The following is a 131,576-nucleotide window of genomic DNA, read 5'->3' as shown; positions in this document are numbered from 1 at the left end:
TCTTTTGCATACATGAGTCATGAACATCTTAAAATGTGTTTTCTATAGGAATATCGCTGGAATGAAGGTTTATGACTGGGCAAGTGCTTTAGGACCCGGTTTATATTAGAAAAGCTTGCAAACCTGCACATCAAATAGCCTAGACTCAACCGCGAAATATGTGTTAAAATTAACACATAAACCCACACATTTTATGAAGATGTTGCACTTAAACTTAACGAATAAATGTCTCATTCCTTCGTTAATCTGATAGTTTTGTAAGCATGCAGTGGTTTCCACCGTTACCATGGAAACCACTTCGCGTTCGTGCGCATGGAAATGTGTTGAAGATAGAGTGCCTCAGGCACATTTTTGTAGGCAAAACCCGGAAGCGAGTTAGCATTTTAGGACTTCCGGTTCCAACGCCGTAAAGTCTATGGGTTTTTGCTAAATCGCCTGAAATAAGGTCTCTAGTTAACAAAGCCTTTAAATACTTTCATGTTTTGATCTATGACATAAAACACACCAGTTATAACCCACTTGTGATTTTTTTTTACTTTTGTGTCTTAAAATCGGCAGTTGCTAACAAATTGCTAAAAGGGACTACTTCCTTTGGCGGGGACTTTAGACGTCATCATTAAAAACGTGACATTTGGACAGCATTTCTCATGAAAAAGTGGATAAGTATTCATAACAGCACAGATCATAATCAGCAAGCATGTTTTTAAATAAAGTTGTTTTCTAAATAAAGTTTGAGGAAACTTGGTGGTGGTGACGTTGATCCGCGGTGTGCTGTAGTCCGTTTATAGCCTACTGTTAGCCTTTTATATCTGACGACTTTATTTAGGCTTCAAAATCTATATGTTGTGTTAACTTGTAAAGATTATCTCGATAGACAAAACGTGTGAGTGTCATAACCCTTTGTTAAACACAAAGCTTAATTTCTGCGATATTCCAAAAGTCTATGGGGAAAATGCATATGCTTTCGATGGAGGGAACCCGTGCACCGCTAACTTCCGGGTTGGCCTACAAAAACGCGTCATCCCTAGCGCTGCGCTCATTGTCTTTTGACTTCCGGTTTGTATTCCCACAGCGATCTTACGTATTTATGAATGAACTGCTCATTTTAAAATCTTCCTGGTCTACTGACATTTGTTAAGACATCTGCTTTAAACATAACAATGCTCATGATAACTTTCATTAACTCTACAACAGGTAAATCCGCTTCACCAGCTAATTATTCTTCAACAGTGATGCCACAGAAATATATGAGCTACCGCAAAAACGGAAGTTCAAAGACAATTTTCTAAAGATGGCGGCGCGCTTGTTTCTCTGGTAAATAAGGTCTATACTGATAATTTATAACTGATGTTATTTAACAATACTACAGACTGCACTTTGTAGATTACACTGACTTTAACGAAAACAGAAGTGCACGAATGCAGAATGTGCCATGTTTGCTGTTCTCGCATTTACGAGTTTTCGCATTTATTATGAGAAAGTTTCTCATTATTATGAGAAACGATGTCATTATTACGAGAAAGTTTCTCATTATTATGAGATGTTAAGTCATTATTATGAGAAAGTTTCTCATTATTATGACTTACAGAATTATATTTTTTACTCAACTGTGGCGGAAACGGGTAAATTTAATAAATAAATTTATAATTTATTGCCTACAACATTATGATTACGTTTTGTATATATTTATCATATATTATTCTTATATTTTAAATGATTCATAAGTGTATTTCCCATGTCTGATGAGTACATTTAAAGATGTATGAAAGATGGGTTCAAGTGTACTACAAGTGGTAACAAAATACATTTTAAATACAGAGATAGTATGTTAAAAGCACATTTTAGTTCAAATTCATGGTGTCTCAAAATAGCACAGTTGAATACACTTAGATGTTCTTAAGATTATATTAAGAAGTACTAAAGAAGAGCTTTTAGTATATTAAGTACAAAATAAGTGCACGAAAATAGAGCACTTTAAGTACATTATGGAAGTATTGTCACAGACACGCCAGGCTCCAGCACCCTCCAATCACAGCGCACTCTATCCCCGGAATACTAATCACCGTCACCTGCACCTCACCAGCACACTCATCACCAGCACTACTTAAGACACACTCACACACAGTCACATTGTCTGGTCTCATTTGCATCAAAAGACTTACCTGAATGCTTACCTCAAGAACTCCTCTTGCTACTTACCTGTACTCCGTGTACCCAAGCTCTACTCCTCGTCTTCGATCTGGTGTGAAGTGTTGTCTGAAGTCATCTACTCCATTCAGCAAGTATCATTCTCCATCGCCACTCTGCAACCACAAAAGGACTGTCATTCTCCATTTCATTCATCAGTCACGAACTTGCATCTGTTTACTCACCTGTTGTCATCCAGATACTCTGCTTGTGTTCAATAAACAACCTGTTAACCTATCTTCTGTCTCCCGACTGGTCCTATTGTAACAAGTATACTGTGTACTAAAATAAAGTGTATAGTACTGCACTTTTTTTCACCTGGGGGATATATATAGCTAGTACATTAGTAATATATATTTGTAAGAAAATCAATGTCATTTAAATTTAGGATTACTACAAAAAGGTCTACTAAGATTGAAAGCACACTTTTAACAAATACACTAATAAAACTCCTCTGTATATTTTTGTGGTAGTATACTTTTCATTGCACTAAAAATCAATTTAAGTAGTAGTGGTATTTAGTATACTTTTCCAAGTGCAGTGAAGTACCACTGAAGTACAAATATACATTGAATTAGAGTATTTATAGTGTATAACTTTGACACTTTTATTTAGCACCAAAATAATTTCCTACAAATGTACTTTATTTTTTTTTATGCACTCAAGAATACTTAAGTGCAAATTTACAGTAGCTCTGCCCACCAATGTCACACCATGTTCAAATTGACACCCATTCTTGTGGCTTCAGTGGTGTAGGGAGTAGTGCGTTAGGTGTGGAGAATAAATTTGTGATGTGATTGACTGGGTTCGAATCTCCCTTTTCCCATCACATATCACATCAGAAAGGCATTTATTTTAAAAAATAAAGAATTTTCTAAAAGTAGAAGTAAATTGCCTAACGAGTGTTTAATAATGATAAAATCATCTACACTACTAAATTTTTCTTTTTTTTTTGTCTGTGGGATACCATGAAAATAAATATCAGTTCAATAACTTACCATTCTACCAGTTTTTACCTTTGATATTATAACAGTGATAAGAATTAAACTTACATTGACTCAGAAGTATGCAGATGTCATTTTGTCACGTGCTGTTGCCATGGTGAATCGTAATACCGGCACTCCATTGATGATGGCTTTTCATAGTCGTGGTGCACACGCTTAACTCAGAGTCAACCTACTCAGAGTCGACTGGACTAACTCGATTCAGCTGCTCTGAAACAGAAAACTTAGAATTTCCCATTTCAGGGTAAGTCAACTCAGAGTTCAAGTTTCTACTCAGAGTTGGTTGAACCTCCTTATTGAAACGGGCCCCAGGTGATCAAAATAAAAGCTCAAGGATTTATCTTTTAAAAAGAAATTAGTACAAAAATGTTGTACTGTTATGTAAAGTTAGTAACTAATACAAATTTTAATTTATTTTAGAGTGCATTTGTAACAATATATGGAAATTACTGTCTCAAATAATTATATAATATTAAAACATTAGTATATTATTATTTTATTAATAATTGTTTGGCATCCTAAAACACAATGTAGACTGAGACTTTATATCACAACTATAAAGATGTTTGTCAATGCTGTTTCTTTGTTCAATTTGCATACTGTATGGCAGGGGCGGAGCCAGACAGTGTAAACATCCGGGGCTTAGCCCAAATCAATATTTGTCCAAGACATTTTAATTTTCTGTTAACAGCTTTACTGACATGAAAAGAGCTTTTGTTGTAGTATTGATGTTGAGAAACTGTACATTATTTGGCACTGTAATTTGTAAAAGTTTGTTGGGTGTACCTCCTCTAGGGTGGTCCGGGGGCATGCCGGCCATTTGGTCGGTGGGATTGAAGCTCTCTGTATAGTGCACTTTCTCTTAGAATACGTGCATCATGAACAGACCCCGGCCATTTCACAACACAGTTAGTTATTATGAGGTCGGCATTGCCCACAAGTTGAATGTTGATACTGTGCCTCCCCTTTCGATTGACATACTCCCACTCCCTTTCACAAGGTGCGTGAATATGCACATGAGTACAATCAATAGCAACAATATTGCTATAGGCATGTTCCTCATTTGAAAAAACTTTTGCTTAGTCTGAGCTGTCTGGTCATCCTAAGGAAAGGAAACAAATTGATTGATCAGACTGCCCAGTGCTACTGACATAGCCTTCACCACATTACTCACGGTTGAATTTCTCACTCCCATATTGTCACCAATTACTTGACCCATGTGGGACTTTATAAGGATAGGGATATAAGGAATGTAAAATGTTTTTGTTCATTACAGTGTTTCTGTTTCTTACAATTAAAACAAACAATGGCTATTTGTAGCCACCAGTATTTTGCCTACCTGTTCTTTGTTAAGCCAGTAGGCTAAACTGTTGGTTCCATTTAAGGCTCTGGTAAACAGGATTTGGTAATCCTGAAATTTGGTATTTGGATCACAGTGATCCAATCCAATGTTCCTTTAAAAAACTGGCATAAAAGTAAGATGGATCAGGTGATCCTGGATAGCAAAACATGGGATTTCCGAATCTGGATAAATTTGATCCAGAGTATATTTTTTGAAAAACTGGGCCCAGATCACCAGCTGATCGAATGCAGAAATGTGCGCACTTCTATTTAAAACACGCGCAGCACAGACTGTATAGATACTTAATCACTGTATTTTGCTGTTTTATAAAGGCACAAAGCCATATCACGGTTTCGATTTCAGTTTGTTGGTAAAATACAACTTAGAGACCATTTAAGGTTTGTATGTTTTAAATTTTCGGTTTTTGATGAAACGGTGGCTGCGGTAGCACAAGGTAATTGGGAAACACTGAATGAATGTTTAGCTGACAAATGTGCTAAAGTTGTCATATATCAGCTGTTCATATCATAACAAAAACCCTTCAACCGGACCGAACGAGAGTCTCGAGGCCTGCCGCTGCTCTGAGTGAGTGACAGGAGGCGTGTCTGTGTTCAGCTGCGGTGTGCGTGAACGCGCTGTTGGAGAGAAGAGAGAGAAAGCAGTGCCGGTGTATGGATGCCTATGATGAATACTGTAGAAAAACAATATTGAACTGTTTAACATATTTTTAATAGAGAGATACGTTTAGAAAAATTATATTTTGAGAGCACTGTTAAGAAACCTCAAACCTGAAAGGGGCTCCAGCCCCCTTAGCCCACCCCTAGCGCCGCCCCTGGCTTATAGTAAGTGATAACTTGTGTATTTGAATCACATCACATCCACGCCATCTGAAATATCTCAACCTCTTACAAGACAACTGGAAACTTTCTAAAATCAACATACTTTAACAGTACTGTATCTGAAACATCTAAAATATCTCTAAAACAGCTGCGCTCTGACTTACAGGGTCTCTCCAGTGTTCACTGAAGTTCATTTCATTTAACAAAACGAGTTCATTTGAACACCCTGAAAAGTCATCAAACATAGTCGTGCATGGGTGATATCTTAGGTTTGATAATATAAAATACCTCTGTAAACCAATATAATATAAATTATTGTTGAATTTATACATTTATAGTAATTACTATAGTAACTACATGTAATGTGTAACAAGGACACTGTAAATTGAAGTGTTACACACACTTTGAACAGCCGCATATAAACCACATGTGGGATTAATAAAAATCAATAATAATGCCAGAGCCTCAAGTCATTTTCACCACCTTTATTTTATTCAAACTTATTAAGTACAGGAGAGATGTGCTGTGAAGTGATGTATCCATGCTCCCTTATTCCCTGTGCTGTTTGCAGTGCCCTTCAGGAAGATCTCTCCCTTCAGACTGGAATCTCACTTTAGATCCAAGAATCCGCTGTGAAGTCCACTTCACAGGGCACTTACAGTCAAATGGAACACACTTGAGGTGCTTTCTGTGTGTTTCCTGTACTGGGTGTGTTCATATTTTCTTGTTTCTTAGGCTCCACTTTTGACTATTCTTGTGTCAGACTGCCCTTGTGTAACTTCTTTCTGTTGTGTTATCTGCACATCATGGATTCTGCTTTATCTTGTGTATAAGTATGACCCTTCTTCCTTAAACTTGAGAATGTTATGGTACTATGGTACTGTTTCAGTGTCTGCTTGATCACACTCCCGAGGCGCCTGTTTCCAACTGATGACTGATAGATTTGAGGCTGCAGATAGTCAACCTGACAATTAATCTAACAGGGTGTTAAAAGCGCACACACCCTTTATGATATTCTGCTGTCTAGATGGTTTGGGTGCCTCCTTCAACACAGGTGGAAAAAAAATATATTTCTATAATGTACTTAAAGTGCTCTATTTTTGTGCACTAATTTTGTACTTAATATACTAAAAATTATTTTTTAGTACTTCTTAAGAGAACATCTAAGTGTACTCTATTTTGAGACACTATGAAATATGAACTAAAATGTGCTTTTAATATACTATCTCTATTTAAAAAATGTATTTAGATACCACTTATAGTACATTTGAACCCATAGTGTCTCAAAATAGCAGTTGAGTATACGCATGTTCTTAAGATTATCTTAATAATAGTTACTAAAGAAGATTTTACATTATAGAAGTGTACTTTTTTCACCTGGGAAAGTAATTCTTCACCTATTTTATCATTTATCATAGAGAAAACAGAACTAAAGAGAACAGCTTCAGTATGCAACATTTATTTATTGATTAAATCGTTACACATTCAGGTCATGATGAATGAGACATGAGTAGCTGACTAAAGGTCTGTCAAGCTGAATTATGGTGCCATTCCTGTGTCACTCCTGCAGATGTGTATTTAACACCGGCCAATTTTCTGGATTAAGATTCTCATCTTTAATGCACTAAAAAAGAGTGAGATTAAATTGAAGATTAAAGTTTGAAAGTGACAGACTCTAAACATTTTTAAACCTATAGTAATTTGTTTGAAAATGCATGCATGTTTAAACTCACTTGATCGCAGCACACAGAGAGCATTCATTGACGTATGTTTTCCCATTGGTTCCACACACAGGCTTACGTGTTTCTGGGCATGTTTTAGGCTGGTTCTTGCAATAAGGCTGGTCACATAAAAAGAAAAAAAACGTCTCGGTTACGTATGTAACCCTCGTTCCCTGAAGGAGGGAATGGAGACGTACGTCAGTAGTGACCGACGAATTGGGATATCGCTTAGAGAGCCCTATCATCTTCGTGTAAACTAAAACAAGCCAATGGAATTGGCGTGCGATATTTGCATAATGCGCACCGCCCCCGTCAGGTGTATATAAATAGGAAGCAGATGCAATCGCACTCTGTTTTTCGCTGAGGAGACAACTGGTGTCCGCGCTACAGCGAGGGTACAGAAACTGTGGCGACGGGACGTACGTCTCCGTTCCCTCCTTCAGGGAATGAGGGTTACATACGTAACAGAGACGTACCTTTTCAGTCGGTCACGTTCGACGTACGTCAGTAGTGACCGACGAATTGGGATCCCAACTAAAGCGCCACAGTTACGAAACCCCTTCCAGTGCCCAGCGCAAGCTCAGCCGCCCATAGCACCGGCTGGCGGGGAAGGGGGCGAGCTTACACCGAGAGAGTCTACTACTGTCTAACCACTACCCACTAAGTAAACTAGACACACTGGGGAAGCGAACCCGTAAGGGACGCTGCGGAGACCACTACCTACCCAATGGGGGAGGAGTTTACGTGGGAATACACACATGGACTGGCCCGGGGGGCAGTACGCATATGGAGTCCCTGGGATGGCTCCACCTGGTAGGGGGAGACTCATCTGACAGGTGACAGCAGAGCTGGCTCTGCTAAGGGAAAGACACGGACTCGGCCCGTAGGGAGTTTTAAACCGTGGAAAATACACATATGGGACCGCTCACGTAGAGGGGTCACGACATATGGGCCCCAGCCAACAGACAGCGTCAGCGACGGATGTAGGCCTGGCATCAGACACTCCGCAATGTCCGAGCTGAAGGGGGAGGCGGAGGAACTCGACAGGGTTCGCCAAGCGGGGAACACGACTGGAGTGAAAGTATGCACGTATCCGGCCAGTGGCGGGAATGGCATTGCAAGCCGACACTTAGAGCGGGTACAACACGTCTACCAACTAGTGGATGCGAGTACACGCGAGGATACCGGCTCTACACGTAGGCTATAAAACCTAGCGAACGTGTTAGGTGTCGCCCAGCCCGCAGCTCTACAGATATCTGTCAGCGAGGCGCCATGAGCCAGCGCCCAGGAAGAGGCCACCCCTCTGGTGGAGTGGGCTCTCAACCCGAGCGGGCAAGGCACGCCCTGGGATTCGTACGCCAAGGCGATGGCATCCACTATCCAGTGGGCCATCCTCTGCTTGGAGACAGCCTTTCCCTTCTGCTGGCCTCCGTAACAGATGAAGAGCTGATCTGAGGTCCTGAAGCTTCGCGTTCTGTCCACGTAAATGCGCAGAGCGCGGACGGGACAGAGCAAAGCTAAGGCTGGGTCTGCCTCCTCCGAGGGCAGCGCTTGCAGGTTCACTACCTGATCTCTGAAGGGAGTGGTAGGAACCTTGGGCACGTATCCAGGCCGGGGTCTCAGGATGACGTGAGAATCACCGGGCCCGAATTCTAGGCACGTTTCGTCGACCGAAAATGCATGCAGATCCCCTATCCTCTTCAGGGAAGCCAATGCAACCAGAAGAACCGTCTTAAGAGACATTAGTTTCAGGTCGACTGATTGCAAAGGTTCGAAGGGATGACCCCGGAGAGCTGTGAGAACCAGGGTCAAATCCCAAGAGTGTACGGAGGAAGGGTGAGGAGGATTCAGTCTCCTGGCCCCCCTCAGGAATCTGACGATCAGATCGTGTTTCCCCAGGGACTTACCCTCAACTGCATGGTGATGTGCGGCAATAGCGGCAAAATACACCTTGAGGGTGGAGGGAGACAGCCTTCGCTCCAACCCATCTTGCAGAAAGGAAAGCACGGATCCGACCGAACATGATCGGGGGTCCTCTCGACGAGAGGCGCACCATTCGACGAACAGGTTCCGCTTCAACGCGTAGAGATTCCTAGTGGAAGGAGCTCTAGCGGAAGTGATGGTGTCTACGACCGCTTGCGGGAGATCACTCAGAACCTCCGCATCACGTCCAGGGACCACACGTGGAGGTTCCGCAGATCGGGACGCGGGTGCCACAGGGTGCCCCGTCTCTGAGTCAGGGGGTCCTTCCTCAGAGGAATCGGCCAGGGAGGTGCTGTCGCGAGGAGAATGAGGTCTGAGAATCAGGTCCGAGTGGGCCAGTACGGAGCCACTAACAGAACCTGCTCCCCGTCCTCCCTGACCTTGCACATGAGTTGTGCGAGAAGGCTCACTGGGGGAAACGCATGTTTGCGCAGACCCGGGGGCCAGCTGTGTGCCAGGGCATCCGTGCCGAGCGTGCCGCCGGTCAGGGAATAAAACCACTGGCGGAGGGCAGTTTCCGGGGAGGCAAATAGGACTACCTGGGCCTCGCCGAAACGCTGCCAAATCAGCTGGACCGCCTGGGGGTGGAGCCGCCACTCGCCCGCAAGTAGATGCTGCCGTGACAGCTCGCCGGCTGCACGGTTGAGCACACCTGAGACACGAGTGGCCCGAAGGGACCTCAGATCCTTCTGACTCCACAACAAGAGATGGTGGGCGAGTTGCAACATGCGACGGAAGCGTAGACCACCTTGACGGTAGGTGTACGCAACGGCCGCAGTGCTTAGTGAGCGGACTAGAACGTGCTTGCCTGACAACAGCTCCTTGAAGCGGGCCAGCGCAAGACGAACCGCTAGCAACTCGAGGCAATTGGTATGCCAATGCAGCTGAGGCCCCGTCCAAAGACCTGTCACTGCATGCCCGTTGTACGTGGCCCTCCATCCCGTGGCAGAGACATCTGTGGAGACCACAGCGTGCCTGGACACTCGTTCGAGGGGTACTCCGGCCCACAGGAACGAAGGGTCCAACCACCGGACAAGGGTGCGACGGCAGCTCGGTGTCACGGGGACACGGAGCGTGCCGCACTGCCACGCCCATCTCGGGACCCGGCCGCGGAGCCAGTGTTGAAGCGGTCTCATATGAAGCAATCCGAGCGGCGTTACCGCGGCTGCAGATGCCATATGCCCCAGGAGCCTCTGAAAATCTTTCAGTGGAGCCGCTGTCCTGCACTTGAGCGAGCTCAGGCAGTTCAACACCGACTGGACGCGCACCTCGGTGAGACGCGCAGTCCGTGCGACCGAGTCTAGCTCGAGACCGAGACAAGAGATCCTCTACCCGGGGGTGAGTTTGCTCTTGTCCCAGTTGACCTGAAGACCCAACCAGCTGGGAGCTACAACCATGTCGGGTAGGACTTTGTACTGGCATGCCCGACCCTCGAACGCAGACCGACCTAGGAAGGGTCTGTGTCGAGGCAGAATCGAGACATGAAAGTACGCGTCCTTCAGGTCTATTGCTGCAAACCAATCCTGGGGACGGTCCAGGATTGGCCGTAGCCCACCGCCCTTTTACGGTACAATGAAGTAGGGGCTGTAAAACCCCGCCTTCATATCGGCTGGAGGGACCGGCTTGATTGTACCCTTCGCCAGGAGGACAGCAATCTCCACCCGGAGAACAGGAGCACTGTCCAACGACACCACATGAAGCACATTAACTTGTTGTTATGCCCATACAATGAAAGTCAATGAGGTTTAATGTTGTTTTGCTGGACAAAAACAGAATTTGAATGTGAATTACTGAAACAATGAAACTCTTCATTATGAACCAAATTAGACTGTTGCAGAGTATCAATATATATATTGCAGATCCTCATGTGACAAATTAGCAACATCCTAATATCAGTTGTTTTTGTGAATTAAATCATTACATTACTCACCTAGGACGCAGCGAAGGATGATGACTCCTTTTGCATACATTGTTCTCAACCTGAGAGTCAATTCACTAAAACTGACGATATGATCAGTGATAAAATGATCCGTCCATCCCACCGTTTCATCACATCACATGACACACGCAGATGGAGGTTTACTAAGTACCTTTAGTTTGATAGATTTATTTGGCTGGTAGGTGTGTGTCAAATGAATAATCATTCATGTTGTCCATCATGGGTAACATATACAGTTTAATCTCTCTGATTCTGCCAAATCATTCAGTTCCTGTAAAACTACTCAACTGGGGAACTATTTTCATCAACTATTTGCATGACCCCCCCAACCCCCCCGTAAGAACATTTTGTACATTTTAAGGTTAAATGCATCAATCTGGTGCACTTTGAGAGCTCAAAACTTAAGAGTTCTTAACAGTTTGAGTCCACTGCCATATATTGTAACAAATGCACTCTAAAATAAATTACAATTTTTATTAGTTACTAACTTTACAGTATACTTCAACAGTATAGGGAAATGACAACACTTTTGTACTAATTTCTTTTTAAAAGATAAATCCTTGAGCTTTTATTTTGATCACCAGCTGATCGCGTGCGGAAATGTGCGCTGCCATCGAGAAACACGGTATTGTTGACCTTGTTTATTACTACAGAAGCTGTTCTTTAGTGTAGCATGTCACATTACCCATCAAAAGCTTGGGGTCAGTAAGATTATTTTTTAATGAATCAATGCATGAATTTATACGTAATGTACATTAATAAATACACTAATCCAAGGAGGGACACATTAAATTGATCAAATATGACAGTTAAGATATGTAATCCATGTAAATATGAAGCAACACAACTGTTTTCAACATTGATAATAATCATAAATGTTTCTTGAGCAGCAAATCATCATATTAGAATGATTTCTGAAGAATCATGTGACACTGAAGACTGGAATAATGATGCTGAAAATTCAGCTTTAATCACAGGAATAAATTACAAATTGTAATACTAGACTTTAAATGATAATAATTGAAATATTACTGTTTATATTGTTTTTTTGATAAAATACAATGAATGTACCCTTGGAAAGTAGGTGAATGTGAAATGTCAATGTCAAAAACATAAAAAAAAAAAAATCATACAGATCCAAACTTATGAATGATAGTGTATGTTATGCATGTAAATCTTTGCTAGGGTGGAAATAAAACAAATATTGATGTTCTTTTATTTCTTTACTCAACAGGCTATTTTCTTACTCATAGCTTTCAGTCAGGCGACTGGAGCAGAGACCTGGAGGGCAAAACATCCATAGAACTGCAAGACAGGCCTGTTAATTTTCCATCTGTTTCAAACAACAAATATTACATTGCGTCTCAAAAAAGGAAAACAAAATATGAAAGTAAAATGCACGTTTTGGGCACTTGTGATCCATATACAGCACCTGCAGCAGTATTTCAATCACTAAACTGTAGAGTATTCACTATTTTATTACTTTAAAGTACTTATAAGAATTTTCTGACAGAACTAAAGAGAACAGAATTTTTTATTATTCATCTTTACAAATGTCAGTTAATAATAACATGGCTGTTCATTGCTTTTTCTTTTGAACACAACATCATTTTTTTAGATTTCTGCAACACACCAAACATGGATGACAAGAGTGAAGGACAAGGTTATGGCTCATCAATTTTAAGGTAAGATAAATAGAGATTTTTTTATGAAAAATAATCAGAATTTTACCATTTTGAGATCTCACACACAGGAGCTTTTGAGAAGACTGATTTCTCCTGTCTGCTCAATAGTCAGTCTGGTCAGTCCCGGTCTAGTGTGACACACTAATGTATGTACACATGTTGTGTATTGTAATTTTGGAGGAAAAAGTTTCCTATATATATGTATATAATATATTAATTTCGGTTTAAGTACATGTAAAATGTGATAAGTTGAAAATGGTGATGTATAAGTTATCATCTTTTGTTGGTTGAGAGCGGGACTCTTATTTTGATACTGTGGACTCGTGAAGAGGAGCATTGTGCGCCGGCGCCCTCACAGTTGCTGGGGATTTTGGCGACACACACACGGTGGCTCTGGTCTCCTCATTCTTTCCTGTTTTTACAGGTAATGCTTTTACAACATCCAAGCAATATGCACACGAATCATTTGTGTTAACTATGTGTATGTTTATTTTGTAAAAATTGTATACAAATGTTCCAGTTGATAAAGATAGTGAAAATGCGCATGTGATCCGCCATTTTGTGGATGCTGTGATGCTCGCATGTGCTCGCAAAATGCATTTTATGTGATTTGTTAAGGCTCCAGTTACTAGGTTCATTACTTTCATTATTTGTTTATTCTTATTATATTTGTTCGGTTATCTAGAGTTTATGTGTGTCAAATTACAATGCACTTCTCCGGCTGAGTTTCTGTAAACCGACATCTCAATGCAAATGGATGTAATGTTAATGAGAATATACATCCTGCAAATACAGAGGGGAGATTTATGCTGAAGTGATCTGATTGTAGAATCAGTTACTCGTTAAATGTGTAATGTTTATATACATCTTCTTTCATGTTCATTCATGTGATGGTATTATATTGCATTATATGCATAAGACAACTTTTGAGTTTTTGAGTTAAAGAAACAAAGAGAAAAGCTCAAATGGATGTGTGTAGAGAAAAAAAAGGAGAAATGTAAATCTGAAATGTGCATTGTTTGACAGTAAGAAAGTGACATTTGTGCATCAATAAGGAAAAAAATATTTTATTAAGAATGCTTCATTGGTTTTACAATGTGAAAACATTGAATAAACAATTGCTGGGGATTTTGGCGACACACACACGGTGGCTCTGGTCTCCTCATTCTTTCCTGTTTTTACAGGTATTTTCTGATCTGCAAACACGGCCTTCTGCACGGGGCTTGTAACACTAGTCCTGTCATATCAAGCTCCGATCTGCTCTGTTCTCTGCCCAGTTTACCTGTGCCTGCAGTGCAACCCTCTCTGGTCCCGGATGTCTACAGGTTTTGGACTCATGCCTCAAGGTTTCTGCGCTTGCATCTCTCCTCTGGATTTGTTGATCTTTCCTGGATTCATTCTGGTTACCAATCTTTTCACCTGGCCTTTGACTATGTTCATCTGTCAGTCATGTACAGAGCCCAATTTTGTTCAGTAAATGTTCTGAACTGCCTTTGCTGTTTATTTTTTATTTATTAAACATTTTATATATAACATTGTATGTCATTTTTACTCTTCAAAGTGTATGTTTGCTGCAGGTGTTGATTATAATTGATTAATTTGTTGCCCATAAATAATAAGTATAAACAATATATCAAAAAAGTATTATATAATGTCGAGTGATTAAAAAATAACCACAAAATATAACACGCAGAGTGCAAAATATTTATAATCTACCATAAAAAAAAAAAAAAAAAAAGAAGTTGCTCAAAGTTGAGCTATAACGTTGCTACAGCCCTGTGGTGTCTTTACAATTCTACGTTGTCACAACATTGTAGGAACGTAGACCGCATAGTAGAACTGCAACGTGCCACGGTGTAAATGTGTTTGCTGGGTTTGCAGGGGACTTGCTTCATCATCATGGCAACGGTTCGTGAACAGGTCAGATTACGTCATAGTTTGTTGCCGTTTGTTGGATGCTCAGACGACCAAACAAACGGCGATTAAACATGTTCAGTCGGGTAAAAACAGACTCCGACCAACGCCAACAGGTTTATCACACCTATCCCACAAACTCCAGCAGACGAGTTTGTTGGCGTTTGTTGGTGCGGTGTGAACTGAAACAGCTGAAAACTACCCGCATCTGGCGGGATGACGGGTGTTAATGTCAAGCCCTGATTAAGCCTGCCCTGGGTACACCAAACTACCTGCATTTTTCTTGTCCGTTGCCCTCAGAGATTCCTGCAGTTAAGCTTGGATGTACTTTTACATTCCAATAAAGGTCATAGATGACATGCCTCTGAACTGAAGTATGACTTGTTGTACCATTAAAATACTTATTGGCAACTAGTCATCATATCTTCCACTCCACGAGACACGTTAATGCTCAGTAGTACATATATATGGTGCTTTAATGTATGTGCATTGTACTAAAATGTATTCATTTTCAATGGGCATATATGCGGCTCAAACGGGTAGCCTAGTGCATCCAAAATTTTTCAACATTAACATTTTAATATAACATTATAGTCATTGGCCTTTAGAAAAATGTTTTTTGAGGAGGTGGAGTGCACAATAGGCCCCTGTGGCGCGGCCTAAGCTTTTGTCCTTAATGGCATTTTTTCCCCTACATTACTTTTACTTTTATACTTTAAGTAGTTTTGAAACCAGTACTTTTACACTTTTACTTGAGTAAAAAGCTTGAGTTGATACTTCAACTTCTACAGAAGTATTTTTAAACCCTAGTATCTATACTTCTACTTGAGTAATGAATGTGAATACTTTTGACGCGATCAGCTGGTGATCAAAATAAAAGCTCTAGGATTTATCTTTTAAAAAGAAATTAGTAAAAAAGTGTTGTCATTTCCCTATACTGTTGTGTAAAGTCAGAAAATTAAAATGTCTTTGGACAAATATTGATTTGGGCTAAGCCCCGGATGTTTACACTGCCATACAGTATGCAAATTAAAATATGTTAAACAGTTCAATATTGTTTTTCTACAGTATTCATCATAGGCATCCATACACCGGCAGCGCTCCCATGCCCCCAGACCCCCCTAGAGGAGGTACACCCAACAAACTTTTACAAATTACAGTGTCAAATAATGTACATTTTCTCAACAACAATACTACAACAAAAGCTCCTTTCATGTCAGTAAAGCTGTTAACAGAAAATTAAATGTCTTTGGACAAATATTGATTTGGGCTAAGCCCCGGATGTTTACACTGTCTGGCTCCGCCCCTGCCATACAGTATGCAAATTGAACAAAGAAACAGCATTGACAAACATCTTTATAGTTGTGATATAAAGTCTCAGTCTACATTGTGTTTTAGGATGCCAAACAATTATTAATAAAATAATAATATACTAATGTTTTAATATTATATAATTATTCATGACAGTTATTTCCATATATTGTAACAAATGCACTCTAAAATAAATGACAATTTTTATTAGTTACTAACTTTACACAACAGTATATGGAAATGACAACACTTTTGTACTAATTTCTTTTTAAAAGATAAATCCTTGAGCTTTTATTTTGATCACCAGGGCCCAGTTTTTCCAAAGTAATCCAGTAGGGTTTCGGATCACGGTTTGGATCAATTCTTGGAAATGGGTTTTTCAAAAGCAAAAGAGGGATTCCGAACTAAGATCAGAGTATGTAATCCGATCTTACATTTGATCTGGATCAAACCTGCCCTTTGGGTTTGCATATTAATGAACATTAAGACAATGTAAATATGCCAGATTATAGCCTTAGGCTAATTTCCATCTGCAGACCCCATGGCAGGTAAGTGTTACACATAAAAAGAAAGAAAAGAAGGAAAACAAAACTATATACACAACACAGTAAGACAACACAGACACGCTAATACAACAGTCAATATTAAAATACACAATAGAACAGCAACAAGTTAATTCGAAGAAAAGAAAAGAAATAAATAATTTACAGTTCATCTGTATTGCACTGAATCTAAGAAAGAAAGAAAAGTAGTGATAAAATATAAATATTGCACAGGCCCGTTTTACCAACTCAACTTATCAGAATGCAGTTCACATATGATCGCATGTTTGGGTCTCTCTCAACCACTGTTTCAATTGTGTTTTAAAAGTAATAAAAGTTGTACATTCCCTCACAGAGAGTGGGATGCTGTTCCAGAGCCTTGAGCCCTGAAATGACAAAACATTTTGAGAAAAGGATGTACGTCTATATGGGGGCTAACAGTCACCTCTAGAAAGTCCCACATGCGTAAAAGTGCAGAGCGATAAAGCACTGTTCCTCCACAGATAAAGCATGACTCCTTTGGGTTTGGTGTTGGAGTGTTGGCCTGACAAGATCTGCAATATACTTAATGTCATCTCTCCCAAAGCGAAAATGTGCATACAGTTCTTCTCATGTGTATTGCTCGAGTGGTTTGGGACACTCAGCATGCACCCTTTGACAGTACCTTCTACGGTAATGATGAACAATACCTGCCATGTGGATGCCTCTGTAGGCTAAGAGAAATGGGTGCAAATACATGATGTGTTTAAATGGTGTCACCCATTAACCAGCGATGAGCTGATTGGTGTAAGCCTAATTGAGCAGAAGCCAAAGCAATTATGCTCAAGGCTTTTAAGATCAGTGTTGGCTACACCAAAGAGTTGGAACCATGGACTCAAAAGGGCCTAATTTCACTGTGGCAGAAACCTGTGCACTGCTGGAGGGTGTTCGGGCAAATTTTTCCTCGATAGTAGGAGGTTTCAGCTCAGCAAAGGGTGGAGAAGCGACCAAAAAAGGAAAACACAACATTTGGGAGGACATAACCAATCATGTCAATGCCGCGGGGTCTGGTCAAAAGAGGACCATTAAACAAGTTATGTTGTGATGGAAGAACCTTAGGGCCAAGGCAACGAAAGACCTAACTGAAGCCAAGAACCCCCAAACAGGTAACAAGCCATATAAGAGGGGTGATTTCACTGATATGGTCCTTGATATCATAGGAGGAGAAAAATCAGAGGCTCCTCGTTTCATGGCATTGGGGCAGTCGTGGCCTAATGGATAGATAGAAGGACTTGTCACCCAAAGGTCATGGGTTCGAGTCTCAGGTCTGGCAGGTCCGGGTGCCGCAGCAATGGCTGCCCACTGCTCCGGGTGTGTGTTCACAGTGTGTGTGTGCACTTGGATGGGTTAAATGCAGTTCCCTTTCGTGGGAACTGTCGACGCTGCGTGGTAACGCATTGGGAACCTTCTGCGTGATGTCGTCACTGAAGCACTCATGTATCTAACCAATCGCGTAGCGAGACGTCAGAGACGGGTGACGTCATGGACCAGGAAACTATAAAGCATACCCGGATGCAGAGCATGCTAGTTTCTGTGTCTTCAACAAAGCGCTCTATGTTATCTTGTCTGTCTTATTTGGTGGTGTTTGTCCCATATTTATTCACAATATCTCTTCGTCCGAGGACAAGAGTTGCACAAACCCCACACATATATATATATATATATATATATATATATATATATATATATATATATATATATATATATATATATCTATATATATATATAGATAAGACAGTTATAATGGCGGAGGAAAAAGATTCAAGAAGTGTGTGCATCCCTGTCCCAGATATATTCCTGACGGGGACACACACGATATGTGTGTCTTTTGTCTGGGGGTTGAGCATGCCCAGGCAGCTCTCGAGGGAGCTGTCTGCGTGCATTGCGAGAGGCTAACCCTCAGAGTGTTGAGATCTCGCCAAGCACTCTTCGAGGAAGAGCGCCGGTTGCTGTCGTGGGGTTCGCAGATGGAGCTGGCGGAGGGGGTTGAGACGGGCCCAGCCTTATCTCGCCCTTTACCCGCCAGCCCCAGTGTCTCTTCTCAGGCGGCGGAAGCACGCGTTGCGGTTTCTTCCCCCCGGAGAGAGGCATCGGCGCTTCACCTCTCTTCCTCCGAGGAGGTTGACGTGGTGAGTGTCGAGACTGGGGAAGAGGACCCGCCATCCTCTTCCCCAGCATATGAGGAGCTCCTGGAGGTAGTGACCAGGGCTGTTGCCAAGTTAAAGATCGATTGGCCAGCAGAGTGGGCAGAGCCTAAACCAAAAAGTAAGGTAGATGAGCGCTTTCTGCCCGCTCGGTCGCTCCCCCAGCGTCGGGGTTTGACGTTTTTCACGGACCTCCACACCGAGGTGTCGAGGTCGTGGAAAAGGCCCGTGCAGCATCGCGTATTCAGCCCCCAAACATCCGTATATAGTAATATAGTGGGATTGAAACGGCACGGTTATGCGGCGATGCCCCGGGTTGAAGAGACGCTCGCGGGCTATCTCTCGCCCGAGTCGGCATCGTCACTAAAATCCCAGACGTTGCCCACCAAGCCCTTAAGAACTACATCAAGCTTGGTGGGCAAAGCATACACGGCAGCAGGTCAGGCGACGGCATGTCTACACACCATGTCGCTGCTTCAAGCCTATCAAGCAGACCTGCTGGGGGAGATTGATGAGAGCGGGAGGCCACTTATGATTGCATCCAAGAGATCAGGATGGCAACTGATCTCGCTCTCCGTGCCACCAAAGAGACGGCCAAAGAAATCGGCCGGTCTATGGCAGCCTTGGTGGCTATGGAGAGACATTTGTGGCTGAACCTCTCGGACATAAGGGAGCGAGACAAAGCTGCCCTTATGGACGCGCCGCTGTCCCCTGCGGGCCTCTTCGGCGACGCTGTAAATACAGTCGTCGAGAGGTTCCGGTAGGCGAAAAAACAATCAGCGGCGTTCCAGAGGTTCATCCCCCTGCCGCTCTATTCCCCCCGAGGCTGCTGAGCGGGAGCAGCCTCGGCCGTCCACGAGCTCCTCAGCGCACCACAGAGCGCAACAGAAAGTGAGCGTGGCCACTCGAGCTCCCCACAAACAGCTTGGGGACCGGGTCGGTCCGCTCACAAGAAGCCTTCCAAGGGCAAAACGGACCTGTGGGCCGTTATCATCGCCAGGAAGGCTTCAAAGCGGTCCTGACATCTGTGGGTCAGGACCCAATGAGGGTGGTCCCCTCCGGAGGAAGCTGGGAAAAAATACATCTAATCCCCGCTCCCCTTCGGCACCCTCAGGGGGACAGTCCGTCAACCCTGCCACCCAGTGTGCGTCAGGGCACGGCGGTCCCTGCCGGTCCTTCGAGGAGGGCCGGCCACTTGATTCGGTTGTCTGCCGGCGCGCCGTGTCAGAGCACCGAGCCAAGTGCTCAAAAAACACCAGAGACCAGTCTCGAGAGACTGGTTCCCTTAGTAGATTTTTTGGCAGAGTGGAAACTACTTCCAAATATATCAAATTGGGTGCTGCTCATGATAGAAAAGGGTTACAGAATACAGTTCGGGTCTCGCCCGCCCATATTCAACGGGGTCCTTCCCACAGTGGTGACCCCCGAGCAGTCTCTGGTGATGGAACAAGAGGTTATGACACTCTTGCAAAAAGGAGCTATAGAAAGGGTCCCTCCTCCCAGCAAGCTGTCAGGCTTCTACAGCCGTTACTTCATTGTTCCGAAGAAGGATGGAGGACTACGTCCTATCATAGATTTACGCATGTTAAATCGCTCAATCCAGAAGCTCAAGTTCAAGATGCTTACACTCAAACAGATTATCCCACAGATCAGGTCCGAGGACTGGTTTGTGACGATAGACCTGAAAGATGCATACTTTCATGTGTCCATCCATCCTTCTCACAGGAAGTTCCTCAGGTTTGCTTTCGGGGCCAAGCTTACCAGTACAAGGTTCTTCCGTTTTGCCTATCGTTATCACCCCGCACATTCACAAAGTGCGTGGATGCGGCTCTGGCCCCGCTGAGGCTTCAGGGCATCCGCGTACTGAATTACATCGACGATTGGTTGATTCTAGCTCAGTCAGAGCAACTAGCAGTCCAGCATCAAGATGTTGTTCTGCGTCACATGGAGAGGCTTGGGTTGAGGCTCAACGCAAAAAACAGTGTGCTAGTTCCGGTTCAAACTATCACTTATCTGGGTGTAGTTTGGGACTCCACCACGATGCGGGCACATCTGTCTCCCGCTCGTGTGAGTGCCATTTTAACAGCCGTGAAAGAGGTGAAACTAGGTCAGTCACTCACTGTAAAACAGTTCCAGAGGCTGTTGGGTCTGATGGCAGCTGCGTCCAACGTGATACCTTTTGGCCTCCTGCACATGAGACCCTTACAGTGGTGGCTCAGGACCAGGGGATTCTCCCCGAGGGGAAATCCTTTTCGCATGATCAAAGTCTCACGACGATGCCTTCGTGCTCTGGTCATGTGGAAAGATCCCTGGTTCCTGTCCCAGGGACCCGTGCTGGGGACTTCTGGTCGTCGCGTAATGCTTACGACAGTTCTGCCAAGATAACCTGGCAAGTATTTGCCGCTACGGCACAGTTGGGATAGCGTTCCCAATGCGTTACCACGCAGCGTCGACAGTTCCCACGAAAGGGAACGTCTCAGGTTACATATGTAACCCTGGATCCCTGAGTAGGGAACGAGACGCTGCGTCTCTTGCCGTACCCCCTGCATACTTGCGCGCATTTGTCTCAGACTTATCCAGAAGCTAGCGTGCTCTGCATCCGGGTATGCTTTATAGTTTCCTGGTCCGTGACGTCACCCGTCTTTGACGTCTCGCTACGCGATTGGTTAGATACATGAGTGCTTCAGTGACATCACGCAGAAGGTTCCCAATGCGTTACCACGCAGCGTCTCGTTCCCTACTCAGGGAACCTGGGTTACATCTGTAACCTGAGACGTTTTTAAATGCAGTTTTAGAGAATTTTGTTGGAGAGAAGATAGAGAAAGCACTGCCGGTGTATGGATGCCTATGATGAATACTGTAGAAAAGCGATATTGAACTGTTTAACATATTTTAATAGAGAGATACGTTTAGAAAAATGATATTTTGAGAGCACTGTTAAGAAACCTCAAACCTGAAAGGGGCTCCAGCCCCCTTAGCCCACCCCTAGCGCCGCCCCTGGCTTACAGTAAGTGATAACTCGTGTATTTGATTCACATCACATCCACTCCATCTGAAATATCTCAACCTCTTACAAGACAACTGGAAACTTTATCAAATCAACATAGTTTAACAGTACTGTATCTGAAACATCTAAAATATCTCTAAAACAGCTGCGCTCTGACTTACAGGGTCTCTCCAGTGTTCACTGAAGTTCACTTCATGTGACAAAATGAGTTCATTTGAACACCCTGAAAAGTCATCAAACATAGTCGTGCATGGGTGATTTCTTAGGTTTGATAATATAAAATACCTCTGTTAACTGTCACGTATCCCTTGTCTCCCGGACTCCAAATCCCATGATCCTCCTGTTCTCCACACCTGCACTCACTTCCCTCGTCATCTCCTCATCACAGATCATCGTCACCTGGACTCCCTCGTCAGCACTCCCCATATAATGGACTCACTCCCTTCACTCCCTGTCGGATCTTGATGTTGTTGTTTAAGTTGTACCTGTGTGTGTCTTCTCCTGCGTTTGTTCATTAAAGTACCTTAACTGTGGATGTCCGTATACGTTTCATCACTCTAACACCAGCGTACCGTAACATTAACCAATATAATATAAAGTATTGTTCAATTTATACATTTATAGTAATTACTATAGTAACTACATGTAATGTGTAACAAGGACACTGTAAATTGAAGTGTTACACACACTTTGAACAGCCGCATATAAACCACATGTGGGATTAATAAAAATCAATAATAATGCCAGAGCCTCAAGTCATTTTCACCACCTTTATTTTATTCAAACTTATTAAGTACTGGAGAGATGTGCTGTGAAGTGATGTATCCATGCTCCCTTATTCCCTGTGCTGTTTGCAGTGCCCTTCAGGAAGATCTCTCCCTTCAGACTGGAATCTCACTTTAGATCCAAGAATCCGCTGTGAAGTCCACTTCGCAAGGCACTTACAGTCAAATGGAACACACTTGAGGGGCTTTCTGTGTGTTTCCTGTACTGGGTGTGTTCATATTTTCTTGTTTCTTAGGCTCCACTTTTGACTATTCTTGTGTCAGACAGCCCTTGTGTAACTTCTTTCTGTTGTGTTATCTGCACATCATGGATTCTGCTTTATCTTGTGTATAAGTATGACCCTTCTTCCTTAAACTTGAGAATGTTATGGTACTACGTACTGTTTCGGTGTCTGCTTGATCACACTCCCGAGGCGCCTGTTTCCAACTGATGACTGATAGATTTGAGGCTGCAGATAGTCAACCTGACAATTAATCTAACAGGGTGTTAAAAGTGCACACACCCTTTATGATATTCTGCTGTCTAGGTGGTTTGGGTGCCTCCTTCAACCCAGGTGGAAAAAAAAAATTATATATTTCTATAATGTACTTAAAGTGCTCTATTTTTGTGCACTAATTTTGTACTTAATACTTGTAAAAAAGGCCACACTCAGGTTATATTCATGTGCCTTAGTTAACCTTGTAATACACTAGAGTTGACTCACACGCAGCATCCATTCAGCAAGCCAATCAGCGCAGTGCACAGGACGTGCAGATCAGCGGTCCCGCGGCGTAGTCGGAGCCATACGCACGCATACGCCGTATGCTTACTTTTTGCTCAGGGCTGTTTGCTTATCACGACTTGTAAGGATCAGTATTTGCGTATACCCACTTGTTTTTTGCTTGGAAAGTCCATAAAATATTCTCCTGTTAGCTTCCCCCTTAACTGTGCGTCCAATGCTGTTGTGTAAACTCACGATTCTTTGTTGTAATTGGTGCATGAGCACTTCTGTCATTCTACCTTTGCCCGTTCATCATCGTCGGCTAAAAAAGGCTTCACAGTGCGTGTTTGCGCTGCAGTGAGAGAATTCCGATCAAAGCCACTCGGTGTTTTGAGCCGTGCATTGAGCACAGATCTCTCACTGCAGCGGTCATGGCGTGAGAAATATGGTGAATAAATAAGACTTAATTAATTATATAGCCTACATCATGCGTTCGGTGCTTTTATAAGCGCGAAGTTCCCGTACAAAAGACCATCAGCGCAACTGAAGCTTGTTTATTCAATGCATGAGTGGTGCGGGAATCATAAACATGCCCTACTCTGAATCTTATCACGCTCCAAAAGTGTGATAAGACTTCCACAAGCCATTCCGACACTGATGATAAAATGTGCGATCCATTTGAATTATATTGAGAGTTAAACACTTTAAAACGCTATAGAGAAAGTCAAACGCGATCTAGACTGATGGACAAAATGAACAGAAGTCTGAAAAGAGGACAAACATCATCTTGCGCCAACATTTATTAGGAAGCTTTTTAAACTATTCATCACCCACCCTTACTAGAATTTATATCGTTTTATTGTAGTATTTATGGTAAATTTGACTAACTTGTAGAATTTATAATCTATCAAGGGAATATTTTCACTAGATTTATATTACACCTGTGATATGTTCTGTTGTTTCTATTTGCTAGGCCTATGTAGGTTGCTATTATTCATAATAAATGCTATGATAATGGAAAATGATATAGTTTGACTTTTTATGACACAATGAAGTAGAAAATTCAGTCAAACTGATAAGCTTACATAGTCGTAAATAATATAAAACTGAGTTTAAAGAGGTTACCAGGGAAACGGTTCTATTTCTGCTGTTCCATAAGCGCCACCTACTGACAGAGAGTGGATTAAATTTCCATTCAGCCTGACTACTGTTTTTGTTTGTTTGTGACCACATTTTTATACTGTTAATAAATTATATTTTGAATAATTTGCTTTTTTTTTATACCCTTTTGAATAAAATGAAACTTTAATTTCAGATATATCACTTTTCACAGTGAATATAATTCCAAAGCAGCATGTTTAAATAAGTCAAACTGTAAAACATTAAAGGTCCCGTTTTTGTGTTTTTTTTTTTGAAGCTTTGATTGTGTTTATAGTGTGCAATATACAGTAACATGTGTTCATGTTTCGCGTGTAAAAAACACAGTATTTTTCACATAATTTACTTATCTGTATACCGCTGTTTCCACTGTCATAAAAACGGGCTGATGACTTCCTTGTTCTATGAAGTCCCTCCTTCAGAAATACGTAACGAGTTCTGATTGTGCTGCGGTTCCTGTGTTCCTGTGTGCAGTTTAGCGCATCTTGCCCGGAAAGGTCACGACTCTAATCATAAGGTGGAGATGCACGCACGTGTTATTGTAAACATGTCTTTAATTTTACCCTATTAATTTGAGCCGGAATCAGACCCGGTGATTGGACTGCGGGATGAAAATAACAGCGTTTCGACGACATGGCGACAAACACACTCTACAAACGCAACTCTTGTGTATTCCTGTGGGCGGAAGTTAGTCAAAAAACTGTTTTAGTGACGTCATTAAAGAAGGAAGTAGAGGGATGTGGTCCAAACTGGCCGTTCGATGTACGCGACTTCTGTTAAATAAAATATCTCGCTTGGAATTGAACTTTGAGCTTTAAAATTTTACAGATTTTATTTATACTCTAACAACATTACACACTAACTAAAGTTTGAAACATGGGATCACGAACAACGGGACCTTTAAAAATGTCAACCAATTTTAGAATGCACTGTATTTATTTGTATTTAATGAAACATGTTACCAGTGAACAAAAACATAAAACATATTTACTGTTGTGTTTATGTTGTTTTTTGTTGTTGTTGTTGTTGTTGTTGTTTTTTTTTTTTTTTTGGGGGGGGGGGTGGTAATAGTACACCACTTATTTTTTTAGGACTACACCACTCACTGAGCTGAGTCATACCGATCGGGAAAGCGGACAGATGCTAGCTGCACTGTCGCAATTTATAGCTTTGATAAAGTTGTGTGCGTACCTATAAAGTGAGTAACAGTCTGTTTATATTTTGTTTCTACATTGTTTGTGCATGTGCCCCGAGTGTTTATAAGTTTATGAATGTGAGTGACAAAGACGAGCTAGCGTGTAAAGATGTTCATATGTATATTTGCATACTAGTTTCCTCACATATATCACTATTATGTTTATAAGACAAATTCTATGTGCCATTTGATCATTATATGGTTTATTTAATATATATATTTAATATATATCGCTCAATTCTGAGAGTTAGAGCACTCTTTTGGTGCATACGCAGTAATAATTTAGACAGAGCGGCTCCATCTTTGTCCTCGCGTTGAGGTGTCGAATTTCAACTGCTCAATATTAGTCATTTCTAGTAGCGAAACTTTCAATATAATGGCACATTTGTTTTCTTATTTGATTGTTTAATTACTGTATTTAGTGTATTCTTTGTGCAGAAATTGTATTGTTATTATATTTATTGTGACCACTATTATTTGTTATTGTTATTTGTACTTATACATTTTCCTTATATCTTTATCTTGTAGAAAACCACACACACAGACATGCAGACCAGCCAATAAATGCAATAATAACCAACTGCAGAACCGCAGAACCATACGTCATGACAGTCTGAGGACGACAGCGCCAGACTAACAGCCTGAGGGCGGAAGTGGGCGGAGTAATGAGTCTCAGGTTGGATGTGGGCGGAGTTAGCGACAAACAAGCAAACAATCATGGCGGAAGAAGAGAACATGGTAAAAAGTTTCTTTGTGTTGTGCTTTTAATCGATCACGTTTATGTGTTGTGTATTTATTCGATCGTTAACACTTAACATGACTCAAATATTTTGTAAATGGGCTTCAAAGTCACTTTATCACGTCTTTTGATATTTTACAAATCGTCTCGCATTGCTTGCGCCCAGGTGAAAAAATACTATAATTTATAGTAAATACTATAGTGTTTTTGAACCATACTATAGTACTATAAGTACTTGAATTAATTTATTGTGGTAATTCTATAGTTGCTGTGATAATATAACGGCTATAATAATATAAACAAATTACTTTACCCAATATTGTACTAAGTTTTCTACAATTTTATTGTATATTATACTACAATATACACTACAGTTTACTGTAGTAAAAACTAAAGTATACTATTTATACTATTTATTACAGTTTATCAGTTCACTATAGTGTATTCACTATAGTCAGTATTATAGTATTCTGTAGCATTCATTAGTGTTGTAAATACAGTATGGTTCAAAAACTCTATAGTATTTTTTCACCCGGGTGTTTACATATTTATGGTTTGTGATTTTACTTGTTGTTGGTACTGTACTTTATTTAATTGGTTACATTTTACAATACTGATCAGTGTTTTTGTGGATTTTAGAGGCATATTAGTATTGGGAGATGCTCTGCTTTACTTCATTTACAGCGATGCAAAACGTGCTGCAACAATTTCCACTGTCCAGTGCTCTTAAACCGACCAGACGGCACAGGTTGAATGCACAGCTTCAAATTCACTTCAAAAAGGATTTGTTCATGGAGGTATGAACGTTTCTTTTGTATTCTGAATTTAAAATGTTGTTTTTGCAATGCAGTAAGTAGTAATTTTGACTTTAGAAGAATGAAACTTGTTTCTTTTATGCAATTTTTATGGTTATATATTTAAGTTTTTCTTTGATTTTGCAATGCAGTAAATTGACAAGCAGTCTCACCCCAGGACAAGAGAAGCTGATCAAAAACAAGGTTAGTTTCATAAGACTTTCATAAACACATAAGCTACTTATACAGATGGTGTGTTGTTATATCTGTCAAAACTTTTCAGGAATAACTTAATAATATTCTATTGTTTTAGAAACAGTTGACCGGCTGTGTGGGATCTTCATGTTAATGGTAAGAAAAAAAAAAAGGAAAAGTTAAACGTTTTTAAAAATGTATGAACTTCTTTTTTCATTAGAATGAAAAACATATATGAGGGCTTTTCATACTTTAAATAGTTAACCCTGGGTGATTGTTAGCACCAGGTAAACAGAATCCTGGGTTATCTTGATTCACGTTTCACACTGATCATCATTTACCTGGGGTTAACAATTAATACTGAGTATTCATATGCAGCGTTTCACACTGTACATCACTAAACCCTGGTTAACATCCTTATTTGCAGTGTCAGTGTCACTAATAGGATGAACAAAGCACACAATATGTTTTCATAAATGCTCAGGCATTGCACATCCTCATTACATATAGTCAACTTCACTATTTAAGTTTATCCTGAATGAACATTTCAGACTATAAAAGAATTAAACAGTATTTTCTGCACTGCAATTGTTGCATTTTCTGTCAGCATTTGTTTTTTTTTTCTTTCCAATGCTGAATTTTATATTTATATACAATGCACAGTGTTTCTGTGACTGTCAAAAGCATGTCAATATACAAGCAATATGTGGAGCTTCAGTATATATATATATATATATATATATATATATATATATATATATATATATATATATATATATATATATATAATATATATACTGAACATAACTGATTAATTTCATTGGTGTGATGGTATGATTTACTATTTATTATATATGTTCTTCAATATATAAACATGAGAAAAACAGAATGTCAAAACTTTATTATACATGCTGTGCTGCATCCTGACTACAACACAAAGTATTGTTAAATACACTTTTAACATCTCATCCCATTTGTTTGTACCCTTCTCTCATGAAGGAGCCGTGGATCACAGAAGACTTCTGCGCTGCACAACAACCAAAGGTCTTCAAGGGTTTAGTGGAAGAGCTGTGCTTTCTGATATTGAAAGAGGAAGACCAGGAACAAGCCCTTCTTCAACTTCCACAGGCTGAAACAGATGATGACAGACAACTGGCCAAAGAGCCTTTAGTGTTTTGCTTTCAAATTAAGGATGATATGGCAATTTTTCTTAATGAGTGTCTGGACAAAAACATTTCTTTTTTCAGATTTAATTTGTCATCATGTACCTGCTGTTCATTCTACACTCAATTTGGTTTGATTTTGTATTTATTTTAGAGCAAAGCACAGCTAGTGGCTATATAATGCTTTTGCTCTTACATTTTAGTACATTTTATTAAAATTAAATAAATATCTTTTGTGTTTTGTTTTTGGGTTTGATGGATCTGAATGTACTTAATTCACGCATTCTAGTGTACAACCGTGTAATGCGCATTATATATTATGAAAAACAATGATTCATTCTGAAATGCTTAAGTAAAATATTTTATGACAAATTAATAAATGTTTATCATTTTTAGTGTTTAAGCTTTGTGTTCAATTTATATTCAGTTAATCATTTAAGACATAAAACAAATTTATGAACTTTTAAAATAATTAAAGGTTACAAGGGGGTTTTAATACACACATAGGATATATATATGAAGAGTTCATTTGCAAAAACCGATAAACGCCATTTTTAAAAAAAATGAACTAAGTGTTGTGCATTATTCTCCATATATAGCACGTTCTGTACCCTAAATCCATTTTGTCAGAAGAGCCGGTTTTGTCCACTTTCAGGCATCGCAAGTTCACGTTTTACAGCAGAAGCCGACAAGCGCCCTTGTTGTTTGTGTACAGAAACCGATAAGTCCGTTTTAGCGAATCAGCGCGCAGTATTCAGGTCAGGTGACAAGGCTTCTAGTCACTTCAAAAAGACATGCTAGCTGAGGGAAGTTTTATCAAAGCTCACTAAAAGTGATCGAGGATTTATGATTTCGACTCCTGTAAGTCCTTGTACACCATACACGACTTACATGCTGAAAAATTGGTTGTCCTTTTGTGTGTGTGTGTGTGTGTGTGTGTGCGCGCGCGCACATGCGTGTGTGTGTGAGTGCGTGTGTGTGTACTTGTGTGCCGATCTGTGTGTGTGTGTTTGAGAGAGAGAGAGAGAGAGAGAGAGAGAGAGAGCGAGAGAGAGGGCGTGCGTGTGTGTGCCGATCTGTTTGTGTGTGTGTGTGTGTGTGTGTGTGTGCGCGTGCGCGTGGGTGGGTGGGTGTGTGTGTGCGTTTGTGTGCACATGTGTGTTTGAGAGTGTTTTAAATGCAATTACTTGGGTTTTGTTTAACTATGAAACATGAAATGTGGAGTTATCTGCTTTTGCCAAAAAAACGACTGTTGGAGTTATCTGCTTTTGCTAAAAAACAAACTTTTAATATATATATAAAACATACTTTCACTGAATTTTAATTTTTTAATTTACCTGTATTTTTTAGAGTTATCTTTACTTAATCAAAACAGCCCAACTGCAGTTTGATTGTTATTACTTGGAATGCACAATAAAAAAAAACATGATTTGTGAGAATTCATAAAAATGGAGTTATCTGTTTTTGCAAATAAACTCTTCATATATATATATATATATATATATATATATATATATATATATATATATATATATATATATATATATATGTATGTATATATATCGTAACGTGTTTGTGTATATGATTAAGCAATTAACACAATGCGAATCTATCTATATCTATAATTTCAGTTAGATCGTTTTAATACAATATTTCACATTAACATGGTTTTAAACTTTAAAAAGCTCCAAATGGAGCGATGCCTACGGAGATAAATTGGCTCCGCCCACTTCCGCCCTCAGGCTGTTAGTCTGGCGCTGTCGTCCTCAGACTGTCATGACCTCATGACGTATGGTTCTGCGGTTCTGCAGTTAGTCCTATCTCGCAAATTCACATAATCCAAGAAAAGCTACCAGTAGCCACTCAGTTTTACAATACTAACAATTATTTTTTAGTACTTCTTAAGAGAACATCTAAGTGTACTCTATTTTGAGACACTATGAAATATGAACTAAAATGTGCTTTTAATATACTATCTCTGTATTTAAAAAAAATGTATTTAGATACCACTTATAGTACATTTGAACCCATAGTGTCTCAAAATAGCAGTTGAGTACACACATGTTCTTAAGATTATCTTAATATGTACTAAAGAAGATTTTACATTATAGAAGTGTACTTTTTTCACCTGGGAAAGTAAATCTTCACCTATTTTATCATTTATCATAGAGAAAACAGAACTAAAGAGAACAGCTTCAGTATGCAACATTTATTTATTGATTAAATCGTTACACATTCAGGTCATGATGAATGAGACATGAGTAGCTGACTAAAGGTCTGTCAAGCTGAATTATGGTGCCATTCCTGTGTCACTCCTGCAGATGTGTATTTAACACCGGCCAACTTTCTTGATTTTGATTTTTATCTTTGATGCCCTAAAAAAGAGTGAGATTAAATTGAAGATTAAAGTTTGAAAGTGACAGACTCTAAACATTTTTAAACCTATAGTAATTTGTTTGAAAATGCATGCATGTTTAAACTCACCTGAGCGCAGCACACAGAGAGCATTCGTTGGTGTATGTTTTCCCATTGGTTCCACACACAGGCTTAAGTGTTTCAGGGCATGTTTTAGGCTGGTTCTTGCAAAAAGGCTGGTCACATAAAAAGAAAAAAAACCTTGAGTTATTTGCACCTGGAGGGAAGCAATTCTACAGTCTTTATTTACTCACCTTTCTTGCTCCATCAGAAATGGCCACTGTTTTTTAAAAAGAAAAAACAAGGATTAAAGTTTATCATGAAACACATTAACTTGTTGTTTTGCCCATACAATGAAAGTCAATGAGGTTTAATGTTGTTTTGCTGGACAAAAACAGAACTTGAATGTGAATTACTGAAACAATGAAACTCTTCATTATGAACCAAATTAGACTGTTGCAGAGTATCAATATATATATATTGTAGATCCTCATGTGACAAATTAGCAATATCCTAATATCAGTTGTTTTTGTGAATTAAATCATTACATTACTCACCTAGGACGCAGACGCAGAGAAGGATGATGACTCCTTTTGCATACATTGTTCCCAACCTGAGAGTCAATTCACTAAAACTGACGATATGATCAGTGATAAAATGATCCGGCTATTTATAGCAACACTGTATCCACCTTTAAACGTGGGAGTGAACCGTCCATCCCACCGTTTCATCACATCACATCACATGACACACGCAGACAGAGGTTTACTAAGTACCTTTAGTTTGATAGATTTATTTGGCTGGTAGGTGTGTCAAATGAATAATCACTCGTGTTGTCCATCATGGGTAAAATATACAGTTTAATCTCTCTGATTCTGCCAAATCATTCAGTTCCTGTAAAACTACTCAACTGGGAAACTATTTTCATCAGAGCTTCTGTGCAAAGTACAAAAATGTTACACAAATTTATTTATTTATTTTTTTTTTTGCACATTTATCTGTCTTGTCCAATACAAGGCTGTTCATTTATTGTTTTTTAAAATATGATGCATACATATCTGCAGGGGCGGAGCCAGACAGTGTAAACATCCGGGGCTTAGCCCAAATCAATATTTGTCCAAAGACATTTTAATTTTCTGTTGACAGCTTTACTGACAAGAAAGGAGCTTTTGTTGTAGTATTGTTGTTCAGAAAATGTACATTATTTGACACTGTAATTTGTAAAAGTTTGCTCAGACGACCAAACAAACGCAGATTAAACATGTTCAGTCTGGTAAAAACAGACTCCGACCAACACCAACAAGGTTATCACACCTATCCAACAAACTCCAGCAGACGAGTTTGTTGGCGTTTGTCGGTGCGGTGTGAACTGAAACAGCTGAAAACTACCCGCATCTGGCGGGTTGACGGGTGTTAATGTCAAGCCCTGATTGTTAAGCCTGCCCTGGGTACACCAAACTACCCGCATTTTTCTTGTCCGTTGCCCTCACAGATTCCTGCAGTTAAGCTTTGATGTACTTTTACATTCCAATAAAGGTCATAGATGACATGCCTCTGAACTGAAGTATGACTTGTTGTACCATTACAATACTTATAGGCAACTAGTCATCATATCTTCCACTCCACGAAACACATGTTAATGCTCAGTAGTACACATACATGGTGCTTTAATATATGTGCATTGTACTAAAATGTGTTCATTTTCAATGGGCATATATGTGGATCAAACGGGTAGCCTAGTGTGTCCCAAATTTTTCAGCATTAACATTTTAATATTACATTATAGTCATTGGCCTTTAGAAAAATGTTTTTTGAGGAAGTGGAGTGCACAATAGGCCCCTGTGGCACAGCCTAAGCATTTGTCCTTAATGGCATTTTTTCCCCTACATTACTTTTACTTTACGTACCAGTACTTTTACACTTTTACTTGAGTAAAAAGCTTGAGTTGATACTTCAACTTCTACAGAAGTATTTTTAAACCCTAGTATCTATACTTCTACTTGAGTAATGAATGTGAATACTTTTGACACCAGTGTGCGCACATTTCCGCACACGATCAGCTGGTGATCAAAATAAAAGCTCAAGGATTTATCTTTTAAAAAGAAATTAGTACAAAAGTGTTGTAATTTCCCTATACTGTTGTGTAAAGTTATTAACTAATAAAAATTGTCATTTATTTTAGAGTGCATTTGTTACAATATATGGAAATTACTGTCATGAATAATTATATAATATTAAAACATCATTATATTATTATTTTATTAATAATTGTTTGGCATCCTAAAACACAATGTAGACTGAGACTTTATATCACAACTATAAAGATGTTTGAGCCCTCTTTAATGTCCAGGTACAAGTCAATGCTGTTTCTTTGTTCAATTTGCATACTGTATTGGTACCTAGAGGAGGTACACCCAACAAACTTTTACAAATTACAGAGCCAAATAATGTACATTTTCTGAACAACAATACTACAACAAAAGCTCCTTTCATGTCAGTAAAGCTGTTAACAGAAAATTAAAATATCTTTAGACAAATATTGATTTGGGCTAAGCCCCGGATGTTTACACTGCCATACAGTATGCAAATTAAAATATGTTAAACAGTTCAATATTGTTTTTCTACAGTATTCATCATAGGCATCCATACGCCGGCAGCGCTTTCTCTCTCTTCTTTCCAACAGCGCATTCACGCACACCGCAGCTGAACACAGACACGCCTCCTGTCACTCACTCAGAGCAGCGGCAGGACTCGAGACTCTCGTTCGGTCCGGTTGAAGGGTTTTTGTTATGATATGAACAGCTGATATATGCCAACTTTAGCACATTTGTCAGCTAAACATTCATTCAGTGTTTCCCAATGACCCTGTGCTGCCGCCACCATTTCATCATAATACGAAAATTTAAAACATACAAACCTTAAATGGTGTCTAATTTGTATTTTACCCACAAACTGAAATCGAAACCATGATATGGCTTTGTGCCTTTATAAAACAGCAAAATACAGTGATTAATTATTGAAATTTTATTAATAATTGTTTAGCATCCTAAAACACAATGTAGACTGAGACTTTATATCACAACTATAAAAATGTTTGAGCCCTCTTTAATGTCCAAGTACGAGTCAATGCTGTTTCTTTGTTCAATTTGCATACTGTATGGGCTTAAGCTCTTAAGTTTTAAGCTCTCAAAGTGCACCAGATTGATGCATTTAACCATAAATTGTACAAAATTTTCTTGCGGGGGTGCCCCCGGACCCCCCTAGAGGAGGTACACCCAACAAACTTTTACAAATTACAGTGCCAAATAATGTACAGTTTCTCAACAACAATACTACAACAAAAGCTCCTTTCATGTTAGTAAAGCTGTTAACAGAAAATTAAAATATCTTTGGACAAATATTGATTTGGGCTAAGCCCCAGATGTTTACACTGTCTGGCTCCGCCAAAATATGCAAATTGAACAAAGAAACAGCATTGACAAACATCTTTATAGTTGTGATATAAAGTGTCAGTCTACATTGTGTTTTAGGATGCCAAACAATTCTTAATAAAATAATAATATAAATATTATATAATTATTCATGACAGTAATTTCCATATATTGTAACAAATGCACTCTAAAATAAATGACCATTTTTATTAGTTACTAACTTTACACAACAGTATAGGGAAATGACAACACTTTTGTACTAATTTCTTTTTAAAAGATAAATCCTTGAGCTTTTATTTTGATCCCCGGGGCCCAGTTTTTCAAAAGTAAGCCAGTGGGATTTCGGATCACAGATTGGATCAATTCTCGGAAATGGGTTTTTCAAAAGCAAAACAGGGATCCTGAACTAAGATCAGAGTATGTAATTCGATCTTACATATGATCTGGATCAAACTTGCCCTTTGGGTTTTTCAAAACTTAGAACTTGGTTTGGGATCTATTTGATTAAAAAAAAAAAAAAAAAACAGGATTCCTATTCAGTCGGTCACGTTCAACGTACATCGGACAGACCGACGAATAGGTTGAACTTCTCTTTTTTCTGAGTGCGGCGAACAGCACAGCAGCAGCGTCGAAGTCCTCTCTTTATTTTCTGTTTTTTGTTTCGTTTGCCATTATTGAGCAAATGGCTGTTTTGAAAGCGTCAAAAGGCTGTTCTCACGGCCGGTACAGTGCACTTTGAGCGCTGAAAAGCCATTTTTACGGGGTGGTGGAGGGATTCTGGAAACTGTCGGGGATCCTTGGGTGAGTTTTGACTGTGATTATATACAGGCCTGAACTCATGCCAATTGGGTAGATATGTTGATTACAGATTGTTGACAGCTGGTTGAGATGACGTAATCATTAAGATGACGTAATGATTGGGTAGCTTATTTGACTTGTTCCTCCTGAACTACATTACAGTTTTTCTCCATTAGTTTGGCTCATTTCTTTAAACAGAAATTACATTCTCAAAACAACATGGACAAATCTCCAAACCACTTTGCAATTGTTCACAACAGAATTGAATTTCTCATCATTTCATCAAATTGCAAATGTCTAAGTACATGTCTCAATGTCTCAGTACATCTTTGCAAATGATTAAGTACAGGTAGCCTACATTTAGCACAATTTTCAAGTGAATAGATCTTGTTGATCTAAACTGATTGTTGATTCTCAGTCTAATGGTCGTTCGCTCCAAAACGTGTCAGCGTCATTTCGTTGTATGTGGACGAGAATCTGTGGCCAGACAGACAGCAGCGTGTGGATGGCCAGGAGGGTGAGGACGATGTCCAGGAGAGGGAGGGTGAGGACAGCGACCAGTGAAGAACTGTTAGTTGTGAAACTCCAGCTTTATTTACAGCACTGTAGGCTGCATATAATTTTCATTGTTTTTTGTTTGTGTGTTTATATTACAGTATATTATGCTGTATACATTTTCTTTTTACTCTGATGTATGGAAGTTACTTTATGTGTGTGAATGATAATGGTTAGAATTTCCTTGGCAGTATGAGTACAATGTGTGATGTCAAGCCTTGGAAGCTACTCTTACCCTAAAATCCTATTTCGTTTTTTTCAGTTTTATACACAGTGCATGTCGCAACCATCCCCTATAATGATCTCCTGTAATATCCTCAGACACAGTGTCCATTGCATGGAGCAGGGACCTCTGATCTTGAGCCTGATGCTCATACACTCACTCTCCACCTGCAAGCAGAGAAAAAACTCCTCAGTAGGATTGAGGAAAGGAGAGTAAGGTGGTAGGAACACCATGACCATCCTTGGATGAGTAGTGAACCAGGCCCTGATGAGCAGGCAACGGTGGAAATTCACATTGTCCCACAAAATGACCCATTACAGTTTTAATGTATCATTCTGGCTAGACAAAAACAGTACAGTAACCATTGTCAATGAAGGACTGGGCTAAGACTGAAAGGTGGGCATGAGGGATATTTCAATGGTCCTCTGCCATAGTGACAAAACATCTAAACATTTTGACTTGCAGTGCTTACACAGTGCCAAAGGGACAAAGCATTTTGGGGGCACTGACTGTTTAAATGAGAAGGAAATTTAGTTTTGACACATGAGTGAACTGATTTGGGAGAGGTATGAGCTTTTGCAGGTGAACCATGGTGTTGTGCCGAACCATCCACATTATTTTGACAAAAGCACCAAGTGTGTTGAGAATGTCCAGTCTGTTTCAAGAAATGAGCCAAAGCAATTGAGAGGGATCTTTGCCATTTCTGTGGCACTGACTATTTATTTGGTAAAGGAATTTAGTTTTTAAACATGAGTGAACAGTTTTGGGAGAGATATGAGCTTTTGCAAGTGAGCTATAGTGTTGTGCTGAACTGTAAGACTGTTTTTCCAAATGATCTTAGAGTTCTGAGAATGTAATTTCTGTTTCAAAAAATGAGCCAACCCAATGGAGAAAAACTCTACTTGTGTGCTTCTGGATGCGGTCGTTTCCTGTCCTCACTGACGGCCACGATCATTGTTTCACATGTCTGGGCGCATGCTGAAACGATAGTCGTGGGTGTTTCATGTTTTCGTATGAGAACATGATCACGTCAACACACCGGTCGTCACTCTTTCTCCGGGAAGCTTGAGTCCCCTCTGTTGTTGGCCAGCTGCCGCTTGAGTGTAAAAGCACAGCCGCGGGTCTGCCTGACACTCTGGGAGACCGTGGAGATCAGTGAGAGCAAAACTCTCGCTCCTCTGTGTGTCGTGTGCTGTCGAGCTGTCGGGCTGCAGCGCGGGTTGTCACGGCAACCCAACGCTCACTCGGTGCTCTAGGTGCGGTTCCCTTGCCTAATCTCCATTGTAGCGCCCTCTCTGGTGCACCAGAAGAGGTCTACTTTGCTGATATGGCTTGGGTGACATGAGGTTGAGGGGTTCCTTCGGGGAACCAACCCCCTAGGGCCCCTCCCTCTCTAGCACATTACAAGCTATGCAGTTTTTGGATTGGATTGCTGGTCCTTCTCATAGGGGAACCTAGCATTTCATTCAGAGCTCCAGCTGAGGGTCAGATGTCGATTGCAGCATCGGAGAGAGTGCTGTTATGCTCTGGAAATGAGGGTGACGCTGCCCACTGTAATGGTGTGTGCTTATGCTGACTCAGATTCAGAGTTTACAGCCATGCTTTCCCGGGTATTCCGGATGTGCATGGAAAACTTGGTAGTATGGAGGTATATTGGTGCCATAAATATGGAACGCCAAGAGTGCCAAAATCTGCATAAGTTTTTCCTCTCTCACTGCCCTCTTGGATGGGGTGGCTGTACACAGACCACACCCACCCTGCATGTGAGGCCAAGGCACTCTAATGCATGAGGGTAGTTCTGAGATGGGGTTGAGCTGCGCTTGTTGACTAACCGTGATCAAGTCACGGCGCAGGCCCTCAGCCAGACGATATCCACCTCAGTGGTCCAGAAGCGCCCCCTGGCTGACCTTGTGAGGTGCGAGAGGTTGTCAAGCTAAATGCTTTCTCAACGCTCCCATCTCACGAGGTGGCCTTTTCGGTGACACTGTCGAGGACTGAGCCCAGCAGTTCTCCTCAGTTAGTAACAGACCGGGGAGCTTCCCATGACAAACCATTGAGTTCCTCTTGGGCCACCCCTCAGTCTGCTCGTTGCCAAGGGTGTCGTCCCCTGCAAAAAAACTCCGGCCCAGCCTGCTCTACTGTGTCGGTTGCGGGGAGATGACACCTCCCGTCTCTGCTGTTCCCAAGTTCAGGGGCGTCCTCTTCACTACAGTGAAAGATGTCGATGCCCCTGTCTTGCGTGCGGAGATCGCTGTCCTACTGGCTAAGGACGCGATAGAGCCGGTCCCTCTAGCTGATATGAAGTCAGGGTTCTACAGTCCCTACTTCGTTATACCCAAGAAGAGCGGTGGGTTACGACCTATCCTGGATCTGCGAGTCTTGAATCGGAGCCTTCACAAGCTACCGTTTAAGATGCTCACGCAGAGACGCATTTTCGAATGCATCTGTCAGCGATCGACCTGAAGAACGCGTACTTTCATGTCTCGATTCTTCCGCGACACAGGCCATTCCTGCGGTTCGCGTTCAAAGGGCGAGCATATCAGTACAGAGTCCTACCCTTCGGGCTGGCCCTGTTTCCCCGCATCTTCACGAAAGTCGTGGAGGGAGCCCTTGTTCCCATGAGAGAACAGGGTGTTTGCATTCTCAACTATCTCGATGACTGGCTCATTCTAGCACAGTCTCGGGATCAGTTGTGCAAACACAGGGATTTGGTGCTCAGACACCTCAGTCAGTTGGGGCTTCAGGTCAACTGGGAAAAGAGCAAACTCGCCCCGGTGCAGAGGATCTCTTTTCTCGGTATGGAGTTGGATTCAGTCGAACAGATAGCATGCCTCACAGAGGAACGTGCTCAGTCGGTGTTGAACTGCCTGAATACGTTCAATGGAAGGACAGCGATCACACTGAAATATTTTCAGAGGCTCCTGGGGCATATGGCGGCTGCAGCGGCTGTAATACCGCTCGATCTGCTTCATATGAGACCGCTTCAGCACTGGCTTCACGGCCGAGTGCCGAGATGGGCGTGGCAATGCGGCACGTTCCGGGTGGCAATCACTCAGGAGTGTCGCCAAGCCTTCAGCCCGTGGTCGGACCCCTTAATTCTTCGGGCAGGAGTGCCCCTAGAACAGGTGTCCCGGCATACTGTGGTATTCACAAATGCCTTGGCCACCGGCTGGGGTGCCACGTACAAAGGGCTTGCAGTTTCAGGGGTTTGGACGGGACCCCATCTGCAGTGGCACATCAACTGCCTCGAGTTGCTTGCAGTACGTCTTGCTCTGAGCCGCCTCAAAGGGGCCACTACAGGGAAAGCATGTACTGGTCCGTACGGACAACACTGCGACCATTGCGTACAACAAACGTCTAGGTGGTCTACGCTCCCGTCGCATGTCGCAACTCGCCCGCCATCTCCTCCTGTGGAGTCGGAAGCATCTGAGGTCGCTTCGCGCCATTCATGTTCCCGGTGTGCTCAACCATGTGGCCGACGAGCTCTCACGAGCTGCGCTGCCGAGAGAGTGGCGACTCCACCCCTAGGTGGTCCGGCTGATTTGGAGAGAGTTCGGAGAGGCTCAGGTAGACCTGTTTGCCTCACCAGAAACATCTCACTGCCAGTTGTTTTACTTTCTGACTGAGGGAACACTCGGGACAGACACACTGGCACACAGCTGGCCCCGGGGCCTGTGCAAATATACGTTTCCCCCAGTGAGCCTACTTGCACAAACTCTGTGCAAAGTCAGGGAGGATGAAGAGCAGGTCCTGCTAGTTGCGCCCTATTGGCCCAACCGAACTTTGTTTCCGGAACTCTCACTCCTCGCGACAGCCCCTCCCTGGCCCATTCCTCTGAGGAAGGACCTTCTTTCTCAGAGATGGGGCACTCTTTGGCACCCGCTTCCAGACCTCTGGAAACTCCATGTCTGGTCCCTGGACGGGACGCGGAGGTCCTAGGTGACTTACCCCCCGAAGTACTTAACACCATCACTTCGGCTTCGAAGTGGAACCTGTTCGTCGAGTGGTGTTCTTCTCGCCGAGAAAGACCCCCGAAGATGCTCGATCAGAGTTGTGCTGTCCTTCTTGCAGCAAGGGTTGGAGCGTAGGCCTCCACCCTCAAAGTCCACACTGCTGCTATCTCTGCTTACTACGACCACATAGATGGCAAAACTGTTGGTCAGCACGACCTGGTCGTCAGGTTCCTTAGGGGGGCGAGACGGTTAAATCCTCCTCGACCTCCCTCCATACCCTCTTGGGACCTTGCTCCAGTGCTTCGAGCACTTCAGATTGCTCCCTTTGAGCCCTTGCGATCAGCAGACTTAACACTCTGAGGTCTAAAAACGCGCCGGCGCGTTTTGCAGGTTTTTTTTCACATTGCAGCAAAACAGACTTAAAATACTCCGTCATTTCTTGTCATAGAGACATAAGTAATATATCAATTGAAACTATAGAATATCTTCTTTTATTTATATACACTCAAAGTAAAAACAAAATGTTGTGCTTTTTGTAAAATAAAGAAAACTAACATGATGCGTGATTTCTCCTCTCCCTCTGAATGAAGTCCAATCTGATAATTCTCAGAAAATGAACTGTAACTTAGTGAATACTAATCACAGAAAAATTAAACTTTTGTCTAAAAAAACGTTAAGATGTCAGGTTTTAAATCATGTAAGTCAAATCGAAAACAAACCTTCTGTGTTTATGTAATCTGTATGAAAAGAGAGCCATGTCAGAAATCTGTGATTCAGCTCATTATCCGCTAATGCGGCCACGCCCACGGAGCCAGCGCTATTCAGACGCAAATTCAGAGGCAATACATGCATTCATCGTCTCAATTGTGTATTTATTGTCTTGAAAAGTGTTTATCTGGATGTAAAAGTCATGGTTAGCGATCTCTAGACATGCAGTTACTTCCTGTTTCATGTCTTCTACAGATGAAGTTTAGATGAGTTTTTGTTTCTTTAGCGCCCTCCTGCTGCTGTATGAATTGGAAACTCCATTCATGGAATAGCCTCTTCTTCTTTTAGATGAATTTGTGGACTAAAAATGCACAGAGCGCCCTCCGACTTCAAGGATGAATTGAAAACACCAGCGCTTATAGTAATGACAATGAATATTAAATTAATATAACTCCTCTGTATAGAAAATTGACATAAGCATATGAGAATCCAATATTTCTCCAAATGTACATGTTTTTAAATTAAAAGCCTATATTCAGACTCTTTGCATCACAGAAATACATTATATTTTAAAGTATAATATAAAACCATTACTTTATATTGTAATAATATTTTTCTGTATGTTTCATATATCATAATGAGCTTGAGACATCACAGAAGGTTTTTTTCACAGCCTACCTGACTGAAATGCCTCATTAATATGCAAGTCATTTCAGCTCATTACTATCCAATTCTTTTGTCTTCTCAGGTGAGAACGGCCCATTTTCAGTGGTGATTCACGCCTCCTCGCATACTGTGTTTCTTGGCAAAAAGTGTCTTACAAAAACTAAATCAATATATTGTTTTATATGAAGGAGTAGGCAGCATAATTTTTACATAATTTTGAAGCAAAAACTCTAGCCTACAACCTCCAATACCCAAAAGTCTTGTGAACACAGATTTACTATACTTTTTTCGGCCTTATTTCAGTGACTTAAGTTTTTTGTTTTTTCAATAACCACGCATAAATGTTATTCCTTCAAAAACACAAACATGTACATACATGTTCCTCACATATTATTGTAGCCTAGTTTGTGCTGAATACAGTGTAATGACACTTTTGTCATTTATATGTTTATGAACAACTGAAAAAAGCACAAATGTCAGGGCATGTCAAAACTTCTCCAAGCCCCAAATCAGCCTCAGACTCCAGAGGGTTAAAGATTCTGTCTCTGAAGACTTTGCTGCTGGTTGCATTGGCCTCCATCAAGAGGGTAGGGGACCTGCAGTCATTTTCGGTCAACGAATCGTGCCTACAGTTTGGGCCGGGTAACAGCCATGTGGTAATGAGACCCCAGCCTGGCTATGTGCCCAAGGTTCTTACCACTCCCTTCAGGGACCAGGTAGTGAGCCTACAAGCGCTGCCCTCGGAGGAGGCAGACCCAGCCCTGGCTTTGCTCTGTCCAGTTCGCGCCTTGCGAACCAACATAGACAGACGTACCTCGAACGTGACCGACTGAATGTGAACGTCTCGGTTACAAAGGTAACCCTCATTCCCTGAAGGAGGGAACGGAGACGTACATCCCGTTGCCACAGTCGTTGTCCTGCTGATGCTGCCGCCTGCTTGGTTCGGCTCCTCAGCGAAAACCTGTAGATGCAACGCACCTGCTACTCATTATATACCCGCGCTGCGAGGCGAGCAGCTGATGCATATGATTGCATGCCAATGTGCAATTGGCTCGTTGTAGTTACACTCGAAGTAGATTGGCCTCTCTAGCGAGATTCTTATTCGTCAGTCTGTCTGACGTACGTCTCCGTTCCCTCCTTCAGGGAACGAGGGTTACCTTTGTAACCGAGACGTTTTACGTCAAAAAATGTTTGACAGTGTTTCTGATTTAAACTTATTGATTTAAAAGCCTGCTTGTAACATGTATGTTTTGTTTTGGTTTAGTTTCAATGTGTTTTAGTTCTAGTTTAGTTCTGTTCCTGTTTGCCCTTGTTCCCTTTGCTTGTTTGTCTTCATGGTTTCGGATTGAGTCACGCACGTTTCTGGTTACGTTAATTATCCCTGTGTGTATCTAAGCCTCGAGTTCTTTCTGTTCATTGTTCGGTGTTGTCTGAGTTTTATGGTTTTGCTAATTTCTCCAGAGAATTCTTGTTTTGGATTATTGGATTAAAGACTGTTTTTGTCATATTCTCCTGTCGTGAGCTTCACTGCAGCAACATCTGACACTGCTTCAGTTAATGCATAAGTTTTCTGATTTTCAACCAGCTTTGTATTGTTACAATATCTGTAGCATATGTATATGAACAGATATCCCCAATTATTTGTCAGCTGGATTATACAAAACACATCAATTTGCATCATCTGGTGGACTTTTGACAGCTCTAAGGCTTTTGATAAAACTACAGATTAAACTTCACAATTTTTGTATTGCCATGCACGGGCAGTCAAATTGACAGACGGGTGGCACCAAAATAAAAAGTGCATTAAAGTTCTATAACAGTTCTACTGCATAGATAGTCAAGTTTTATTAAAAGCCCATCTTGCCAGCGGTGTATTCCCCCTTTAACTGATTCAAACCTCTGATTCAATGATTCACTCAAAAGTATTAACATAAGTCTCCTTATGGCATTCTCATATATTGTCCATGTGTGACAATCTTCACTATTGTCCAGCCTAGAGAATTTACTATGTCTATTTCCAAGCAGAGTCGAAACTTACCAGTCTGAACGAACGGAGGACGGACAGACCCTCCACGTTGGAAAGGCCCAACTCCATCAGACTCAAACAAATGATAATTCCATCAAAGATGTTCCAGCCTTGCTGAAAGTAATAGTATGGATCCAGAGCAAAGATCTTCAGCATCATCTCTGCTGTGAAGATTCCATTGAACACCTGGTAAGCAAGAATAAAACTTTACATTGGAATTAAATATATACATATAAGTAGATATATGCACATAAACTACTTTGAAAACACATTTATCAAATAAATCCCTCGATGTTCAACAAAAAGCTCACATGACTTTGCCTCAACAGTGGAAGTGATTGGATAATTGGACTAACCAGTGGGCCAGTTTCAATGCACAGCATCTCAAAAGTTTGTTTGGTCACTCTGAAATAACTGAGCCAAAGTCTGTCATCAAAATGATTTGGTTTAATTTCCTCCCAGAAGCGTCTCACATGATTGAGTTAGTAAACATCAGGGATCTGAACGCAAGACAACATGACAGCGTTTATTGCGTTTCGTCTGCACGCTCAGTCATTTATGATGTAGGAAAAAAAGCCACAGTGGCTTTCTCGATTGTGGCAACTTCCATTTTTATTACAGATATTTTCCACCAATTTCCCAGGAAGTGACAATTTTGTTCGCCACATGGGATGGAAATGCTGCTTTATTCACAAATGTTTTATTCCAGTGTTTTTTTTTTTTATTCCGATATTTTAAATTTGCAGCTTTTGATTGAAACATAGCAAATGATAATAATAATGTTTCTTGAGCAGCAAATCAGCATATTAGAATTATTTCTGAAGGATCATGTGTCTGAAGACTGCTGAAAATTCAGCTTTGTCACCACGAATAAATTACATTTTAAAATATATTAAAATAGAATACAGTTATTTTGAATTGTAATATTATTTCACAGTATTACAGCTTTAACTGTATTTTTGACCAAATAAATGCAGCCTCGGTGAGAATAAGAGACATTGTAAAAAATCGTAATTATTCCAAAAAATTCCAAAGAAGCAAAGAAACAGGGCTGATTAAGATGCTCAAACAAACCAAGTTTTTGAGAGCGCCACTGTTACTGTAATTGTCCTCACCAGGTTTCCAACACTCAACATGCTGTTGAATTCATCCGTCATGGGATAGTGCTTTAGTGCCATGAACAATGTGTTGAGAACAATGCAAATGGTAATTGCAAGGTCCAGAAAGTGGTCCATCACCATGACTTTAAGTCCTTCCTTCACTCTTATCCAGGCTGGAGAACATGTCCATATCAGGTACTTCTTTGTAAATTCATACCAGCATGGAGGACATTTCTGACGGGCCACTTCAAGTTCTAAGAGAGGAGATGGAAAACAATAAATAAGAACATTAAGGATTTATCCAGGCTTTTAATAGATACATTGTTTTTCCTTGACAGCAGTGAGAGCAATCAAAGATGTTTGCTTCTTCCTATTTGTCTCATAAGAAAAAGAGTTTCAGAAGAGAGTCTCAGACTGTACTCTATTTGTCATGGTACCAAAGTCTGCAATCAAAGTTAGAGATCTCAATGTGAACTCAAATATTTCTCATCAAATTCTTCTGAGATCCAGTGATCTACTGATCTGAGCTGATATCCACATTAATACTCTTACATCTACTTCTATTCTTCTACAGCATGTCAACAATTCTCTCATTTGTGTCTGTTTTTATTTTTATTTTTTTAAATAATTTTAGTCCGTCACACCCTCCATGGCGTCACTGAAGAAGCTGACAGAGCTCAGTCCTCTCTTCCTGTGAGGAGGCGGGACTTCCTCCTGCATGTCGACAGTCAGCTTGGCAGCTGCAGAGGTCTGTTCATTCTGAGACTCTGGCTCCTGTCAATCAAAATGAACATAAAAAAAAAAAAAGCATAAACGGTATACTAATACTAGCCTATATAACAAATCTCAATTGCTTGATTGTTATTTTGTTGAAAAATGTAAACAATATCATCACCCAGCAATATATTAAAAGTTGGATATATTGTACATAGTACTTTACCTGGATACATACAGTACACTCATATAAACCAGATAATACTATAAAGTAAATCTCGTCTGCGTGATTGTTTATATCGTTGCAAAATGTAAGCTGTATTATTGCACAGCTCTATATTTCCATTGATGTATGGGTTGTTAGGATTTGGCTGAGATACAACTATTTGAAAATCTGGAAAATAAAAAAAAATCTAAATATTGAGAAAATCGCCTTTAAAGTTGTCCAAATGAAGTCCTTAGCAACGCATATACACTCACAAAAATAGATTTTTGATATATTTACGGTAGGAAATTTACAAAATATCTTCATGCAACATGATCTTTACTTAACACTCTGAGGTCTGAAAACGCCGGCGCGTTTTGCAGGTTTTTTTTCACATTGCAGCAAAACAGACTTAAAATACTCTGTCATTTTTTGTCATAGAGACATAAGTAATATATCAATTGAAACTATAGAATATCTTCTTTTTTGTTTGTGTACACTCAGAGTAAAAACGTCTCGGGTTACGTCTGTAACCCTGGTTCCCTGAATAAGGGAACGAGACACTGCGTAAGCGCTTTGGGAACGCCTCTGCGTGTTACGTCTTGAAGCACTTGCGAAATCGAACCAATAGTGTGACGGGTTTCTGGTTCAACGCTGCTCAACGCTGCTGCCTGCCAGCTGTCTGATCTATGCTCGGAGCTTCGTGGAGATTATCCTAAATCCTTCTCTTTATTCCTATTCACATAATATAACTTTCTTATTTTTCACTAGATTACTTAACCTATTGCATAGTATTACTAAACGGAACGATTTATTACTAGCAATCCACCAGCGTAATCACCTAGTGTTAGCCATAGCCTGCTAGCTACCGTCTACTTTCTTTTTTTTCCTCTAAACCAACCTTCCTTGTCGATTGAATGGCGGATTTATCCGATGTATGTTATTCTGATCTGTCCTCGCCAGATCGGGAAGCTGTGGAGACGTTGCTGCCCGGCATTCATCGATCCACCGCGAGGTACAGCGTCCCGCACATCACCCTCGCCCCAGGCACCGGCAAGCGACCGAGACATCCAGCCAGCGAGTCCCGTCTGCGTTGCAGTTTTTCGGACGGCGTTCATCAAACACACGGTCAGTCATGTCCGACGATTATCATGTGTAGTAAATGCAACATGTACAGCTTAGCTCTTTCTGTCAGCAGTGAGACTTACACATGTGATAAATGCAGGGATATTGTCAGGCTGACAGAGAGAATCTCAGAATTAGAGACACGCATCCAAACTTTAATTGAGGATAGTGAGAATGAAAGGGCCTTAGATACTGCTTTGGATGCGACTAGCCTAGTAAACACTACACATTCGGTTCCGGTTGTAGAAGCCACGCAGCAGGCTAACTGGGTGACTGTGAGGCGGCATAATGGCAAGAACAAACACCACTCTTCCGTTCCGATTAGAACATCAAACAGGTTCTCCCCACTCAGTGACGCACCCACTGAGAATCCTGTTGAAAGTGCCCTAGTAATTGGCGATTCTATTACACGGAACGTGAAAATAGAGACACCAGCCACCATAGTCACATGTTTGCCGGGGGTCAGAGCACCTGACATCAAAGCAAATTTAAAAGTGCTGGCTAATGCTAAACGTAAATATTCTAAAATCATTATCCACGTCGGCACAAATGATGTTCGACTTCGCCAGTCGGAGATCACTAAAATTAACATTAAAGAGGTGTGTAAACTCGCAAATTCAATGTCAGCAAAAGTAATTTGTTCTGGCCCTCTTCCTGTTCGTCGGAGTGATGAGATAGTTAGCAGGTTATCATCACTCAATGGCTGGCTGTCTAAGTGGTGTGCGCAGAATAATATAGGTTTCATAGACAATTGGAAAAGCTTTTGGGGCAGACCTGATCTGTTGAAAAGAGATGGTATTCATCCCTCCCGGGATGGTGCTGCTCTTCTCTCTAGAAATTTGGCAAATAGTCTTAGAGCTGAAACATGACAAACCAGGGCCCAGATCAGGACTCAGACAAACTGGCTAAACCGACCGTCTGCTAGCCGCCTCACGTCACAGAACTCAGATAATTCACAGCACATAGAAACACTTTCACCTAGATATTATCACATAGAGACTGTGTCTGTACCTCGAACTAGTAAATACAAAAAACTTCCAAAACCTTTTAAGGGTAAAAATTTAATTGATGTTCAAAAAATGAAAATCACAGATAAATCAGATAAACAAATGATAAAGCTTGGGTTACTGAATATTAGATCTATTTCTTCAAAAGCACTTATTGTAAATTAAATTATCACAGACAATAAACTAGACTTGCTGTGTTTGACAGAAACCTGGCTAAAACCAGACGATTACATTACTTTAAATGAATCTAGTCCTCAAGGTTATGATTATCGACACAATCCTCGACAGAAAGGCAAAGGGGGAGGTGTTGCTGTAATTTATAGTAATATATTCAGAATCATTCAAAAGAATTTCAAATATAATTCCTTTGAAGTGATGGTGCTTTATGTAACATTATGTAAGTTGACATTTGTGCTGGCTACTGTATACAGGCCACCAGGGCACCATACTGACTTTATCAAAGAATTTGCTGAGTTTCTATCAGAGTTAGTACTGGCTGCGGATAAAGTCCTTGTTGTTGGTGATTTTAATATCCATGTAGATAATAATAAAGACGCATTTGGATTGGTATTTGCAGATATTTTAAACTCTATTGGAGTTAGACAACACGTGTCAGGACCCACTCATTGTCGTAATCATACCCTAGATCTAATACTGTCGCATGGAATAGATATTGATGCTGTTGAAATTCTACAGCAGAGCGATGATATATCAGATCATTATTTAGTCTCGTGTATAATACAATTAGCCAAGGCTACAAAACCACCACCCAGCCATAAATATTGTAGAACAATCACGTCTGCCACTAAAGATTGCTTTATAAATAATCTCCCCGAGCAGTTTCATCACCTTAGTATACCTGACAACTTAGAAGAACTCGATGCAGCAACAGAAACTATTGGCTCTCTCTTTTACAGCACATTAGATGCAGTCGCTCCTTTACGTCTAAAGAAGATTAAGGAAAGTAATCCAACGCCGTGGTATGATGAGCACACTCGGGCTCTAAAACGAGCTGTTAGAAACGCTGAACGTAGTTGGAAGAAAACAAAACTAGAAGTTTTTCGCCTTTCGTGGAAAGAAAAAATGATTGAGTACAGAACAGCCATAAGAAATGCTAGATCTACTTATTTTTCAAATCTCTTAATAGAAAACAAACATAATCCTAGGTATTTATTTGACACAGTGGCTAAATTAACTAGAAACAGAGATTCAACTGCTGACGTTTCCATAGAGCACAGCAGTAATGACTTTATGAACTTCTTTACTTGCAAGATTGATAATATTAGAGAGAAAATTATAAACATGCAACCGTCTACAGTTTCTCTTCAGACAGTGCACTGTAGTGTCCCTGAGGTAAAACTAGAATCATTCGCCGCTATAGGAGAGGAAGAATTATCTAAACTTATCAAATCATCAAAATCAACGACATGTATGTTAGACCCAATGCCGACTAAACTACTGGAAGAAATGCTTGATATAATTAATTCATCATTAACACTAGGACACGTGCCAAAAACCTTTAAGCAGGCTATTATCAAACTTCTTATTAAAAAACCTCAACTAGATCCGAGAGATTTAGTAAATTACAGGCCAATCTCGAATCTACCTTTTCTGTCAAAGATACTAGAAAAGGCAGTTTCAACACAACTGTGTTCCTTTTTAGAAAGAAATGGAATCTGTGAGGATTTCCAGTCAGGATTTAGACCATACCATAGTACTGAGACTGCTCTCGTTAGAGTTACAAACGATCTACTCCTATCATCCGATCGTGGCTGTATTTCTCTATTAGTGTTATTAGATCTCAGTGCTGCTTTTGACACTATCGATCATAACATTCTTTTAAAAAGACTTGAAAACTATATTGGCATTAGTGGAATTGCTTTGGCATGGTTCAAATCATACTTATCTGACCGTTATCAGTCTGTGGTAGTTAATGAAGAGATGTCGTATCGATCACAGGTTAAATATGGGGTACCACAAGGCTCAGTATTAGGACCGTTGCTTTTCACTCTGTACATGCTGCCCTTAGGAGAGATAATTAGGAAGCATGGTGTTAGTTTTCACTGCTACGCTGACGATACTCAGCTCTATATTTCCTCGCGCCCTGACGAAACCTACAAATTCACAAAACTAACAGAATGCATAGCTGACATTAAAAACTGGATGACAAGAAATTTCTTATTATTAAATTCAGAAAAAACTGATTTCCTAATCTTTGGACCAAAAACTTCCTCACGAAAAAACCTTGAATACTCTCTAACACTTGACGGGTGCTCCATTAAACCTTCGTCCTCAGTTAGGAACCTGGGTGTGCTCTTTGATACCAATCTTTCATTTGAAAGTCATTTTTCTAGTATCTGTAAAACCGCCTTCTTCCATCTAAAAAATATATCTAAATTACGACATATGCTCTCAATGACAAATGCGGAACAGTTGGTTCATGCATTCATGACCTCAAGACTAGATTATTGTAACACTCTACTGGGTGGTTGTTCTGCTCGGCTTTTAAACAAACTACAGTTGGTTCAAAATGCGGCAGCTAGAGTTCTTACTAGAACCAGAAAGTATGACCATATTAGCCCAGTTCTGTCAACATTACATTGGCTCCCTATTAAACATCGTATAGATTTTAAAATCTTGCTACTTACTTATAAAGCTCTAAATGGTTTAGCTCCCCAGTACCTAAGTGAGCTCTTAATGCATTATAGTCCTTCACGTTTATTGCGATCTCAGAATTTAGGCCAGTTGATAATACCCAGAATATCAAAATCAACTGAAGGCGGCAGATCCTTTTCCTATTTAGCACCTAAACTCTGGAACAATCTTCCTAGCATTGTTCGGGAAGCAGACACACTCTGTCAGTTTAAATCTAGACTAAAAACACATCTCTTTGCTCTTGCATACACATAACACATTATCAATACATTAACATTTTTCAAATCCGTTAAAGGATTGTTACGCTGCAATAATTAGGTCGGCCGGAACCGAGAACATTTCCTATAACACTAGATATACCTGTACATCAGAACAAGAATGGCATCTACGCTAATATCTGTCTCTCTGCTTATCCTGAGGTTTGCCAGGTGCTGGATCCAGGCCGTATCCAGGTCAGATGGAGAACCTGCGTCTGGACCAGACTACAACGTAGCCCAGGATCCCCGTATCCGCTTACATATATTTATATATAATTGATTTTTAATCTCTATAATAAAAATGTACAATTCAGATTTTGATCTCCATATACATTTACATATATATATCTTCCAAGGGGTTTTTTCCCTCCTAGGACTTTTTTCCCAGTGCTAGCACGCTGGGTTTTTCTCCTAGGGGTTTTTTTCCACCCCTGGAAGTCAGCCGACATTGGCTTAATGTAGCACCATCTTGTATATGTTACATATTACCACGCTTGTTTGTACAGTTTTAACCACTTCCCTTTTTTTCTGTGCTTCTAATATGTAAAGCTGCTTTGAAACAATTACCAATTGTAAAAGCGCTATATAAATAAATTTGACTTGACTTGACTTGACGGGACGTCAGAGCGGGTGACGTCACGGACCAGGAAACTATAAAGCACCCTTGAGAACAAAGAACGCCAGCTTCTGAAATAGGGATGAAGCAGACGCTCACAGGCGTGCTGGGAGTATAGCTAAGCTACGCAGCGTCTCGTTCCCTTATTCAGGGAACCAGGGTTACAGACGTAACCCGAGACGTTCCCTTTCATGGGAACATCGACGCTGCGTAAGCGCTTTGGGAACGCTATCCCAACTAGGCCATAAGACCAAATGCATGTCTGTTATCTTTCAGGACGACAGTACTGAGGACCCTGGAGTGGAGCCCAAGTCAAGGTTATAGAACCTAATAAAGGTATGCTGAGACGACCACCCAGCAGCCTCACATATGTCATTGAGGGGGACCCCCGACATCAAAGCCTTTGAGGCAGCCATACCCCTGGTGGAATGTGCCCGGACAGCCAACGGAGAAGGCTGCCCGGAGGACTCATAGGCAAGCGAGATGGCCTCGACCACCCACTTACTCATTCTCTGCTTGGACGCCGGACCTCCTTTGTTAGGAGATCCGTAACATACAAATAATTGTTCAGATTTTCGCCACAGGGCAGCTCTGTGGACATAAGCGTCTAAAGCCCTCACTGGGCAGAGCAATTTAGTTTTTCCTGATCCGCATTTGCAAAAGGTGGAGGACAAAAGGCCTGCAGCACAATCGGCCCCGGGACACTTGTAGGGACCTTGGGAATATACCCAGGTCTAGGATGCAGAAAAGCTTTGACCATTCCAGGTGCAAAGTCTAGACATGAAGGAGCAACGGATAGTGCTTGTAATTCTCCAATTGTTTTGAGAGATGTTATGGCCAGAAGAAATATGGTTTTCAAAGTGAGAAACTTCTCAGACACTTCTTCCAAAGGTTCAAAGGGAGCCACAGCCAACCCTTCCAACACAATGGCTAGGTCCCAGGATGGAGTTTTTGTGCGTACCACAGGCCTCAGCCTCTGAGTACCACGGAGAAAACGTATGACTAAAGGGTTTCTACCCACAGAAACGCCTTCTATTTTAGCGTGATAAGCAGAAATCGCTGCAATATATACCTTCAATGTAGAAGGGGTTAAACCATCCGAGAATTTTTCTTGGAGAAATTGCAGTACATGACTGATGGAGGAGTGGAACGGATCCACCTGTAATCGGCTACACCAAGTAGCAAACAGTTTCCACTTATACGCATAAAGTTTTCTCGTGGATGGAGCTCTGGAGTGGAGAATGGTCTCTACAACCTCGGTTGAGAGACCGGATTCTATGAGCTCGGACCCCTCAGGGGCCAGGCCCACAGTTTCCATATCTCTGGGCGGGGGTGAACTATTGAGCCGCCCGCTTGAGACAGAAGGTCCTGTCTGATTGGAATCTCCATGGGGGAGACTTCTAAGAGGGATACTAGATCCGTGAACCATATCCGGGTCGGCCAGAACGGGGCTACCAATATTAGACGGACCCCGTCCCGTCGAACCCTCTCCAGAACTCCGGGGAGCAGAGCAATCGGGGGAAATGCGTACAGACGTAGCCTCGGCCAGAGGGGCTGGATGAGTCAAAGAATACCACAACGGGCAATGAGGCGTCTCTTTCGAGGCAAACAAGTCGACTTCTGCGCGAGCGAAATTCTTCCATATCAGCTCCACCACCTCGGGGTGGAGCCTCCATTCCCCGGGCCTCGGCCCCTGCCTTGACAGGATGTCTGCCCCCACATTTTGATGTCCCGGGATATAAGCTGCTCTCAGAGAGAGAAATTTTCCCTGGGACCATAGGAGGATCTGATGTGATAATTTGCACAGCTGGCGAGACCTTAGACCCCCCTGATGGTTGATATAGGAGACCACTGACATGTTGTCTGTACGAACTAACACATGATGGCCCCTTAGGTCTGGGAGGAAGTATTTGAGTGCTCGAAATACCGCCATCATCTCCAGCCGATTTATATGCCAGGAACGATGATGGTCCCCCCAAAGACCCTGAGCTGAGCGACCACTCATGATCGCCCCCCCAGCCTGTGAGAGACGCATCCGTCGTTAGCATTTTGCGACGACAAGGAGCCCCCAGCACAGGACCTTGGGACAGAAACCAGGGTTTCTTCCACACTGCCAAGGCACGAAGGCACCGCCGCGTGACCTCGATTGTGCGAAAAGGATTTCCCCTCGGAGAAAACCCCCTGGTTCTGAGCCACCACTGTAACGGTCTCATGTGCAGCAGACCAAAAGGTATCACGTTGGAAGCGGCTGCCATCAGACCTAACAGTTTCTGAAACTGTTTTACAGTGAGTGACTGGCCTAATTTCACCCCTTTCACGGTTGAGAGAATAGAATTCACCCGGGCAGGAGACAGATGTGCCTGCATCATCGTGGAATTCCAAACCACCCCTAGATAGCTGGTAGTTTGAGCTGGAAGAAGCACACTCTTCTTGTTATTGAGTCTCAACCCTAACCTTCTCATGTGTGACAGAACTACATCTCGATGTTGAACTGCCTGTTGCTCTGATTGAGCCAGAATCAACCAGTCGTCGATATAATTCAGCACGCGGATGCCCTGGAGTCTCAGCGGAGCCAGAGCCGCATCCACGCACTTTGTGAAGGTGCGGGGTGAAAGAGATAGGCCGAACGGAAGAACCTTGTATTGGTAAGCTTCGCCCCCGAAAGCGAACCTTAGGAACTTCCAATGTGAAGGATGGATTGATACATGAAAGTACGCGTCTTTCAGATCTATTGTCACGAACCAGTCCTCGGACCTGATCTGTGTGGTGATCTGTCTGAGTGTAAGCATCTTGAACTTGAGCTTTTGTACTGAGCGATTTAACATGCGTAAATCTAGAATAGGACGCAACCCTCCATCCTTCTTCGGAACTATGAAGTAGCGGCTGTAAAACCCTGACTGTTTGCCAGGAGGAGGAACCCTCTCTATAGCTACTTTTTGCAAAAGTGTCATAACTTCTTGTTCCATGACCAGAGACTGCTGGGGGCCCACCACTGTAGGGAGGACCCCGTTGAACTGGGGCGGGCGAGACCCGAATTGTATTTTGTAACCCTTTTCTATCATCTGCAGTACCCACTGAGAAATATTGGGAAGACGTTTCCATTCTTCCAGAAATTCTACTAAGGGAACCAACCTCTCGAGGCTGGTCTCTGGTGTTTTTTGAGCACTTGGCTCGACGCCCTGGAGCGGCGCACCGGCAGGAAGAAGTCGAATCAAGCGCTGACCGGCCCTCCTCAGAGGATTTTAATTTTACAAGACCCTCTCCGGAGGGGGCTGCCCTCAGAAGTCCTGAACCCCTGACGTCAGGACTTCTTCGAAGCCTTCCTCGCGATAATGACAGTCCGCAGATCTGTCTTACCCCTGGAAGGATTCACTTGCGTTGCCCTCCCCGGTCCCCAAGATCTTTGGGGGGGAGCACGGGTGGCAACACTTTGTTTCTGTTGCGCTCTATGCGGAGTCGAGGAGCTTGTAGACGGCCGAGGCTGCTCCCGCTCAGCAACCTCGGCAGAGCGGCGAGGGAGGAACTTTTGGAAGGCCGCCGACTGTCTTTTTGCCTCCTGGAACCTCTCGACGACAGATGTAACCGAGTCGCCGAAGAGGCCCAGGGGAGACACAGGTGCATCTAGAAGCACAGACTTATCTCGCTCTTTTATATCTGACAGATTGAGCCATAAATGTCTCTCCGTGGCCACCAGGGCTGCCATAGAGCGGCCTATTGATTTTTCCGTCTCCTTGGTGGCCCGGAGAGATAAGTCGGTAGCCTTCCTGAGCTCTTGGATAGCATCAAAAGTCGCCTCGCCACACTCGTCTATCTCCCCCAGCAGGTCGGCTTGATATGCCTGGAGGATGGCCATAGTGTGGAGACATGCGGCCGCCTGACCTGCTGAGGCATAAGCCCTGCCCACCAGCGCTGATGTTGTACACAGGGGTCTGGTGGGCAAAGTCGGGGATTTTAGGGACGATGCTGTCTCAGGCGAGAGATAGCTCGCGAGCGTCTCCTCGACCTGAGGCATCGCCCCATAACCGTGCTGTTTACCTCCTACTATATTACTATATAGAGTGGTTTGTGGATTGTAAACACGAAATTGTGCTGGCTTGTGCCACGATCTGGAAAAACGTCAATCCCCGGGGCTGAGGCTGTGATCGGTCGGGGAGAAAGCGCTCATCCAGTTTGCTTTTTGTTTGCGCTTCTGATCTTTCTTCTGGCCATTCTATTTTTAACTTTGCCACCGCCCGAATCACAACATCTAAAAGCTCCTCATGAGCTGGAGATGAGGATGGCGGGTCCTCCTCTCCAGCCCCGACGCTCGCTACATCCATCTCCTCGGAGCTGGATAAGTGAAGCGCCGGTGCAGGTGCCTCTACCCTGGGGGAAGAAACCGCAGCGCGTGCTTCCGCAGCCAGGGGAGAGACACTGGGTCTGGCGGGTGAAGGCTGAGATAGATCCCCTCCGCCAGATCCATCTGTGAACCCCAGGACTGAAGCCGCCGCTGTGCCTCGGCAGCAGCGGGACCCGAGCTCTGGGGAATACTCGCCATGGCGTACTCTTTTTTATCAAAGAACGCGCGGCGTGATCGGAGTACATGGAGCGTTAGCTTTTCACAATGTACACAGACAGCTCCCTCGAGAGCTGCCTGTGCATGCTCCACTCCCAAACAAGCAACGCACATCTCGTGTGTATCCCCGCCCGAGATGAAGCGAGGGCAGGGATGCACACTTAACAAACTGTTGCTTGCTCGCCATTTGTGTCTTAATATATATATATATATATATATATATATATGTGCTTTGGTGAACTAAAATACTCTTGTCCTCGGACGAAGAGATATTTTGTTTGCTGTGTAAATATAAAGGGACAGACAACACCAAATAAGACACACGATAACACAGAGCGCTGCTGAAGATTTCAGAAGCTGGCGTTCTTTGTTCTCAAGGGTGCTTTATAGTTTCCTGGTCCGTGACGTCACCCGCTCTGACGTCCCGTCACACTATTGGTTCGATTTCACGAGTGCTTCAAGACGTAACACGCAGAGGCGTTCCCAAAGCGCTTACGCAGAGTCGATGTTCCCATGAAAGGGAACACAATGTTGTGCTTTTTGTAAAATAAAGAAAACTAACATGATGAGTGATCTCTCCTCTCCCTCTGAACGAACTCCAATCTGATAGTTCTCAGAAAATGAACTGTAACTTAGTGAATACCAATCACAGAAAAATTTAAATTATGTCTAAAAAAACGTTAAGATGTCAGGTTTTAAATTATGTAAGTCAAATCGAAAACAAACATTCTGTGTTTATGTAATCTGTATGAAAAGAGAGCCATGTCAGAAGTCCGTGATTCAGCTCATTATCCGCTAATGCGGCCACGCCCATGGAACCAGCGCTATTCAGAGGCAAATTCAGAGGCAATACATGCATTCATCGTCTCAATCGTGTATTTATTGTCTTGAAAAGTGTTTATCTGGATGTAAAAGTCATATAGCGAGCTCTAGAAGACATGCAGTAGTTCCTGTTTTCTTTTCTTCTACAAATGAAGTTTAGATGAGTTTTTGTTTCTTTAGCGCCCTCTGGCTGCAGTATGTATTGGAAACTCCATTCATGGCCTCTTCTTCTTTTAGATGAATTTGTGGACTAAAAATGCACAGAGCGCCCTCCGACTTCAAGGATGAATTGAAAACACCAGCGCTCATAGTAATGACAATGAATATAGAATAAATAACTCCTCTGTATAGAAAATTGACATAAGCATATGAGAATCCAATATTTCTCCAGATGTGCATGCTTTTAAACTAAAAGCCTATATTCAGACTCTTTGCATCACATAAATACATTATATTTTAAAGTATAATATAAAACCATTACTTTATATTGTAATAATATTTTTCTGTATGTTTCAAATATCATAATGATCTTGAGACATCACAGAAGGTATTTTTTCACAGCCTACCTGACTGAAATGCCTCATTAATATGCAAGTCATTTCAGCTCATTACTCTCCAATTCTTTTGTCTTCTCAGGTGAGAATGGCCCATTTTCAGTGGCGATTCACGCCTCCTCGCATACTGTGTTTCTTGGCAAAAAGTGTCTTACAAAAACTAAATCAATATATTGTTTTATATGAAGGAGTAGGCAGCATACTTTTTACATAATTTTGAAGCAAAAACTCTAGTTTACAACCTCCAATACCCTAAAGTCTTGTAAACACAGATTTACTATACTTTTTTTGGCCTTATTTCAGTGACTTAAGTTTTTTGTTTTTTCAATAACCACGTAACGGTGTGTAAAAGTGTTAAATTAATGCATAAATGGGGACAGCGCCATCTGTCTGCTACGTGATGGCATATAGCACGTGAAATAGGGACCACCCACAGCAGAGATAATGAGACATGCTGTGGGTAAGTCGCACGTACATTTTCAACAGCTGGAGATTTATAAGTTAAAATGATTAAAAACACATAACTAACTGCTTTATTGCTGATTTATACTGCAATGAACTTCTTATACAACTGTTGATATGTGTTTGGCATCGAATGTGTTGTTTTATGTTGAGTTATTTTTAGTTTGTAATACGAGGCCTACTCGTGATTAATTTGTGCATTGTCTTTGTTTTATGTAGAAGTGATTTTAATTCTCCGTGCTGTTTCCTTTATTTGTACGTGTTCCCCATTGTGCAGGTATGTTGTAAGATAAGTTGTTTTAATGTTTAATGTATTAATTAATAGTTCAAATGGAATTATATAAATTTGCCGCTAGGTGGGGATGTTTAGCCTTCAAATCCAACTTAATTGAATTGAATTGTTCAGTTTTTCATTTATTTGTGATAAATTCATTGAAAAGTCTATTGAAGTTGTCAAATTGGAAATTGTTAACACTATACGATCACAATGCATAAAGATTTAAGTGATTTAAAAAGATTAAGAAAAAGAAAGAACTGTTTTAAATAAACAGCAGAGATAATGAGACATGCTGTGGAAGTGATTTTAATTCTCCGTGCTGTTTCCTTTATTTCTACGTGCTCCCCATTGTGCAGGAAGACCACCCAGGCAAGACTGTCACACATGCATAAATGTTATTCCTTCAAAAACACAAACATGTACATACATGTTCCTCACATATTATTGTAGCCTAGTTTGTGCTGAATACAGTGTAATGACACTTTTTCCATTAATATGTTTATGAACAACTTAAAAAAGCACAAATGTCAGGGCATGTCAAAACTTCTCCAGGCCCCAAATCAGCCTCAGACTCCAGAGGGTTAATATCCTAATGATTTTTGGCATTAAAGGTGCCCTAGAATCAAAAATGTAATTTACCTTGGCATAGTTGAATAACAAGAGTTAAGTACATGGAAATTACATACAGGGAATCTCAAACTCCATTGTTTCCTCCTCCTTATATAAATCTCATTTGTTTAAAAGACCTCAGAAAAACAGGCGAATCTCAACATAACACCAACTGTTATGTAACAGTCGGGATCATTAATATGTACACCCCTAATATTTGCATATGCCAGCCTATGTTCAAGGCATTACACAAGGGCAGCCAGTATTAACGTCTGGATCTGTGCACAGCTGAATCATCAGACTAGGTAAGCAAGCAAGAACAATAGCGAAAAATGGCAGATGGAGCAATAATAACTGATATGATCCATGATTACATGATATTTTTAGTGATATTTGTGAATTGTCTTTCTAAATGTTTCGTTAGCATGCAGTTGCTAATGTACTGTTAAGGCCCAATCCCAATTCTACCCTTTACCCCTTCCCCTTTCCCCTTCCCCTTTGTTTCGCGCGTTCACGTGAAGGGGTAGGGGTGTCCCAATTCTCATTTGGTTGGAGGGGGAGGGGAAGGGGTAGGGGGAAGGGCCAGGTAGCCCTTCAAACGAAGATTTTTCGGGACCACACTTCAGACGAAGGGGTATGATAAATTTCCAACATGGCCGACCAAGCGAGCAGAGAGACCCATAAATGTAATTTTTTTTTTTTACGGTAAACAGTATTTTAGTAATAAATAATCACTTGTTTTATGTTGCCTTTAATCTTGTGTTCATGTATACGGTTATGTTCTCCGAAAAAAAGATTTGTTAAAATCACTATGAAAACAGTTTGCTAATGTTTTTACTTTATGATAGTTCCACAGCATATTTTTTTTATATTTTATTGAAACCCGCATTGATTTGACAACATAAATTCAAATCCGGTGGCAGCTAACTTGTCTTTTTGCCGCATGCCTGATTAATGTATTGTTTTGTTGTGGTTACGTCCATAAATACGTGTATGTTACATGATATAAACAAAAAGTGCATTCAGTTTGCGTGCTTATTCATCAGTATTTTATGTTCTGTATCAACCAGGGACTCCTGAGGAAACAGGCAGGCTCGTCTCCTTTGTCTTATGCGAAGAACTGAAGACAAATGCAAAAAAAATAGCTGTCGCCCAAGCAACCGAGATCACTACAGCTATCGATAGCATCTTAAAAGGCCAATTCACACCGCACCAACAAACAATTTTTTTAGCGCGACCCTTTTTATTAACGAGACCCATAAGCATATACAACCATGTAGCTAAACAAGCCAAAACGAATTATTGAAAACGAAACTAAAGGTAAACCTGCATTGCTCTCATAGTGGTTAACGTTACCTCTCTCTTTCGGTGAAGTGGAGCAGCTGCTCTTGCTGAATGGCACGGATTGCACTATGGACTATTGTACCTTTTGTATATATATATATTTTTTTTTAACAGTATTTTATTTTTTATAATGAACAAGCTGCGATGTCAGGTTTCCACTGCTTTGTTGTGTGTGTGAGGCGCAGGCGTGATCAAACAGCTGTCTTTGCAGGGGACTTGCCTCATCGTCATGGCAACGGTTCGTGGCCAGGTCAGATTACGTCAGAGTTTGTTGCCGTCTGTTGGAAAACTGTTCACACCGCGCAGACATTCCACGACCCGACAAACGCCGATTAAACATGTTCAGACGGGTGAAAACCGACTCCGATCAACGCCAACAGGGGTATCACACCGATCCAACAAACTCCAACAGACGAGTGTTGTCGGTGCGGTGTGAATTGGCCTTTAGAAGTGTGTGATAAACATCGGCGCATCTATAACGTAGGAGTTAGCAACGACTTATGATGACGTGTAACGGTCTAGTAGTGGTGTCCCATTTCTTAGGGGAATATTTTCAGCCCTACCCCTTGACACTCTGTTTCAAGGGGCAAGGGGAAGGGGTAGGCGTAGGGGTAAGGGGAAGGGGTATAAAATAGAATTGGGATTGGGCCTAAATGTGGTTAAAGTTACCATCGTTTCTTACTGTATTCACGGCAAGGTTATAATCGTTAACGAAAACGAACGAAAAAACGAAAACTAGGTGGGAAAAAACACTGTTGTTAACTGAAATAAAGTAAAAACGAGGCATTACAAAAAAACGATAACTAACTAAAACTGTAATGTGTGTTTGGTAAAACTAACTGAAATAAAATAAAATTATAAATTAAATGTCCTTAGTTTTCATCTCTATCAATGTCTTTCATAGAGCAAATAACGTTCAGCTGCATTTCCTTTCCCTGCGTCTCTCACATACACGCGCGCGCGCACACACACACAGCCCCTCCCCTCCGTGCACACGAGTGTTCGACTTTGAAAGCAAGTTCGCTAAAGGTTGGTATTTTGTGAACACCTTTACACAAACACACATTAAAAAGTGGTATAAAAATATTTGTTATTCTGAAAATAACTTTGTCAGCGTGTTAATCTCGACCTGAGAAGCGATTGCTACTGTAGCAAGTTAACTAGTCGCAAGTTTGAGGTAAAATGCACTTGGCTTGTCGATGTCAAAACACTATTAAATAATGTTATGTCATTTGTTTACTCTTACACTGAATGTTTGCTGCTTCAATCCAAATGTGTTTGCATAGTTCACCAAAAATGAAAATTACTGTGAGAAAAAAAAATCAAGTTTACAGAGTTTTAGTGTCACTGAAGGTAAACCTGCGTTGCAACGTTGAACGTGCTCTTGCTGAATGGCAAGGATTACACTATGGACTATTGTACCTTTTGTATGTTTTTTTTTTTTTTTACTGTTTTTTATTTTTTATAACGAACAAGCTGCGATGTCACATTTCCGCTGCTGTGTTGTGTGTGCGTGAGGCGCGGGCGCGATCAAACAAGCTGGCTTTGCAGGGGACTTGCCTGATCGTCATGGCAACGGTTCGTAGTCAGGTCAGATTACATCAGAGTTGGTTGCAATTTGTTGGATGCTCAGACTACCAAACTAACGCTGATTAAACATGTTCAGTCCGGTGAAAACCGACTCAGACCAACGCCAACAGGGGTATCACACCGATCCGATCAAACTCCAACAGACGAGTTTGTTGGCGTTTGTCGGTGCGGTGTGAATTGGCCTTTACACTGAAGGTTTGCTGCTTCAATCCAGATGAGTAGGCTATTGTAAATTTAGCATAGGGTGTGAATTATGTATAGAAGATGTGTAGATTTTTTTGGAAATTTTGTGAAGGTGTCACACACACACAAAAAAAAAAAAAAATTGAAAAGCTGAATTTAAAGGGGTTTTTTTTGTTATTTTTCATGTTTTCAGATTGAGCTCCCTGACAATCTGACAGAAATGTCTTGTTGTGGCTCAAAAATGGGTTGAATAGGCTACATACGGTTCATGTATGTCTTCTTTAGTCTATTGGCTCTAGGTTCCCTTTCGATACCTCACTCGTACTGCGTATGGGGAAAAGTCTCCCTTTTTCCCCGTTACTGAAGCCTTTTTTAATAACGCAGTGTAACTGCATCGTCATTGGTTCACTCATAGACAAGTCGTTGAAACAATGACGGCGCGGCATAGCTGCGCGACCTATGGCGAGAGAGCGTGCGAACTTTCCGCCGAAATGGGTGGGGTAAAGGGCTATATAAGCAGGCGTTTCGCCATAGGAATTCAGACCTTTCTCCTTCAGCGACGACAACGCATCTCCTCGCTGATCTCCGCCTGAAGCCTGAGGAAGCTCGCCGCCTTCGAGAAGCTCCCGCCGCCGTCTGAAGAGGCCCCGTAGCGGACCCAGCTGAACTCGCCGGTCGGAGACAGCGCACTGCGAGAGCATGAGCCTCGGTTCTCTGCCCTTCAAGAGCAAGAGCCCTGCCTTCCAAGCCCTGCAGAACCACCTCTACTCTGGCTGGAAGAGCCTACACCTCTGCAGGCCAAGTTGCTTCGGCGCTTCACACCATGGCGATCTTCCAGGTGTTCCAGGCCAAACTCCTCCGCTCATTGGACGAGTCCGGCATTGACGAACCTGCCTTCAAGGATCTCCGCAGCGCCACCAATCTAGCCCTGCGGGCCACGAAGGCCACTGCACAGGCCATCGGTCGTTCCATGGCAAGCCTGGTTGTGCTTGAGCGCCATCTTTGGCTCAACCTCACGGAAATTAAGGACCTGCATAAGACGGCCTTTCTGGACGCCCCAGTCTCCCCTTCCGGTCTTTTCGGGCCAGTGGTGGATGGTTTCACCGAGCGCATCACAGCGGCGCAGAAGTCGTCTCAGGCCATGAGACACTTTCTGCCCAAGCACTCCAGCTCTGCGTCTGCTCCTAGCCGCCCCAGGACTGTGCCGGCTCAGCAGACCAAACCTGCCCCATCCACCTCTCAAACAGCGCCGCCTAAGGAACATCGTCAGTGCCCTCGCCCTGCTAAGCGCCAATCCTCCTTCCCAAGACGCCAGGGACCCCGGCCCAAGATTGTGCTGGACCCGGTGACTCCGAAGACGTCCTGATCCAGCAGGAAGGAAGAGGGTTGGGGAATGTCCTATTGCGACCGGACCACCCCAAAAGCTCCCTCGTGCAGTCTCCCCTCCGCCTCGTTTAACTCCGGGCATGGGAGAAATGCTCTGTGTTGTAGCTGGGCCCACACATGTTGCGCCCAAACAAAACGCCGTTTTCACGGCGAACACTATTTTACTTCCTCAAAAAGAGAGCAAATTTCCTCTTCCACCTCCTTCGGTGTACGGCCCCCTACCCGGTGGCCTGTCATCCGACATCATTCAACCCCTTGTCACTCAGGCCGAGGCCTGGCAGGCCATCCCTGACGTGTCAAGCTGGATCCTCGGGATCATAAAGCAGGGCTACTCGCTCCAGTTTGCACGACGGCCCCCTCGCTTCGGAGGGGTGCTTCAAACCTTGGTGAACCCGGACGACGCTCCCGTCCTCCGGGCCGAGGTCATGACCTTACTGAAGAAAGGGGCTATAGAAATAGTTCCCCCTTCAGAGAGCGAATCAGGCTTTTACAGCCGTTACTTTCTGGTCCCCAAAAAGGATGGCGGCCTCAGGCCCATCCTAGATCTCAGACTTTTGAATCGCTCCCTCATGAGACGGAAGTTCAAAATGCTGACGCTGAAGCAGATCCTTGCACAGATTTGCCACGAGGACTGGTTCTGCTCGCTGGATCTGAAAGATGCATATTTTCACACCCAGATAGCCCCCCTTCACAGACGATTCTTGAGATTCGCGTTCAAGGGAGTGGCATACCAATATACGGCCCTGCCCTTCGGGCTGTCTCTGGCTCCTCGCACTTTTACCAAGTGCATGAACACAGCGCTTTCCCCTCTGAGACAGATGGGAATCCGGGTTCTGAATTACTTCGACGATTGGCTCATTTTGGCCCATTCGCGAGTCGAGCTGGAACACCACAGATCCGTGCTCCTCAGCCATCTCCAATGCCTGGGTCTCAGGGTCAACCTAGCCAAGAGCTCACTGCTCCCCAGAGAACACATTTCGTTTCTGGGGGCAGTTTTTGACTCAGTCCGCATGACGGCAGTAGTCTCGCCAGAGAGCGCCCCGGGCGATACAGCAGCTCGCGGCTTCCGTCAAGAACAAAGCCTATCTTCCTCTGAAGCTCTTCCAGAGGCTGGATGCGGCCGCTACAGTTCTGGCTGAAATCCCGGGTCCCCCCACATGCCTGGCGGCCTGGCCGCTTATGTCTCAAGGTCAATCGGGCCTGTCTTTTAGCCCTGAAACCTTGGATGAACCCTGCTTGGTTCAGTCTTGGGGTACCCCTACAGGCGGTGTCACGAAGGACGGTGCTCTCAACGGACGCATCCAACTCAGGTTGGGGGGCTCCGTGCGAGGGCAGACCGGCCTTCGGCTCGTGGTCCCACGAAGAAAGCCATCTCCATATCAACTGCCTCGAAATGTTGGCAGTGATGAAAGCCCTGCAAGCATTCCAGGTTCACTTGACGGGACGCCACGTCTTAGTCCAATCATGCTGACTGTGGTGTCATACATAAATCACCAGGGCGGTCTTTCGTCCAGCCGTCTATGTGCTCTGGCGAAACGTCTTCTGGAGTGGGCAATACCAAGGCTTCGGTCGCTCAGGGCGACTCATATACCTGGCAAAACCAACCTGGGTGCAGATATGCTATCACGGAGCAACGTCCCCTCAGACGAGTGGATGCTCCATCCCCAGATGGTTCTCAAGATTTGGAAGCTCTTCGGGAGAGCAGAGATAGACCTCTTCGCCTCAGAAGACAACTCTCATTGCCCAACATATTTTTCAAAGGAAGTCGATGCGCTGGCCCACACCTTGCCCAGCACACTCCTTTACGCATTTGCCCCGATCGCACTGATCCCGCAGGTCATCAGGCGAGTCATGGAAGACAGACACAGAGTCCTTCTAGTGGCCCCGCTCTGGAGGAGCCAGACTTGGTCCTCAGAGCTGTTCAGGCTCTCCACGAGAGCCCCATGGCCCATTCTCCTAAGGCGGGACCTCCTCTCTCAGGCGAACAGAACAATCTGGCACCCCCAGCCAGAGCTCTGGGCTCTACACCTCTGGTCCCTCGATGGGAGCCGACTGACCTTCCCAGGGACGTACTAGAGACCATATCTCAGGCGAGAGCCCCATCCACGAGACACCTCTACGCCCAGAAATGGTCAGTCTTTGTTGATTGGTGTTCCACACGCAACATAGACCCCGTGGGGTGTGACGTATCTCCGATACTGTCCTTCCTGCAAGAGCGTTTGGATATGGGGCGCGCCCCTTCAACGCTCAAAGTATACGTAGCAGCCATCTCAGCGTGACATGCTCCTATCGCTGGCCAGTCAGTGGGTCGAAACAACCTTGTGGTTTGTTTCTTAAGGGGTTCTAGGCGATTAAATCCTCCTCGTCCCCTTACTGTTCCCACCTGGGACCTTTCTTTGGTCCTTAGGGCTCTCAAAGGAAACTGAGTTCAGCTGACCTCAGGTCTTTAACCCTGAAAACCGATCTGCTACTTGCACTAGCATCGGTCAAGCGTGTTGGCGATTTGCAGGCCCTCTCTGTGAGTCCTGCGTGCCTCGAATTTGGGCCTAATGACTCTAAGGTCGTACTGAAACCTAGGCATGGCTACGTCCAAAACAAGGTACTCTCTACTCCGTTTAGAGCTCAGGTATTTCGCTCTCTGCTCTTCCTCCCTCCGCGGACGAACAGGAGCTGGAGTTACTCTGCCCTGTCAGGGCATTGAGGACCTATGTAGAGCGATCACAGCCTTTCAGGCAGTCAGATCAGCTTTTTGTCTGTTTTGGTGGCCGCACCAAAGGGTCTTCGGTCTCCCTGGACATTGAATGCCCCTTAGGAGTTAGGGCCCATTCCACTAGAGGAATGGCTTCCTCCTGGGCCTGGTCTAATGGAGTTTCCATTCAAGACATCTGTGAGGCGACCGGCTGGTCCTCGCCGTCCACTTTTGTCAGATTTTATCATCTGGACGTTCCGGCCTTACAAGCCCGGGTCCTCTCGGTGTAACCGGGCAGCCTCTTCGAGTTCCGCCTCTCGCCGATCAGGAGTTATCTCCTCTTGTAGTGTAACAAGGGTTTACGACGGCTTTGCCTTCTTACTTGCTCTCTTGGTCCCCTCTCGGTGTCCAAAAGAAGTTATGTCGTTCCCTGCCGTGGCACGGCGCGGTTGAATTCGTTCCCCATACGCAGTACGAGTGAGGTATCGAAAGGGAACGTACTCGGTTACTAACGTAACCTCGGTTCCCTGAGATACGGAACGAGTACTGCGTTACTTGCCGTGCCATGAGGCTGCGGCTTCAGGGTTCGTCGCTTCAGTCGATTGGCCTGAAATCCTATGGCGAAACGCCTGCTTATATAGCCCTTTACCCCACCCATTTCGGCGGGAAAGTTCGCGCGCTCTCTTGCCATGGGTCGCGCAGCTATGCCGTGCCGTCATTGGTTCAACGACTTGTCTATGAGTGAACCAATGATGATGCAGTTACACTGCATTATTGAAAAAGGCTTCAGTAACGGGGAAAAAGGGAGACTTTTCCCCATACGCAGTACTCGTTCCATATCTCAGGGAACCGAGGTTACGTTAGTAACAGTACGTTTTTTAATGTTTTTGAAAGAAGTCTCTTCTGCATTTACTCAAAAATATATCACAACTATAAAGATGTTTGAGCCCTCTTTAATGTCCAGGTACAAGTCAATGCTATTTCTTTGTTCAATTTTGTTCAAAATTTCTTAAGCTCTTAAGTTTTGAGCTCTCAAAGTGCACCAGATTGATGCATTTAACCTTAAAATGTACAAAATGTTCTTACGGGGGGGGCATGCCCCCAGACCCCCCTAGAGGAGGTACACCCAACAAACTTTTACAAATTACAGTGCCAAATAATGTACATTTTCTGAACAACAATACTACAACAAAAGCTCCTTTCATGTCAGTAAAGCTGTTAACAGAAAATTAAAATGTCTTTGGACAAATATTGATTTGGGCTAAGCCCCGGATGTTTACACTGTCTGGCTCCGCCCCTGCCAAACAGTATGCAAATTGAACAAAGAAACAGCATTGACAAACATCTTCATAGTTGTGATATAAAGTCTCAGTCTACATTGTGTTTTAGGATGACAAACATTTAATAATAAAATAATAATATAATAATGTTTTAATATTATATAATTGTTCATGACAGTAATTTCCATATATTGTAACAAATACACTCTAAAATAAATGACAATTTTTATTAGTTACTAACTTTACACAACAGTATAGGGAAATGACAACACTTTTGTACTAATTTCTTTTTAAAAGATAAATCCTTGAGCTTTTATTTTGATCACCAGGGCCCAGTTTTTCAAGTTTTTTCGGATCACGGATTGGAATTCTTGGAAATGGGTTTTTCAAAAGCAAAAGCATGTAAGTATGTAAGATCAGAGTATGTAAGATCAGACATCAGAGATGTCTAAGATCAGAGTATGTAATCCGATCTTACATTAGATTGATCTGGATCAAACCTGCCCTTTGGGTTTTTCAAAACTTTGAACTTGGTTTGGGATCTATTTGATAAAAAAACAAACAAAAAAAAAAAAACAGGATTATCCTGATCCCATCAGAAGGGTGGATTCAGTTGTGATTTTTCGAACCAAATGAAATCAGAGTTTTTTTAAGTGAATGATCACAAAATCAAAGTTTACTGATGATATATACATTTCTTCATATTTGAAACCTGCGTTCATTAAAGGAGCGAAGGCTTGTGGTACCATCGCAGAGAGGCACGAAATCACTTTCCAGAACGTTCTCATTCACTGTCCCTTGCTGGCCCCTGCCTTCATCCGGAATGCGGAATCCCTGGCAATATTCAAAAGACAGCTGAAAACCCATCTCTTTCGTGAGCACTTAACCTCATCTTAAAAAAAACAAAAAAAAAAAACTTCTTATTCCTATCCTTTCACTTCCTCTAATCCCTCTCTATTGTAGCATAGGATAATCTGAGCACTGCCTATAACTTGTATTATGAGCACTTCTTGTCTTTTTTGCCTCGTCATGACGACTCGCTTGTTGTATTCCTCACTTGTAAGTCGCTTTGGATAAAAGCGTCTGCCAAATGAATAAATGTAAATGTAAATGTTGAAGCATATATGAACCATGTCACATCTAATGAGATATGGTAAACAACAAAAACAAACACAAAAAATCTCAAAACTATCAGCTGTTAAATAAATGTCACTGTTGCTCACAGCTCTATAATTCCACAGCCTATATTAATGGCAATGACAACAAATATATTCAGTAGCCTAGTTAAAATTAATTTCTCCCAATTGCATCTCTAATTGCAAGTCCAGTGTGTCCTTCATTAGGTAAGAACATTGATGGCTGTTCTGGTTCTACATCAAGCTCAGGGACATCAAAATTGTCATTAAGAGGGACATGAATAAACCAAACAATACAGGCAAGGAATATGTTGCATGCCACTTTGGGTTGTACTCGCAAGTAGTTAAGACATGCAAACCGTCTGTTCAGGACACCATTTAAGCTTTCAATGACACATCTTGTTTTGCAATGTGAGGAGTTGAAGCGTTCCTGCTCAGGTGTGTTCGCAACTGAAAAAGGGGTCATTAGCCATGGTAGGAGTGGATATGCAATGTCTCCCAATACTATTCCATTTGGTCGGTGGGATTGAAGCTCTCTGTATAGTGCACTTTCTCTTAGAATACATGCATCATGAACAGACCCCGGCCATTTCACAACACAGTTGGTTATTATGAGGTCGGCATTGCCCACAAGTTGAATGTTGATGCTGTGCCTCCCCTTTCGATTGACATACTCCCACTCCCTTTCACAAGGTGCTTGGATATGCACATGAGTACAATAGAACCAATAGTGCTAGGCATGTTCCCCATTTGAAAAAACTTAGTCTGAGCTGTCTGGTCATCCTTGGGAAAGGAAACAAATTGATTGATCAGACTGCCCAGTGCTACTGACATAGCCTTCACCACATTAATCACGGTTGTCACCAATTACTTGGTAAAAAGTCCCACATGCGTAAAAGTGCAGAGCGATAAAGCACTGTTCCTCCACAGATAAAGCATGACTCCTTTGGGTTTGGTGTTGGAGTGTTGGCCTGACAAGATCTGCAATATACTTAATATCATCTCTCCCAAAGCGAAAATGTGCATACAGTTTTTCTGATGTGTATTGCTCGAGTGGTTTGGGACACTCAGCATGCACCCTTTGACGGTACCTTCTACGGTAACGATGAACAATACCTGCCATGTGGATGCCTCTGTAGGCTAAGAGAAATGGGTGCAAATACATGATGTGTTTAAATGGTGTCACCCATTAACCAGCGATGAGCTGATTGGTGTAATCCTAATTGAGCACAAGCCAAAGCAATTATGCTCAAGGCTTTTAAGATCAGTGGTGGCTACACCAAAGAGTTGGAACCATGGACTCAAAAGGTCTAATTTCACTGTGGCAGAAACCTGTGCACTGCTGGAGGGTGTTTGGGCAAATTTTGCCTCGATAGTAGGATGTTTCAGCGCAGTGGAGAAGTGACCAAAAAAGGAAAACACAACATTTGGGAGGACATAACCAATCATGTCAATGCCACGGGGTCTGGTCAAAAGAGGACCATTAAACAAGTTATGTTGCGATGGAAGAACCTTAGGGCCAAGGCAACGAAAGACCTAACTGAAGCCAAGAACCCCCAAACAGGTAACAAGCCATATAAGAGGGGTGATTTCACTGATATGGTCCTTGATATCATAGGAGGAAAATCAGAGGCTCTGCATGGCACTGAAGGCATAGAAGCAGATGGAGAGGACACAATTAAAGAGACTAGGGTTTCAGAAGAATGCAAGCAAAATTCTGCAGAGGAAATGTTTGTCCTGGACTTAACTACAGTGACTGAGGAGGAAGATAGATCTCTAGTGGATGTAATGAAGACAGTCCAAGATGTTCCTACAAGAAAACGCAAACATTCCTCAGCTACAAACCAGGATGGTGACAGCTATGAGTTGCTTCTGAAACAGGAAACCGAAAGAGCAGAAGTACAAATTGAACTGGGTAAAGAACAAATCTTGCTTACACAACTGCAGCAGAAAAAAGTGCAGATGGAGATACTCACCTAAAGGCAGAGATGGAAAGAGCTGTAAATGATTTTTGACTATTAGATTTTGTTTTTGTTTTATTTAACATTATAACAAAATAAGGAATGTAAAATGTTTCTGTTCATTACAGTGTTTCTGTTTCTTACAATTAAAACAAACAATGGCTATTTGTAGCCACCAGTATTTTGCCTACCTGTTCTTTGCTAAGCCAGTAGGCTAAACTGTTGGTTCCATTTAAGGCTCTGGTAAACAGGATTTGGTAATCCTGAAATTTGGTATTTGGATCACAGTGATCCAATCCAATGTTCCTTTAAAAAACTGGCATAAAAGTGAGATGGATCAGGTGATCCTGGATAGCAAAACATGGGATTTCCAAATCCGGATACCTGGGCCCAGATCACCAGCTGATCGCGTGCGGAAATGTGCGCGCTTCTATTTAAAACACGTGCAGCACAGACTGTATATATACTTAATCACTGTATTTTGCTGTTTTATAAAGGCACAAAGCCATATCACGGTTTCAGGTTTCAGTTCGTTGGTAAAATACAACTTAGAGACCATTTAAGCTTTGTATGTTTTAAATTTTCGGTTTATGATGAAACGGTGGCGGCAGCACAGGGTCATTGGGAAACACTGAATGAATGTTTAGCTGACAAATGTGCTAAAGTTGTCATATATCAGCTGTTCATATCATAACAAAAACCCTTCAACCGGACCGAACGAGAGTCACGAGGCCTGCCGCTGCTCTGAGTGAGTGACAGGAGGCGTGTCTGTGTTCAGCTGCGGTGTGCGTGAACGCGCTGTTGGAAAGAAGAGAGAGAAAGCGCTGCCGGTGTATGGATGCCTATGATGGATACTGTAGAAAAGCGATATTGAACTGTTTAACATATTTTAATTTGCATACTGTATGGCAGTGTAAACATCCGGGCTTAGCCCAAATCAATATTTGTCCAAAGACATTTTAATTTTCTGTTAACAGCTTTACTGACATGAAAGGAGCTTTTGTTGTAGTATTGTTGTTCAGAAAATGAACATTATTTGGCACTGTAATTTGTAAAAAGTTTGTTGGGTATACCTCCTCTAGGGGGATCTGGGGGCATAGCATGTCACATTACCCATCAAAAGCTTGGGGTCAGTAAGATTATTTTTTAATGAATCAATGCATGAATTTATATGTAATGAACATTAATAAATACACAAATCCAAGGAGGGACACATTAAATTGATCAAATATGACAGTTAAGATATGTAATCCACGTAAATATGAAGCAACACAACTGTTTTCAACATTGATAATAATCATAAATGTTTCTTGAGCAGCAAATCATCATATTAGAATGATTTCTGAAGGATCATGTGACACTGAAGACTGGAATAATGATGCTGAAAATTCAGCTTTGATCACAGCAATAATTGTATATACTAGATTTTACTAGATTTTAAATTATAATAATTGAAATATTACTGTTTATATTGTATTTTTGATAAAATACAATGAATGTACCATTGGAATGTAAGTGAATGTGAAATGTCAATGTCAAAAACATTCAAAAAAAAAAAAAAATCTTACAGATCCAAACTTATGAATGATAGTGTATGTTATGCATGTAAATCTTTTCTAAGGTGGAAATAAAACAAATATTCCTATATTGATTTTCTTTTATTTATTTACTCGACAGGCTATTTTCTTACTCATAGCTTTCAGTCAGGCGACTGAAGCAGAGACCTGGAGGGCAAAACATCCATAGAACTGCAGGACAGGCCTGTTAATTTTCCATCTGTTTCAAACAACAAATATTACATTGCTTCTCAAAAAAAGGTAAACACAATATGAAAGTAAAATGCACGTTTTGGGCACTTGAAGGGTGTTAATGTCAAGCCCTGATTGTTAAGCCTGCCCTGGGTACACCAAACTACCCGCATTTTTCTTGTCCGTTGCCCTCACAGATTCCTGCAGTTAAGCTTGGATGTACTTTTACATTCCAATAATGGTCATAGATGACATGCCTCTGAACTGAAGTATGACTTGTTGTACCATTACAATACTTATAGGCAACTAGTCATCATATCTTCCACTCCACGAAACACATGTTAATGCTCAGTAGTACACATACATGGTGCTTTAATGTATGTGCATTGTACTAAAATGTGTTCATTTTCAATGGGCATATATGCGGCTCAAACGGGTAGCCTAGTGCATCCCAAATTTTTCAACATTAACATTTTAATATAACATTATAGTCATTGGCCTTTAGAAAAATGTTTTTTTGAGGAGGTGGAGTGCACAATAGGCCCCTGTGGCGCGGCCTAAGCTTTTGTCCTTAATGCCATTTTTTTCCCCTACATTACTTTTACTTTTATACTTTAAGTAGTTTTGAAACCAGTACTTTTACACTTTTACTTGAGTAAAAAGCTTGAGTTGATACTTCAACTTCTACAGAAGTATTTTTAAACCCTAGTATCTATACTTCTACTTGAGTAATGAATGTGAATACTTTTGACACCAGTGTGCACACATTTCCGCACACGATCAGCTGGTGATTAAAATAAAAGCTCAAGGATTTATCTTTTAAAAAGAAATTAGTACAAAAGTGTTGTCATTTCCCTATACTGTTGTGTAAAGTTAGTAACTAATAAAAACTGTCATTTATTTTAGAGTGCATTTGTTACAATATATGGAAATTACTGTCATGAATAATTATATAATATTAAAACATTATTATATTATTATTTTATTAATAATTGTCTGGCATCCTAAAACACAATGTAGACTGAGACTTTATATCACAACTATAAAGATGTTTGAGCCCTCTTTAATGTCCAGGTACAAGTCAATGCTGTTTCTTTGTTCAATCTGCATACTGTATGGCAGGGATGGACAACTCCGGTCCTGGAGGGCCAGTGTCCTGCAGAGTTTATCTCCATCCCTGATAAAATCTCACTTGCCTATAACTTTCTACTAATCCTAAAGACCTTGATTAGCTGGTTCAGGTGTGTTTGATTAGGGTTGGAGCTAAACTCTGCTGGATACTGGCCCTCCAGGACCGGAGTTGTCCATCCCTGCTGTATGGGCTTAAGCTCTTAAGTTTTGAGCTCTCAAAGTGCACAAGATTGATGAATTTAACCTTAAAATGTACAAAATGTTCTTATGGGGAGGCATGCCCCTTGACCCCCCTAGAGGAGGTACACCCAACAAACTTTTACAAATTACAGTACCAAATAATGTACATTTTCTGAACAACAATACTACAACAAAAGCTCCTTTCATGTCAGTAAAGCTGTTAACAGAAAATTAAAATGTCTTTGGACAAATATTGATTTGGGCTAAGCCCCGGATGTTTACACTGTCTGGCTCCGCCCCTGCCATACAGTATGCAAATTAAAATATGTTAAACAGTTCAATATTGTTTTTCTACAGTATTCATCATAGGCATCCATACACCGCCAGCGCGTTCTCTCTCTTCTCTCCAACAGCGCGTTCACACACACCGCAGCTGAACACAGACACGCCTCCTGTCACTCACTCAGAGCAGCGGCAGGCCTCGAGACTCTCGTTCGGTCCGGTTGAAGGGTTTTTGTTATGATATGAACAGCTGACATGACAACTTTAGCACATTTGTCAGTGTTTCCCAATGACCCTGTGCCGCTGCCACCGTTTCATCATAAACCGAAAATTTAAAACATACAAAGCTTAAATGGTCTCTAAGTTGTATTTTACCAATGAATTGAATGGTGATATGGCTTTGTGCCTTTATAAAACAGCAAAATACAGTGATTAAGTATCTATACAGTCTGTGCTGTGCATGTTTTAAATAGAAGCACGCACATTTCCACACGCGATCAGCTGGTGATCTGGGCCCAGTTTTTCAAAAAGTGTACTCTGGATCAAATTTATCCTGGTTTGGAAATCCCATGTTTTGCTATCCAGGATCACCTGATCCATCTTACTTTTATGCCAGTTTTTTAAAGGAACATTGGATTGAATCACTGTGAAATACCAAAATACCAAATACCAAATTTCAGGATTACCAAATCCTGTTTACCAGAGCCTTAAATGGAACCAACAGTTTAGCCTACTGGCTTAGCAAAGAACAGGTAGGCAAAATACTGGTGGCTACAAATAGCCATTGTTTGTATTAATTGTAAGAAACCGAAATACTGTAATGAACAGAAATATTTTACATTCCTTTTTTGTTATAATGTTAAATAATAAAACAAAAATTATGTCTAATAGTCAAAAATCATTTACAGGACAAATACCAGCTCTTTCCATCTCTGCCTTTAGGAGTTGTATCTCCAAAGATTTCCTCTGCAGGAGAATTTTAATTGAATTCTTCCAAAGTCCTAGTCTCTGTAATTGTGTCCTCTCCATCTGCTTCTATGCCTTCAATAAATGTAAAAATTAAAGTGACATGTGGCCAAGTATGGTGACCCATACTTGGAATTTGTGCTCTGCATTTAACCCATTCAAGTGCACACACACACTGTGAACACACACCCGGAGCAGTGGGCAGCCATTGCTGCGGCGCCCGGGGAGCAGTTGGGGGTACGGTGCTCAAGGGTCTCACCTCAGTCGTGGTATTGAGGGTGGGGAGAGCGCTGGATATTCACTCCCCTCACCGACAATCCCTGCCAGACCTGAGACTCGAACCCATGACCTTTGGGTTACAAGTCCGACTCTCTATCCATTAGGCCACGACTGCCCCAATGCCATGAAATGCAGAGCCTCTGATTTTTCTCCTCCTATGATATCAAGGAACATATCAGTGAAATCACCCCTCTTATATGGCTTGTTACCTGTTTGGAGGTTCTTGGCTTCAGTTAGGTCTTTCGTTGCCTTGGCCCTAAGGTTCTTCCATAGCAACATAACTTGTTTAATGGTCCTCTTTTGACCAGACCCCGTGGCATTGACATGATTGATTATGTCCTCCCAAATGTTGTGTTTTCCTTTTTTGGTCACTTCTCCACTGAGCTGAAACCTCCTACCATCGAGGCAAAATTTGCCCAAACACCCTCCAGCAGTGCACAGGTTTCTGCCACAGTAAAATTAGGCCATTTTGAGTCCATGGTTCCAACTCTTTGGTGTAGCCAACACTGATCTTAAAAGCCTTGAGCATAATTGCTTTGGCTTGTGCTCAATTAGGCTTACACCAATCAGCTCATCGCTGGTTAATGGGTGACACCATTTAAACACATCATCTATTTGCACCCATTTCTCTTAGCCTACAGAGGCATCCACATGGCAGGTATTGTTCATCGTTACCGTAGAAGGTACCATCAAAGGGTGCATGCTGAGTGTCCCAAACCACTCGAGCAATACACATCAGAAGAACTGTATGCACATTTTCGCTTTGGGAGAGATGATATTAAGTATATTGCAGATCTTGTCAGGCCAACACTCCAACACCAAACCCAAAGGAGTCATGCTTTATCTGTGGAGGAACAGTGCTTGATCGCTCTGCACTTTTATGCATGTGGGACTTTCTACCAAGTAATTGGTGACAATATGGGAGTGAGAAAATCAACCGTGAGTAATGTGGTGAAGGCTATGTCAGTAGCACTGGGCAGTCTGATCAAACAATTTGTTTCCTTTCCCAAGGATGACTAGACAGCTCAGACTAAGCACAAGTTTTTTCAAATGGGGAACATGCCTAGCACTATTGGTTCTATTGTACTCATGTGCATATCCAAGCACCTTGTGAAAGGGAGTGGGAGTATGTCAATCGAAAGGGGAGGCACAGCATCAACATTCAACTTGTGTGCAATGCCGACCTCATAATAACCAACTGTGATGTGAAATGGCCGGGGTCTGTTCATGATGCACGTATTCTAAGAGAAAGTGTACTATACAGAGAGCTTCAATCCCACCGACCAAATGGAATAGTATTGGGAGACAGTGCATATCCACTCCTACCATGGCTAATGACCCCTTTTTCAGTTGCGAACACACCTGAGCAGGAACGCTTCAACTCCTCACATTGGAAAACAAGATGTGTCATTGAACACTTAAATGGAGTCCTGAACAGACGTGCCCCCCCGTAAGAACATTTTGTACATTTTAAGGTTAAATGCATCAATCTGGTGCACTTTGAGAGCTCAAACTTAAGAGCTTAAGAAATTTTGAACAAAATTGAACAAAGAAACAGCACTAACTACCTGGACATTAAAGAGGGCTCAAACATCTTTATAGTTGTGATATAAAGTCTCAGTCTACATTGTGTTTTAGGATGCTAAACAATTATTAATAAAATTTTAATACTTAATCACTGTATTTTGCTGTTTAAGGCACAAAGCCATATCACGGTTTCGATTTCAGTTCGTTGGTAAAATACAACTTAGAGACTTTTTATGTTTTAAATTTTCGGTTTATGATGAAACGGTGGCGGCGGCACAGGGTCATTGGGAAACACTGGATGAATGTTTAGCTGACAAATGTGCTAAAGTTGTCATATATCAGCTGTTCATATCATAACAAAAACCCTTCAACCGGACCGAACGAGAGTCACGAGGCCTGCCGCTGCTCTGAGTGAGTGACAGGAGGCGTGTCTGTGTTCAGCTGCGGTGTGCGTGAATGCGCTGTTGGAGAGAAGAGAGAGAAAGCGCTGCCGGTGTATGGATGCCTATGATGAATACTGTAGAAAAACAATATTGAACTGTTTAACATATTTTAATTTGCATACTGTATGGCAGTGTAAACATCCGGGGCTTAGCCCAAATCAATATTTGTCCAAGACATTTTCATTTTCTGTTAACAGCTTTAAACCGGGCCCTGAAAAACCGGGCCCTGGTGATCAAAATAAAAGCTCAAGGATTTATCTTTTAAATAGAAATTAGTACAAAAGTGTTGTCATTTCCATATACTGTTGTGTAAAGTTAGTAACTAATAAAAATTGTCATTTATTTTAGAGTGCATTTGTCACAATATATGGAAATTACTGTCATGAATAATTATATAATATTAAAACATTATTATATTATTATTTTATTATTAAATGTTTGGCATCCTAAAACACAATGTAGACTGAGACTTTATATCACAACTATAAAGATGTTTGTCAATGTTGTTTCTTTGTTCAATTTGCATACTGTATGGCAGGGGCGGAGCCAGACAGTGTAAACATCCGGGGCTTAGCCCAAATCAATATTTGTCCAAAGACATTTTAATTTTCTGTTAACAGCTTTACTGACATGAAAGGAGCTTTTGTTGTAGTATTGTTGTTCAGAAAATGTACATTATTTCACACTGTAATTTGTAAAAGTTTGTTGGGTGTACCTCCTCTAGGGGGGTCCGGGGTCAACATTTTGTACATTTTAAGGTTAAATGCATCAATCTGGTGCACTTTGAGAGCTCAAAACTTAAGAGCTTAGGCCCATACAGTATGCAGATTGAACAAAGAAACAGCATTGACTTGTACCTGGACATTAAAGAGGCTCAAACATATTTATAGCTGTGATATAAAGTCTCAGTCTACATTGTGTTTTAGGATGCCAAACAATTATTAATGAAATAATAATATGTTTTACTATTATATAATTATTCATGACAGTAATTTCCATATATTGTAACAAATGCACTCTAAAATAAATGACAATTTTTATTAGTTACTAACTTTACACAACAGTATAGGGAAATGACAACACTTTTGTACAAATTTCCTTTTAAAAGATAAATCCTTGAGCTTTTATTTTGATCAGCTGATCTCGTGCGGAAATGTGTGCTGCCATCGAGAAACACGGTATTGTTTACCTTGTTTATTACTACAGAAGCTGTTCTTTAGTGTAGCATGTCACATTACCCATCAAAAGCTTGGGGTCAGTAAGATTATTTTTTAATGAATCAATGCATGAATTTATATGTAATGAACATTAATAAATACACGAATCCAAGGAGGGACACATTAAATTGATCAAATATGACAGTTAAGATATGTAATCCACGTAAATATGAAGCAACACAACTGTTTTCAACATTGATAATAATCATAAATGTTTCTTGAGCAGCAAATCAGCATATTAGAATCATTTCTGAAGGATCATGTGACACTGAAGACTGGAATAATGATGCTGAAAATTCAGCTTTGATCACAGCAATAAATTACAAATTGTAATACTAGATTTTAAATTATAATAATTGAAATATTACTGTTTATATTGTATTTTTGATAAAATACAATGAATGTACCCTTGGAAAGTAAGTGAATGTGAAATGTCAATGTCAAAAACATACAAAAAAAAAAAAAATCTTACGGATCCAAACTTATGAATGAATAAGTATATCTTATAAGGATTTTCTGACAGAACTAAAAAGAACAGAATTTTTATTATTCATCTTTACAAATGTCAGTTAATAATAGCATGGCTGTTCATTTTTTTTTTTCTTTTTAATATTGATTTGGGCTAAGCCCCGGATGTTTACACTGTCTGGCTCCGCCCCTGCAGATATGTATGCATCATATTTTAAAAACCAATAAATGAACAGCCTTGTATTGGACAAGACAGATAAATGTGCCAAAAAAATATATATATATATATAATTTTTGTAACATTTTTGTACTTTGCACAGAAGCTCTGATGAAAATAGTTCCCCAGTTGAGTAGTTTTACAGGAACTAAATGATTTGGCAGAATCAGAGAGATTAAACTGTATATGTTACCCATGATGGACAACATGAGTGATTATTCATTTGACACACACCTACCAGACAAATAAATCTATCAAACTAAAGGTACTTAGTAAACCTCCATCTGCGTGTGTCATGTGATGTGATGTGATGAAACGATGGGATGGACGGTTCACTCCCACGTTTAGAGGTGGATACAGTGTTGCTATAAATAGCCGGATCATTTTATCACTGATCATATCGTCAGTTTTAGTGAATTGACTCTCAGGTTGGGAACAATGTTTGCAAAAGGAGTCATCATCCTTCTCTGCGTCCTAGGTGAGTAATGTAATGATTTCATTCACAAAAACAACTGATATTAGGATGTTGCTAATTTGTCACATGAGGATCTACAATATATATATATTGATACTGTGCAACAGTCTAATTTGGTTCATAATGAAGAGTTTCATTGTTTCAGTAATTCACATTCAAGTTCTGTTTTTGTCCAGCAAAACAACATTAAACCTCATTGACTTTCATTGTATGGGCAAAACAACAAGTGAATGTGTTTCATGATAAACTTTAATCCTTGTTTTTCTTCTTAAAAAACAGTGGCCATTTCTGATGGAGCAAGAAAGGTGAGTAAATAAAGACTGTAGAATTGCTTCCCTCCAGGTGCAAATAACTCAAGGTTTTTTTTCTTTTTATGTGACCAGCCTAAATGCGCGCAACAGCCTCTGAAGTGCCCAAACAAATATCAGCCCGTGTGTGGAACCAATGGGAAAACATACGTCAATGAATGCTCTCTGTGTGCTGCGATCAAGTGAGTTTAAACATGCATGCATTTCCAAACAAATTACTATAGGTTTAAAAATGTTTAGAGTCTGTCACTTTCAAACTTTATTCTTCAATTTAATCTCACTCTTTTTTAGGGCATTAAAGATAAGAATCATAATCCTGAAAGAAGGCCGGTGTTAAATACAAATCTGCAGGAGTGACACAGGAATGGCACCATAATTCAGCTTGACAGACCTTTAGTCAGCTACACATGTCTCATTCATCATGACCTGAATGTGTAACGATTTAATCAATAAATAAATGTTGCATACTAAAGCTGTTCTCTTTAGTTCTGTTTTCTCTATGATAAATGATAAAATAGATGAAGATTTACTTTCCCAGGTGAAAAAAGTACACTTCTATAATGTCAAATCTTCTTTAGTACATATTAAGATAATCTTAAGAACATGTGTGTACTCAACTACTATTTTGTGACACTATGGGTTCAAATGTACTATAAGTGGTATCTAAATACATTTTTTAAATACAGAGATAGTATATTAAAAGCACATTTTAGTTAATATTTCATAGTGTCTCAAAATAGAGTACACTTAGATGTTCTCTTAAGAAGTAATATACTAACAATTATTTTTTAGTAAGTACAAAATTAGTGCACAAAAATAGAGCGCTTTAAGTACATTATAGAAATATATATTTTTTTTCCACCTGGGTTGAAGGAGGCACCCAAACCATCTAGACAGCAGAATATCATAAAGGGTATGTGCGCTTTTAACACCCTGTTAGATTAATTGTCAGGTTGACTATCTGCAGCCTCAAATCTATCAGTCATCAGTTGGAAACAGGCGCCTCGGGAGTGTGATCAAGCAGACACTGAGACAGTACCATAGTACCATAACATTCTCAAGTTTAAGGAAGAAGGGTCATACTTATACACAAGATAAAGCAGAATCTATGATGTGCAGATAACACAACAGAAAGAAGTTACACAAGGGCAGTCTGACACAAGAATAGTCAAAAGTGGAGCCTAAGAAACAAGAAAATATGAACACACCCAGTACAGGAAACACACAGAAAGCACCTCAAGTGTGTTCCATTTGACTGCAAGTGCCCTGCGAAGTGGACTTCACAGCGGATTCTTCCATCTAAAGTGAGATTCCAGTCTGAAGGGAGAGATCTTCCTGAAGGGCACTGCAAACAGCACAGGGAATAAGGGAGCATGGATACATCACTTCACAGCACATCTCTCCAGTACTTAATAAGTGTTGTGGCAAATCAATCAACTCCTCTGACTCTACTGGTTAAGAGACAAACACGTTCAATTGTCTTTAAAGCTTTTATTTTACTATCACATTCTTTGAGGATTAACCACTAATCATCCATTCATCTTAAAGTATCTTATACAGTAAATTTAAGTTCTTACGTCACATTTATGCTCCTCATTTCTGATCTTCATACAAACAACAAATTCAGATACATCACCCAATCATAGAAATCCTTCATTTTACAGACATATAGCATGCAAATTTAGGTTCTATAACATCTTATCACAACAGATCCATTGTGTAGCCCACAATGTCATTGTCCAACCTCAGTGGTGATTTGGAATTCCTTAAGCTGATTTCACCTGTACACAAACCTTAGACAGGATAGAAAATATTTCTTTGCGATAGTTCAACATGTCATGTTCACACAATTCTGTTACCATCCCCCTTTTTGATACATTGTTCATCATTAATTGATCTTAGTGGTTGGTGATATGTTTCTCTAAACAACATTTGCCATCAACACTAAACTGAAATCCATCTTTAATTCTCCAACCAGATTTTCTCCAGCTTTCTCTGTCTCTGAACATGCTCTGTAAAGAGTTTTTTAAGAGAGGAAAATCAAGGTTATTTTCAGATAACTGATTACACACAATCTCCTGTGTCTGCTCCAGCACTTCCTAAAGAAACAGAAAATTTTTTATTAGTTTGGGCACAACCAGAAATTCAAACCACAGCACCCCAAAGATCGTCTACCACCCCAAACTAATAATGAGCACTTGTATAGATAATCACAATTCTTTCCACCTTGACTTATCCCTTGTTTTATGTCATAAAAGCTCCTAACTTCTCACTGTAACTCACATCGTCACTCTTCTCTTGAGACTCCAGTGTTCTCTGACAAACCGGATCACTTTATTCTTATGTTTAGCTCAAAGTTTAGCAGGTCCCTCAGTAGGGTTGCCACCTTCAAAACAGAAAAATAAGGGACGCCAGCCACAGCGGGAGCCACACCCCTCGGGGCCACGATGACCACAGTCCCGATGGTGTGCCAGTGGTGGTATATCATAACTTAAAACATATTTTCATAAAAATATTAAGATTGATACCAATGGACATTATAATAAGATATCTGCTATTAAAATCAGTGTGAACAGGTGCACTCAGTCTCTCACTATCACAACTTAAGTGGTCATATTGAATACACAGCTATGACAATAATAAACATAGGCCAACAAAACAGGAACTTGTGAGATGTAAACCATATTTTATTAACTTATTAAATTAACAGATCCATAACTTTGTAATTATAAATTGAACAAATTGTAAATTGTCTTTTGTTATGAACAAAGATCTTGCCTAAAATATTTGTCATGTTTGCAGTAACACCATCAAACAGTGAAACCACACCTAAATAACTGGAAATGATATATCTACAAACATTTCTTATTTAAGTAAAACACTTAACAACATTTTTATTATTGGTAAGTAAATTTATTTTATTCACATAGGTACTATATTTTGATTAAATATGTATTAAATAGCCTATATACTATCTCTTATCTCTTATTAAAGTAATGCTTATGTGTCTGACTGTACAACTTAACCTTAATAAACAAATCCTACCATAACATGATTAATGTACATTATTAACATTATTTCTTAATAGGCAGCATATGAAATCTAACGTTATCAATCAAAAACTTGAGGTGATAAAAAAAAAAAAAAAAAAAAAAAACATTACACGATCTGCCTCAGGAGAGAACCGGCGAGGCGGCATCCCACCCTCCTCTGACTCTGATTGGCCGTGATTCACGGCCCGTGAACCTGAAACAAACCAATCAAACCATCAATCATGATGGCAACGAGTATCACCCAATCAGGGGCAGAATCAGGACGTGTCTTCACACAATGCGGGTGGGGTGATTTGCATGGGATGCTCCATAATATGGACCTATGTAAAATACGGGACAAATCGCGTCCCGTATCAAATCAATACGGGACGCGATTTGTCCCGTATTTTACATAGGTCCTTTTGGCTGTAAATATGGGACGATTCCGTATTTCACGGGACAGGTGGCAACCCTATCCCTCAGCCAATGCTTGGTGTACTTCAGAAGCGCACTCATTTACTGTGCAATGATTTTTCTTTTCTCTGTTTCTCTAATTGATACTACAGTTCTTTCAGTCAGTCTACCCCCTCCAGTGAGGGTCAAAACTCATCTGCTTATACCAAATAGAGGACAGTAGCCCTGAAACCAACACTTCACATTCCCCGGTCACAACTTATCCTTCGCTATTCCGGCCTGTTGTTTTGTCTCTGAAGTCAGAGCCATCTACAAACAACACGTCCTCACAGTTATCAAATGGTTTGTCTAGCAGGTCAAGTCATGGTGTACAGACTTGATCAAGGATAGTCGAACAACAATGATGTTTCTTCTCATCATCCTTCGTTCTATGAAGGTTACTGGGCTCTCTGGATAATCTTGTTTATTGCCAGTGTGTCACTGTTTCTCTGCCGTCAAGTCTACATTTTACATTTAGCATTGTGATCACACATAGCTGACAGTGTTTAAATTCAGACCCCAAGTTGAATTTAGACAAGGGGTTTTAACTCATGGACGGCAATCTTCAATTTCACAATTCCAATTTTCCATAAATACTTAAACTTACTGATCCAGAGAGTAATTCAAATCAATATCATAAATGACAAAAGTGGTCATAATTACCATTAGTAGACAGAGCTGGATAAACAATCCACTTAAAGTTCGTCCCATGTTCTGTATATCGTCTTTTTATCAGATTCAATCCAAATATCTGCTTCTCCAAATTTCTCATTTCACTTAACCCATCTGTAACGATAAAACACTCATTCACACTAGTTAATGACTTATACACTCTCTATGGATTTGCCCCAAACTAACACATACAAAACATAAAGTCCAGTCACTCTCACACTCACTCACATTAGACACACATGACTATAAACTGCTCACTTTCAAAGTTGCCTTTGGTCTTAATCCTAAAAGCATATCTTTAAACTTCTCATTTGTTCTGTATATCTTTACTTAGTTTCTTACATGATCTTTTATTCAGTCTCAAAGCATATCTGTTCACTATAATTCTTTTTCACAAAAGTCAACTGGGTTGTTTTGGTTCCAGTCTCATTGCTTTGTTTTGTTTAAACTTTAGCAGACTGATAACAGACAGACAGAGTATTCTTGCCTCTACCCCAGCCGTCTCTCTCTCTTACTGCACAAATAATCACTTCAGCAGCCTCTTAAGACTGTAACTTTGACTGAATTTAACATCAAATTACTATACATAACCCTTGGTCAAATCTAAATGTTTTAACTTTCAAATAAAGAGAACATTACCACCATCTAAAGTATGTTATGCCAGTTGCCATTTTTGAGGGGATCTTTAGTTTAAATGCTGAATGCACTTAACTTTCTCTTGAATCTGCAAAATCAGTCTTCATCTTTAACACCACCATTGCCTTGGAATTATCCTCTGCCATGTCTAATGACCTGCAGGAATAAAACTATGATAGAGACACATTAGTTCAAAATCACACAGCCTCATGACTTCAGGGATTCATCATCCTGCTGAATCTAAAACTTCTATACAATTCTTGCCAATAGGGCAACCAACATCATATTACTAAATTTTACTCTGGTCTCCCCAGAACTTACAGACAATCACCTCATGGTCTCAGTCGGCTCTTGTAAGCTCATTCCCATCAGCTCTATATCAATGCTCTTTTTCCTCAGGGTCTTGTCCCCTGGCATAGTTGCTTGTCACAATGAAAAACAAGCCCTCTCGGGAATGCGGTTTCTGGTGAGTGGTATAGAGGAGCACTTTTGGGTCAGACTACTGTTCTTCTCACAGGTCATTCCCCCTTCATGATGCTGCTGGCCTCACAGACATCCTGCTCAACTCTCATACCCATCTCACATAAACACCTCCCTCCAGGGTAGATGCCCAGTGGCGGCGGCAACCCCCTGCCTTAGGTTGTCCTCATCTGGCCAAAAAGGATCTTACCCATCAATGAGAAATCACCTCGTGCACACTGGTTACCGCTCTTTCCCATTCCAGATCTTTGACAGTTTTCTTCACCAGAATCAGGTGTTTTCTGGGGCTTAGGGAAGTTGCATTCAAGAGCCACCAGAGCCATTGGACTGCCTAATAGTGTTAAAACATGGAGACAGGTTAATAACAGCAGTATTTAATCACTAAAATCATTAGACTGTGCATTCTCTCAGCAGCAACAATATCAGTGCTGAGATTATTATCATTTAATTCTCACGACTGTCCATTCAGTGTAGTGTTCTGCCACATCTGTAACTGGAGCCATCAGCCTTGCACATGGTGGCGACAAAGATCAGACAAAAAAAATTACTGGTCATAAACGAAATTCATCAAAATAGTCACTTATATCATTCAAGGTCTGTATTACCATTTTAAAGACCTCTTTCTACTCTCATTAAGTTTTACTTTGACACATTTAACAACAAATGGCCCTCTTTATGGCAATTGTTTCTTTTAACATCTCTGTGTCCATGATTTTCAACTTAGACACTGTGCTTCACTTTACACAGCTTGTTATCACTTATGACACAAGCTCAGATAGCAGCTTTTAGCTGACTTTGAATGAGAGAGACTGAGGATTTCAGGACTGGTACTCTGCCTTTTATAACCTTTGACATCAAACTTTATCTATTGTCTTTTGACTCTGGCCCAGCTTAAGACTTTGCCAGAAATGACATTAATTTCCAAATAAACAACTGTTTATATTCGTCTTTTACTCACACATCATGGAAATTAGAGGTTACAAATTTCCAGTCAGGTTGAGTTTCAGATACAACTGGCAACCTAATTTTTCCTGCCATTTCACTTTTGATCATCAAAAACCAAACATTTAGACATTAAAGGTCCAAAATCATTTTAGTCATTTTACATTGTGATAGCGATGCGCTCATCACATAAAAACATACTTGAGACTGTTCAACCTTTTTTTCCCAAAGTGAAACATTCTTTAAGAATTTTTCATTTTCACTTTCATAAAATTAATTTTCTCCTGCTATATTTCCCTTCATCATAGCCACTTATCTCACTATCAAATAGTTAGTTTGCAGATGCAAAACATATTATCAATATGGTTTCTACTGTTTTGCAGTACCATAATATTATTTTAATCATATTTCTACATCTAATGTCATGCATCCATTTAATGGATGAATAAACAAAACTTTTTTGTAAGTTACATTCTATCCTCCTTCCCTACATGCCAATTCTTTCTTCTTCCCTACATGCCAATTCTTTCTGCATTAACCTTTAGTCTGCTTCCTCTAGCCTACAAATCTATTATCTGCTTACATTTCACACACACATTGCTCTCACACAAACTCAACATCCCCAAATCGCAGTTCTCTTCAACTCATTCCCTTACGACCTTAAGTCTTATGACCACTCAACGTTCCCTCTTCTGGGAAATCACAATACTTAACTAGCTTTTCTATATCTTACATGCATCTTTGACCATACAATTTTCTCATTTGATAAAACACTGGTACATCATATTTTACAACACCCCCTATCACTTCACTTTTTGCAAGCTTGCTCTGGGATTCCCTATTTTGACTCTCCCAGCTTGTGTGGATTTTAAGTCTTCGGTGCACACCTAATAATCTGCGGACGTCTCCCCCAGATCCGATTGACTGCCCCAACCGGACGAGCTTGAGTAACTGCTCCACGACCTTTTTGACCCAAGGCCGCACGGGCTACTTACAGACTTAAGCGCTTAGACAAACGCTGTTACTGCACTCGCGATCAGTTTTGGGGACTTCTTGATCCCTGCTTTTGGTTATTTAGAATTGTGTTATGCGGACTCGTACAATCTGCTTCGGCGGACCTCCCAGCGTTCACAGACTGCCCCCGCAGACCACAATTCAAATTTTCTTTCCCAATTCACTATAACTGCTACTGATTATTTAAATTGTGTTACACAGCCTCGTACAATCTGCTTCTGCGGACTCAAGCGCTTAGACTGTAACTGCTATCACAAATTTAATTGGGCCCTATCCCAAATAAATTTTGTTCCTGTATGACCCAGCCTAGATTTATTACCCCAAAATCGGTAACGGGTATCGCCGATTGTTTGCCCCAAAATTGGTAACGGGTATCGCCGATTGCAAATCTTCCACCGTGAAAAACGCTCTTACTGCCCCCAGCTTCCACAGACTGCCTCTCTGTACACCACAATTCAAATGTTTACTGTTACTGACTGTACTATTACTGACTACTGCAGTCGATCTCAATCCCACAAAACCCTCCGGACCGCGACCACATAGCCCTGCCGGAGCCACCAAAATGGTTCGTCCCGGTTTCCTAATTACTTATTTACCAAATCATAAATTCCCCTTTTTTCACTTTCTTTATTCAAAAACTTATTTTACCCACATAAACTCATATTTAAATCACTTAAATCACAAATTTCTCAATTTTTCCTGTTTCCTAATCTTCCAAATTTTACCAAATCACACTTACTCTTAATTCCCCATAAAATTTAAATGTATCTCTTACCAGAGAGTCATGTAGCCACCTAGGTTCGTTTTCTGATTCCAGTGGTGTCCCACTCTGGACCCTGGCGGTCGGCCCCTCATCCCTTAATCTATTCGGGGTAGGGCTGAGACTACTATTAAGTCAAGGATGATCAGTCACCGTCTGCTCTCGGGTCCAAAAGGCACATCCATGGAATCCCACTTTCTGACACCAAATTGTTGTGGCAAAAAAATCAACTCCGACTCTACTGCATAAGAGACAAACATGTCCAATTGTCTTTAAAGCTTTTATTTCTTGCAAGAAAGGTCAGACAGGTCATACAGAAACACAAGTAGCTGCAGAGTGTAAGACAAAGAACGAAAGCTTCCCCTCACTTTTATATCTCTAACCTCCAAGGCCGAAGCCTCTGTCCTTTTACCATGTTTGGAACATCTCTTAGTGGCTGTAACTTTCCACACATTGTTAGCACAGACATGTTTTTAACATACATCTTGCATTTCCCCATACCATATCTTGCTCTTTCTATTTCCAACATCTATGTTAACACTATGTTAAACATTACCACTTAAGCCAACATATCATGTTCCATAAGCATCATATTTCACAAGAATACAGGTAAAAAGCATATGAAAAATTAAAATTTCCACAACATAAGTTTGAATAAAATAAAGGTGGTGAAAATGACTTGAGGCTCTGGCATTATTATTGATGTTTATTAATCCCACATGTGGTTTATATACGGCTGTTCAAAGTGTGTGTAACACTTCAATTTACAGGGTCCTTGTTACACATTACATGTAGCTACTATAGTAATTACTATAAATGTATAAATTTAACAATAATTTATATTATATTGGTTTACAGAGGTATTTTATATTATCAAACCTAAAAAATCACCCATGCACGACTATGTTTGATGACTTTTCAGGGTGTTCAAATGAACTCATTTTGTCATATGAAGTGAACTTCAGTGAACACTGGAGAGACCCTGTAAGACAGAGTGCAGCTGTTTAAGAGATATTTTAGATGTTTCAGATACAGTACTGTTAAACTATGTTGATTTTATAAAGTGTCCAGTTGTCTTGTAAGAGGTTGAGATATTTCAGATGGAGTGGATGTAATGTGATTCAAATACACGAGTTATCACTTACTGTAAGCCAGGGGCGGCGCTAGGGGTGGGCTAAGGGGGCTGGAGCCCCTTTCAGGTTTGAGGTTTCTTAACAGTGCTCTCAAAATATCATTTTTCTAAACGTATCTCTCTATTAAAATATGTTAAACAGTTCAATATCGCTTTTCTACAGTATTCATCATAGGCATCCATACACCGGCAGTGCTTTCTCTCTCTTCTCTCCAACAGCGCGTTCACGCACACCGCAGCTGAACACAGACACGCCTCCTGTCACTCACTCAGAGCAGCGGCAGGCCTCGAGACTCTCGTTCGGTCCGGTTGAAGGGTTTTTGTTATGATATGAACAGCTGATATATGACAACTTTAGCACATTTGTCAGCTAAACATTCATTCAATGTTTCCCAATGACCCTGTGCTACCGCAGCCACCGTTTCATCATAAACCGAAAATTTAAAACATACAAAGCTTAAATGGTCTCTAAGTTTACCAATGAACTGAAATCGAAAACGTGATATGGATTTGTGCCTTTATAAAACAGCAAAATACAGTGATTAAGTATCTATATAGTCTGTGCTGTGCGTGTTTTAAATAGAAGCGCGCACATTTCCGCATGCAAATCAAATTTATCCAGATTTGGAAATCCCATGTTTTGCTATCCAGGATCACCTGATCCATCTTACTTTTATTCCAGTTTTTTAAAGGAACATTGGATTGGATCACTGTGATCCAAATACCAAATTTCAGGATTACCAAATCCTGTTTACCAGAGCCTTAAATGGAACCAACAGTTTAGCCTACTGGCTTAGCAAAGAACAGGTAGGCAAAATACTGGTGGCTACAAATAGCCATTGTTTGTTTTAATTGTAAGAAACAGAAACACTGTAATGAACAGAAACATTTTACATTACTTTTTTTTTGTTATAATGTTAAATAACAAAACAAAAACAATTATATCTAATAGTCAAAAACTATTTACTGGACAGATACCAGCTCTTTCCATCTCTGCCTTTAGGTGAGTATCTCCATCTGCACTTTTTCTGCTGCAGTTGGGTAAGCAAGATTTGTTCTTTACCCAGTTCAATTTGTACTTCTGCTCTTTCTGTTTCCCGTTTCAGAAGCAACTCATAGCTGTCACCATCCTGGTTTGTAGCTGAGGAATGTTTGCGTTTTCTTGTAGGAACATCTTGGACTGTCTTCATTACATCCACTAGAGATCTATCTTCCTCCTCAGTCACTGTAGTTAAGTCCAGGACAAACATTTCCTCTGCAGGAGAATATTGCTTTCATTCTTCTGAAGTCCTAGTCTCTGTAATTGTGTCCTCTGCATCTGCTTCTATGCCTTCAGTGAAAGTGAAGTGACATGTGACCAAGTATGGTGACCCATACTCAGAATTTGTGCTCTGCATTACCCATCCAAGTGCACACACACACTGTGAACACACACCCGGAGCAGTGGGCAGCCATTGCTGCGGCGCCCGGACCTGCCGGACCTCAGACTCAAACCCATGACCTTTGGGTTCAGTTAGGTCTTTCGTTGCCTTGGCCCTAAGGTTCTTCCATCGCAACATAACTTGTTTAATGGTCCTCTTTTGACCAGACCCCGTGGCATTGACATGATTGGTTATGTCCTCCCAAATGTTGTGTTTTCCTTTTTTGGTCACTTCTCCACTGAGCTGAAACCTCCTACCATCGAGGCAAAATTTGCCCGAACACCCTCCAGCAGTGCACAGGTTTCTGCCACAGTAAAATTAGGCCATTTTGAGTCCATGGTTCCAACTCTTTGGTGTAGCCAACACTGATCTTAAAAGCCTTGAGCATAATTGCTTTGGCTTGTGCTCAATTAGGCTTACACCAATCAGCTCATCGCTGGTTAATGGGTGACACCATTTAAACACATCATGTATTTGCACCCATTTCTCTTGCCTACAGAGGCATCCACATGGCAGGTATTGTTCATCGTTACCGTACAACACCAAACCCAAAGGAGTCATGCTTTATCTGTGGAGGAACAGTGCTTGATCGCTCTGCACTTTTACGCATGTGGGACTTTCTACCAAGTAATTGGTGACAATATGGGAGTGAGAAAATCAACCGTGAGTAATGTGGTGAAGGCTATGCAGTAGCACTGGGCAGTCTGATCAATCAATTTGTTTCCTTTCCCAAGGATGACCAGACAGCTCAGACTAAGCACAAGTTTTTTCAAATGGGGAACATGCCTAGCACTATTGGTGCTATTGATTGTACTCATGTGCATATCCAAGCACCTTGTGAAAGGGAGTGGGAGTATGTCAATCGAAAGGGGAGGCACAGCATCAACATTCAACTTGTGGGCAATGCCGACCTTATAATAACAAACTGTGATGTGAAATGGCCGGGGTCTGTTCATGATGCACGTATTCTAAGAGAAAGTGCACTATACAGAGAGCTTCAATCCCCGACCAAATGGAATAGTATTGGGAGACAGTGCATATCCACTCCTACCATGGCTAATGACCCCTTTTTCAGTTGCAAACACACCTGAGCAGGAACGCTTCAACTCCTCACATTGCAAAACAAGATGTGTCATTGAACACTTATATGGTGTCCTGAACAGATGGTTTGCATGTCTTAACTACTTGCGAGTACAACCCAAGGTGGCATGCAACATATTCCTTGCCTGTATTGTTTTGCATAACATCGCCACCAGGCGTCATGTCCCTCTTAATGACAATTTTGATGGACCTGAGCCTGATGTAGAACCAGAACAGCCGTCAATGTTCTTACCTAATGAAGGACACACTGGACTTGCAATTAGAGATGCAGTTTTGATAAATGACTTTTAACTAGGCTACTGAATATATTTGTTGTTGTTGCCATTAATATAGGCTGTGGAATTATAGAGCTGTGAGCAACAGTGACATTTATTTGACAGCTGATAGCTTTGAGATTTCTTGTTTGTCTGTTTTTGTTGTTTACCATATCTCATTAGATGTGACATGGTTCATATATGCTTCAAATATGAAGAAATGTATATATCATCAGTAAACATTGATTTTGTGATCACTCACTTAAAAAAACTCTCTGATTTCATTTGGTTCGAAAAATCACAACTGAATCCACCCTTCTGATGGGATCAGGATAATCCTGTTTTTTTTTTTTTTATTTATTTATTTATTTTTTTTTTTTATCAAATAAATCCCAAACCAAGTTCAAAGTTTTGAAAAACCCAAGGTTTGATCCAGACCAAATGTAAGATCGGATTACATACTCTGATCTTAGTTCGGAATCCCTCTTTTGCTTTTGAAAAACCCATTTCCAAGAACTGATCCAATCCTTGATCCGAAATCCCACTGGATTACTTTTGAAAATCTGGGCCCTGGTGATCAAAATAAAAGCTCATGGGTTTATCTTTTAAAAAGAAATTAGTACAAAAGTGTTGTCATTTCCATATACTGTTGTGTAAAGTTAGTAACTAATAAAAATGGTCATTTATTTTAGAGTGCATTTGTTACAATATATGGAAATTACTGTCATGAATAATCATATAATATTAAAACATTATTAGTATATTATTATTTTATTAATAATTGTTTGGCATCCTAAAACACAATGTAGACTGAGACTTTATATCACAACTATAAAGATGTTTGTCAATGTTGTTTCTTTGTTCAATTTGCATACTGTATGGCAGGGGCGGAGCCAGACAGTGTAAACATCCGGGGCTTAGCCCAAATCAATATTTGTCCAAAGACATTTTAATTTTCTGTTAACAGCTTTACTGACATGAAAGGAGCTTTTGTTGTAGTTTTGTTGTTCAGAAAATGTACATTATTTGACACTGTAATTTGTAAAAGTTTGTTGGGTGTACCTCCTCTAGGGGGGTCCGGGGGCCTGCCCCCCCCCCCCCCCCATTTTAAGGTTAAATGCATCAATCTGGTGCACTTTGAGAGCTCAAAACTTAAGAGCTTAAGAAATTTTGAACAAAATTCAACAAAGAAACAGCATTGACTTGTACCTGGACATTAAAGAGGGCTCAAACATCTTTATAGTTGTGATATAAAGTCTCAGTCTACATTGTGTTTTAAGATGCTAAACAATTATTAATAAAATTTTAATACTTAATCACTGTATTTTGCTGTTTTATAAAGGCACAAAGCCATATCACGGATTCGATTTCAGTTCGTTGGTAAAATACAACTTAGAGACCGTTTAAGCTTTGTATGTTTTAAATTTTCGGTTTATGATGAAACGGTGGCGGCGGCACAGGGTCATTGGGAAACACTGAATGAATGTTTAGCTGACAAATGTGCTAAAGTTGTCATATATCAGCTGTTCATATCATAACAAAAACCCTTCAACCGGACCGAACAAGAGTCACGAGGCCTGCCGCTGCTCTGAGTGAGTGACAGGAGGCGTGTCTGTGTTCAGCTGCGGTGTGCGTGAACGCGCTGTTGGAGAGAAGAGAGAGAAAGCGCTGCCGGTGTATGGATGCCTATGATGAATACTGTAGAAAAACAATATTGAACTGTTTAACATATTTTAATTTGCATACTGTATGGCAGTGTAAACATCCGGGGCTTAGCCCAAATCAATATTTGTCCAAAGACATTTTAATTTTCTGTTAACAGGTTTACTGACATGAAAGGAGCTTTTGTTGTAGTATTGTTGTTCAGAAAATGTACATTATTTGGCACTGTAATTTGTAAAAGTTTGTTGGGTGTACCTCCTCTAGGGGGGTCCAGGGGCATGCCCCCCCCCCCCCCCGTAAGAAAATTTTGTACATTTTAAGGTTAAATGCATCAATCTGGTGCACTTTGAGAGCTCAAAACTTAAGAGCTTAAGCCCATACAGTATGCAGATTGAACAAAGAAACAGCACTAACTACCTGGACATTAAAGAGGGCTCAAACATATTTATAGCTGTGATATAAAGTCTCAGTCTACATTGTGTTTTAGAATGCCAAACAATTATTAATAAAATAATGGTAACACTTTACAATAACAGTACATGAATAACCATGAACTAATACCTGAATTAATAGTTACTTCAACATGAACTCATGATTAGTTAAGATATGAACTAATGAAGAGTGATCCAGGAGTCATAGGGATTCATGCATGAAAACAGAAGCCTTAACTATGCGTTAATACATGTTTGATAATTAATGCATTAATTAACATTTAGGGTAAACTAAATCAAACAGTCTCTATAAGAAGGAATAATACATATTTGGACTTTGAAATAAATTTAAACAATTTATTATTGTCCGAATTTAAACTACTGACATCAGCAGCTTCATTATAAACATCACTGAAAGGCACAGGATTAGTTTGCCATTATTTTCACTTATCCTCCTTATCAAACATATAAAATACTAAATACACTATTTATCTTAAAAGGTCTTAATCTGTTTTGTGATATTCTTTCCTATCAAACAAAACTACTGTGACTTACATCAGTTCCTGAGGAATCGGTTCCCAAAAAAATAACCAAACAGGAAACATGAACTAACGTTTGCTGGTATCAGATTCAGAAGATCACTCTCCATCCAGACGCAGGCCGTGATCATACTGTACCTCCATTCTCTGACTTTTTGAAAAGTCACACAACATCACTTAACTGGGCTGAATACTGTTAGTACATGTGTGTTTGATAGTAAGTTAATGATAATCATGAGCTGAATTTGGTAAGTAGTTAACAGTGAATTAATTATGATTGTGCCCCCTCAAGTAAAGTCATGACATAAGTAACGTATACATTAACCAACCAATAGTTGATGTTGGTATATGCTTAGTTAATAATTAGTTAATTATGATTGTGCCCCCTCAAGTAAAGTCATGACATGATGCACATATCACACATCATTAACTAATATATGAATAAATACTATAGAGTGCCATCCTTATTCCTTTACATCCTAAACAGTTTCTGTTTCTGTACAAAAAAAACTAAAATAAAAAGTATTTGTATTTTATTTTTATTTATATAATTAAACATATATGGACTTGAAAGCAAGCCATAAACATACCTGTAAAGACACACATAAGGCACATTTACATGTAAAATAGCACGCGACCACAAGCTAATGCTAATCAAAGCATATACATTTAAATGACAAAAATACAAATACAGTTAATAACTGCACATAACCTCCTGAAAATCCCAATGAAACATACATGTAAATATGTCTTTAATTATTAATTCTGCTTACCAAAGCAGTCAACATTTATTAGTTTAAAATGCCAGCAACACAACAAACGCGACAAGAGAACACCTAGCGTGCGCCACTAATGAGTGTCCCGCCAGAAACAAACCCTACATACTTTAGTTCCGGGAATAAACTATGACTATATATCTATGACTAAATATAAATGAACTGTAAAAATCAGAAAACAGTTTAGATCAAATTAAATTTATTAGTGGTAGTTAGTCTATTTTCCACATTTGATTAGACAGATCTATGTAATTAATGGCTAAATAATCATGTGCCATTGCAATTATTTGTCACAAAGCTGCAGATGGCAGATTATGATATTACAGTGTAAATTATGACAGTATTAAATCACGTTCAATTCAAATTCAGAGTACTTCTTGTTTACTCTTATGGAGGCTGATTTATTTAGTTTACCCCTAAATGTTAATTAATGCATTAATTATCAAACATGTATTAATGCGTAGTTAAGGCTGCTGTTTTCATGCATGAATCCGTATGACTCCTGTCGTAGTTAAGGATCATTTTTCATTAGTTCATGATTAGTTCATATCTTATCTAATCATGAGTTCATGTGGAAGTAACTATTAATTTAGGCATTAGTTCATGGTTATTAATGTACTGTTATTGTAAAGTGTTACCAAAATAATAATATGTTTTACTATTATCTAATTATTCATGACAGTAATTTCCATATATTGTAACAAATGCACTCTAAAATAAATGACAATTTTTATTAGTTACTAACTTTACACAACAGTATAGGGAAATGACAACACTTTTGTACTAATTTCCTTTTAAAAGATAAATCCTTGAGCTTTTATTTTGATCAGCTGATCGTGTGCAGAAATGTGTGCTGCCATCGAGAAACACGGTATTGTTGACCTTGTTTATTACTACAGAAGCTGTTCTTTAGTGTAGCATATGTCACATTACCCATCAAAAGCTTGGGGTCAGTAAGATTATTTTTTAATGAATCAATGCATGAATTTATACGTAGTTTACATTAATGAATACACCAATCCAAGGAGGGACACATTAAATTGATCAAATATGACAGTTAAGATATGTAATCCACGTAAATATGAAGCAACACAACTGTTTTCAACATTGATAATAATCATAAATGTTTCTTGAGCAGCAAATCATCATATTAGAATCATTTCTGAAGGATCATGTGACACTAAAGAGTGGAATAATGATGCTGAAAATTCAGCTTTGATCACAGGAATAAATTACAAATTGTAATACTAGATTTTAAATGATAATAATTGAAATATTACTGTTTATATTGTATTTTTGAGAAAATACAATGAACGTACCCTTGGAAAGTAAGTGAATGTGAAATGTCAATGTCAAAAACATTCAAAAAAAAATCTTACAGATCCAAACTTATGAATGAATAAGAATTTCTTATAAGAATTTTCTGACAGAACTAAAAAGAACAGAATTTTCATTATTCATCTTTACGAATGTCAGTTAATAATAACATGGCTGTTCATTTTTTTTTTCTTTTTAATATTGATTTGGGCTACGCCCCGGATGTTTACACTGTCTGGCTCCATCCCTGCAGATATGTATGCTTCATATTTTAAAAACCAATAAATGAACAGCCTTGTATTGGACAAGACAGATAAATGTGCAAAAAAAAAAAAAAAAAAAAAAAGATAATTTGTGTAACATTTTTGTACTTTGCACAGAAGCTCTGATGAAAATAGTTCCCCAGTTGAGTAGTTTTACAGGAACTGAATGATTTGGCAGAATCAGAGAGATTAAACTGTATATGTTACCCATGATGGACAACATGAGTGATTATTCATTTGACACACACCTACCAGACAAATAAATCTATCAAACTAAAGGTACTTAGTAAACCTCCATCTGCGTGTGTCATGTGATGTGATGTGATGAAACGGTGGGATGGACGGTTCACTCCCACGTTTAGAGGTGGATACAGTGTTGCTATAAATAGCCGGATCATTTTATCACTGATCATATCGTCAGTTTTAGTGAATTGACTCTCAGGTTGAGAACAATGTATGCAAAAGGAGTCATCATCCTTCTCTGCGTCCTAGGTGAGTAATGTAATGATTTCATTCACAAAAACAACTGATATTAAGATGTTGCTAATTTGTCACATGAGGATCTACAATATATATATATTGATTCTCTGCAACAGTCTAATTTCGTTCATAATGAAGAGTTTCATTGTTTCAGTAATTCACATTCAAGTTCTGTTTTTGTCCAGCAAAACAACATTAAACCTCATTGACTTTCATTGTATGGGCAAAACAACAAGTTAATGTGTTTCATGATAAACTTTAATCCTTGTTTTTCCTTCTTAACAAACAGTGGCCATTTCTGATGGAGAGAGAAAGGTGAGTAAATAAAGACTGTAGAATTGCTTCCCTCCAGGTGCAAATAACTCAAGGTTTTTTTCTTTTTACGTGACCAGATTAATTGCATATTCCAGCCTAAAACATGCCCAAAAACACTTAAGCCCTTGTGTGGAACCAATGGGGTAACATACCAAAACCAATGCTTTCTGTGTGATGCGTTCAGGTGAGTTTAAACATGCATGCATTTTCAAATAAATTACTATAGGTTTAAAAATGTTTAGAGTCTGTCACTTACAAACTTTAATCTTCAATTTAATCTCACTCTTTTTTTTTAGGACATCGTGGAGAAGGATAATCAAAATCAAGAAAATTGGCCGGTGTTAAATACACATCTGCAGGAGTGACACAGGAATGGCACCATAATTCAGCTTGACAGACCTTTAGTCAGCTACTCATGTCTCATTCATCATGACCTGAATGTGTAACGATTTAATCCATAAATAAATGTTGCATACTGAAGCTGTTTTCTTTAGTTCTGTTTTCTCTATGATAAATGATAAAATAGGTGAAGATTTACTTTCCCAGGTGAAAAAAGTACACTTCTATAATGTCAAATCTTCTTTAGTACTTCTTAAGATAATCTTAAGAACATGTGTGTACTCAACTGCTATTTTGAGGCACTATGAGTTCAAATGTACTATAAGTGGTATCTAAATACATTTTTTAAATACAGATAGTATATTAAAAGCACATTTTAGTTCATATTTCATAGTGTCTCAAAATAGAGTACACTTAGATGTTCTCTAAAGAAGTACTTAAAAATAATTTTTAGCATATTAAGTACAAAATTAGTGCACAAAAATAGAGCACTTTAAGTACATTATAGAAAAATATATTTTTTCCACCTGTGTTGAAGGAGGCACCCAAACCATCTAGACAGCAGAATATCATAAAGGGTGTGTGCGCTTTTAACACCCTGTTAGATTAATTGTCAGGTTGACTATCTGCAGCCTCAAATCTATCAGTCATCAGTTGGAAACAGGCGCCTCGGGAGTGTGATCAAGCAGACACTGAGACAGTACCATAGTACCATAACATTCTCAAGTTTAAGGAAGAAGGGTCATACTTATACACAAGATAAAGCAGAATCCATGATTTGCAGATAACACAACAGAAAGAAGTTACACAAGGGCTGTCTGACACAAGAATAGTCAAAAGTGGAGCCTAAGAAACAAGAAAATATGAACACACCCAGTACAGGAAACACACAGAAAGCACCTCAAGTGTGTTCCATTTGACTGCAAGTGCCCTGCGAAGTGGACTTCACAGCGGATTCTTGGATCTAAAGTGAGATTCCAGTCTGAAGGGAGAGATCTTCCTGAAGGGCACTGCAAACAGCACAGGGAATAAGGGAGCATGGATACATCACTTCACAGCACATCTCTCCTGTACTTAATAAGTTTGAATAAAATAAAGGTGGTGAAAATGACTTGAGGCTCTGGCATTATTATTGATTTTTATTAATCCCACATGTGGTTTATATGCGGCTGTTCAAAGTGTGTGTAACACTTCAATTTAGTGTCCTTGTTACACATTACATAGGACATGTATTTAACAATATATTGGTTTACAGAGGTATTTTATATTATCAAACCTAAGAAATCACCCATGCACGACTATGTTTGATGACTTTTCAGGGTGTTCAGATGAACTCATTTTGTCATATGAAGTGAACTTCAGTGAACACTGGAGAGACCCTGTAAGTCAGAGCGCAGCTGTTTTAGAGATATTTTAGATGTTTCAGAAACAGTACTGTTAAACTATGTTGATTTTAGAAAGTTTCCAGTTGTCTTGTAAGAGGTTGAGATATTTCAGATGGCGTGGATGTGATGTGATTCAAATACACGAGTTATCACTTACTGTAAGCCAGGGGCGGCGCTAGAGGTGGGCTAAGGGGGCTGGAGCCCCTTTCAGGTTTGAGGTTTCTTAACAGTGCTCTCAAAATATCATTTTTCTAAACGTATCTCTCTATTAAAATATGTTAAACAGTTCAATATTGTTTTTCTACAGTATTCATCATAGGCATCCATACACCGGCAGTGCTTTCTCTCTCTTGTCTTTAACATATTTTAATTTGCATACTGTATGGCAGGGACGGAGCCAGACAGTGTAAACATCTGGGGCTTAGCCCAAATCAATGTTTGTCCAAAGACATTTTAATTTTCTGTTAACAGCTTTACTGACATGAAAGGAGCTTTTGTTGTAGAATTGTTGTTCAGAAAATGTACATTATTTGGCACTGTAATTTGTAAAAGTTTGTTGGGTGTACCTCCTCTAGGGGGGTCCAGGGGCATGCGCAAGAGAAAGCGCTGCCGGTGTATGGATGCCTATGATGAATACTGTAGAAAAGCGATATTGAACTGTTTAACATATTTTAATAGAGAGATACGTTTAGAAAAATGATATTTTGAGAGCACTGTTAAGAAACCTCAAACCTGAAAGATTCGGGGCTTTTGGGAAAACATTCGGGGTTTCAGCCCACCCCTAGCGCCGCCCCTGGGCTGTCACGCCGTTTACTTTCGTGTCCTGGTCAGTGGTCAAGCAGAATCAGATGGATCTGTGAGAGGGATTGTGCGTTCATTTTGTCTTCTAGGAATAAGCAATGTGTGAAAAATTAAGGCAAGATGTAGCAATCAAATACCTTTAATTAGACATGATTTCTACAAGTAAATATTTTACAGTCTGCAGCATTTCACTGTTATTTCTAATGACAAATAGAACGCATTGAAACCAAAGACTATAGATTGAAACGGGATTTCTGAGCGAACGTGTCCAATGATGACTACAGCTTCCATGCGTTCTTCATCATGGTGATGAAATACTCGTCGCTGTCAATAGAAGCACTGACCCCGCTGTAATAGTTCACAAACTCCTCCAGCGTCACCTGTCACAGGAAGAAATAAAGGTGCGTTCACGCCATGTCGTAATTACGAGATTACAACTTGTAAAAAGCATTCAGGTCCTTGTAGAACTCGTAATTAAAGCTTGTAAACTGGGAAACGTCTGGGAGCTCCTAGTTCTCCTACTTGTACCATGTGACCGCTGCTGATTCATTTGGGCGTTGACGTGAAAAGCCACGAGTTGACATCTCGAAATTACGTAAATTACAACATGGCGTGAACGTAGCATAAGAAACATGAATATACATTAAAAACTCTGGTGTAGAAACAGTTGTGGGTTTTTCTCCTAGGGGTTTTTTTCCACCCCTGGGAGTCAGCCGACATTGGCTTAATGTAGCACCATCTTGTATACGTTACATATTACCACGCTTGTTTGTACAGCTTATTTTTAACCATTTCCCTTTTTTTCTGTGCTTCTAATATGTAAAGCTGCTTTGAAACAATTACCAATTGTAAAAGCGCTATATAAATAAATTTGACATTGCTAGTAAATGTAACAAACAATTACAAAGAAATGGCAAGTAGCCTAACACATTGAATTAGATGTGAAATTTGCAAGTAGAAAATCATGAAATAACCTAGTATTTTCTTGTAAAACATAGGCTACTCCAATCATCTTTTTTAACATCGTACAGAGGGAAATATTTATGGAATATATACTGTCACCTTTGGCTTGCTTAGTTGGGAATACTTAATATTCAGCAATACTGCAATGTTTTCTTCTGACTTTTTCTCAGAATTGTATGATATAAACAATTGCGAGAAAAAAAGTCAGAATTTACAGAGTTTACATCACACAATTCTGACTATAACTCGCACAATTCTGATTTTATAACTCGCACAAGTTTATATCGCGCTATTCTGATTTTATAACTCGCAATTACCAGTTTATCATGCAAATCTGATTTTATAACTCGCAATTACGAGTTTATTGCACAATTCTGATTTTATATCTCACAATTATGAGTTTATCGTGCAATTCTGATTTTATATCTCACAATTATGAGTTTATCGTGCAATTCTGATTTTATATATCGCAATTACGAGTTTATCACACATTTCTGATTTTAGAACTCGCACAAGTTTATATCACGCCATTCTGATTTTATAACTCGCAATTACCAGTTTATCACGCAATTCTGATTTTAGAACTCACAATTATGAGTTTATCCTACAATTCTGATTTTAGAACTCACAATTACGAGTTTTAATTGCACAATTCTGACTTTATAACTCACATTTAAAAGTGTATCATGCAATTCTGATTTTATAACTCGCAATTACAAGTTTATTGTGCAATTCTGATTTTATAACTCGCAATTACGAGTTTATCATGCAATTCTGATTTTATAACTCGCAATTGCAAGTTTATTGCGCAATTCTGATTTTAGAACTCACAATTACGAGTTTATCGTACAATTCTGATTTTAGAACTCACAATTACGAGTTTATATCGCATAATTCTCTCTTTATAACTCGCAATTACGAGTTTATATTGAGCCATTCTGATTTTATAGCTCGCAATCACGTTTATATCGTGCAATTCTGATTTTATAACTCACAATTACGAGTTTATATCGCACCATTCTGATTTTATAACTCACAATTACGAGTTTATCGCGCAATTCTGATTTTATAACTCACAATTACGAGTTTATATCGCGCCATTCTGATTTTATAACTCATAATTATGAGTTTATCATACAATTCTGATTTTATAACTCACAATTACGAGTTTATCGTACAATTCTGATTTTATAACTCACAATTAAGAGTTTATATCGCGCCATTCTGATTTTATAACTCGCAATTACGAGTTTATCACGCACTTCTGATTTTAGAACTCGCACAAGTTTATATCGCGCCATTCTTATTTTATAACACGCAATTATGAGTTTATCACGCAATTCTGATTTTAGAACTCACAATTACGAGTTTATCATACAATTCTGATTTTAGAACTCACAATTACGAGTTTTCATTGCGCAATTCTGACTTTATGACTCACATTTACAAGTTTATCATGCAATTCTGATTTGTGTATAACGGTCTTAAGCAGTTTTGTCTTTAGTAACTTTTGTTTTTGTATCTTTTTGCATAGATTACATTTAAAGTGGAAGCAACGGTTATGAAAAAACCTACACCTTTTTCAGTTAATATGTATAATACTTATGGTATTGTGTATATGTGGACCAAAATGAACACTCTTGATGATGATGATGATGATGATGATGATGATAATGATAATAATATCTAATCTGCAGACCCTTATTAGACTGTAAACACAGGAATAAATTGCAGGAACCTTTCCATCCTTGTCGTACGGAGAGTCGAAGCTGTCCAGGAACGAGCGGAAGACTTGTTCTTCTGTCCACTCTCCGCTCTTGTGTTTGGGGTGATGTTTACTGTTGTAAACACCCTGTAGATCTTCTACGGTCACAACACCGTCTCCTGTCTTATCAAGCTTCTGGAACGCCTGACTGATCACCTGACTGCGTGCGCTCGACATGGGCGGCTGACACACAGACACAGAATGAAGCGGGATGCATCACAGTTAGCATGAAAAATATGCTTTTGAAAATAGATGGGGGAACATTTCTGTATCCTGGAAACAGTTCTGTTTGATCTATTCTTACCCTTAGTTTCTCAAGAAACTCATCAAAGTTGATAGTGCCGCTTCTATCCTTATCCATCATGGCAAAGATCTGTTGTGCTTTGTCCTTCCCCACGGACACGCCGTAGTTCTCCAGCCCCTTCTGGAACTCCTGGAAGTCCAGAGATTTACTGCCATCATCATCCATAATGCGAAACGTCCTGGGTAAAACATTTACGTTTGTAGTTTAAATGCTGAACTTAAACATATTTTAATTGCCTTAAACCAGTTGGAATAAAATAATTTTTTAAATGTTATTTTAGTTTATTTTATTTCAAGCCATGTAAGTGTGTATGTGTTTGTGTATATATATATATATATATATATATATATATATATATATTATATATATATCGTCTCGGTTACAAAGGTAACCCTCGTTCCCTGACGGAGGGAACGGAGACGTACGTCGGACAGACCGACGAATAGGAATCTCGCTAGAGAGGCCAATCTACTTCGAGTGTAACTAAAACGAGCCAATGCACATTGGCATGCAATCATATGCATCAGCTGCTCGCCTCGCAGCGCGGGTATATAATGAGCAGCAGGTGCGTTGCATCTTCAGGTTTTCGCTGAGGAGCCGAACGGATAGGCGGCAGCACAGCAGGACAACAACTGTGGCGACGGGACGTACGTCTCCGTTCCCTCCTTCAGGGAACGAGGGTTACCTTTGTAACCGAGACGTTCCCATTCAGTCGGTCACGTTCGACGTGCGTCGGACAGACCGACGAATAGGAATCCCTACCAAAGCGCCACAGGAGCTGCCCCCTTCCAGCGCTCTGTTGTAAGCCACCTGAACCCCCTTGCCTGAGGATGGTGGGACAGGGCTAACACAGAGAGAGTCGATCACTGCTGTTCCCCAAAAACCCATTCAGTGAGACTATTGGATAACGCTGGGAAAGCGTACCCTTCGCTGGGAAAGGAACGCTGCGGAAGCCACATCCTTCCCCGAAGGAGTTATGTGGAGAAGTACATATGGACTAACCCTGTAGGGCTGTGCTACATATGGAAGAACTGGGGTGACTCCAACTCGATAGAGATGGGTTCTCCCAGAGGGAAAGACACGGGCTTCGTTTAAGAGCAGCCGTGGAAAAAGCCATATGGGATCCCCGTAGGGTCACACATATGGAACCCAGCCTAAATCCGGTTCTCAAGGATACAACGGAGTATAGGCCTGGCGCCAGACGCTCCGCCACGTCGGCTGCCGAAGGGTAACCGGAGGACTCAACAGGGTCTGCCCGTAGGGACTCTCTGGAGAACAGAACGCGCATGTAGCGCAGCAAGCCGACACTAAGCCGGGGCCTCTCCGTGCCTCTGACCTGAGGCGAGAACACGGGAGGAGACCGGCTCGACACGAAGGCTATAGTATCTAGCGAACGTGCTAGGTGTCGCCCAGCCCGCAGCTCTACAAATGTCTGTCAGCGAGGCGCCACGAGCCAGCGCCCAGGAGGATGCGACACCTCTCGTGGAGTGAGCATGCAACCTGAGCGGGCAGGGCACGCCCTGAGCTTGGTAAGCCAGGGCGATGGCATCCACTATCCAGTGGGCCATCCTCTGCTTGGAGACAGCCTTTCCCTTCTGCTGGCCTCCATAACAGACAAGAGCTGGTCTGAGGTCCTGAGGCTTTAGGTTCTGTCTATGTACAGTCGCAAAGCGCGGACTGGACAGAGTAAAGCCAGGGCTGGGTCTGCCTCCTCCGAGGGCAGCGCTTGCAGGCTCACCACCTGGTCCCTGAAGGGAGTGGTAGGAACCTTGGGCACATAGCCAGGCCGGGGTCTTAGTACCACGTGGCTATCACCCGGCCCGAACTCCAGGCATGATTCGTCGACCGAAAATGACTGCAGGTCCCCTACCCTCTTGATGGAGGCCAATGCCACCAGCAGCAAAGTCTTCATAGACAGAATCTTTAAGTCTGCTGACAGCAAAGGCTCAAAGGGAGCAATCTGAAGTGCTCTCAGCACCAGAGTGAGGTCCCAAGAGGGTATGGAGAGGGGACGAGAAGGATTTAACCGTCTCACCCCCCTATGGAACCTGATGACCAGGTCGTGCTGACCAACAGATTTGCCATCTAAGTGGTCGTGGTAAGCAGATATAGCAGAAGTATGGACTTTGAGGGTGGAGGGGGGACAGCCTACGCTCCAACCCTACTGCAAGAAGGAAAGCACAACTCTGATCGAGCATATTCGGGGGTCTTCCCGGCGAGAAGAGCACCACTCGACGAACAGGTTCCACTTTGAGGCGTAAGCACGTCTCGTAGACAGTGCACGTGCCGAAGTGATGGTGTTAAGTACCTCAGGGGGTAAGTCACCTAGAACCTCCGCATCCCGTCCAAGGGACCAGACATGGAGTTTCCAGAGGTCTGGACGCGGGTGCCAAAGAGTGCCCCGTCTCTGAGAAAGAAGGTCTTTCCTCAGAGGGATGGGCCAGGGAGGGGCTGTCGCGAGGAGTGAGAGTTCTGGGAACCAGGTCCGGTTGGGCCAGTAAGGCGCAACTAACAAGACCTGCTCCTCGTCCTCCCTGACTTAGCACAGGGTCTGTGCAAGTAGGCTCACTGGGGAAAACGCATATTTGCGCAGGCCCCGGGGCCAGCTGTGAGCCAGTGCATCTGTCCCGAGTGTCCCCTCGGTCAGAGAGTAAAACAACTGGCAGTGGGAGGTTTCTGGTGAGGCAAACAGGTCTACCTGAGCCTCTCCGAATTCTCTCCAGATCAGCTGAACCACCTGGGGGGTGGAGTCGCCACTCTCCTGGCAGCGCAGCTCGTGATAGCTCGTCGGCCACACGGTTGAGCACACCAGGGACATGAATGGCGCGAAGCAACCTCAGAAGCTTCCGACTCCACAGGAGGAGATGGGGGGCGAGTTGCGACATGCGACGGGAGCGTAGACCACCTTGACGGTTGATGTACGCAACGGTCGCAGTGTCCGTATGGACCAGTACATGCTTGCCCCGTAGCAGGCCTTTGAGGCGGCTCAGAGCAAGGCGTACTGCCAGCAACTCGAGGCAATTGATGTGCCAATGCAGATGGGGTCCCGTCCAAACCCCTGAGACTGCATGCCCGTATTACGTGGCACCCCAGCCGGTGGCAGAAGCATCTGTGAACACCACAGCATGCCGGGACACCTGTTCTAGGGGCACTCCTGCCCGAAGAAACAAGGGGTCCGACCACGGACTGAAGGTTCGGCGGCACTCTTGAGTGATTGGCACCCGGAACGTGCCGCGCTGCCACGCCCATCTCGGGACTCGGCCGTGAAGCCAGTGCTGAAGCGGTCTCATATGAAGCAGACCGAGCGGTGTTACAGCCGCAGCAGCCGCCATATGCCCCAGGAGCCTCTGAAAGAACTTCAGTGGGACCGCTGTCCTGCCATTGAATGTATTCAGGCAGTTCAACACCGACCGAGCACGTTCCTCTGTGAGGCGTGCTATCTGCTCGACCGAATCCAACTCCATACCGAGAAAAGAGATCCTCTGCACCGGGGCGAGTTTGCTCTTTTCCCAGTTGACCTGAAGCCCCAACTGGCTGAGGTGTCTGAGCACCAAATCCCTGTGTTTGCACAACTGATCCCGGTACTGTGCTAGAATGAGCCAGTCATCGAGATAGTTGAGAATGCGAACACCTGGTTCTCTCATGGGAACAAGGGCTCCCTCCACGACTTTCGTGAAGACGCGGGGAGACAGGGCCAGCCCGAAGGGTAGGACTCTGTACTGATATGCTCGACCTTCAAACGCGAATCTCAGGAATGGCCTGTGTCGCGGAAGAATTGAAACATGGAAGTACGTGTCCTTCAGGTCAATCGCTGCAAACCAATCTCGGGGACGGATGCACTCGAAAATGCGTTTCTGCGTGAGCATTTTGAATGGTAGCTTGTGGAGGCTCCGATTCAAAACTCGCAGGTCCAAGATCAGTCGTAACCCGCCGCTTTTCTTGGGTACAATGAAGTAGGGGCTGTAGAACCCCGACCTCAAATCGGCTGGAGGGACCGGCTCTATCGCGTCCTTCGCCAGTAGGACTGCGATCTCCGCACGCAGGACAGGGGCATCGGCATCTTTCACTGTAGTGAAGAGGACGTCCCTGAACTTGGGGGGGAAGCCGGGCGAACTGAATCGCAAAGCCGACCCTGATGGTCCGAAGGAGCCAGCGAGACGGACTGGGGAGCGCTAACCCGGCTCGCAGAGACCGTACAAGCAGGACCAAAGGGACCACCGGTTTACCCGCAGCAGGGCAGCGAGGTGGAACACAGGGACGCGGCTCGGGGGGCTCTCTTTGTGAGGCGGCCCGAAGCGGCGTCACAGTGTGCTAAGCAACACTTACCTGGCTCCACGGATGGACAGAGGGAGCAGTCGAGGCTTTGGCTGCCCGCTGCTCGCTGCTGTCCGCTGGCGACAGAAGAGGGGGATGAGAGTGGTGAGGTTTTTCTCCTCCCACTGCTCTCCAAACCCTCTTCAGACCTGGAAATGGAGGAACTGCTCTTTGAAATTTGGGTACCGCTGCCTCTTGGGTCAGTGGCGGAACAGAAACAAACCCAATAAAGGATTTACCACCTGGCCCTCCTCCAGTGGTGGAAGAGCAGCCCCACCCATCTCTGGGTTGCCCGTCTCAGGGGTGATTCTCACCAACCAGTTAAACAGCTGCAGAGACGGGAGGCGTCATCTCCCTGCAATGGATACAGCAGAGCCTGCTGGGCCGGAGTTTCTTGGAGGGGACGACACCCTTGGCGACGAGCAGACTGAGGGGCGACCCAAGAGGAACTCAATGGTTTGTCATGGGAAGCTCCCCGATCCGCTACTAACTGAGGAGAACTGCTGGGCTCAGTCCTCGACAGTGTCACCGAAAGGCCACCTCGTAAGATGGGAGCATTGAGAAAGCATTTAGCTTGACAACCTCTCACACCTCACAAGGTAAGCCAGGGGGCACTTCCGGACCACGGAGGTGGACATCGTCTGGCTGAGGGCCTGCGCCGTGACTTTGATCACGGTTAGTCAACAAGCGCAGCTCAACCCCAGCACAGAACTACCCTCATGCAAAAAGAGTGCCTTGGCCTCACATGCAGGGTGGGTGTGGTCTGTGTACAGCCACCCCATCCAAGAGGGTAGTGAGAGAGGAAAAACTTATGCAGATTCTGGCACCTTTGGCATTCCATATTTATGGCACCAATATACCCCCATACTGCCAAGTTTTCCATGCACATCTGGAAGACCCAGGAAAGCATGGCTGTAAACTCTGAATCTGAGTCAGCATAAGCACACACCATTACAGTGGGCAGCGTCACCCTCATTTCCAGAGAATAACAGCACTCTCTCCGATGCTGCAATCGACGTCTGTCCCTCAGCTGGAGCTCTGAATGAAATGCTAGGTTCCCCTATGAAAAAGGACCAGCAATCCAATCCAGAAACTGCACAGCTTGCAATGCGCTAGAGAGGGAGGGGCCCTAGGGGGTTGGTTCCCCGAAGGAACCCCTCAACCTCATGTCACCCAAGCCATATCAGCAAAGTAGACCTCTTCTGGTGCACCAGAGAGGGCGCTACAATGGAGATTACGCAAGGGAACCGCGCATCTAGAGCGCCGAGCGAGCGCTGGGTTGCCGTGACAACCCGCGCTGCAGCCCGGCAGCTCGACGGCACACGACACGCAGAGGAGCGAGAGGTTTGCTCTCGCTGATCTCCACGGTCTCCCAGAGTGTCGGGCAGACCCGCGGCTGTGCTTTTACACACAAGCGGCAGCTGGCCAACAACAGAGGGGACTCAAGCTTCCCGGAGAAAGAAGAGTCACGACCGGCGTGTCGACGTGATCATGTTCTCATATGAAAACATGAACACCCACGAACATCATTTCAGCACGCGCCCAGACATGCGAAACGGTGATCGTGGCCGTCAGTGAGGACAGGAACGATCGCATCCAGAAACACAAGTAGGATGTCGTCTTTAAAAAGACGCGAATCTACTTGTGTAAGCTCTTTCAGGGACTTTACTCTTTTAGAAGTGCTGAAGCACGCAGGGGAACGTCCACCGCAACACAGACAGGGATTGTGCAGCCTGTCATGTGCTTTCTCTCTCTTTGAAGGCGCTCACTCTTACCAGCCGTAAAAACGGCTTTTCAGCGCTCAAAAGCGCACCGTACCGGCCGTGAGAACAGCCTTCTGACGCTGTCAAACAGCTATTTGCTCAAAAACGGCAAACGAAACAAAAACAGAAAAAGAGAGGACTTCGACCCCGCTGCTGTGCTGTTCGCCCGCACTCGGAAAAAAAGAGAAGTTCAACCAAAAAGCTTGACTCGTCTTCTAGCAGACACTCGCTTGCAGAGAACAGGAACAAACACCGTTCGGCTCCGAAGCGAAAAGCTGAAGATGCAACGCACCTGCTGCTCATTATATACCCGCGCTGCGAGGCGAGCAGCTGATGCATATGATTGCATGCCAATGTGCATTGGCTCGTTTTAGTTACACTCGAAGTAGATTGGCCTCTCTAGCGAGATTCCTATTCGTCGGTCTGTCCGACGTACGTCGAACGTGACCGACTGAATGGGAAATATATATATATGCAGTGGAGACGTGTTCTCTGGAGTGACCAATCACGTTTCTCTGTCTGGCAATCCGATGGACGAGTCTGGGTTTGGCGGTTGCCAGGAGAACGGTACGTGCCTGACTGCATTGTGCCAAGTGTAAAGTTTGGTAAAGGGGGGATTACGGTGTGGGGTTGTTTTTCAGGGGTTGGGCTTGGCCCCTTAGTTCCAGTGAAAGGAACTCTTAATGGTTTAGCATACCAAGACATTTTGGACAATTTCATGCCCCCAACTTTGTGGGAACAGTTTGCATGAGACGGGTGTGATCAACGCACACACAAGCCTGATCGACACTGCTAAGACAATCCTCCTGGCTCTGATTGGTTGTTTCTTACCAGGAGCGGTGTATTTCTGCAAATGGCAATAGGACCACTGGGAGGAGCCAGAGGAGCTTGATTTGTTCACAGATTATCTGTCTCATATTCTACTGTCAGGACATAATGACAGGTTTAACAAATATGTAAAAAATACATTTTTACAAAAGTTACCTACTGCAGCTTTAAGAATGGAATGTCATTAAAGTTCATGTGCACGTAAAGGCAGGCATCCCAAAACTTTTGGCAATGTAGTGAGTGTATATATGAAGAGTTTGGTTCCAAAACGCGATAAACGCCATTTTCAAAAAAATCGAGTTTCCGCCAAAATCAGTATTGTATATGGTCAGTATTGAAAAGTCATTTATTAATTTTGCGCAAAATGCGATATCCGTCGTGTTATTCTGTCATGTTCCCTCCCTTTCTTTCCAAAATGTGACAAACGCCAGTCTCCTTTTTCTCCAAAACGCAATATATCCTCTCTCAACCAATCACAGCGCACCATTCCACCCACTGTAAACATTGAAGGCTTTTTAAAAAGCCGATTTTAATAACAATGTACTTGGCAAATGTGTTTATTTAACAGTGCGGTGGCGCAAGATACTCTTTAATCGGTAATGACAAATAATTTATAACATTAACAAGATGACCCGTTGAATTCATTTTGGGAGCAACGGATGAATATATTTTTAGTAAAACATCTGTATATATGATGAATATTGGCAAAGTTTAGACTCTGTCATATATGTGAATCAGCTTACTTTGTTGTGTATTTTCAGTTTGAAAAATAACTGTTACATTGATGGATTAATTGCATTTTGAAAATAAAAGTATCATGGATTTATTGCATTTTGGGGTAAAAAAATAATATGTTTTTATAATAAACTTTTTAAAATCAAAATGTAGATTTGAACTATGTGATGCTATGTGAAAGTTTGAAACAGAAAATAGTGGTTTTCATCTTGCCACTTTCTTGGTAAAGAAAACACCTTTTTACTCAAATTAATCAAAATGGAATTATTGCGTTTTGGAACCAAACTCTTCATATATATATATATATATATACAGTCAAACCAAAATTTATTCAGACACCTTGAACATTTATTTCATTAATACAGTTTATTCACTATAGTTTAAAAAAATGGTAATAAAATATGACAAGATCTCAGAGTTAAACTGTGTCAGAAAATATTAATCATGGTCAGGTCAAAGTGTCTGAATAATTTTTGGTTCCAAATTTTACTGGTAGTCCACTGTATTAAGAATTTTTGGATATAATATGTCACAGTTTACTTTATTTTGCAATCCTCACTTCCATAAATGAACTATAGTGTATTTATAGTGTAGTTTTTAAAAGTCTAGTATATTTCTCTTGCCTTCCCAGACCCTTGATTCCCGCCGCACCCCTGCTGAGGCACTGCTGCCGGAGCTCCTGCACTGCATCTGTGGCCATCACTCTCTCTCAGTCTCTTTCAGGTCAGGTGTATCTCAGGTCTTTGGTCTCTGTGGATCCCACTGCAGCTTCAGGTTGATCTGTGGTACAAAATTAAAATATTATACAAATCACAATTTGATATGAGCTATTATAACATTTGTAAACATTTACACTGAATACATTTAAGATATTTACACCACAGGCACATTAAGAATGTGCAATGAGGTGGTCCTCAAGACGTTACGTGGGCTTACAAGGAAGTGTTTTTATGCGATTTCTGTTGGCTTGGAAACATAAACTCAAAGAATGTAACTATGGCAACTGTACACATAAACCGCCATAAAACAAGCTGCAGTAACCATAGACATAACGATTATCAACAGACATTATATATTTCATCTTTCTGTAGACATTTTATGATGAGAAAAAACCTAATACCACAATAACACATCGCTATATTTATCAGTATACATTGTGAGAAAATATTAGATTAATATTCAAATATTACAATAAAAAGGACAAAACCCTGTCTATACATGAAGCTGTCAAATATAGGCTATTTTATTTAACCTCGTCCTTAAAGTTATTTCTACGTATTGATTCGTCGAAATAAAAACTAGTTTAACATGAATACTATAAGTTCAAATCAAATAAATATAAAGGAAATATTATACCTGTATCTTGCGAGGGTCTCGTGAGGAGTGAACCGTGTGTCTCGTGTGTTTCTCAGGCGCACCTGCGCGTTTCTCCGCCCCTCCAAACTCAACACTCCTTTTGATTGGCTGCAACGCGTCAATGGTAACCACTGATTACCATGTTAACCATAGTTTCTGCCTTAATACCAGAGTTAGGCAACTAGAATTAGTATTTTCGCTGTCTTCTATGTTTTATAAACATATGGAATCACTTTGAAAGTGTAATACATGTTCAAAATATTTCTGTAATTTTGTTTAATGTCTGATTGTTTTATTGCTAAAACTGTAGGAAACTACAGGTGGTGTATAAGGCGGGAATACTCGATCACGTGACGATGACTCGCCTGAAGGATTAAACCTAAACGCGCCATTATCTCCAAAATGGCAACTGGTTTAAGTACAGGTAAAGAGATCTAGACAAACCCTATTCATGTATGGACCAGTTTGCAGATTGAGGTAATTTTAGTGTATAGAAAGCTGTCTAAACCAGTAAATGGGGAGTCTTCTCATTAAAACAAGTCCAGATTAACTTTCACCCACTCCCATATCCACAAATTCCCATTGTTCTCAATGATAATTTCGTTTGGTTCAGATTAGTAGTTTTTGTATTTTTCTGAATATTACCCATGCCAGGTTTCATGATTCACCCAAAGGTGTAAACAGCTGGAGGTGTTGATGTTTTTCTTTTCAGATGCCCCTATTTACAGATTTATTTACACAGACATCCCAAGTCTCCCGGAAGTTCCGGGAGTCTCCCGCATATTGATAGCGTCTCCCTGATGCCCGCAAATTAGTTAAAATCTCTGATGTCTGTTTACAGGAGAAGCATTACTTTAATTGTTTTCTTCTGTTGTAGAAGTGGAAAGAAACAGAGACAAACACCTTAGTTTTGTAGTAGGCCTACCACTTAGAGGAAGATTTGAACCTTGGACCAACAGGGCAATAGTTTGTGTTTACTTGTTTACTGGTTTTAAATATACCTTTACAAAGGCTTTGTGCCAAAACGTTGGTCAATAAAAACTTTCTGCAAGTGAGTGTGCAGTCAAATCTGATGTATATTTAAATATAGACCAGCATTAGAAGTTGGATAGAGTCATTGGATTGCACAACAGTGATGTGCTTTTGAAAGTTTGTTCAAAACATTCCAGTTAATATGATGGTAAAATCGGAATAAACTGTTAATTAAGATCATTTTACATCTTTATTGTTTTACAACATTTAGCCACAGAGGAAATAATTAGGGTTTTTTTGGACACCAAGCAACAGTAAAATATTCTTTCATGTCAACACACATTGCACATCTGTTCCCAGATGTCGATTTAAACTAATGATCAGTTAATCAATTAATCGTTACCAACCTCTTACTAATCATGTTACTTAACACCCACATGCTTAATGAACACAAAATAGGAGTCGTTTTACAGCTTAGAAGCTTGGCTTAGTGGTAAATATAAGGAATATGACCATCACTTAAAGGTGCAATATGTAAGAATTTTACAGTAAAATATCCTAGGCCGGTGTTATATATTTTGTTCACTTGAGTACTTACAGTATCCCAAATGTGCAACTATTTGTAAATCATGAGAAAATTGCACTTTTTACCAAGGTTCCGGGACGTGTGAGGAGTCGCCTGTCAATTGCGGCATACCCGCGTTACCCTTGGTTTCTGTTTTATTTTGTAAAAATACCAAAGACGCTTTAATATATTACATGTTTTAATAGGCAATGGAACATCTGTTTTGATATATTTACAGACAGAAAACTAATTGTTGTTATATAGCTCAACATGTTTAGTCTTATTGATTAAATCTAATTTTCTTGATTTTTTGCAAGTCTCATGCTTTACCATGCCTCAGAGAAAAACACTATTTTGTGATAATCAGCATAATCAGATGCAGTAACAGTAGTTTCAGTAATACAGCATTTTCTCCATCATACAATATGTTTTAAAATTAATTGCATGTCATTTATCAACACAAGCCATCCAGTATTTAATAAGATAATCTAAAATCGATCTATCTTACCGCAGTGTGTAACAGTGTCTCACAGCAGCCGCCGAGCGAACACACAGAGTAACGTTATAACATCATTTTCAACACTCTCAAATGCATTTAATATGATAAACAGAGCTGTGTTACCTCATACTCATGACCGGAAAAGCGGCGCCGGCAACTGTGGCATAATAAAAGTCCCACTGCTCATGGCGAGTGTTGATCAATCACTCCAGCGGCCTCGTTCAGCTCCACAACACTGGGTCCTGCTCTGCTTCATACTACAGTAACGTTAATAATCTCATCCATGAACATGATTTCATGAGTCCTAACCCGATTATTTCCAGTGGCTTTGAGGTGAAGACCACATGTCCCAAGATACCACGCTCAAACTTGGCGTCATCAAGCTACGCCTTTGTTTTGAATAGGCCTCTAGCGACCTCTAGCGGACAGAAATCTTACATATTGCACTTTTAACAAGTGCTTTTACATTTGCTGACATATTACAAGTGCTCTATTTTCATAGCATGAAAAAACTGCTTTACATGAAAATGTGATCTGTAAAATCATTCTATGTACTTTTAGTGTGGCGTTTACACAAGTAGTTCTTCTGTTTAGTAAAATCACTTTTTTGGAAGGTTTTTTGGACCCTTATGTTACGAAATAAACGGCCAGCCTACCTAATCCATCGCATGACTCGAACTAACTATGGCGTGCTCGCTTCATTTTTCCACGTGTTTCTGCTGCATGTGTTTTCCTCAAAACTACTCACTCTAATGATGACCTTATCATTGATAAGTTTTATTGAGTAAATTATTACTGACAATTAGGGATGCAAAGGGTCAGACAATTTCTTGGTAAATTCCCAGAAACTTTCCAATTTTTCCCCAAACTTTCAAAAATCCTGGAAAGTTTACAGAAATTTACAGGAAATGTTCTGCCCCTTTGCATCAGTATCAACAATTAATCAATCGCCGATTCATCATTAGTATTCTTAATTCCCACCGTTGTTCTGTTTAGAACTGCTCAAGTTTGGTCAGTTTGTGTGTGAACAGCCTTTTTCAAGTTGGCCCATAATGCTCAGATGGATTGGGTTCAAAAACATCTGTTTAGTAGGGGTGGGTGATATGGCAAAAAAATAAAATCTCTCTCTCTCTCTCTCTTTTTTTTTTTTTTTTGAACCAGTCAACTTAAAAACATAATTACAATATGATTGAAGTAACATTCTCTTTATTAACCATCTGGTTAAAAAAAGATCTATTCTAAATGACTTATTTGTTAAATATCTTTGCAGCAAAATATGCATGAAATATGAAGGTAAATGTTGTACAAACTTATCTTAAACATATCCTATATGCTCAGAATGAAAATAAATTATTTAGAAATAAAAAATTAAAATAAAAATGCTAAATATTTCTTAGCCAAAAAGTAATAGCAATAAATAATACCAGTAATAGACTATTAATAACAGCAAATGCTTTGTAAAAACATAAAATAACAGCACCTTTCGAGAGATCACTTCCGGTGCTTGCGTAAACTACGCCAGAGCGCGTACACACCTCCCGCACCAGATGCCGTGTGCTCACTTAACGCAGTTGGACATAGTGGTGTATTAGAGGTAAAAAATTATATAAATGCTGTTCGGTTTCTCGCACAAACCGATCGTCTCGTGTCTTAGGACATCAATGTGTCGTCACAAGCCGCAGGGTTTAATTTGGATTTGTCTGTGCATGTTTTTTTTGTTACTCTCATAGATTTTGTTCCCATTGCCATGCATTATACGACTGACAGACGGCAACGGTTGGAGTTAAAACTCATAATTTGTGTCCTACTGAAGAAACAAAGTCACCTACATGTTGGCTGCCCTGGGGCTGGGGGTAAGCAGATAAACATCAAATTTTCATTTTTGGGTGAACTATCCCTTTAACAGTTTTTTTTTTTTGCATTCCACTGTGCTATTTTTCCTATTGTTTTTATGTTTGGCTGTTGCATCTTTTGCAGTGTCTCACCCACGAACTCGCGTCTAATAGCTTTGCTTTTTGCCCATTCCACTGCCCCCAAATTGTTTTTTTTTCAACTCAATAATGCATTTCTGAGTGAACAGCCGCTTGGGCTAGCGATGTGTTCCCATTCAGTCGGTCACGTTCGACGTACGTCGGACAGACCAACGAATAGGAATCTCGCTAGAGAGGCCAATCTACTTCGAGTGTAACTAAACGAGCCAATGCACATTGGCATGCAATCATATGCATCAGCTGCTCGCCTCGCAGCGCGGGTATATAATGAGCAGCAGGTGCGTTGCATCTTCAGCTTTTCGCTTCGGAGCCGAACGGTGTTTGTTCCTGTTCTCTGCAAGCGAGTGTCTGCTAGAAGACGAGTCAAGCTTTTTGGTTGAACTTCTCTTTTTTTCCGAGTGCGGGCGAACAGCACAGCAGCGGGGTCGAAGTCCTCTCTTTTTCTGTTTTTGTTTCGTTTGCCGTTTTTGAGCAAACAGCTGTTTGACAGCGTCAGAAGGCTGTTCTCACGGCCGGTACGGTGCGCTTTCGAGCGCTGAAAAGCCGTTTTTACGGCTGGTAAGAGTGAGCGCCTTCAAAGAGAGAGAAAGCACATGACAGGCTGCACAATCCCTGTCTGTGTTGCGGTGGCCGTTCCCCTGCGTGCTTCAGCACTTCTAAAAGAGTAAAGTCCCTGAGAGAGCTTACACAAGTAGATTTGCGTCTTTTTAAAGACGACATCCTACTTGTGTTTCTGGATGCGATCGTTCCTGTCCTCACTGACGGCCACGATCACCATTTCGCATGTCTGGGCGCGTGCTGAAATGATGTTCGTGGGTGTTCATGTTTTCATATGAGAACATGATCACGTCGACACGCCGGTCGTGACTCTTCTTTCTCCGGGAAGCTTGAGTCCCCTCTGTTGTTGGCCAGCTGCCGCTTGTGTGTAAAAGCACAGCCGCGGCTCTGCCCGACACTCTGGGAGACCGCGGAGATCAGCGAGAGCAAACCTCTCGCTCCTCTGCGTGTCGTGTGCCATCGAGCTGCCGGGCTGCAGCGCGGGTTGTCACGGCAACCCAGCGCTCGCTCGGCGCTCTAGATGCGCGGTTCCCTTGCGTAATCTCCATTGTAGCGCCCTCTCTGGTGCACCAGAAGAGGTCTACTTTGCTGATATGGCTTGGGTGACATGAGGTTGAGGGGTTCCTTCGGGGAACCAACCCCCTAGGGCCCCTCCCTCTCTAGCGCATTGCAAGCTGTGCAGTTTCTGGATTGGATTGCAGGTCCTTTTCATAGGGGAACCTAGCATTTCATTCAGAGCTCCAGCTGAGGGACAGACGTCAATTGCAGCATCGGAGAGAGTGCTGTTATGCTCTGGAAATGAGGGTGACGCTGCCCACTTTAATGGTGTGTGCTTATGCTGACTCAGATTCAGAGTTTACAGCCATGCTTTCCTGGGTCTTCCAGATGTGCATGGAAAACTTGGCAGTATGGGGGTATATTGGTGCCATAAATATGGAATGCCAAAGGTGCCAATCTGCATAAGTTTTTCCTCTCTAACTACCCTCTTGGATGGGGTGGCTGTACACAGACCACACCCACCCTGCATGTGAGGCCAAGGCACTCTTTTTGCATGAGGGTAGTTCTGTGCTGGGGTTGAGCTGCGCTTGTTGACTAATCGTGATCAAAGTCACGGCGCAGGCCCTCAGCCAGATGATGTCCACCTCCGTGGTCCAGAAGTGCCCCCTGGCTTACCTTGTGAGGTGTGAGAGGTTGTCAAGCTAAATGCTTTCTCAATGCTCCCATCTTACGAGGTGGCCTTTCGGTGACACTGTCGAGGACTGAGCCCAGCGGTTCTCCTCAGTTAGTAGCGGATAGGGGAGCTTCCCATGACAAACCATTGAGTTCCTCTTGGGCCGCCCCTCAGTCTGCTCGTCGCCAAGGGTGTCGTCCCCTGCAAGAAACTCCGGCCCAGCAGGCTCTGCTGTATCCATTGCGGGGAGATGACGCCTCCCGTCTCTGCAGCTGTTTAACTGGTTGGTGAGAATCACCCCTGAGACGGGCGACCCAGAGATGGGTGGGGCTGCTCTTCCACCCCTGGAGGAGGGCCAGGTGGTAAATCCTTTATTGGGTTTGTTTCTGTTCCGCCACTGACCCAAGAGGCAGCGGTACCCAAATTTTAAAGAGCAGTTCCTCCATTTCCAGGTCTGAAGAGGGTTTGGAGAGCAGTGGGAGGAGAAAAACCTCACCACTCTCATCCCCCTCTTCTGTCGCCAGCGGACAGCAGCGAGCAGCGGGCAGCCAAAGCCTCGACTGCTCCCTCTGTCCATCCGTGGCCGCTTCGGGCCGCCTCACAAAGAGAGCCCCCCGAGCCGCGTCCCTGTGTTCCACCTCGCTGCCCTGCTGCGGGTACACCGGTGGTCCCTTTGGTCCTGCTTGTACGGTCTCTGCGAGCCGGGTTAGCGCTCCCCAGTCCGTCTCGCTGGCTCCTTCGGACCATCAGGGTCGGCTTTGCGATTCAGTTCGCCCGGCTCCCGCCCCCAAGTTCAGGGACGTCCTCTTCACTACAGTGAAAGATGCCGATGCCCCTGTCCTGCGTGCGGAGATCGCAGTCCTACTGGCGAAGGACGCGATAGAGCCGGTCCCTCCAGCCGATTTGAGGTCGGGGTTCTACAGCCCCTACTTCATTGTACCCAAGAAAAGCGGCGGGTTACGACCGATCTTGGACCTGCGAGTTTTGAATCGGAGCCTCCACAAGCTACCATTCAAAATGCTCACGCAGAAACGCATTTTCGAGTGCATCCGTCCCCGAGATTGGTTTTCAGCGATTGACCTGAAGGACGCGTACTTCCATGTTTCAATTCTTCCGCGACACAGGCCATTCCTGAGATTCGCGTTCGAAGGTCGAGCATATCAGTACAGAGTCCTACCCTTCGGGCTGGCCCTGTCTCCCCGCGTCTTCACGAAAGTCGTGGAGGGAGCCCTTGTTCCCATGAGAGAACAGGGTGTTCGCATTCTCAACTATCTCGACGACTGGCTCATTCTAGCACAGTACCGGGATCAGTTGTGCAAACACAGGGATTTGGTGCTCAGACACCTCAGCCAGTTGGGGCTTCAGGTCAACTGGGAAAAGAGCAAACTCGCCCCGGTGCAGAGGATCTCTTTTCTCGGTATGGAGTTGGATTCGGTTGAGCAGATAGCACGCCTCACAGAGGAACGTGCTCGGTCAGTGTTGAACTGCCTGAATACATTCAATGGCAGGACAGCGGTCCCACTGAAGTTCTTTCAGAGGCTCCTGGGGCATATGGCGGCTGCTGCGGCTGTAACACCACTCGGTCTGCTTCATATGAGACCGCTTCAGCACTGGCTTCACGGCCGAGTCCCGAGATGGGCGTGGCAGCGCGGCACATTCCGGGTGCCAATCACTCAGGAGTGCCGCCGAACCTTCAGTCCGTGGTCAGACCCCTTGTTTCTTCGGGCAGGAGTGCCCCTAGAACAGGTGTCCTGGCATGCTGTGGTGTTCACAGATGCTTCTGCCACCGGCTGGGGTGCCACGTAATACGGGCATGCAGTCTCAGGGGTTTGGACGGGACCCCATCTGCATTGGCACATCAATTGCCTCGAGTTGCTGGCAGTACGCCTTGCTCTGAGCCGCCTCAAAGGCCTGCTTCAGGGCAAGCATGTACTGGTCCGTATGGACAACACTGCGACCGTTGCGTACATCAACCGTCAAGGTGGTCTACGCTCCCGTCGCATGTCACAACTCGCCCGCCATCTCCTCCTGTGGAGTCGGAAGCATCTGAGGTCGCTTCGCGCCATTCATGTCTCCGGTGTGCTCAACCGTGTGGCCGACGAGCTATCACGAGCTGCGCTGCCAGGAGAGTGGCGACTCCACCCCCAGGGGGTTCAGCTGATCTGGAGAGAATTCGGAGAGGCTCAGGTAGACCTGTTTGCCTCACCAGAAACCTCCCACTGCCAGTTGTTTTACTCTCTGACCGAGGGGACACTCGGGACAGATGCACTGGCTCACAGCTGGCCCCGGGGCCTGCGCAAATATGCGTTTCCCCCAGTGAGCCTACTTGCACAGACCCTGTGCAAAGTCAGGGAGGACGAGGAGCAGGTCTTGTTAGTTGCGCCTTACTGGCCCAACCGGACCTGGTTCCCAGAACTCTCACTCCTCGCGACAGCCCCTCCCTGGCCCATCCCTCTGAGGAAAGACCTTCTTTCTCAGAGACGGGGCACTCTTTGGCACCCGCGTCCAGACCTCTGGAAACTCCATGTCTGGTCCCTTGGACGGGATGCGGAGGTTCTCGGTGACTTACCCCCTGAGGTACTTAACACCATCACTTCGGCACGTGCACTGTCTACGAGACGTGCTTACGCCTCCAAAGTGGAACCTGTTCGTCGAGTGGTGCTCTTCTCGCCGGGAAGACCCCCGAAGATGCTCGATCAGAGTCGTGCTTTCCTTCTTGCAGTAGGGTTGGAGCGTAGGCTGTCCCCCTCCACCCTCAAAGTCCATACTGCTGCTATATCCGCTTACCACGACCACTTAGATGGCAAATCTGTTGGTCAGCACGACCTGGTCATCAGGTTCCTTATGGGGGCGAGACTGTTAAATCCTTCTCGTCCCCTCTCCATACCCTCTTGGGACCTCACTCTGGTGCTGAGAGCACTTCAGATTGCTCCCTTTGAGCCTTTGCTGTCAGCAGACTTAAAGATTCTGTCTATGAAGACTTTGCTGCTGGTGGCATTGGCCTCCATCAAGAGGGTAGGGGACCTTCAGTCATTTTCGGTCGACGAATCGTGCCTGGAGTTCGGGCCGGGTGATAGCCACGTGGTACTAAGACCCCGGCCTGGCTATGTGCCCAAGGTTCCTACCACTCCCTTCAGGGACCAGGTGGTGAGCCTGCAAGCGCTGCCCTCGGAGGAGGCAGACCCAGCCCTGGCTTTACTCTGTCCAGTCCACGCTTTGCGACTGTACATAGACAGAACCTAAAGCCTCAGGACCTCAGACCAGCTCTTGTCTGTTATGGAGGCCAGCAGAAGGGAAAGGCTGTCTCCAAGCAGGGGATGGCCCACTGGATAGTGGATGCCATCGCCCTGGCTTACCAAGCTCAGGGTGTGCCCTGCCCGCTCAGGTTGCATGCTCACTCCACGAGAGGTGTCGCATCCTCCTGGGCGCTGGCTCGTGGCGCCTCGCTGACAGACATTTGTAGAGCTGCGGGCTGGGCGACACCTAACACGTTCGCTAGATACTATAGCCTTCGTGTCGAGCCGGTCTCCTCCCATGTTCTCGCCACAGGTCAGAGGCACGGAGAGGCCCCGGCTTAGTGTCGGCTTGCTGCGCTACATGCGCTTCTTTTCTCCAGAGAGTCCCTACAAGGCAGACCCTGTCGAGTCCTCCGATATCCCTTCGGCAGCCGACGTGGCGGAGCGTCTGGCGCCAGGCCTATACTCCGTTGTATCCTTGAGAACCGGGTTTAGGCTGGGTTCCATATGTGTGACCCTACGGGGATCCCATATGGTTGGTTCCACGGTTGCTCCTAAACGAAGCCCGTGTCTTTCCCTCTGGGAGAACCTACCCTTCATCGGGTTGGAGTCACCCCAGCTCTTCCATATGTAGCACAGCCCCACAGGGTTAGTCCATATGTACTTCTCCACATAACTCCTTCGGGGAAGGATGTGGCTTCCGCAGCGTTCCTTTCCCAGCGAAGGGTACGCTTTCCCAGCGTTATCCAATAGTCTCACTGAATGGGTTTTGGGGAACAGCAGTGATCGACTCTCTCTGTGTTAGCCCTGTCCCACCATCCTCAGGCAAGGGGGTTCAGGTGGCTTACAACAGAGCGCTGGAAGGGGGCAGCTCCTGTGGCGCTTTGGTAGGGATTCCTATTCGTCGGTCTGTCCGACGTACGTCGAACGTGACCGACTGAATGGGAACGTCTCGGTTACAAAGGTAACCCTCGTTCCCTGAAGGAGGGAACGGAGACGTACGTCCCGTCGCCACAGTCGCTGTACCCCGCTGATGCTGCCGCCTATCCGGTTCGGCTCCTCAGCGAAAACCTGAAGATGCAACGCACCTGCTGCTCATTATATACCCGCGCTGCGAGGCGAGCAGCTGATGCATATGATTGCATGCCAATGTGCATTGGCTCGTTTAGTTACACTCGAAGTAGATTGGCCTCTCTAGCGAGATTCCTATTCGTCGGTCTGTCCGACGTACGTCTCCGTTCCCTCCTTCAGGGAACGAGGGTTACCTTTGTAACCGAGACGTTCTACGTTCATACAGCGTCACACAGGTGCGCCATCATGTGGTCGTATCATTTTCTTCTCTTAACGGTTATCATTGCTGTATTGTCAACATATCTAACTGTAACATTTGCTAAAATTTTATTCAAAATCATGATTTCTTGATTTAAAAATAATAAAATCAAGGCAAAACATTAAATTCAAATTAATCAAAAAAATCTGAAAAAATCACCCAACCCTACTGTTTAGTATGGCAATTTCTGTTAGGATCTTATTTCGAACATTGAACATTTTTTTAGATCGTAAGACATAAGATTGAAGGTTTCTTCAGTGCGACTCTTCCAGGACGTCTAGTTGTGGTAGTCTAGTTGTCATTGATTTCTTGGTGGCCTTCCTTGGATTTACAGCTTGCATTTGTACTCCAAGGGATATTCAGTGTCTTGAAAATCTGGTGTCCATTTCTGGTATCTTATGCTTTTTAATTATTTGCATGGAGTCAAATTTTTTCTTACCAGTGTAAGTTCAGCCACAGTACTGACTCACCAGAAAGCTGGAACTTACAGATTGAGGTGTTGTTATACCCTTTGACTACACCCCTTGACTACACAAGTGATCTTAGTTTAACTATTTATGTGACCTCAAAACCCAATTGTGGCCCTGGACCACAAAACCAGTCATATGGGTAAATTTTTTTAAATTAAGATTTATACATAATCTGAAAAAATAATCTTTCCATTGATGTATGGTTTGTTAGGATAGGTCAATATTTGGCCGAGATACAACTATTTGAAAATATGGAATCTGAGGATGCAAAAAAATATAACAATATTGAGAAAATCACCTTTAAAGTTGTCCAAATTAAGTCCTTAGCAATGCATATCCACTCACAAAAAATACATTTTTCATATTTATGGTAGGAAATTTACAAAATATCTTCACGGAACATGAACTTTACTTAATATCCTAATGATTTTTGGCATAAAAGAAAAATCGATAATTTTTACCTGTACATTGTATTTTTGGCTATTGCTACAAATATACCCGTGCGACTTATGACTGCTTTTGTGGTCCAGGGTCGCAACTGGCTTCACCAGTGATGATATAGTGTATCATATTAAATGGGCTGGATGCTTATGAAATGAGTTATATTGACTTTTACATTCTGTTTATTTTAGGGCACTTTGTAGAATCTGTTTTCACTTTAACATTAATGAGTCATCCACTTATTTATGTCATTGGTTCGATTTCTATTGTTTTTTTTTTTTAATTGTCCTTACATCACCCCAATATCTTAAACATCAAAGCTTCGTAAACAAGATCTCTCCCACCAGAATTGAATTCTTCTGTTTGTGCCCTGAAGTTGCGGCATTGTAAATCTGCCGTCTACACATCTTGTATGAGCATAAACAGTAAAGTGAATGTAGAAACTCAAGACAAATAAGCAACTTTTCTGTTGTTGTTGATGTAAGCTGGGTATGTTTATTCAGCCGACTTTAGAAATTCCATTTGGCACAAGTATACAATAATAAATAAGTTTCTGTCTCCCTCCTGAAATATCTAAATATAAATGTAAAGCATTTTGCAATAAATACGGTATATCCACAATACAGATGCACTGCATCGACATTTCTGCTGTTGGTGTGAGAAATCCAACACTCCCAAAGCTGATCATGATTAGTTGACATGGGAAATGTAACAACACACACGCATGAACACACTCACACACACATTTGCATTCCTGTAATACTGCCACAGTACTTTCAACTCATTTTTACACACAAATACAGTCACTAAAGTACTCCACTGCAATATAAATGGACAGAAGTAGAGTCACAGAACCCCTTGTCCTATTTGCATCATCTTTTTTTCAGAGGAGGACAAAAACTTTGGATCTATTTCCGTACATGCTGGGTGACACACAGTTTATTTTATTTTTTATTTATTTATTTTTTTTTTTCATTTATCCAAAATAAGAATTTTATTTGCATAGACAACACTGATACTGCCTGGTCAAAGCAAGCGATCACATTCTGTATCCAATTAGCAAGATTAGACACAGTTTAATCGCTTACTATTGTTCCATTGGCAATGTGCCCTAAGTTTAAAAAAACAAATTAAAAACACATTTTCTTGTCTACTGTTGATATTTCCACATGGCAGGATGAACTGGTTGTTTAAACTTGATTAATTCCGTGCGCAATGTTTGACAGTGTGTGGCAAGATTCTGGAAATTTCATCATCATTCAGAAGTTTTAATTTGCGATTCAAATACATGAATAACAAAACAAATTTTCCACCTGAATTGAAATGGAAGTGATCCATGTAAAAGGACTGCATGCTCCATTAGCTGTTACTTGTTTTTACAGTAATGCCATTAGCTTGAAGGAAAGACGTGTTTAGGGCTTGACGGGTCCCGGCGTGACTCCAATCTCATTAGTAGTTGTGTCCTTAATTACTTCAGAGTTATTCAATTAGAACACGGTCTTTTTCAGTGAGAAAGAACAACAAGGATGAAGAATTTATCTGAAGTATCAAGAAACGTTGTTGTCATTGTCTCAATGTTCTATGAACTTTAGGCTCATTTGACTCAGACCAAATTCAACTATATCAGATTGTTCAGCACGCTTTGTATATAAACCAGATTTGTTGTTTTGTGTTTCTGACTTGAGGCTTGGAATATGGTGTAATATATACAGGAATTTAATTGGAATGTAGCAATAAGAAGACTGGCTGCACTTACAATATGCTTCTGAAAGGACAAGGCTAAACTTAACACTTAATCCTGTATGTCTGAACAGCTTAGGATTGTCAGCTCCACCATCAGTCTTTTCAGCAGCTCATCTTCATGCATACAATTATCACTTAACTGTGTTTATGACAGATTTCATACTCTGTGATTAGTACAGTACCTAGAATAACATAAAGAACATGTTCTAATGGAAGAGTGAAACATGTACACTCTTAAAAATAAAGGTTCAAAGGGTTTTCAGCCTGATATCACAAATTAACCCTTTTAAGCTGCACAAACTTTATCTTTAGAAAACCATATATAGGTGAATCTTATTAAAATTTGTTTAAATCAGCATAAATTAAAGGTGGTACAAAAATACTATCATGCACAATGTATAAATAGTTCACCACTGAAATATATATATTTGTAATGAGAATGAGTGCAATGAATTGCCATAATGAAAAAGCTCTCATGTGTCTTAAAACCAGACATCACTTTATGTAAAATATAAAATATTTTTTATGTCTTTCATTTGATTAAGATCAAAGGACCCTTGACATGTTCTTGACAGGTTTTGTGAGATTTAACATTACGTACTGGTGCTTTAAGCCGGAAACCAATACGTTGATCTGAACTGAAGAATCAAGGATTTTATTTAATCTCCAAAACTATATAGCTATTGATTAACTCTGTACAGCAGAAAATGGTTCTTCAAGGATTAGTTCACTTCAGAATTAAAATTTCCTGTTAATTTACTCACCCTCATGTCATCCAAGATGTATCTTTTTGAGAAAAACATTCCAGGATTTTTCTCCATATAGTGGACTTCAACATTTACCAATGGGTTGAAGGTCCAAATGTCAGTTTCAGTGCAGCTTCAAAGAGCTCTACATGATCCCAGATGAGAAATAAGGTAGTGAAACGATCAGTTATTTTCTAAATAAAATAAATTATATACTTTTTAACCACAAATGCTCATCTTGCACTGCTCTGCGATGCGCCACGCCTTACGTAATCACGTTGGATAGGTCACGCGTGATGTAGGCGGAAGTACCAAGCAAATGTTTACAAAGCAAACATGCAAAGACTAAATCAAACGGCCTTTACAAAAAAAGGTAAAACAAAGATGTCGAATAGTTTTGAAGTTGGAGGCGAAAATGAGATGGAGGTTTTCGCCCTACCGCAGTACTTCCGCCTACATCACGCGTGACCTTTCCAACGTGATTACGTAAGGCGTGGCGCATCGCAGAGCAGTGCAAGATGAGCATTTGTGGTTAAAAAGTATATGTAATTTTTTATTTTATTTTTAGAAAATGAATCGTTTCGCTAGATAAGACCCTTATTCCTCGTCTGGGATCATGTAGAGCTCGCTGAAGCTGCACTGAAACTAACATTTGGACCTTCAACCCGATGAACCCTCTTGAAGTCCACTATATGGAGAAAAATCCTGGAATGTTTCCCTCAAAAACCATAATTTCTTTTCGACTGAAGAAAGAAAGACATAAACATCTTGGATGACAAGGGCGTGAGTTAATTATCAGGAAATTTTAATTCTGAAGTGAACTAATCCTTTAAGAGGAAAGATATTTGTTTAATGTAAAATGCTACAAGGAACCGTTGAAGAACCTTTATTTTTAAGAGCAAAATGTTCCATCTGTATAAATAAAGGTAACAATTACTTGTCCATAAATGTGTTCAAGGATAATAAATGTATAGGTTTGCTGTTGAAAAGGTCTAAATCTGGAATTACTTTCCAAAAGACAATGTATCTCGAGTTGATCATTGTCTAAAAGAATGTAAACATGAACATGTTCATGAGAAAAATGAACTTTAAGGTCTTTGAGGGGCGACACCTTTGGGAAAACATTTGAATTGGGCAGCCTATTCTTATTTTAAATCTAAATATCTGGGTATAAATTGTCTCAAAGATGAGAGAACATGGGATTTGATCAGACATGCTTTGGCAAGGCTTTACAGTCAAATTTGAGGGCTTGATATAGTGTGCATATACATTTCAAGTGACAATGTTGTTTTAGGTAATATCCATCCTTGGAGACTTTTGGTAGAGAAGCATTTCTCTACATGTATGTACCTCTGATTCATATTTCTGACTAATGTAATCCCTGGAAGTGGGTGCGGTAGAGCAAGATTCATTGCATGTACATTCTTCTAAGAAAACAAACAAAAAAGAAACAAAGAAAGAAATGAGGTAGTTTTCACAGCTGTGTTGCACTTCATACTTCAGTATTCAGATTCATAACAAAAGCGAGCAGCATACAGTCGTCGCTGTAGCCCTCTACCACTTATATATCTTCAGATAAATACTACATGTTCTTCTGCAGAAGTTTCCAGTGGAAGGCAAAATGAGTCTCCCGCCAGCTTTCAGTCCCATCGATTAAACCGACGATCCACCTTTGGTTAAAGTCCAGTGCCATGCACTAATCAAAAGTGCCAGTAACCACTGAAAAGGCAGAAACAAAACTTTTTTCTCTGACAAACTTTCCAGAGTTGGCTTTAGACAATTCAGGCCTTGTTTTTTGTGTTTTGTGTATCACTTTCCGGTAGCTTTCATTCTTTCCGTGGTGGCGTACCGGACCCCTCTTACCTTTTTTTTTTTTTAAATTGCAATATGCCACTGCCTTCTCGAATAGTTCTTTGTGTCACATGGTCGCCCTTTCCAATGCTCCTGTAGTTTCCATGGAATTCTGAAACATTCTCTGGCATTCCTATGGTGAAGACATACTCCCTGAAGTTTCCACAGTTATCTGAATGTCATACGCAACCGCACGCTCTCGCAGATACGTTCTGGATTGTGTAGAATGTGCCCTTGTTGTCAAAGAAAGACATTTTCTTCTCGAACTTCGTAGGCCGACAACAAGGAGCGTAGCGCGCCTTGTCTTTTTTCCCATTGTCCCGTCCTCGCCTCCCTTTCTCACTGGAGCCGTTATTCAACTGCCTGTGCTCCATTACAAAGTCATAGTTGCGTCGTTCATGGATGCAATTCCCACTGCAGTACCTGAAGAGCAGTGTCTCGTCGCTTTCGTACCCGAGCCCAAGCTCGCTCACCGTGAGCTCGATCTTTTTTAGAGAACACGGCTTTGGGCCTTTCCGTGCTCGTTTGGTTCTCCGCCCTGCCTCGGTTCTGATCCTCCTTTCCTTTCGTTCCACCAGAGTCGCGATGACCTTCTTCAGCTCGCCCTCGGTGAAGCTTTGGAAGAGGTACGAAACTAGAGGAGGAAAAACACCCAGAGGAGAATGTTAATGCTCATAGGTTGCTCTTCCATAATTCAAGAGACTTAATTGAGTTCTTAGGCCAGAAACATACTTTCCACAATGTATGCTTTCCAAACTTTTTGATAATGTGCCATTAAACATACTTAATGTGCGTTTGTGTTTCTGAGGCGGTAACAAACCTCAGTTCTCAAGGGGAGATAGAGTTACCTTTGAATGTCTGTGTCATTAAACCAGAGCTGGGCTAATTTACCATCGGTTCCCTCTGGAGTTTCTTGTGGGTTTTTTAGAATAGCAATTTTGGATTTATGAGTAAAGTAAGGTTCATTGTTAACATTATCTTTCACATTTTTGTTCTACAACATAAATTATACACAATTAGGTTTCAAATGAAGCCACTCTGTCTGTTTTTTGCTAACACGTTGCCACCAAAAGGTTCACTGGTGTTCTATATTGAACTCCAAGAGTTCTTGACTCAAATTTAAAGAACCCTTTATGCCAGAAAAGTTCTATATAAGAAGACATTTCTAAATACATTCATGTTTAATGGGTTATTTCAAATTTATGTTATTGAGCTGCTTAATTCATAAAATTTAATTAAAATTAAAAATGCATTAAAACGAATTAAAACTAAATCCATGAAATAATGAAATGATGGGAACCCCTAAAAGGTTCTATATATGAAGTGCCTGATGAAAACCTTTTAAAGGAATAGTTTACTTCAGAATTAAAATTTCCTGATAATTTACTCACCGTCATGTCATCCAAGATGTTTATGTCTTTCTTTCTTCAGTCAAAAAGAAATTAAGATTTTTAAGGAAAACATTCCAGGACTTTTTTCCATAGTGGACTTTACTGGGGTTCAACGGCTTGAAGGTCCAAATGTCAGTTTCAGTGCAGCTTCAAAGAGCTCTACATGATCCCAGACGAGGACTAAGGGACTCATCAAGCGAAACAATTGGCCATTTTCTAAAAACAAAAATAAAAATTATATACTTTTTAACCACAAATGCTCATCTTGCACTGCTCTGCGATGCTCCACACATTAGGTGATTACGTCGGAAAGGTCACACGTGACATAGGCGAAGGTACCGAGCAAGTGTTTACAAAGCGAACATGCAAAGACTAAGTCAAACGCCCTTTACAAAAAAAGTTAAAACAAATACGTTGGACAATTTTTCACCGGTACTTCCGCCTACGTCACACGTGACCTTTCCAACATGATTACGTAATGTGTGGCGCATCGCAGAGCAGTGCAAGATGAGCATTTGTGGTTAAAAGTATATTTTTTTATTTATTTTTTTAGAAAATGAGCAATGGTTTCTCTAGATAAGACCCTTATTCCTCAGCTGGGATCATGTAGACCCATTTGAAGCTGCATTGAAACTGCAATTTGGACCTTCAACCCGTTGAACCCCAGTGAAGTCCACTATATGGAGGAAAATCCTGGAATGTTTTTTAGTTCCATTTAGAACCTAAGAGTGATGATGTAAGTACTTAGATATGCTGTAAATGGATATGCAGCAACTTGCAAACAACTTGTTTTTTTTTTGTTTTTTTGTTTTGTTTTTTTTAAATACAGCAAATTAAAAATTCATATTTGAAGTCTGGCTGTGTGTAATTTACAGTGTGTTGTAGAACAAATTATAAAAGTCTCTTTATGTTAGCCTTATAACTTATTTTACTCATATGAAAACATAGGGAACTCTTGAGGGAACCCATTAAAATGCTAATTCTCTTGATTCGTTTGCAAACTGAACAGCTCTGTAGGTACAGTAGCTATAAACATGCTGACATTAAGTAGATTCTCTTCAAATGATTTTGCCTGAAAGAAAAAGCTTGCTGTAGAAGTTTGTGCTAATTCCCGCTATAGTGATTCTTGTGGCAACATGTACTTGCATTGTGTTAGTCTGAGACATCTATGCATTCAGCTTAGAAGTTTTTGCTTTTCATAGTATGTGTTTCAGACCTTAGTAATGTTTGCTTTAAGTGTCAACTTTGTCTTAGATATTTTTACCTAAATTCCTTAGGATACACAAATGAAACAGTTGTTGAAATACAGTAAGAATATAGACCTTGTTGAGGACGGAAAGTATTTGATTTAATTTGACACGAATGAAATCAAAGCTGAAGGCTGTTAAAAAAGTGTATTTTGAGTCATTTCTGCTGAAAATGTTATATTCATTGATTGATTTATACATCTATTTTTATACCTTGCAAACTCAAACATTTGTTTTTTGTGCTGTATTCTACATTGTTTTTGCCAATTCTGCTAATTTGTCACCAAGATAATGTTGTTAATCTAGCTGGCTTACATAGTTAAATATGACTTGAAAGCATCATTAAGACTGTGTTAAACTATAAACCACTACAAATCAGTAATGTTTCGCATCATATAATCATTGTTTATAAGGAAAAGTGTGGTTTTGAATTTATGGTTTACTGGCCAGAAATAAAATCCTTATTGTTGAGCCCTGGACTTTATTTATGGGACTTTATATACCTTTTGTACTTTCTTTTCATTTTCATCTGTGTCTAATTACATTTTTATGGCGTCAACCCTCACTGTGGTCTAGAACTATAAAACGAATGTGGAACGGCAGAAAGTTTGGCCTTTATAGTTAGGAATTTGAAATGTTCAATATGACTCTAAAGGAGACTCGTGAGATTTCTCGAGTCTTATTTTCAGGAGACGCATCTCGGAAACTTCAGATTCAGCTCTCCATTTAAACTCATTGCTGTCTAGGATAGGAACACAATTGCAATAAAATTACAGTACAAAATAAGCGAGAGTAATTACTAAATTACTAAAAGCTGAAATGTAAAGTCATTATTTAAACTCTTTGACAAAAGATCAGAGTGCAGCATGCTAAAAAAAGTACAAGTTGTAGCGCCTTTATTAAAGAAGCCACCAGCCGCTAATTTTATTTCCTTTTGAAAGTAAATGCATTTTATAAAATTGCAATTAAAATCACAATCAGTATCTTATATTGTCCATACAACAATTCTGATTTTTTTCCCCTTCTCTACAGTATTTCTCTGTCTGTCTTCCAGGGCTCTTAAAACAATAATGTTTGTGTTACACTTAAGAGCTCAATGGGCTTGACCTGCACATTTTGTCAAGGATTCATGAGCTTTAAACCTCTCTAATGATCAGGGTTGTAAAGCAGGATTACGTCCATCTTTAAGATGGATTTAGAGCATTTTTGCACTGACCTCTCTGTACTCCATGTCAGTAGTTCCTAACCCTGGTCCTGGAGTTCCTAAAACTACACATTTTTTGTATGTCTCCCTAATTAATCACACCTGATTCAACTCAAAACGTCCTTAGAGACACCGGGTGCCAGATGAGGGAGACATGCAAAATGTGCACCAGGTTGAGAAACACTGCTCCATGTGTAAGATGAGAATAGGTCTGCTTTTCTTTGCAGACTTTACAAGTCAGTCAGGGTTTGTTTTAGGAAAATTGCGGTTACACTTAATTTTTAAGGGTGTTACAGTGTAATAATAAATTTAAGTACTGAATAATAAATATTAATAGAGATGCACCGATACCAAATTTCTTTGCCGATACCGATAGCCGATTATTCAGAATGATATCGGCCGATACCGATAGTTTGGTTTTTCTTATGGAAAAAAAAAAAATCTCTCCAAAAATAATATACAGGGAACCCTCTCATTTGGTACACTACAATATTAAGACATTACAATTAACAACAGAAGTATTATATTCAGCTGCTGTTTATTTCCAGAATAATTACACTCAAATAAAAACTGAAATGTTGTTGTATTAGTATCACAAAAGGTAGTTTTCATAAGCACTTGTTGTCTTCATGGCAAATTTACCCAAACATATAATTAACAGTAAATAAGCTCCTCTCTAGTGTTTTTTAGATAGCTAAACAGCTGTGAACACTGGAAAACATTAAATGTGACCTATTGTTCACAAGCTGTTTTATTGACGTCTTTCTGTGTTTGAAACACAAATAAAGTGATTACATGAGACATGATACATTTCGGTAAGTTGTACTATATCTTTCAACATAACTTTGATGTTCATGCATGTTATCCAGATATAACTTGTACTGAAGAGGAAGAAAAGACTCGCGCTCTGCGCTGCTGCCTGAACTGAGGCATCACAGCGATCTGACACTTCACATTTAAGAGTGTCAAAACGGCATTTATTGTTTGAATTTCTTGAA

The 131,576-nt window shown here is 41.4% G+C and overlaps 3 protein-coding genes, 3 long non-coding RNA genes and 3 pseudogenes across 8 annotated transcripts in view; 5 read left to right on the top strand and 4 right to left on the bottom strand.

Annotated features, from left to right (window-relative positions):
• Positions 1–27,177: 27,177 nt before the first annotated feature.
• Positions 27,178–28,662, top strand: LOC137002549 (uncharacterized). Its single transcript, XR_010891888.1, has 3 exons — positions 27,178–27,233; positions 27,349–27,380; positions 28,224–28,662. It is a non-coding gene; the product is annotated as an uncharacterized lncRNA (long non-coding RNA).
• A 1,933-nt stretch (positions 28,663–30,595) lies between these two features.
• Positions 30,596–31,448, bottom strand: LOC137002775 (proteinase inhibitor PSKP-2-like). Its single transcript, XM_067362644.1, has 4 exons — positions 31,360–31,448; positions 31,057–31,082; positions 30,872–30,978; positions 30,596–30,762 (listed from the first exon to the last, which is right to left on the bottom strand). The coding sequence occupies exons 1-4, from the start codon at positions 31,403–31,405 to the stop codon at positions 30,717–30,719; spliced, it is 225 nt and encodes a 74-aa protein (XP_067218745.1). The 5' UTR covers positions 31,406–31,448; the 3' UTR covers positions 30,596–30,716.
• Positions 31,449–67,882: 36,434 nt separating this feature from the next.
• On the bottom strand, positions 67,883–68,893 carry LOC137003745 (putative nuclease HARBI1; annotated as a pseudogene).
• Positions 68,894–74,926: 6,033 nt separating this feature from the next.
• On the top strand, positions 74,927–75,729 carry LOC137003744 (putative nuclease HARBI1; annotated as a pseudogene).
• A 2,829-nt stretch (positions 75,730–78,558) lies between these two features.
• On the top strand, positions 78,559–79,360 carry LOC137002734 (uncharacterized). Its single transcript, XR_010891910.1, has 4 exons — positions 78,559–78,625; positions 78,902–78,927; positions 79,006–79,112; positions 79,222–79,360. It is a non-coding gene; the product is annotated as an uncharacterized lncRNA (long non-coding RNA).
• A 10,580-nt stretch (positions 79,361–89,940) lies between these two features.
• Positions 89,941–90,864, top strand: LOC137003743 (putative nuclease HARBI1; annotated as a pseudogene).
• A 5,377-nt stretch (positions 90,865–96,241) lies between these two features.
• LOC137002945 (uncharacterized) lies at positions 96,242–97,041 on the top strand. The gene is made up of 4 exons (XR_010891924.1): positions 96,242–96,307; positions 96,585–96,610; positions 96,688–96,794; positions 96,907–97,041. It is a non-coding gene; the product is annotated as an uncharacterized lncRNA (long non-coding RNA).
• A 2,134-nt stretch (positions 97,042–99,175) lies between these two features.
• Positions 99,176–111,230, bottom strand: capsla (calcyphosine-like a). Of its 3 annotated transcripts, none has more exons than XM_067363631.1 (5): positions 110,670–110,720; positions 110,431–110,587; positions 102,168–102,345; positions 101,837–102,046; positions 99,176–99,515 (listed from the first exon to the last, which is right to left on the bottom strand). In XM_067363631.1, the coding sequence occupies exons 2-5, from the start codon at positions 110,505–110,507 to the stop codon at positions 99,414–99,416; spliced, it is 567 nt and encodes a 188-aa protein (XP_067219732.1). In that variant the 5' UTR covers positions 110,508–110,587; positions 110,670–110,720; the 3' UTR covers positions 99,176–99,413. The 3 variants fall into 3 exon arrangements, with proteins under 3 accessions (XP_067219732.1, XP_067219733.1, XP_067219731.1); XM_067363632.1 differs by having other exon boundaries at positions 110,687–110,708; XM_067363630.1 differs by lacking the exon at positions 110,670–110,720 and adding an exon at positions 111,164–111,230 and having other exon boundaries at positions 99,177–99,515.
• A 15,685-nt stretch (positions 111,231–126,915) lies between these two features.
• Positions 126,916–131,576, bottom strand: part of LOC137003692 (neurturin) — a 6,287-nt gene continuing 1,626 nt past the window's right edge. Inside the window, exon 2 of the mRNA XM_067363937.1 lies at positions 126,916–127,370. Within this exon, the coding sequence (XP_067220038.1) occupies positions 126,916–127,370 (455 nt within the window). The remainder of the gene's footprint in view (positions 127,371–131,576) is intronic.

This window comes from Chanodichthys erythropterus, chromosome 16, assembly GCF_024489055.1.
Source record: "Chanodichthys erythropterus isolate Z2021 chromosome 16, ASM2448905v1, whole genome shotgun sequence".
NCBI lineage: Eukaryota > Metazoa > Chordata > Actinopteri > Cypriniformes > Xenocyprididae > Chanodichthys > Chanodichthys erythropterus.
The sequence above is the reverse complement of the archived record's forward strand: the minus strand, read 5'-3'. Positions and strand labels throughout refer to the sequence as shown.

Bases quoted from the DNA above. Each gene is read 5' to 3' on its own strand.
- capsla (XM_067363630.1), bottom strand. From the start codon at position 110,507: ATGGCCACAGATGCAGTGCAGGAGCTCCGGCAGCAGTGCCTCAGCAGG. The intron at 102,346-110,430 runs GCAAGAGAAATA...TGTTTTACCCAG, and splicing joins GGAATCAAGGGTCTGGGAAG to GACGTTTCGCATTATGGATG. The intron at 102,047-102,167 runs GTAAGAATAGAT...TCTGTGTGTCAG, and splicing joins AGTTTCTTGAGAAACTAAGG to CCGCCCATGTCGAGCGCACG.
- LOC137002775 (XM_067362644.1), bottom strand. From the start codon at position 31,405: ATGTATGCAAAAGGAGTCATCATCCTTCTCTGCGTCTGCGTCCTAG. The intron at 31,083-31,359 runs GTGAGTAATGTA...TTTAAAAAACAG, and splicing joins TCTCTGCGTCTGCGTCCTAG to TGGCCATTTCTGATGGAGCA. The intron at 30,763-30,871 runs GTGAGTTTAAAC...ACTCTTTTTTAG, and splicing joins TCTCTGTGTGCTGCGCTCAG to GGCATCAAAGATAAAAATCA.